We start from the raw sequence: 144,179 nt of genomic DNA, 5'->3' as shown, positions 1-144,179 counted from the left end.
CTCGCGTGATGGAGCGGTGGAAAAATCAATTTAGAAAACGAGTGAACGTCGACAAAACACCACACAATAACGTCTTACCACAGAGTCAAATAATCAATACCGACACCAATAATCGGGAATAAGAATCTAAAACTATTTGATCAGGTAGCGTTACAAGTAAGAAGACCACCTTAATGCTTCAAAGGAACATAGCCTTCTGTGCTGAAATTTCAGTAGTTTTGTGAGCGGACACTGGATTTATAAACTCTTGACCAGTCCGATGACACCACAACGGCAGCGATATGAGTGACTTGGACAGGTCGGACACGTACACCAAGCTAAACGACGAGAGCCCAAACACAGGTAAGTATTTCTATATACAATGTAATTTTTTAAAATGAACTTTCACTAATTCAGAGGCCTCGTAATGTAGGTGCGGGCGTGTTGCGCTGTAAATACCACGTGCAGTATCAAATGCATTCCAAAATATTTCAATTACTTTGTTAGATGTTCTTTTGAGAAATGATTATTCCCAAAATTATCTGTATGTGATAAATTACAAAAACATTTTTTTTCTTGTGTGCTTACTAATCTGCGTGGATCAAAGCTATTTTAATTCCACTCCAGCCTTGTAATGTGCTTTCCTAATTCCCCTCTAATGTAATTGTATTTGGTCTTTATCAATGCAGAAGTAATCTATATCGGAACTTTACATGTTCTCCTTGGATTTTCAGTGAGAATTGAAGCACTTGTGTATGATATTTAAACCCATCCTGCCGGTGTTAATAAAGACGCACGAAACGCACGGTCATAAATTCACGTGGCCTACTCTCACCTTCCCAAAAGTGTGCAAGAGCCTTCCAAACACCCACAGGTTTTCAGAGTCAAAATTATGTTTAGGCAAGTTTTTTTTTACGAGCATGATAGCTAGCTTAATATTATTCTTTGAAGAAAGACGGACCTTCACCTGTCGTATTAATAGCTACTATTTATCCCTTGGCGTCGAATCTGAATATTTGCATGTACCAGTGCGTCTAACCTTCTGCTAGGGCAAAATACATATGAAGTCTCTAGTATCTATAGTCTCTCCTTAGACTGAGTCTGCTACTTTTAATATATTTCATGAAGACTAAATTGTCACAGAAGGAGTGCATCATGATCTTTCTCTGTCCGTAAAAGCGGCTATCAAAGGTGACTTTTTAGGAAGTGCAGGAATGTTAGTATATAGATAAATAATAAAGTTACAATAACAGCTTGTCAGTTGCGCGGAATCAGATAGAAACTGTATTTTTTTTCAAGCAGATTTGCACAGCTCCTCTAGCAACTCAAACACACATCAGAACGCTTAATTACCCTTAATTTATTCTTTCATTCACTTATTGAATGTAATATCATATTTTTATTTCCAGGTGTATATATAGTTATTTTTCATTGATCTTATTATAATTTCTGAAACCATGCTTTATATTTATATATGCATAATTCATATATCACCGCAATTCATATAAAGAAAGAGCACAGATTTCCATATTACAATTAACAAACATGCTTCCGTTCCGATTTTTCACACTTCTATGGCGCAGAGAAACACGCCCCTGTAACCCGGCACTTATTTTTGGTGGACATTACGTGCCATATAACACGCTTCCGTTTTTTATGTTTCAAAAAATAGAATGAAACTGGCCGTATCCGTTTGAATATCATGTGCGGCTTGATACACTATGATGTGATGCACGTATATTACGTTAGCTGCTTGAAGACACTGGGATTCTGATCGCAAACTGAATTTCGTGTTGCCACCAACAAGTTAGTTAAACTTAAAAGTAGGCCTACAGTAGTAACAATAAAACATAGTAATATACGTTTTACATCACAGGAACATAGAATGATACAAATACATTCATTAAAGATGGGGAGAGGGAGAAGGAGCTCGAGCTACCTGTCTTTCCTGTCCGGCATGTTTGGCTTGCTTCTCACTTCAAATTATATTACATTTCCCTTGGACATAATAGGTTGACTTGAATTTCATTAAAACAACAATTAAGGATCAAGTAGTAATAAAAGGACATCGACCACACTGTGGTCCTAAACAAAACGACTGTACCTTCACAAAAAGCAGGATCTATGATTCCGTCACTCTGAGGACTTGAGGAGCACCTCTCTGTCTGTGTCCCTGGTCCACGACAGCGTTGCCCACCACACCGCGCCCTCGTTATCATGACCCGTGAACGTCCCCTCATGTTAGCTCTGGTACAGGCGCCCCAGGCTTGCCAGTCCCCCCACACGCAATCCTCGGGACGGCAGTGGCCCGCGGCACGCCCCCTGTCTGCCGCCCTGGGTAACTGTCTGCTGCCATAGCCTGGTCTGGGGCGCCCTCTCTGAGGAAGAGGCCTGGATGACTCTATAGTCTCTATAATGAATAGTATTATAAACAGAAGTAACATCACCGTGGTTATGGTACTACGCCATTGCTTCTTGAATTCGACCATCTTTTGCGTCAGCGGTCTCTTGAAATGTGTCAGTTAACAGTCAGTGTAATGAAGCACTTAGCCCCAGTGTGCTTTTCCTGCCCCATGTGTTGTTTACATTGAGAAATTCTGAATAAGGAAGCAGGATCTGATGCTAGAGAAATTAACACGAGTTTGTTCACACCCGTTGTCAAACCTAGTGGAGATCTATGCAGGCACCAACTGTGCGACCTAATTCAAGACAAATGTACAAGCTCGTCGATGAGCTCCCGCCATTTCTAACTATTGTCTTTTTCAACAACCAGGGCCGAAGGAAATAAAAAAAAAACATTTATCCTTGTTATGTTTTGAAATATTAAATTCACGGATCGTGGTTTAGTGAATTTAAATGAAGAACCCATTGAAAATGCATGTTTGAAAGTAATCTGCAGTCAAATATGGCCAAGTCGAAGTAGTTTTAGACGTCTACACACGTCACTGCCTGTTGCATTTTATAGATGACAAAAAGATATATAATATTAATGAGAATATAAATAAAAAGGATGTGTAAAAACTTTTAGAGGATGTATTACGTCAGTTAACGTGGAAGATGATATAATGCTTTGACGTGCTCACGTTGCCGGGATACTAAGTAAACCGCAGTCGCTGAGGGTCACGTAGTCTAGTAGGGCAGTTTTCTATTGCTGCTGAATGCTTTGAGAGAGTCGGTAGTGGTTGGCCACGGCTTCTTAGTTTCTTTGTTGTTGTTTTTCGCTTTTCTCCAAATGACTGAAAATAAAGTTTCATGTTGTTAAAGGAAGCCATGTAAGAGTGATGGGAATTGATAATTTTAGTAACAGTGCCAAGGCAAAGTTCTAAGTGTCTTGGGAAGGCCGGGTACGCTACTTCGATAAAGCCCAGATTGCCATGCATTTTATAAAATACCGTACCCATCTTCCCAAGGCAGTGTTAATCTTGCTGGGTTAGGGTGTTCTCTCGCCAATGAGTGCTGCAAAAACAGAAATCACAAAATTGTAAAGTAAAAGATGTAAGCAGATTGCGTTGGTGGTGCGTTGGTTGGTGCTGCGGTGGTGGTGGTGGTGGTTGGGGGGTGGTGGTGGTGGTGGTAATCTCCTCATTTCTGAACTGGAACCGCCTTAATTACCTCTAGGACCCAATATTACCTCTTGCTCTGGTACTAGTGTTTCTACTTTCTGGCCACAGGGTGCGCTAGTAGTCTGTTACAAGAAAATTCAATAGCTCACAGTGTAAATCTGTATATTATTTTAGGAGCCCCGTATTACACCCTGATGTCAAAGGGTAGATGCTTTCTATCTAATAATATCGCGAGCATTCCGGAGGTCATAAAACTAAAGGCACATTGACATGTCAATCGTTTTCCTAGGGTATTCGACTGATATACCGAGAACTAAATGAGGCTTATTTGGTGCCCCACGCAGCGACAATTAATATGAATGATGATAATGATGAACATAGAGAACCGAACTCAGTGATGCTTTTACATCAATCTACGCAGTTCGATGATATGTTAATTTTCTAAATACCAATTCTATCAGATAATGACATTTTTTTTCTTCAAAAGCGTAAATTACGTAACGCATCCATTAGGTGATAAATCAGTGTCTTGAGAATATGCCATGCTGAACTCAGCATAGATCAATGTTTCCTATAACCTCGTGAAGAGAGCCGCGACTTTATCAATAGCCTAAAGAAATGATATCGGCGGCCGGCCCAATGTACAGTAGTTGATGTGAACTGCAGCATACTCACTCCGACATAGGAACAATTCCAATAACTAAGGCACAGCTCTCATTGCTTATACAGCGTATTGGGCATTGTAACTGTGTGGCAAAACATCAATATAATATTATAGTCAATGTAAGTAAATATTTAGTAGGACCTCAGGTTCGATACAGGGGTGATTTGTGTATTTAAGTAAGACCGTCTCTGAGAGAGAGAGAGAGAGAGAGAGACTTGGTTATTGTTTGTATAAGACGCATTCAAACAAGAATATATAACACTTTGCTTACTGATTTTTCTTTAAGATTAAACAATGTAGCAATGATAACTATAATATAATTAGTTTTTTGCATCTCTATTTACAGAGAACGATTTTCTGTACATCCTATAGCTACACACATCCCTAGCCTATAAAGCAACATATTTTTGAAATCTAAAAATCCTGAAAAGAATCTGAGAATGTATAATCATTCGTTAATTAAATAATATCAACATGATATTGTTTCATTTAACCTGCTACACAGTAACCAGTGGCTAAATGCACATTTATATTGGAAGTTGAAGAGATCACTGCGTTGATCTGAAGGCCTTGCCTGTGCCCCATTAAAACTGCTTGCTGATCGAAACGGATTAAAGAGATAGATACTTATTCATGACATTTAGACATGTAATACCAAAGTGATAGACAGATGCTTGAACTCACTCGCCATGGTGTTCCCCCAATGCATGTCATTAAAATATTCTAAAACCTCATTGTTGGAAAGGTGCAATACGTTAACTTACGTGATACCCGTGTCTGTTGCAGATCTATTTCCATTATTTCATCAGACTACTATTGGAAATTAATATATCTCTTCTGATATGTAGATAGCAAGTTCTGTATCGTCTAATGCAAATCAGTGTTACGTGACAATATTCAATTTCCCGTCTGTTTGTTACTGTTCAGTCCCTCCAAGTAATAAAATATATAGCAACTGAACAAAATCAAATCAATTGTCTCAGTTGAAGTTAATATTGATAACCACATTTATCATTGGTTTATCATTCCCATACGCTGTGAGGCTCCTGAAGAGAGACAGGGACGAGGACAGCTAGCGAGTACAAACATGCACTCTGACGGCTAGCATTGATTATGTTAAACCAACATGGAGACAGTCAACAAATCGCGTGCAAACCCACAGCCCCTTTAACTCCTAGTTTCCTGGAGTCAAGAATCAGTTGCCTCTGCGTTTGTTTTTCAACATGATGACAGTGCCGTTTGTTCTAGGTCTTTTAAACACCTGATGACGACGACAAATTGCAAAGTTTGTCCTATAGTTCCAGAAAAAGAAGCTTTCACGGACTTTGAAGATCCAGATGAGGGACAGGACCGCTCCACCAAAGGTAGAGCTTGAAACCAAGATCATTGAAAACACTATAGGCGAACGAATGGCTGTGCAAAAATACGATATAGTATTTCGCTTTAGAGAAAATTCACTCTTCCTTTAGCTAAAACCAATGAAAGTGTTAAACAAGCTAAATGTAAAGATAATTCATGTAAAATGCAAATTGTGAGCAGGGTTAAAGCTTTCATAACTAAAATGAAATGCCGTTGCGACTTAATAGCAAGTTATAGCTTGTGTAAAATACAAAATCCAGTAGGAAGAAAGGTACTACCAAAAACCCGGAGAACGACATTTTTTCAATGAATTTTCATTGTAGATAATCGAAAACATAAAGGTGGATCAATACGAGCACTATAATGAAACTATTTAGTTTGTAAAACGTAGATATTAATTATTATTCATCGATTGACAGTTTGCTTATGCTACAGTGTGTCTACGTTTTATTAAATATTTATTTGCACTCCTTTACATACATGTCCATATCAAAACCAACTGAAATCAAATCATATATCTACTGATTTTTTTTTTTTTTTTTTTGCCTTTCCAGCATACAGTGGGCTGTGTGGCGGGCTGTGCTGTGTGCCAGGTTGTGTGTACGGAGCGATAGGCGTGCTCTATGTGTGCGTCATTTTACCATTGGGTACGTATAGGGAGAGCCTCAAAGACCACCATAGCATGGTTTGGTAGTGCACAGGACTCTGTTTCAACTTAAAAATTGGTTTTGTTTTTCGAAATGTTTGAGTACCGCTTACCTTATTCCTTCAAACAAAGAAACCTTAAAAGACGTGGTTGTTATTGTCGCGACCCTGATTTCTGCTGGCAGTGGAGCCTACAACCTATTGATGGGTATAACGAGTACTGTGCACCAAATCTCGGCCCAATTGTCGTGAAATGCAGTTTCTGTTTTGTCGGATAGAATACCATTCACTCAGTTGAGAGAAATGTTCTGAAAATAGTGCAAATCGTGGTAAATTGCTATATATATTCAGTTTTTTTACCACTGTCAACATGGAAGGGAGCTGAATCCGCCATTTTAATATTATCTTTTTTTTTCCGAAGTAGAAAGCCGAGAGGGTAGGGTAAGGGTGGTAGTGGGGGATGCAAAACCCCAGGTTACCCCTGGGCCCCACAGTGTTATGGCGGAAAATCAGTGCAAAAACCTAACAATTCTTCTTCCAAATAGTGGTTTGTATTAAAGGTAGTCACCATAAAGCCTCACAAAGAATAACAGTGACCGTGACGCAGCAGTGGTGTGTTTGTGCACCTAAAGCTGAAGACGGCTGTCTTTAAAAGTGTCACTATTTCCCCTACCACAGGCTACAATAAAAGTGGTATTTTTTCTATAGGAATTGAAAACATGACGTAATTAAGAATCAGCTTATCGAAAAGAGTGAAATACGTAACCACTCACATGAATTAATTACCCAGCTTGTATTGATCCCCTTTTCGTATAAATCTAGATGTTGATTATTTCCATCAGCAGAAAATGAATAGAAAAATATTACCGGTCTGTTGTTGTGTATGAGTTTTTAATAATTCAAAGGACAGGTGAGGCAGTCCGTATCAGCGCTTTTCCTTGGAGAGCCCTTCTCATTGGGTTTTACGTTTGAGTTACTGTGTACAAATCAATATACTAGTGGTATTGACAACAAGTTCACCGTTATCTTGAACAACGTTCTAATGATAAATACAAAATGTAACAGAAAAACGACCTCGGATTTTTTTCTGTTGACTACAGGCACTACAGGGTTAAAATATTTATGAATCCTTTATCTAATTGTGTGTCTTTTGAAAACACCGTTACGAAATGAGCTGAATTTGCTCTGAGACTTACATAAGTACTGTATGAACGTCATGTAGCCTCTTCCTGATAAATTCATTGTAATGCTAAGTTTCTGTTGACATACTGAAACTGGTTATAAAATTTTTCAAGCCTTCACTTTACTTTACCGAAATGTCTCTAGCTGCGGCGTGCTTGGGATGATGGTGCTTGCAGTGCGATGGGATCTGAGCAAATCAAATCGCCAGTCAGTAGCCAGACTTCACTAGCGTGCCCTTCAGCGGCGGATTTAGGGCGTCTTCTGGGTCTTCCGGAAGACGGTCAGATTTTCAAGTTTACATTGACGGGTATCTAATTTTTTTTCGGTAAACGGTCAGAAATTAGGAACGGATTAACAAAGATAATTAGAAAGACTGTCAGAAAATATCTCTGGATCCGCCCCTGCCCTTGCCCCTATTTCATAAGTCTGCTAAGATTCTCGGCGGAATAATTTCCTACCAAAAATTCAATGAGAATCTTGACTTGGTTTTCTGTTTGTAAAATGAATCTTTTAAACAGATTTTAGAGGAAAGTACATTAGAACAATATCTGGTTGCTGGAGCTGTGATTGATGGCAGATCACATTGCATTATATTAATACTTGTACGTGTTTATTAGAACTGCTGTGAATGCAGCTGACTGCTAAAGTCTCGTTCACAAGCTACATGTACCCTCTACCAGGGCTGCAGTTATTGTTGTGGACATTTTTTGCTGAATCGACTGAGAGCCAAATTGACTGTCTATTTATCTATAGACATATCTGTGAACATCTGTGGAAAATCAATCTGTTGCCCTGGTAGAGGGTAGTCACAACCGGCCGTACGGGCTCTTACGGCCTTTTTGCGTCCAAATTTTGCGCAGAATCGCATGTGCCGCGCAAGTCCTTCTTGAGATTTGTAGTTTTGCAGACAACCCGTAAGCACGTACGGAGGATGTTGGACATGTTCAAAAGTTTCTACGAATAATCTGCAAACAGCGTAACCTGCTCCCCTCCCTAGGAGTTCGCGAGAAGTTCGAAAGTGAGACGTGCGTGGTCCAAGACGCACGTCGCAAGCAATGAAGGAGCAAGTGCCCTTTGCGTGTTGAGTGCGGTGCACGAACAAAGTCGAAAGCACGGCGGGAGTGCGTCGTACATGCATCACCCCAGGCCAGGAGTATAAAAGTGTGCTCACGATGCACACTCGTGCCTCGACAATTAACGTCGATTGTGCAACATGTACAACAATTTTTAAAAAATTCGAATTTCGCTCAATTCAGCTTCTCAAATGCCTCCACAAGGCAAGGGAAAGAAGCTGAGAGAGCACAAAAGAAGGGAGGAGGAAAAAGAAAGAAGGGGAGAACAGGAGGCAAAACCAACGTACACGGTCAGTACGTCATTACAAGCGTGTGAGGCAAGTGTGAAGCAAAAGAGAACTACTTTCGCCGTGCGTTGCATTCTCTTCATAAATGATGAGTGCGTGCCACGTGCGCAGGTAACAAGACAAGCTCAAGAAATGAGTACAGTTTCCAGGGCCATCGCACCTTACAATTAGCGCCCCTGTTTGAAAGGACATCTCACGTGGCCCCTGCGACTCGCAAGGCAGACTTGTGCTTTTCCGTTGCAAACTTTCATCAACCTCTACGAACTCCACGGATTCTACCGCATCCTAAAATCCGTCCGTCCGGTTGTGACCGAGGCTTCAGGCAAGGTTCAAACAAATACAAACGTGCATTTTAATGTTTTGGTGATGGTTTGTGTTGCCTCAGAGGGAATGTTTCAAAAGCATCCTTGTTTAAAAGATAAATAAGAAGTTTTCTAGCGAATTTCTAGTGAACAATCAACATTTGTAAAGAAGAGACAAACAAAAAAATTCCCACCGTTAATTGTTAAAATGCACTGTTAAATAATGCAGTATGGCATACACATTCTGACTAAAACGTTGTTCAATGTACCGCCTGGGATGAAACATTTATACTGAAAACAGCTTACATAGATAACTCTTTATATGTCTATAATTTCAGGCCTATTGTTGGCACTTTACGGAAGCGGGGACTCCAGCCTCCTTGCCACTGGGATCCTCTTGACGATACTGCCACCTATCACGATCCCTGGAGCTTTATATATCTGCCACAGATGTAGAAAAAATCACTTCAAAAGAAAAAGTGAGAGATATGTACCAAAGCCTCCTGAGATGTGAGACAAAACCTCGACAAAAAAGTTGAAGCATTTATTTATGTCCGCGGCAAATCATGCACTTAAGTTCTTTGGATTGATTTATTCAAAGCAAATATCATTTTCAAACGTCCATTTACGACAGAACTATAACATTTCATCATCTCACCTAGTAGGAGCATTTCAATTTTTTACTCTGGGACGCAGGCAATATGAAATGGACAACATCTTTTAGATTCATTAAAGAAAGTATGAAAGTGCACAGACGGATTCATATGTGCCTTTATTGAATGCGAATAAGCACACGAGAAGAAGAGTTAATGCAGGAACGAGTCCCGATGTACGATGAGACGGTGAGACTGCTGACTACCAAAACTGCAACAGGTACATGTGAACAAAAAATGAGGAATCGGGAACTTTCTGTCCTCACATTCTAAGTGTGTGTACAGTGCATTTACGTGCACAGTGTTGTTCACGAGAGCGTTTGAACAGACTATCCTGTAGCGTCACATGTCGACACTTTAAGTACATACAGTACATTTCATGGGCACAAAGTTGTCTGAAATATTCACAAACATTTTTGATAATGAATATCCTTTTTATTACACTATACATATAAGACTTAATATACAATATGTATATAAACTGCTATATATAACGTGTAAATGTATTTACAATATGCATGATACGCAGCCATTTGTGTAGTTATTTTCATACATGTACGTCAAATACAGTATTTGGTTTGCGCGTTTGAGTGAGTGTTTGTGTGTTTGTGAGAGAAAACAACTAGAAAAACCCGTTAGGATCGTCATTTAAATGGAAATGTTACATGTAAGAGTATAAACAACAAAGAAATTCAATATTCAGATTTGTACTCGGATCCTGTTTGATATCCAGAAAGGAGTGAACGATACTATGTATAGTAGCCTAAGTGATACGTTAATTGCTTGATCTTTCTAATACATACATCTCCATGGTACAAGACAACATAAAGTAATTTTAGCAATGACTTCCTCGCCTGCAGTGTACAACTAGTGCTCACAACCAATGGTCATACTTATTTATCTGATGACCGAAGATTATCATCAAAACATACAGGATCGAGATTGATCTACATATGAATCTAAAAACCCATTCTTTCAACGTCCTTTGAAGATTCCGTGCAAGAACAATATTCCACCAACGTCCTACAAAAGTCGTGATATTTTCTGCATTCCTTTTCCACCTGCGGAATCCAGGTGATACATTTTCATAGTGGGATCGTTACTTAGTTCTGTTTTCAGGTCAAGGTCATTGCGTCAAGGGTCATATGCCAGCAGACAGTGCAGCATCTCCTAGAGCTCCCCGAGAGAAAACGTCAAGTTTTAATGATTTCCGTCAAATTGCGATGGTTGCGCTATTTGTCGTCCCAACACGATATCCGAGATTCTGGTGATATTAATGCTGTTTCATTTGCTGTGAGCTTGGCTGTAAATTTACTCTACTGGTATGAATATTTTTAAACTTACAGAGATGGACATACATTTAAATTTGTGTGTCACACTTTTTAGGCGCCATGGGTGTATATGACAGCGGTTCTCCTTTGTCTGGCCTGATGCTGTCGATGTCTGGGCGAAACAACACCTTGCATCTCTTTAATAAATAGAAACAAAAATATTTCAGTCAACATTTACCGAAGTGCACATTTGCTTCATTAATGCCTGACCCAGGTAGCATGTATTTTTAATCAAAGACGAACAACAACAATATAGATATCACCCTGAAGGTCATATCTGAAATATTTAAATCTACTGAATGCTTTTTTAAACACATTCCATTAGCATAACATACTGCAAAATTTAAAGAAAGTAGAATTTCGTCAAGTTGGCATTTAATGTCAAGTTAACTTACGGATCTAAAATCTCCCGGAGTTGAGGCTAGCCTATAAATCATGTACGAAGGCACGACAAGAATTGACGAGAGTGCCATAAACCAGCCAATCATATCAGCCCACCAGGGGTATTCATAGTCCAAGTATTTGGGGCTTTTATATTGTACTATACTGAATATCAGGACACCCTAAGAAGAGAAAAGACAAAGATATTACTACCGGGATACATGTAAAATAATGAAAATATGTGTGTTATCTTAACTTATTAGAATCACAACTTTAAACGTACCTCAGTTGGTTAGAAAAAAGTCACCGCTTGATTAGATGTGAAATACAACTAATAAGTGCATTTTCAATTCAGTTTGCACATTCTTCGTTTATTTGAGTTAAAATAGAAAAATAATGGTGCATGTATCAGGAATTATATACAATTGCGTTAGGTGTGACAAACTTATGATCTGCGTTAAATTGATCCGTCGCAATAAGGCAACAGTGGTCTGTCTTTATTTAGAGCCATGCATCACAGCAAACGTTTAAGAATGATTTTTAAAGAATTACCCTGCATTCAACGAACCACAGACATAAATATGCACCCTTTCAGCTAAAGGGGGCATGTCACTAGCATTTTGTCGTTACTCACGCATGTTATTGAGAGATGTAATTCTTATTGATTCAGGTATTGTGGGATACGATGTTAGTGTCAAATGGACATTATGTATGAGTGAGCTTACCCCACAAATAAGAGGCGTAAATATCAACCAGCAGTATTTCCAAAACGGACAAGGATAGTAACCTATCATATCGTTGATGTCATCGTAGAAACGATTCACGCCTGAAAGACGAAGAGGCGGTGTAAAAGTACTAATATATGAGACATGTATTAAATACTTGATACATTCAGATTGTGTTGTTTCAGGTTGGAACACTTATGTTATATTTAATCATTACAAACACAGCCCAAAGACGATTTCGTCGTTAAACCAACCCTATGAACTTTCTTAATAAACAATGGATAGTATACATGAACAAAATCCCCAATACTATACAAAGGTGTGCGCACAATGTCTCATGCCTTTGTGGACCAGTATTCTAAAATGTGCATCAAACAAATGGTACGCAGATGAAGTTATAAATTATTGTAGCATCTAATGGTACTAAACTACCGTTATACTAAAGCCTCAAAAATACAGCCAAAGTGAAAAATTGTCAAATTGTAAATGTTTTGAAGTAATATTTTGACTAAAAGTAAACTTGCAGTATTTTCCTTTACTGCACAAATACAGGGTATGCTCTACAACTCAGCTGCATACTTTGAACAGGGTTTTACATACTCGTAGGTTATCGACATTTGAACATAAACAGTCACAAACAGTTTACAAAGAAACAAATGCACCTTGAAATAATTTGGCGCAATGAATACAGCATCAGTGGCAAAAGAATTGCGTTAAGGCCAAGCTGCAGGCTTTGTAGCAATATCATTCCAGCTCAAACTCCAACCATGGGGCAGAGAGCCCGTCTTAATAATATCCCTGATTAGGAACAAACTCTGTTTCTGGTACGTTTGTTAAAATGATACCCCTGTGGCGCTAATATGATTAGAATTAGAGAGAAAATTCACGTGCAATCGCTGTGTCAGTTTATACCATCCAATCAACAGAAAGGTTCAAAAATAATAACAGAAGCGATTTTTTTTTAAACTGTAATTGTTCAGTGTCGATAGCTCTTAACACTCAGAGGAGGTGTTTAAGATATAAGGCGTTTTTCTTCATTTACAATACAACTATTTAAGTCAGAGATTTAAACACACCATAGAATAAATACCTCACATGGAATATGTACGCAGTAAACGTAAAAGAATATTACGGAAGAGCTTTGCTGAACTGCGTTTGTCTAAAAATCCATCCTTTAGGACTTAATGAAATCTGTATGTACATATGATTGCATTTTTACTTACCGTAAGCCCAAGAGAATGCGATGCATTCACAAAAGATCAAGAACAGTAAGCACATTCCGCTTGCAGAGTAATAGTCCATCAGCTGAAAAACGTACATTCCACCCTGGAAGAAAATAGACCCAACATTGTCGTGAATACTAATTTTTGAAAAGTTCGTTTTTAAAGACGCTGTAGTAGCCCATGCTCCTTACCTTGCTTAATTTTAATAAGTCTTACAGTCCATGTACAAAACATTGAAAATAACCAACAAGCTACCAAACAAAACGCCATGCTTTCTGCTTCTAGTAGCAAACATGATTATTCATGATTGGCCAAATAATTGCCAAAATAATTTGAAAGTTATTGAAAAGGATTATTTTAATCACTCGTAGATCAGAACGAAAATATTTTCAAAGCACATTTCAAATCTAGCGTCATCCTCGCCTTAATAACCATGGTTGAAACGGCGTTTCACTAAAGGAACTTTGTAAAAACACTTAAAGCTAAAGGTATGCTTTGAAAAGTACTTTTTTGTTTTAAAAGAAAGTGGGTATCGAAATCAGTATCCACATCAGAGCCCCCTTTTCCATGTGTCATTCTGAAAAAAACCTCACTTTGGTAAACGTTTCACCACATGCTGTGCAGAAAAGCATTTTTACAATCACTGCCATACTTTGTAATGTTAAACGCATGATCATGTCAAACTATTGAAATACATGTAATACGGCTGAAAATTGACTCCAGATGTTTAGCTTTTCACTACAAGGGATTTTGTTTAAAGAAAAACACCGATTGAATGGCTACAAAGGCTAAAAATGACCATCCCGTACCTCAGTTATACACGCTAAGCCAATTAAATATGATATTAGGCAGACAACTGCAATAAAAATCTCTTTTCTCTTCCGTAGTACACGTGGCCATTCATCCACACATGCCGTGATAAAACCTTCCATTGTGCAAAACTGAAACAGGAAGATATATACAGTTAAATGCATATAGATAAACTGAATATCGTTTCTGCGAGTTCTGCATATTATGCTTAAGCCTATTCGTTTTTGTTTTTTATAGTTGGTTTTAACATTTCAACAATGTAACATGAATAACTAATTCAAAGCTGAACATGATGCTACTACACAACAATATCAGTCTTCATATTTTTGGTTTCATTGTAATTGTTATATATAAATAAAACTGCTCAATAGAGCAGACTTGCAAAATATATAATGCAATAATAGAACCATGAAATAAGGGAGACAGTTACATGTATACGGGGGTGCGTGGATGGAGAATCCCCAATACCCTCATTCTATTGGTATACATACTTTACATGTATGATATACTCCCATGGGAGTTACTTGTATCTATCATGCACGATTTTGCCTATCCATAGCTGTCATAAAACACAATTCTTATGAAAAAAATAGTTCATTCTGGGTCTATCATCTATCAACAAAAATATTTAAAACGAAAATCTCTAAAATTATGGCCTCTACTGCCGGACAGAAATTTTACCACAAACTCACAAACGCGCAAACAAATTCACAAACGATCAGAGCAATAGAATTAATTGCAAAAATATTTTTTCGCAAGTAATAACATGCTTATATCATCAGCTTTTATAGACAGTAATATTATTCTAGTACGTATCACCAGCTGAAAAGGTACATTATGTAAATCATCGTTAAAACACAACATTCAATTGCACGTAAAGGATAAGAGACATTCATCTGATTCATCCGACACTGAAACCGTGAAGATTACCTGACTATCGAGGCCAAGGAAAAGAATCATAAGAAAGAAGAGGATTGCCCAAAGCGGTGAGAGAGGGAGCTGTACTATGGCCGATGGATAGGCCAGAAATGCTAGACCAGGGCCTAGAAAGAGGATATAAGTGTCTATCGAAAAGGCATATACGACAAAAAATTAAAGTCGAGATTATTAAATAATACAAAATACAAACTGAAAGAAGCTAAAGCAACATTAACTCTCCAGAAATCAAACCAGATCAACAGTTCAAGCATTACGGGGTATGAAGGTCACAAGACAGGAGATGACCAGGTTAGAACAGAAGCCAGAAGCTGCAGTTGTGAGGTTTGGGCCGGTGTCTCCAGCACCAGTAAAGCTCCCCGGTTATCATCTTGTGCTAAGCCAGTTAGTTTTCTGAACAGGGTGCCATTAGTTACACAAAGGAACACCACATCGGGAAGAGTAATCTAGGTGAGTTTGCCCCGTATCGTGACGTAGAACATGCATCTTGTTTGTTTGGGCTACGTTACCTGACTGTCAAGTCCAAGAAATAGAATCATCGTGAAGAAAAGTACTGACCACAGCGGAGATATAGGCAGCTGAACCACAGCAGAAGGGTAAGCAAGAAAAGCCAACCCAGGACCTAAAATCATGCGGAATATAATGGCATCAAATTTAACTGAGCCCTATTTTCCACAAACTAAACGTTATTATTAGCCACGTTAAGCAGTCTGAAATGCTAACATGAATACAAACTACTCGTCTAGAGGCATGTTTCAAGTGGACGCTGGATGGATCTCGCTTATTTTGAACCATTTTGATGTGCCGTTTGAATGGCTCGCCATTGGACCTCGTATCCAGTGACAATGAGCACGGCGAACCAACCGTAATGAGGCGAAATGTGGAGATCGACTGTGCTTAGTTAGGTCGACCCAGGTCTGCTGGAACCAGGCCTCAAAGGCGATGCTTTGTACTGACAAAATCAAAAGCATTTCATTCCTACAGAGACAGACGAAAAAAAAAGATATATTTTAAAGCATTCAGATACAATACAATAATTTACAGCTGTAAAGATCAAACAGGCAAAAAGCTGGCATAAGACTTTTGTCCATAATTCTAGCAGTTACTCTAGTTTTTAGTAACACAGAAAAGCAAACTGAATGTTATATGACCTTTACTTCAAAGCTGATAACAATTGGAAATGATTATAAGCAAACCTTAAACATGCATAGAGCACTAAAGCATACCTTATAATATTGTACAACAGTTTGCATTTAACTTCGAGGATGTTTTGTAGTTCAAAATCTATTTTAAATTTGCCGTATGCTTTCAACATTTTCTTTTATTTCAAAACGGCGTCAGCGCTTCAAAACCTTGAATACAACAAGGCAAATTAACGACATGATTTTTTTACTAAATACACCGCATGGAACTCACCAGACGCTGCCACTTCACTCACAGGCTTTTGTTGTTGCTCCGCCATAAAACCTACTACCGAAAATATGACAAACCCTGCAAACATACTTGTACACGAGTTAACTGTGCAAACTATTAATGCATCTCTGAAAAAAAAAAAGAGAAAATTATCACATATCATCCATCATCCACAAAATCAATTTAATATTGATATCCGGGTCCGCAGGTTAACGTGTCATCACATGGTCTGTTATATGTATCAAAATTTTAAATATTAGTAGTATTATATGATGTTGCTTAGCCAATTTGAAACAAAGAAAACGAACAATAAATATTAGTGGATATACAGTACAACAAATTTGACATTTGCATTGTCATGTCTTGATCGCATCCGTTTCATTCGTTTTTCTTCGCTAAAATCATACTTCTTCATCATGCTTCCAGCTTTTTTACAATTACAATAGATAAACAGGGGACAAATATGGCGACCCACTAAAAAGCTTGCCGTCTAATCCGCTAATAGACGCTGAATAAACATCCGGTTGGGAAGTATTCAATATTTGACCCTCGGACTAGTTACTCCACTGTTCTGAATGTGGCCTAAGACTGAGAGAACAGTGTGAGTACGACAGTCTGGCGAGACGGTCTAGTCACGCCAAACGCCGAACACAGCTGGTCGTAGACATGTTTTTTATACATAGACCGTTGCTCCAGGCATAGCTTACACATACACCAAGTTTTATCTAGCAACCATGCAAAATTCTTATGACTTACTTGTAGACGTTATTATGGTAGCGATTGTAGCTTCCCAGCGCAATGACAGCACCGAGACCCAAACCGTACGAGAAGAAGATCTGTGTGGCAGCGTCAATCCATACCTTATATATATATTTTTTATATATAAAAGAAAACAACATCCTTAAAATGATGAAACAAAGGTATTTGCATTTATTTTGTGTCACGGTGTGTGTACACTAATTTTGATAACGAGCTTAGCCACCACTTTATTGAATATATAACCATCATCACTGAAAGATTTTAATAACACCGCCTGAAAAGATTGACTAATAGCTTCAGTTTACATATTTACACACGTGAATCAATCATTCGCAGATATATTAATTCTATTGGCATTAACTTACCACATTATAGGCACCTTACCTGAGAGTCTCCAAGTTTTTCCATCTTCGGGTAAATATAGAACCATATGCCCTGGGAGGCTCCAGGCAGGGTCACGCCACGTATAAGCAGAACCAACAGAAGTACATAGGGGAACAAGGCCGTGAAGTACACAACCTAAAAGAGATTGAAAGTATCTTGAAAACTCGAGATTGAATTAAGAAACTGAAACAAAAACAATACCATCTACAAGCACATGTAACAAAAAGAACGGTCGCAAGATAAGGGTCATATTAAGTGACCTTTAAATAACCTTAAACCAGTTTTTCGCAGCATTTGTAAATACCTGGTTCGCTTGTTAAAGGTCAAAAAGACTTTTTCGAGTGTCGTGGACCTAAGTTTACTGTGTTTCATTTTTCAAAAAAATTTTTTTAACAAATTAAGAGATAAAAAAAATGTGGACAAATAAATATATAGATAAAGGAATAATTATAAAGTAACAAATACACAAATAAACGAAGTTTTGTATCAAAAAATCACATTGTAAGTGTAGTATCGAGGTAGTCGATTGGGTTACCTTCCCCGTCCACTTTACGCCCTTCCAGATACAGAAGTAACACAGCGCCCAGGCAAATAATAACGTCAGCGACAGCTGCCATCTGATATTGCCTGGTTCGTCTATACCATTCGTGATACGTAGAGCATTACGCCTGAAATATTTCAATGTGTACCTTAAAAAGACGAAAACTGAATAATTAATATATCGAAATAAGTTCATTCGTGTATAAAACTGATTTATGGTTAAACACTGGATAACCACTAAATTTGATCTTCAGGGCAATATCACAAACACGCAAAAAATTAAAAAACTCCTCCTGGGATTAGTTCATTCTTTTTCGCCTAAAATAGAGCCTGCTGCATACATAAAATTGCTCTTACTCCCAAAACTCTCTGACTGGAGACGTAAAATTGGTCTGGCACAAAGCAGTGGTAGTGGCATTTATATAACTGGAGTTCTGTGACGTGTAAACTGTTACGTCATCGGTGCCCCCGAGACTGCTGATCAAGGACGCGTTGATCGTCACTAGGGTCTCATTCAGCTGGTTTTGAAACGCAGTTGTGCAGTTTGGGGCGACGTAGTCTGAACGACACCATTCCGTGTTCCACCAGTTGTCGCAGGACGCCCAGGGTAGTACGGCCTGGAAGGAACTCACGAGGTAGTACAGTGCCCAGGCCAGGATCACGATGTAGTAAATATTTAGCCAGAAAGCCACCACGGCCGCTGCGTATCCAACACCTGTCAGTGAAAAAAAATATTTCACTTATATTTCATTGAGAGTACTGAGTGTCGATATAATATATATTGGGCGTGAAAGGACGATCATATATATTATCTTCGATCGGTGGATTTCTAAAGTTCATTAGGAACCTAAAGAGGCATATTTATAAGACAGAAATTGGCATTTCCTTTCTTGACATCTGATAGAGATGGAATTAAGTATTTACAAGACAGGGGTGATTTGACAACTGCAAAATAAAGCACATACGTACGAATCTTAAAATGTATATAAAATGGTATATAGAAATAGATGCATTTAAAATGACTGGCCAGTTTTCTCTTATTTTAGTGCAGTTTCGTACTGCTATGTAGAAATGAACACACATAAAGGGAATTGTCAGTGGTAATAATACTCTTTTATCACAAATTGCAAATAAATTACCTGAAATATTTCGATGGAAGATCAACTGTCTTCATCAGTCGCTGAATGACACAGGTGGCGTTTTGTCACAAAGTATTTGGTGCTACCCCCCCCCCCCCCTCTCCTGATGACGCAGTTGTGATACTGATAAGAGGACATAGTAGAGGTATCTATTAATATTGCTTGGTGTTTTCCTGCTCCAGATGGCTTCTTTTATTCCCCTAACTCTCCAGTTACTCTCTTTCTGTAGGGTTTTTGCTTGCACTTTCTCTCTTAGTGTCGCAGTCGCGTCATTAGGGGAAAGGGAAGTACTAATTACTCTCGACTTTGTGACACAACGCCACCAACGACTGATGAAGATAACCGATGGTCCATCGAAATATCTCATGAGTAATTTTTTTTTGCAGTTCGTGATAAAAGAATATCATTACTACTGTCAGTCACCAAACTGATGATATTTTTAAAATAGAACTAATAGTGAATGGAATAATTTGACAACGTCTTATTTCATTTAGGAATCAATACGCACAAAACGGGGTAAGCAAAATAGCAAGGAGAATTTGAACCGTTATCCCAAATAAAACGATGTCAGCATCATAAAGCGGCTGTTCATTCTTTCAAGCTCGCGTTTATGCCATTGGATATTTTTTTTAATCATTTAATATAACACTCGGAAAAAATAATGAATCAAAAGACTTCAAATAACATATATTTCTGTGTACAGTTTTCTTCATCAGCTTACTATCAGCCGGTTAGTTGATAGCAATTTAGTGAGACTCCCTAGGGAGTTAGATCGATCCAAATGGATCGATCTAGGCATGAGAATCCAGTCCATGACTGAAGTGGCTTCCGAGAACTACGCCTGATGACCACGCAACCCAAGCAACTCAGGCCTGTTGATAACCTTTTTATACATAATCTAAACTCTACTAAAATAATAAATGTTGAATTAAGCTGGACGATTTTTTTTTTTTTTTTTTTTTTTTTTTTTTTTTGAAGCGATCTGAAACAAAACTTAAGTTATTTTCCTGTATTGCATATTTGATTAATTCGGTTGCGCGATCTCGTCTCCGGTCGTGGGCTAAAAGAAACCCTGGCAGTAGAGAAAGTGGGGTGGAAAGGGTGCAGGAACCGCTTTTCAGTCAACCAGTGACCTTCATCGGCTGCAAGTCCCATAAAAAAGTGGGGTGCTCGGGTGGCATTTGCTAGTAATAGTTCAACAAAGTTTGTTCGCCTTTCTAGTAACGATAACTTAACTTAGTGGAAGTAAACCTTCTCGGCATGGTCACAAGTGCCTCGCTTGTAATGATCTGAATGATTCAGCAAGGGCGCATTTTCCTTCTGTTAATGTAGATTCGTGTAAATAGGTACATAAAGGTTTTTGGGGACCTTAGAAATGTATGAAACATATATATATATAACTTGAATAATTCATTATCAACCATCAGCAACGAGCGCACGGCACCGTGTGACAACCGTACTGTGTCTTTACACGGTTTTCATAGCTATGAGTACCTTCAAACTTAAAGTTGATATGTAACTAAATCCTTCTCTTTTTTCCTTCACCATCTGCTCAATGCTTTATGTATCTCTTTACTCTTTACAACATCCTCCGCACTTTACCTCATCAAAGCGTAGAGGTATTTAGCTCGTTATGTTTGGCTATTTTAGCCGGCAAATTCAGCTTTAGTTCAGTACCACCTTAACGCTTCTTCTCATATTCTAAACGTTATTATATGAAGATACATCAGGCACGTGAGTTTAAACAACTATCTGATAAAAATGTCTGAGGGGAAGTTTTTTATCGCACATCCCTTTTATTTTTGCACTCGAGGAGAAAAGGGGAAGGAGAGAGCGAGTAAGTCTACGGCAGCTATCCAACTAATTATCTTAACATTCTTTTTTTCTTACCCTTGAATATAGGACATAGTTTCCACACGCCCAGTCCCCCAATACTCAGGTACTGCCCTACTGAAGACTCTAGGAGGAACATAGGAATTCCAGCAAAGAACAGCGTTAGGAAATACGGAACCAGAAATGCGCCTGAAATGAGAAAGTAAAATCTATCACATTCCTGCCTCTTGTCGAGATTTAAAGACGGAAACTTCCAACAGCAACAACTGTAGGAGGTTGTTTAGAAAATTTATTCAATATATCGTTTCATATTCATGCACAATCTCTCTCTCTCTCTCTCTCTCTCAATACTGCGATTTGTGTGTGTGTGTGTGTGTGTGTGTGTGTGTGTGTATGTGTGTGTGCAATATCATATTCGTTTTCAAGAATAATGTTTGGCAGAATATATTTATGAAAAGGACATTGACAAACTTGTTGTTTAAGATGCAAATACCGCATACCATCAAAGGAAATTTTACAAGTAAAAATAAAAAAAGCATTGTTAAAGTATTCTCAAGAAAACGATTGCTGAAAGTATTTTTGACTTGGAGTGTATGTCTTCTTTTTTTTTCATATTGGGTACGAGTATGACTTCTTGTGATGAATAGCCATTTCTATGTTTCATACAAGAACGTGCAAAATGAATGAGCATTTGGATATTGAGCTTACTTATACCTGTCTGTATAGAATGCTGCCGAATTTGGAGGGAGCTTACAAAAGGACACGAGGACTTAATAGAAACTTCATCTTACCCAGCTTCGACAGAAACCCGATTTAGGATTTAAACAGTCCAGTTGTTTATCAAACTGTGACAGCCCTTTTGAACAGTTGCTGGACAATTATTATGTAAAGCGATATTTGTTTATTTACAACACAAATGAAATTGAATCAAATCAAGCGTGCTTTTCTTTCCAGCTCCGAGTTAATAAGATACCAGGGAAAAGCAATGCCGTATACGTGAAATGTAAGTCAACATCAACAGAAAACAAAACAGGTTCACAAGATTTCTATTTGAGGGCAGGGATTGATTATTGTGATTATGGAGGTTCCCTAACACGGCAGCGAAGTACCTTGTTAAGTAGAGTACAACATGCGGTGGCTCGCCACTGGTGACTATTTCATAACTACAGCCGCCTGGAGATGTCAAATAGAACGTTTCAGAGCCCATTCTTTTATTGTCGGTATGAACACACTTTAGTTCTAAAGTTGCAGCTTATACTAGCGAGAGGGTCCTCGATATCTTCAGTAACATTGCATAGCTCCGCGTTATGTCAATTCAATGTCCTAACACTCAGTTGTAGAAAATATTGACTGTTTTCTTCACAAGCCACGCAGACTCTCGACGGGTGGCCGCCAAATCACCATTGAACTAAATCACTAAGGCGCTATAAGCGCAAATTGCAGCGAAATTTGTCACTATAATCCCCGTAGCTGTCTAAAATGACGACGTTGAATCAATCCGATTGATACGAAACAATTATTGTATTGAGACTAAGCTGAATCATCTTCGGCGACTTAGTATTTGTCTTTGGGGCATGGTAAATCTGAAGACGCCGTAAATATTTTACATGACGAAAATACCTGCAATGAACAAAATGTCACCTTTCTACCTGCTGCTACAGTCTACTTTTGTTATTAATGCTTCTGACTTTTGACTTCCTTAAATAATTTGTCCTCAAAATTAGCTTTAAAAGAAAGAAAAAGTTTAATTGAGAGTTGCGCAGTGAAACCGTCTATATACAATTATGATCTCCCGGAGTGTGAACCCTGACTGGAGTACTTGTATTTTTTAAAAGTTATATTCAGTGCTCTATTTATACTCGGTCTTACAAGGCATATAAGCACGCCTGTACACACATGCCCAACGTACAAATACATAAGATATTTTAAACACATCAGGCTACCCTATTCCAGTTGTGTGATATATTGCGATCTGTAATTCGGCTTCTGGTGCTTCAGGTGTAGGTGAAGAAATGGCATGTCGAAGCCCTTTTCATACCAACCACTTCACCAAGGAAGTGTGTAAATCACGGCCGAGCACTCAGGCAGTAACCCGCAGCACACACGAACCGCTCTCACAGCTGTAGGGGATGGAGGTGTGTTTTGAAAATGGGAAAATGATAATTCGCAGTGTTCCTATAAAAGAAAAAGCAGTACACGAAGTGCGAATTACTGCCTTCAGTCATTATCTTTGCTAGTCATGCTGATAGATGACTCAGAAAATAAGTGATACGGTACCTAATATGCCCAATATTTCACCTGAATGGACGCGTAACATACAGAATGCGAGGCACACACTTTTACATGACAAACGGTCTATAGACAGAGAATGGGGGAAATAAGGCTCCATACTTACAATGCTTTCTGTTGCGTAATTAGTTTCAGCGTAACGTCGTAGCTTTACTTCACACGATTCAAAATTGTAATAAACTGTGTTTTTTATGAGGGTCAATGAAGAAACAATTTAGAAACAAGCAATATTTAGCGGTTTTGTGTGCGCAGTGTAACTTGTACACCAGGTAGTTTCTACAACATTTGCTTTCATAAAGCACAGCTGGGAAGAACATACGTTGGCTGCAAAAATGTATCAGTTTCATGAACAGCTCGAGCATATAAATGTATCACAACAGGTATACATAGACAACTGAGACAAAGCTAAGGGACACACATGGCTCTGGCACAGGACACTCACCCCCACCATTTTTGTAGCACAGGTAAGGAAACCTCCATACATTCCCCAGACCAATGGCGTACCCAACACATGATATTATAAAGTCCAGTTTTCCCGTCCAGTTCCCGCGGGAGGGCACGTCGTCGTCCACTGTGATGTCCCCCATGAAGTGATGCTCGTGGTGCTCGTGGTGTGGAGTCGTTCCATCCGCCGTCGGCGTCTGCGTACCATTTATCGGAGCGCCTTCCTTCTCTGCCGACTTGTCTGCATTTTTTGTTCCCATCATGCTGTGCCTTGGGAGGTATCCGATGTACTGAAAAAAACTTCAAAGCTGGCAGCTCCCAAGGTGATGAGTATCGCAATAACCTCAGCTGCCCTGGTGCTGGAGTCTCGTGCTAGGGCAAAACACTCGCCAAAAGCGGGATTTAAAAAAGTGTTTATACCTATCGCCCTTCACACACTATGGCGAACTGTACACAGTTTTTACAAAGGTTGCAATTTCTTTTACTATCACTCCCACGAGTTGGAGGTGTAATTAGAAAAATATTACCATCACCCAACAACTCCCACTAGTTTCAGAGTTAACCAGATGCCTTGATTGAAGCACTGGTTTCTTTCCCGGGTACATGCTCGGGAAATGATACTTCAGTGGTCCTTCACAAAGCACGCACAGCTACAGCAACTGACACATACTTATGCTGCGTCTATACTCAACAAGGACGTGGAGAGAGGGTGCCGAAATTTACCTAACAATTCTCATTGAAGTGGCCTTTTATCAATGAAGTTTCTATGGCATTTCTTTGAGCATACTTTTCAAGTCCACTTATATTTGAAATACCACTGTCATCAGCGTGGTTGACAAATAAACAACCTACAGAACGATAGGTTATTTTCTCAAAGAATTTAAAATATATATATTAAGTTCGAATAGCGTAAACTTTCGTTCCACCCTATCTTTGTATTGGGCAGCAGGTCGCCCTAATCCGTTGAAAGCTGAGTGGTGTAACAGTCCAATACCAACCAAAATACAGCTAATCAGTAGAAGGATTTTCTCATCCTATTGATTTCTAGCGACAGATGATAGCAGCGGGATGCTGTTCTTCGTTTCTCTACACATGACACAGCGCGCGCGGTTCCCAGGCCGCCATAGGGGGAGGAACATGCTGAAAATCCTAAATGGAATGCTGCCCTTCACTGTGAGAGTTCAATCCATACAAAACCAATATAGGATCATTCAAATGGTTCATTCGGGTTTAATCAGATTTTATTTGGGTGAAGAGTTTGTTAAGATCTCACACAACACACGCGGCATGGAATAATTCATGTCCACTAGAAATGTTCATGTCAAATGCTGTGACAAATATGGCGAATTCAGAAAAAAGACTACGATACACACTTGTCTACATGGGGTGCTCTGGGACGAGTAAGTTTAGCTTGTTACAGAAAAAACGAATGAGATTGCAGTAAAGTCGCTGCTTCTTTCAGTTTTCTATCTGCTCCATGACTAAAAATATCTCCAATCCACGAAATGGTCTGAGGGATATTTTGAATGGATTAAAACTAAAACATTTAATAAAGATCATGAAAAGTAATTATACTGTATCTGCAAGAAAAGGAAGATATGTATAAAGGTATGTATTGTATTAGATGTTGCTAGTAATCACTAGAATAAACCTCAAATAATAAAATTGGAAACTGTTTTGTTGCTCCGGAATCGAGTGGAAATAATTAAAATGATTATTTGTGGGCTACTCGTGATCAAGTAAAGCATTTATTACAAGATTATAAGACCAATGGCGTCTTGACTTTCCGCTCAATTTCACAGGATGCTGACATGGCCTTGACTTCACTTCTGACTCCTAGTGGATACCTGGCTTATAAAACCCAGTTAGTAAGATCTGAATATAAGGTTCAGTGCACGAGAATTTAACGTGAAAAGAGAAGAGTAATATTCCTAGTGCACAACATTTTTTATGCTTACCGGGCATAACAAATTTCAGGAAACATAATGGATTTATGTTTATAAAATCATTTTCCCGTCGTACAGTGTATCTTGAGCCGATTGAACGTTTAGATCAGTTTCATCTCGAGACCAAATGCTTATGTTTGACAAGATATGAAATTTTAATCATTCTAAGGACGTAATAGGAGATTTCAACAAATGTCCCAGATTATCATAAAATGTAAAAAGAGTTTGGGCTATCTACAAAGAAATGGGGATTCTTAAAACAACGCAAACCACATTTCCCGATTTTGTAATGAAAAAAAATTGGACACGTATGTTACACAGCTTTGCCACAAACTTGATTTAAAGAAACATGAAATGTCTTACAGCTGAGGGAAAAACAGCTTAATTGGCTGTCAATTTTAAAGGACGCATTTTGACAGACCAAGGTATCCCCTTCTGCTAATGCACAATTAGTGAAATAAGTGTGAATGATAATTCTTACACCGTTTTCTTTGCTTGGAATTCAGGGGCGGTACTTTCTGAATCAGTATTGTTAATCAGACATGCAAATCGCATGTTTCATTAACAATAGTGAACGACACAAACCTATATTGTTATCGCTGATTCTCAATATATAGATCCATTTAACATTTTTTTAAATTTTCATTACACGTAAGCTAACCGAAGAATTGTTTATCCTGGTGGAACTTTACTTACATCAGTTTAGCAACTTAAATCACTGAAAAGACAATTACTAGGTTTATCTGCTTTGTCAAAAAAAAAAAAATGGGACCAAATTTTAAACCTTTGTTACTGGTGCTTGCAGCATCATGTCACATTCATAATCTATCTAGTTTATTGAAAATTTGCAACTTGACAGGAAGCGAGTATGATGCCGAACGTTTCAGAAAATATCTAGAATTTGCGGCTATCTTCGCGGTGTTAAAAAATTGGAAAAACCTCCTTAGTGTCTTTTGGCGCAGGTCATTATTTTTAGCTGTTTGATGTTCCTTGTAATTATAGCCATTAATAAAATCTCCAGTTCAGTTACATCCATGCTGAGCTAGACGATATGGTGGCAGGGCACAGTCAAATGTTTTACACGAAAAACGGCAAAACTGCATTCTCATGAGAGTAATTTGCGAAACATTTGTTGCCAGGCATTGTGAAAAACATACTTTACGTTGGGAACAACGTGTGCCAGTAAAATATAGGTGTATCTCATAATACCTCTTTAGTACAGTGTAATTTTTTTATTATTCATAACCATGCGATTTTTATCAAAAGGGCTGTTCATTTTTAAAAAAATTTTTATTTCTAAAACCTTCGTTACTGAATGTCAAAAATCCACATACTAACAAGGCATGAATTCTAAAATTTTCCACTTTCTGTCACCAGATCCTCAGAAAAAAAGAATTCGCCAAACATCTCTAACTTAATTTTTCACTTTTCTGTTTCGTCAATTAGACCCGTATATTGAGAATCAGTGTATAATTTTTTGAAGTTTACATCTATGAGTTCTGCTCGTCACTACCTTTCATTCAATAAATTTAATGAAGTCATAATCAAATCATTGTTTCTTGATTTAAGATCAAAACAATTTCTAAGATCCAAACAGCTGCAAAGGCGATGTCTACAAGCCATATGAACAGTTTGCTGCTGTGGGCAGTGGCATTTAATGAAGATATTCGTATGTCTTTGCTTTTAGCATGACAAGCAGACGTCAGTTGTAATCAGTTGAAGTGGGACTTTGGCCACTGGTTATACCAATGTTGTATTAATGATTTCACAGTGCGTCAATAATCAATCAGAGACAGAACAGTAGATACCCACTACTCAGGGATGTACAGTCCTCAAAGAACGAAGCTGTAGGTCTTGTGACGATATTGTCAATCCCGGAAGTTCCTATCAACTGGCACGAAGATCACTTAAATATTACATGTTGAACACAAGGCGCACGTCGAATTTGTTCTTTGTTAGAAGGTACGTACGCCAATAGGAACAACTCAATAAAATAGCAGAAACGTCCAAACTGTAATGACGTTTTATGACTGACTACGATGTTTATTTTGCCGTACATAATTGCATTGTTATTTTGGTGGCCGCAAATATGATACAGATCAGGTCTTCCTATCAAACCCAGCGCACGTTTGAACAACACTCTTCTTTTCAGGATAGTCTACATTATTTAGATGAATATCACCCTTGTGAAAGGAGGTCATACATTAAATTTTACTGAACATTTTCATGGCGTTGACATTTGTAATGTTGTCAGAGCAGAAAGTTGGTTATTTTGCTTAGGTGTAAACAAGAAAAATGCTTAACGCACAAATGAATGCAGAAACTCACAGTTATCTGTGCTAATTAAGTCTGTAAAGCTGATAAAGCAATGTAACGGGAGCCTTTGTCCGATTGATTTATAAAGAAACACAATAGCCTCTTTGAAAGGATTTTTATATTGTAGCTAATGGTATTGACGGGCGTTCACATAACTAAATACAGATTTCGATTGTGTTATGTCATAAGGCAAACATCTTTAACATTGAAGAGTTAATATTTTCACAAACATGAAATTATTGCGTGCATTATTTATTATCAGCTGGCAAACAAATGTGGTATTGTACTTTAGGGCTCAGCATTGGAATTAAACTCACTCTGAAATAGTTTGATTAACGTCATTGTCCGGGTTAAGATAATCAGGCTCTAACCCAACAGTGGCACACCTCAGCTTGCTTTCGCTCTATTCGCACACATTGTACACAAAAACCGAGGACGATCTTGCCCCAACTAACCACGTCAATAATAATGCGACAGAAATGGTTTGAAAACACTGCACAATGTGAATGTTCCCGTTCGAGGCAGGTGTTTCTCACGCAAACACCAACAGAGTCATTGGTTTGTGCCCTGCGGCACGCATGTACATGGATATGTCATTTCGTGATGAAATTAAACCCCAAATGGCCAATGTTAACACGGTACCTCATGCTCCCGGCTCGGTGCTCACTCTAGGAACATACAGTGTACCTAGCGGCTTCGTGAATTGATTACATTAGCGCATTGCACTCTTAATGTGAATGATGTAATAATGTGACATCCCCCAACAAATAAAATGTAAAATAAAAGAATATAGTCACTTGGCAACGGTGAATTTTTTGAGCAAATAAACAACACCTTCCTTGTGTCCGGAATGTTACATGCATGATGTATCGGTCCTTTTATCACAGTAACACAACCTTCAGTATGTGGGGTGATAAAAACTGTGTGTGTGTGTGTGTGTGTGTGTGTGTGTTTTTCTCATTGGCACGCCAGAAATTTAGGCCCCAATATTAAAAAATGGATATGTGCGCTTGAATTGTTGCAGAGTTTCATCTCTACCTGCTCCTTCTTCGACAGATGTAAATGTATTAAGACACCCGAATGTAAGTGTGTGAAATTAAGATAAACAGTCTCACTATACTCCTAGCTTTGGTGTTGATTTGACGAAAATAATGCTGTAAAAGATCAAAGTTCCATCCCTATGACCTGCAAAAATCCCCCAGGAATATCAACTTGTTATATATACACCCAAGACTTTTTGATAAAAAACAACAGTTTTTGAATAATTCAGAACGTAAATGTTTGCTGTTCAGAGATATGTTTCGTTGTCATCCTCATCCTCGTGTCCTGCACATTTGTCTTCTTCATTTGTATTGCTCGTATGGTTTGGCTGAAAGCTGCCCGTTTGTGTGCCTCCCAGCTGACACGTGTCTGCAAACCTTGCTGTAACTCCTCATCGCCAGGGAAAGGAAAGATCTGAAAACATGATTGTGGTCGTTGTCTCAACTAATGCAGTCAGTGTTAACGGTCACAGGTAAAAGTGGTCAACAACATTTCTTTTTATCCAAAGATATTTGGAGACGGATATTTAACTGGAAACAGACTTCGAAATCTGGACATTGGCAGAAAAACATAGTAGCTAACTTATCTGGGTAAATATCAAAAATAATTATTGTTGTTCATTTTGTAAACTGATCAGATGAAAGCAAAAATTACCTCTTCCCGCAATCTGTTCATTAAAGCTTGTGGTGCATGCTCAGAGAAGAACTTCTTTTCAATCATGATGCACTCGGCGCCATTACTGACCAGACTAAGCCTCGTCTGCTTCCCATAGATAAACTCAGTAAGGCCCTATCAACCGTAATGAGGTACAACAGTTAAATAAGTTATTGCTTACGTACGTACAATACGTATTTTTTATCTCTGTCATTAATCAATGACTGATTGACAGTCAGACATTTATGCAGACCATGGAAATATATACATGTACCTACTTCCATTGACAGACAGACAGACAGTCAGGCAGGCAGACAGGCAAGCAGACATACAGACAGATAGAATTTAATTTAAGCAATGGGCTAAAAAGGTGACACGTACAAATACTGTGCCTTTGGTGAGAGTTTTCACTGTCACAAACATGGCTGGGTCTTCCTTATCCTTGGGCCTGGCGCCATAATCAGAGTGTGTATTTCGATGTTTGGGCAAAATCTCCGTAAACTTCACCTTTTTCATAGGTTGCTCACCATCAAAATCTATGATAAACAAAAACGATTAATTGTTTTATTTTTTCAGATGATCCTTATTTGAAGAGCGTCTTGCTCTTGTTATCGTTGACAAAAGATTGCACGCAATTAAAGCAATTTAAAGTGTCACCAAAAGTAGAACTTTTAAGCGATATGAAATTCGTCATTTTTTCCAAGAAAGCGTTATCTGCAATAAGGTGTCATGTACCTGTCTTCGCTTCGACATTTGCCTCATCCACAGCCTCTGCTTGCTCCGCTGCTTGGTCTGTCGTGTTCGGAGAGGAGGGGCCATTACGTGGTGGTTTGTTTATTTTAGTCAGAAAAGGCCCCTGAAAAATGGAAAGATGCCCTCATGTACACCCGTGACGTGATAAGTTCACACGAATCGTTGAACAAAATGTTAAGAAAATTAGAAAAAAGCACCATGTCTGATTGTACGTACGTTAAAAAAAGCACAGGTTTTAAGCACAGTACACGTTGAGAAATATACTGTAAAAATCGGATTTTTCGCATTTCCTGTTTCCAGTAAAAATCCCATAACTTCACCCTTATCATTCATTAAAAAGGATCCAACTGTGTTTACAGTGTAATGATGGTCATCTCTCTCCAAAATGAGATCCCATGCATAAACCCCTAAATCACGATTTATCACAGACACCACTCTTTACTTTAAACAAGCAAAACAAAAATTTTAATGAAAATCAAATTGAGAAGGGCACTTTATCTCATTTGTCACCAAATAATCAAATACATACCTTTGGTAAAATTCTGTCCATTTTTTTAGACGCACTGCTGAGCGCGGGACTGCAACTGTCCGCATGTGACAGCGAGTCCCCTGTTAGTTGTCTGCCTGCTAGAGAGGCGTGTGACACATTTTCTACATCTAAAGTATCGTGACAGGGAGTGTCTAGTTGGGTGTTCACGGGGCGTTCTCCCCCAGGGGTGATATTGTGCTCAGCGGTAACGCTTGTGCCCCCAACTTTACCTTTGCTTATTTGTGGAGGCTGAAAACATGGCGGAACGTGCTGGCTACAGTGAATGACACACGCTTCTATATCTAAGAGTAAGGTGCTGCTAGACTATACATACTCTGGGGAAATGCGTTGGCTCTGAGTTTCATTGAGGAGAATTTAAATGATACACGAGTTGCATATGTACAACTAACGCTACCGTCTCAACTACTGCATTGCTTTTGGTCGCAGGATAGAAACGCTACCTGAATGAAATAATATACCAACGCAATACCCCAATACATGTCAAAATATGTCGAAAGAAAAAATCTACTGTTAAAATCTAATCAATATTACGAGTGTCGTGGAATTAATGTAAATATTTACTGCATTGTACTGTATATGCCAGATCTGTACAGAAATATTATAAGGAGTGCAATAAGTGACGTGAAGATTGGTATAGTGTATTGAAAGTGAATATTTCCTACATTGTTCAGTATAAGTCAGATCTGTACAGAAAGAACTATAGTGGATGACGTTCAAAGGACCGTATTAGAATTTGCCTGGCATCCTTGACAAATTTCTGGTAACCAACCGATTGTCATTCTATATGCCACGCTCAGAAATGCCATAATGATACATGTAGGTCATTTTTTATTCATTTGGTTCAACCTTTTCGTGTTCTCAGTGCTTTATTCACTTGGCGTTTAATACAAAGTACGGTGGTATTAATCCCACTATTACAAAAGAATGTAACATGTCTTGGCAATGAGAGCACGGGCTACCTACAAGTACAAAGAAAACAGTAAGATTTATGAGTACAAACAAACCCCGTATACGGCCCGTTAAACGTCCCACTATTATATTTTTTAATGTCGTACCGGTAACTGGGGAATTAGGCTGTTTTCCCGCACTACAGAAAGTTCAGACGGTCTCCGGTACGTGCTCAGCGTCCCTACGTTAATTTCTGGCTCGTCATATCTGTAAAACCCCCGTTGATTGGTCTGTGACGCAGTGACCTTGTCCACCTCATGCTGTAACCACGAATCCAGCAAATCCGTGTGGGGGATTCTAGGATTGATGTTCTGCTTTAGTGGCATAAGATTTTCTGCTTTTGGAATTTTTACTAAAATATTAATGTGGCATATTTTAGAACAAATAATTAAGCAGAATAGTTTTACAGTTTCAGAACTTAGCAGAACTACCACTGAACCTTAAAACACTGCAATAAAACTGTAACATTCCCCAAAACAGAAATGGCACGTAAGCCTACGTTTAAAAGTCAACTTACAACCACAAGTAAATACCTGTATTCGCAAGTTTTAAGTTCGTTTACCTTTTGGTCTTCGAACTTTCAGTTTTGGTTGTGCTTTCTTCAACTTTTTAAGTACTTTGCAGCTTCCCTTAAAAATCAAGCCGAAACAATTAAAACGGTTCGGAAAATGCCTGAATAACAAAACGAATGAGATATATATTACTGTAACAACAGCGATATGGTATATGCATGATAAATGCATCCTTTCATAGCCTTCTTGCCAATGTGGCACTCAACATGACTCTGTACGGGTGGTGGTCTTATAATCCCCCCCCCACCCCAACCACCACGAACTCAACCACAATCGTACACTCCCTTGACACGAACATTATATTATGATTCATGAAAACGAGCGGCCAAGCAAGGTTTTACCGTCTTTACGATGTAAAGCCAGTCAGACGAGCTGCTATCCTTGACGAGTACCATACCGCGCCTGAAATATAGAATATCTTTGTGTGTGACCTTAATATGTTAACAATATTTCCAAATGTTACATTACAGGTACGTACATGTATTAAGGGTATACACATCCATGCATCATTCATATACAAATTCTAAATTATACACATCAATACAGTAAGATTACTTTGGAAATCAAAAGTACTACATGTAGCATATCAAATCATCTGCATTTTATTAAATTTTACCTACTTAAAAAACCTGAGAACAGCTTTTTTGGGGTTGTTGGCAAGCAAGTGAAGGGGCCACCCTTGCAGACAGCTGACACTTCTATAAAAAATCATAAATTGCATATTTTTCGGGGCAGGTAAAATTGATAATTCAGTTTTATCCGTGTATGATTATCAAAGAATAATTTGTTTCCAGAGTGCATACAAGAATAGCATCCAATTATTTTAAAACGAACTTAAATATTTAACTCATATAACTTATCAGGTGTACAAGATTAAAAACAAGCTTCAAAAACTTACTGGAAGAATGGATCGTTTACATCCTTCAAACCTCCGGACTGGAAAATCTCAACAAAATCCTAGAAAAAAAGATTATATATATAATAATAATGATAGTTATTCCTAAATATGAAAGCGTAATGAATTGAGTCTGTTATTTGGATCTGCAGCAACACGATATGGCAAATCAAACAAACAAAAAAAAAAAAGATGGCGGGATACTAACCTTAGCAGACATACACATGAGTTCAGTTGTTTCCATAGCAATGATCGTGCAGTCACGTGGTCTCTGTTCGATAATGTCCTGATCTCCGAAACTTTCCCCTCTCGAAAGGAAAGCCAATGTTCTGGATTGCTTTCTCTCATCGTCCATTACTTTTTTAACAACTGAAAAGAGTCGTTTGATGCAGTGAGTGTGGAATACCGGGGAGTAAGTCAAGCTGGGCGAAACATTCATTAGTTCTGCGTTTCCATTTATGGAAATAAAAATAGGAATCTAGATTAAAGGTGTCAATTTCAAACCCGTGTCTTCTACCCCTGCATGCGTGCTTTTTGTTTGTGCGTTTTTGTGTGAGAGAATGATAGAGACAGAGAGATAGAGAGAGATTACTTAAAAACCTACCAGTGCCAGACAGGATGAAGTAAAAATACAGTGGTCTCTGTCCCTCCCTGACGATAACTCGCTCTACGTCAATCCTATCGCAAAATGTAGAAACCAAGGATACAGATTAATCATAAATATATAATGTTATGTTATGTATCTTATGCTTACTAATAACAAAATTGTCAGATGAGTTTAATACCTCTGCTTATATCTACTTTATCTGCTAATTGACACAAATATTACTCAGAGTAAACCCACCGTTTTTAATCAAGACATTTACAGCCTTCCATATCAAAATTGAATTCGACCACCCCCGTGGACTCATCAAGTGACTTACGTGTCGTACCACGCCTTCCTCACTATCATTTCCTGCATTTGCACCGGGAACTCGGAGATGGAGGGATAGTTCATTAATGCCACCTTTACCTGGTAAAAATCAATACGTGCAGATCATTATTTCTATTATTGAATTGAAGGAATAACAGGTTGAACAGCCAAAATCTGAGATGTACTGACCCTTTTTCCTTTATTTTCATACAACTTTACATAGATATCGCCGTTTACAGAACCGTTCTGTTTGTTACACTGGATAAGAAAATGACTGTTCATTAATTTTTTGTTCCTTTTTTTGTTTTGTTTTACGTCAGTGTATTAAGAGACCTACTGACTTTTTCAGCCAACATTATCAACAGCTAACAGTCAGTGATGAAAGGCGCAAAAACGACCTCCGTATGTTACAAATGTATTCCTTGATTTGATTTTCTGCATGCTTTATACACCACGCTAGAAAACATCACGTCCATTTATTCGAAAAGAAAATATAAAATGTTGACTGTGGGGTGTGATGAAATCTCTGAATACTTATGCCTCCTTAAATAGTTATGAAAGCCATTGATTTCCAGTAAAACCTGAAATTCACGATAACGTGTACCTACATTGTGCAGTTCTTCCTCAGTCCGCTGAACCGGTCTTTTTCTGAGAATACGAATCGTTTCACCAGATAGACGCATCTACAGATATCAAAATGGAATAGAAACCGTTGCATATTAAAATAATTTTCTTTGGTTTAAACAGTATACTTCAATTAACTGTAATACTTTAAAAGAATCGTACGTGGAATGCCCCAAAGTCAGCAGTTTTTGAAACACTGGGATTCATTTTATCATTTTACTGTACTACTGCTCTCTTAATATTTACCCGATATACACAAAAATACTACACCAGGCACAACATGAAAGCGCGCATTAAAACACAGAGACGCAGAGATTAGATGCAATTAGAAATACTTTAAAAATACGTCATACGTCGCATCAAAATTGAACGGTCGATTATTATCATTATTATTATTATTATTATTATTTTGCGGCAAGAACAACGTGAAGACCACACCAAAAGTGCACAAGAAGTTTGTCACTGAACGACATCGGGTATCGTAGGATACACTGTGTACTTCTTGGATCATTAACTAGGTAGGTGAAATACTATTACCTCTTTATTTGCCTTGAAAATACTTTTATCGAATAGGAGATCCACGTCTCTAGCATTGCTCCCCGTGGAAGTAGTAAGGGCCTGGACAGTGGTTCGTATCTTGAAGGAGTGCAGACGCCACACTCTGAAGAAGATAACGACGAAGCGGGCAAGGCGACGGAAACTGCGTGGCGGCTTTGGAGAGGGCTGTAAAATGCATATACATATATATGTGAAGTTAAACAATACCAATTATAATTTAGCCTAAATTAGTGTGTGTGTGTGTGAGAGAGAGAGAGAGAGAGAGAGAGAGAGAGTGACAAAGAGGCAGATAGAGATGATTATATATATATATATATATATAGATAGATAGATAGATAGATATGACATGTAAATTATTTACACGAGGATTCATACAACTCCCAGATTATATTTACCGGTAGCTGTGTGCATGTGTGCCTCTTTTAGTCAACGTTTACAGGTGTATGATTGAAAGTATCCTGGCGTACGATATTACATGTACAATCTGGTATATCGGGACTACTGGGGAAGAAAGGCAAAAACTAACCAATGTTGTAAAAACTGCAAGTAAGATTATTGGACAAGATCTCCCCAAGCTGGAGGATATTTTAAAGACAGAATGGAAAAAAGAACTGTTAACATCATGTGAGAAGAGTCTCTGATTTAACGACATCTGCCGATTTTCCTTGCGACCAAGAAACAATCTTTGCTCTGTGTAACAAGACTAAACCCATTTTAAATTAATTGGTATGAAATTAACTTAACAACTAATTCTAACATTAACTGAACAAAGTAATTCATACTCTGCTAGCATTACTGGCATTCCCCCTATAGATACCGGTACATGTAGGCTGGTAATATAATAGATTGATTTTTCTTTACCACGTTTATCAGATGTAGACCCCCGGTATGTATCAATTTAATGATTCAATTTATAATTATGTTTAAACGCATGGACCAATATAATATCTGACAACGATAATTCCCACATGAATGCCCGTGTTTATTTTGACTTACGTCAAATAAAGGTACATGAATAGCGTAAATAGTGTTCACATGAAGGCTTGGGAAGTGTTTCTGGAGCCCAAAACAACGAATGTCGCCAGCCTCACTACCACAGAGTAGGGCTCATAATATCTGACACTCAGTAAAAACTTCTACATGTGGCATTACTTTACAAGGGCTTAGTTAACAGGGTGGTGTTTAGCAAGGGAGGAAGTGGTCGATATATCCTCTTATTTAGTTAATGGCAAGCGGTGATGAAATAGACAAGCTTGAAGACAACACACACACACACACACACACACACACACAGAGAGAGAGAGAGAGAGTCAACTATCCGCGTGTCTGTCTTCCCCGACAACTGCATATGCTATAATTATTGAAGAAATTCTGTAAATCACCTGACACTTTTTACGTCAATTAATTAATGTACAAGCAAAAACGCGAGAGAGAGAGAGAGAGAGAGAGAGAGAGAGAGAATATGTAGAACGATATGACATGGTCACCTCTCATGTACTGCTTTCTTACATACTAGAGATACACGGCAACGGCGGAAGTTAAATGTTGTTTTGTCACCCCATTCTGAGCCCTTCATTCTGAGCCAATATTTGCTCTGCTGATACCGACCCCCATCAAATGTTATTACTTTGATACTCCTAAACCCTGATTGATAGTATATGGATTTATACAGATAATCACGCCAGTCTGGAGCGTAACAGTGCTACACTTCATCAGGACCCACAAAAAGGTCATGTCATTATTATAAGAACTGTTATTGCACATTCTTTAGCTAGGCACAATAAGACTATTTAACATGGGAATCTTTTTGTTGTTTTATATAAAACAATCTGACAGAATGATCTTCAGGACCTTAAGGTCACTTCCTCGGTTGATAAGTATTAACATTGACTCAGGATTGAATAAGAACGCAACAGTGATGATAAAAAGACATTTTCAGACAATATCTTACCTTAGCAGCTGAAAGTCCCAGCTTTTTCAGCGTCAACTTTCTTTTCAGGACTCCCGCCATTTTGAGCATGCCTAATCCAGCGTTATCGGAGGGGCTGCCGTCAGAGGCTAGCTCAGATTCTGAGCTGGTGCTACTGCCCATTTGCTTCAATCGGGACAACTTTTGAACGAACTGTTTTCTTTTGCTAACCACATCATCATTCATGCTAATGGCGTTTTCCTGCCGAGAGGTGATCGAAGCTGATAAACTATTGACTAACAACCGCTGCCTGCTATTTTGTCGCGAAGCACAAGCACCCATTTTCTGCAGAGTTTCTTTCATATCTTTCGTCCTCTTAGAGATATAACAGGTCGCGGGTTTCATTTCTACAATTTTGTGCAGATTGCTTGGAAACGAACGCCTGGTGGATAGAGATTTAGTGCCTTCTTCCACATTATTTTTTCCTTTGATCTGTCGAAAATCTGCCACTGATTTATGAACTCTCAAATTACCCATTTTACCTTGACTACGATGCATTTTCGCTATCTCTCTAGTGGACTTGTATTTCGTCCATAAATCTTCCTTCAGTGTTCGTAGCATACTGTCCCGTCTTGTCGTGGGTAGGCTTGGGTTTTCGCTGTCGTATGTCATTCCGTGAACGTTGACAGCTGGTTTTATTGGAGTTATCTGCGCCACATTCATTTTTATCCTTCAATTTGTAGAAAAATTACTAAAAATGACTAGTAACTTCACCAGTCAATCAGACTGAAGAAACGGATCGATCGTACGAGTATGCATATGGTGGTCATATTTCTTTGGTCGTGTCAAATCTTCAATATATCTTAAACACCTTTGACTCTATGGTGATCCTTTGACGTTTTTATTCTATTAATACGACCTTCCATTCAGGCCAAATGAACCACGTTCATGCTATCACGATTCTATTCCTAGCGATGCGTAACACCGATATCCACCAGCTCCTGTATATTTAGGTCGATGACGAGTGATGAACACCAAGGGAGACTGGTTTATTTTGGAAACTGCCGAGATGGCTTGGACGCCAGCGTGCACATGTACAACCCCAGGCTGATGTCTGCAGCAGCTGATACCACGATGCACAGTCAGTTATCTCTATATTACAACGTTTTGCGAAATTTTGCGGGTGCTCACGACTCGGTCGGTGTCTATTTCGCAACTTTGTGTACCCGCAGATAATACGTGAGGTCGTTGGAATATTCCCGTGATGCCTTGCACTGCGTCTGATGTACGAGTCCCCAGCCTGCAATTTGGAAAAACAATAAAGTAGTAAAGTGCCGAGTCAAAACAAACTGAAATAATGATTTTGCCACTCGCAGATACCTTGCTGGCCACTCAGCCACTGCGCCACGGACCAAAGTGTGCTGCTATTTTGCAGTACGGAATAAGAAGATGACAAGAACACCCCCCCCATACACACACACACACACACACACACACACACACACACACACACACACACACACACTTTCAGCTACAGATAAATACTGAGGCTCCGTACTTTTTGAGGCCAAGTGTTGAAGATATGGGAATACCTTCTCAGAATTATTTCTACCCTGGAAGTGCAGCAATGTGGACAGTTCATGTACGTTAAAAAGATTAAAACCAACTGCTGTAGCAACAATGTCGGTAACACATGATCAGAGTGATGTGATGGAAATAGGCTGCTGTTAAAAGTCATGTTTTTGATATTGTCTACATTTATTGTAAGAACAGGATGTAGTGTATACTAGAATTTACCGCGACTAATCGTAAACTGCATGCCGTAAGCCTCATCGTTTCTCTTCATTAAAACCAGGCACCTTTCAAAACGGTGTTTAAAAATATCTCAATGTCGAAATAATATTTTGTCGCTTTTAAAAGGTATTTTTGCTCTGTAGGTCCACTAGTTTAGTCCGACAGGCAGGTCATAGTAAAAATACTCTTGGCACAAAGGCATAACACCTAAAATATGTTCAATCCAGCTTGTGATTTTACTAATAGATTTAAAGCAGCAATGAAAATATAACCTGCGGTACCGGTAGTAGCTGGGCCTAATGCTTCACTAAAATGGAGTAAAGATGCCTGTACGCCTGTATGCGTGCTTCCGATTTTACATGCATATCAAAGATCTAAGTATACTTATTGCTGATATTTATCAACATCCCAAGTCAGCTATTGTTCTCAGACCTCTGGCAGATAACTTAGTGTGAGAAGCAGCCGCAACATGTATGGGACATTGCCATTATTCACTCCTGTTCGAGTATATTTGTGCAGTGCCTATGTACTAACGATATATTCTCCAACCAATGTACTAAAACTACAATAACAATTTACAAACAGATTCTCACAATACAGGCCCGTAGCCAGGGGGGTGTCGGGGGGGGGGGGGGGGTTCGAAAGAACACCCCTTTTTGCTGGGAAAAGGTCCCCTCTGGGTAAAAATTTATCTAGGCACATGAAGGTTTCATGGTAAAAGGTCCACTTCTTCAGAAAAAGAGCACCCCTTTTGAAATTGCTGGCTACGGGCCTGCACAAGGATTGCTTTCAAACATCATCATCATTGTGGTATTTAATGGTATGATATAGTTATTAGGTATACACAGACTCTCACAAAATCGCATGTTGTTGTTTTTGGGGAGGTCGACGAACTCATTAGGTCCTAGCCAGCCTTGTTATGGACAGAGCAACTGCTGCCCCGAACGACTACCGTAGTTGCAGATGATATAGGCCTACTAATACATGTCCTGTGCACATTCAGTCTCTGCGACGGAAAATACTTGTCTATTTTCCAGATAGAGAAATACGTCAATAGAGCATGCATTTATCTCATTTCACCCACCTATTATTATTATTGTTATTATTATTATCATCATCATCATTATTATTTCGCTTAAATTTGACAAAAGAGAAAATAATCGTGTAGTGAGATTAGCGAAATGTAGCCTCAATAACTTAGTAAAACGTTATCATGTTATACTTACTGAACACAGTTACGCTAGATCATGACACATGGAACGCTTGCTACATAGAAATACAAACTATACTACACAGTCATCTTTCCATACTGATTGAAGTGTTTTAAAACTGCATTTTTATCCACATTTCCTTAGCCATCGCCGATCATGCACACCTCTTCGGCTCCTTTGACAACAGCAACACGTATAAGCATTAGGGGGTTGTTCTCAGATGATCAATTGACTTTCCGTGCCCCAACGAATGTTATTCTGTACGCGAACAATTGACAGCGAAGTACTGGAAATCAATGGCGTTCGATAGCCGTATCTAAGGCCCGTATCCTGGGGTCAGTAGGTAAAAGGGAATACATCGATGGAAAACAGACAAGATGTGAGCAGTTTATGAAGCAAAGAAGCATCTGATGTACATGTATACCACCGATTTATTATGTGACCAAATAATTTCCTATATGCTTAAATGTATGTCCTCTTCGTTTAAACTTCATAATATTTTTTACACATGTATTTAATTATATGTTTATAAATAAATTATATGTTCATGTGCACACAAGTTAAATATTCATGAAGAAAGAGTGATAGCTTTTCTTTTTGAGTTCTAAAATAAACCTTATTTCCCTGCAGCGTTTCATTTTCATCAATAATTTGTGAAGGAACGGGACGGGCATCTAGATCTGAAAAAGAGATGTAAACGGGTATCGGGGGCAACACAGGTGCATTGAGGTGTATCTATTGTATTCCAGTTTTGCCTTACACAGTTCAGCTTTAAACAAACACCCCCAGCCCTCGCTCTATTAAATATTTTTCTTGACTTCTATTTAACTTGAGGGCAGTTGCATTAAGATTATTTTAGAGTACTCTTAAAAGAAGAGATTGGGAGTAAAGATTAAGTAGCGGAGGAGAGTTGATCCCAAAAAGACATAAGAAAGTTGTTTCCTGTATTACGGGGTTTTTAGTCGGAAGTTCAAAATCTCTTTCCGTGGTTCCTCGAGTTGTGATTGTCGAATTGTTTTTGAAAGGAAGATAGATATCCGAAACATAGGATGGGACCTTGTTACCCATTATAGAAAAAAATAATGAAGAAAAGTGTTTTAAAAGAAAGGAATTAAAATAGATACGACCCAAGGGCATCGTTTTCACGATGAACTAGAAAATGACTTTAAACGCTTTTTACTAAAGTTACCTGGTCCAAATTATTCAGAATGTAACTCAGCGTTACCTGAAACTAAATCATCAGAATTTGTAATGGCTTTGCTCTTCATATTTCACACAACAAAAGCAGTCGCTCTGAATACTGCGCATTAAAATGTCTTTTATTTGGTAGATACTTGATATGGGAGTTGGTTGCTATTTTTAATCCACTGTGTTGTATTAGTAATGTGACAGCAGTGTTGGAGCTGTCTGGGGGTAGAGCCTAGGTTATTAGGGCACACCCCAATTTCAACAGTTTTACGTTATGTAATTAACACTAATGGATATTGTTGGCATCGGTCACATAGAGGCGTAGGTAGAACCTACAGACACAAGTACTAAATCTACATTAATGCTGAGATTAGCACTTATCCATTCACACACAACTTCTGGCAAGAGAAAAAAATCAACACAGACGCGTGAAATATTTTATAAAACTCAGGTGTATTCTTAAAGGTCACGATGCGGGATAATTACCTAAAATTTTGCCTTTTTGATAAAGTTTACAACTTAATCGCGGTTTTCTATTCACATTTTCGCTTACATTCTCAAGTGGCAGCTGTAAACTTCGCAATACACCAAGCCCCTCTGGTATTATTTTTCTTTTTAAAACACTTTAGAAAGATTGATACGTCGCTGTCTGTATTATATTATCCTACTGTCAAAACGTGTTTGTCACACAGTGAACAAATGCACTTCAATTTATGACCAGCATCATTTGGTCATCAGCACTTACGTGAACATGCATATGTAGTTGTAGGCATCATCTGTATAGTACGACTGATGTAAGATAGCCAGAATGTTACACCAGTTACTTATATACACGTAGAAGATGACTCCTCTGTATTTCTCACTCAAGTCACTGGCTAAATCGAAACAAACTTGAGCGTAAAAAAACTTGGTAAGTTTCACGAGTACCACCCAATATACATGTACATGTACAATGTAACTGTACCTGTTCCACGTTTAACTCACGATGATACGTCTCTGCGAACTTTTAATTTAAAAACAAGTATTGAAAATTGCTGTCAGAGAGAGCTGTCAAAGCCCGCGAAGTACACCTCTTTTCAGCTGATGTGAACTTATGTTCAGGTCAGTCCCATTCTAGTTAACTTAATCAAAACAGACACATTACGTAAGACGCAAAGTGCGCTGAGGGAGCTACTGTACTGCATTGTATTGATAAACAACGCTGTGTGGGTAATATTGAAGATAACGATCGAGATGCCTACAATTTCCGATGTTTTAGGTTTTTTTTTATTTTCTTGTAAGAATGCCACCAGAAGTTGCACAATAGAGTGGGTTAAATATCACCATATAATTATCCGAAATCCAGACAATAAATGATGCACTGTATTTGTTGAGAATGAAGTTCTATGATAATGTGCTGATCAATACATCTTAGTTATATTCCAGATGGTCCCAAGACCTTTCTGAACTGCCAATAAGTAACAGGGTAACTTAAGGAAAAGCTTAAAAATAGCGTGCAGAAGTATTTTCTTCCTCATTGAGTGTTTAATGCAGCCAGGGTGCATGACGGCACAACAGACGGGCATATTGCTACACAAAACACAAAACATTAGCGGCACCTTAAAGCACCTAGTCACCGTAATATAAAAGATTTACTCACAGATATGTCAAATTGAAATAAACATTTCGCAGTAATGGTTTCGCATTTAGATGTATTGTTCTAAATAAGGCTAAGTGTATCCACAGTATATCAACAGGCCAGCAGTTAGTCAGCAATATATCCTTGCTGGGTCGGACATTTTACAACTTATCAGACAAATGAAATTTTGTATAAGCCTCCAAAAAGTGACAAGTCTTACTTTTGGTTCTATGCAGTTTTAAAATATAAAAATGCTCGTTAGCGAGAGAGAGAGACCTTACCTGTACTTTATGTTGATAACATCGTTGACGAAGGTTCTTAGTTGTGGTTTTCACGGCTGCCCTCCATTGGAGTGGTGATCGAGATTGGATAGCTGAGCGGTATCATACCAGGCACCATAGTGACCCATAAAGAACTGTATTGTAACTGTTTCTATTTCCGCTCACAACATGGACAACCTCGGGAGTTGAGCAGACAGAGGGCGCAGCCGCCGCCTGATTAGCCGCTACTAATGCCGCAATGTTGCGATATTATTTGCCTATTAAGATATGTTACTTTACATAAACAAAAACACCAAAGGGTTGACAATTGCGCTTGGTTGTGACCGCGCACTGAACGCTCGCCGCATGTATGCATGAATAATAAAACATACAGCAACATTTCAGGCAGAAATGAATAAGCTTACCTGTGACATATAATCCAGGTGCATTGATAAAACCCCTAAAACACCACATTCTTTCAAATGGGACTTTTGAAAAGGACGTGGAAGTAATGCAGTAGACTAGTGTCGAGCAGCAACTGGTTGCTATGCTACTAGCAGAACCGCATTTTCCAGCCGGGACGCATTTTGCAACCACAACTAATTTCTAAATTAAAAAAACAAAGATGTGAAAACGTATTTTGCCACTGCAACGCGCTTACAATTTTTTTACAAGTCATTCGACCTGTTTTTCATGTAAGAACATACAAGTGGTATTTTAACCTTGACACCGTACGCCGAAATGCTATTTTCTTTTTTAAAAAGTTTGTATGTTAATGTAACACATATTTATAACACATATTTATTTGTTATAAAAGCCCTTCGGAATTATAGTACGTTTCTGGATGGGTATATCCCTGGGGTGGTGGATGTATTCATCAAGAAGTTTTTCATCGATACTCATTAATAGCCATACATGAAGGCAGATTTATGCTGTGGTAATTATGATGATGTTTATAATTTCTGTCAATACAGAGGCAGTGGTTACTATGATCATCAAAACCTCCCTCAGCCGACCCATGTCATTTAGTCTTACACAGAATGGCACACGAATAAACAGAATCGCCTCCCCTGGGGACAGTGCGATCCTAACCAGGGGCGGATCCAGAATTATTTGAAGGGGAGGGGGGGTCCAGTTGTTTAGGGACTAACAGGCCTCGGATTGCGAGGCCGACCCTCACCCCCTTGGCGTCAGGTTCAGGGCACGCTTGAGAGCCCCGAAAAAAACTCGTGTTTTAGAGGGCAAATGGCGCCATTTGGTACTGTTTAGAACTATGATTAAAGGGATAATAACTCTTCGTTTTGGCCAAAAAAGAATTTTCCTGGAGTAAACAACAATTTTCCCATACTAACCAATGGTTAATAACTCATTTTTACATTCAAAGTTAGTTCCTTGTTTTTTTCTAAAAAGTTTGGTTTTTTGTTAAAATCTCTTAAGAGATTATAACAGAGTATAGCCATCAATGGAGGTCACGTGATCTGAAGACAAGCTCAGATATCAGAATAATAGCTAAAGCTGCCGTTTTTGTGGTAAAACAGATTATATTATATTTCTATGAGTTGTGTACAACGTTTTTATTGTGAAATATAGATATCATACGAAGAGTTATTATCCCTTTAAGATTTTGGAATTTTTTTTTTAAATCAGAAATCGAAGGGGGGGACCAGGACCTCCCCTGCTGTTCTTTATGATAAGGCATGCATGTAAAATCGATTTTAAATATTTCCTTGAAAAAATATAAGCACCTCATTTCGACCGATATTGACCAGTTGTGATTGACCGGCACGTGACTGCTTTTGACCAATCGGTGAGAGTTAAAATTCGTGACCATGTACATATATAGTAAACACTTTTGGAACTTTTAGAGCACAAACTCAATTCGCTGCTTTGTAGGGTATATTAAATGTACACACTTTCTGTGGACTGAATGCGATTTTCAGTATTACCAATGTTAATGAGATCTAATGAATATAGGTATCATCATCATCATCAGTGCTCTTCGCCCCGTCTGGTATGCCTATGTAAAAATGTGTTCTTTAAAAAAATCAGATCTCATAGAAGATATGTGAATAGAGAAGTGTGTAGTCAAGTTTGTCGCTACCAATTATTACTGACTAACATGTCAGCTGTACTACTGCATTGTGTAATATGCAGTAATTTAATTGGGTACTGCTCCTCCTGGCTGGTAAAGCCTGGCTCCGGCGAAGCATGGTTCTGTCAAAAAAGTATCCATGTGTCGGCAACTACTAAATATAAACTTTGAAATTTTGCATGCAAGCGGTCAGTTCTGAAATGCGTAGTTAAGCAGTGTTTTACAAAATTGTTTATCTGTGTCAGAATGGCGCGAAAAAGACAGACATTGCCAGACAGATTATTGTGTCACACGAAACAGTCCGCACAGTTTTGTAGAGTTATGCCCAGACTTATGTACCTACACAGAGGTCACAGTGCATCGAAACCTTCCGCCAGGGTACAGGTCTCACTGTCCTTCCGGATATGCTGCTGCAACTAAACAATTAACACCCAGTCCCTTCAGAATGAGGGGCAAATTGTCACCAGAACGCGTTTTCAAGGCCCTTAGGGAACAAAAAAACTGGTTTTAGCCGGTTAGAATACCAGACGACCTCTGAGGAAGCCACTGTAAACAGCAAAACTTCGTCGTCCGTTTCTCTAGTGAATTGGGGACCATGGCCATTTCTGGGTAAAACACTGAAACTGGCTTTCTTTACTGAGGTCAGTTTTCACCTGTACCGCTCAACTAGACAAAACAGAATTTACAGACATCCTAAAGAGGCCTACGACGAAGCGTGTACCACGTCTAAAGTGACTAGGGTCATTGCCACCGTCAGCATTTGCATTGGATACCACATTGGTGCCAAAACACCAATGGTAGTCATCGATGAAAACCTGAACCACATCAAATAAAGGAATAATCTGCTGGGAACCACTTGACTATCATTTGATAGGTGGCACCATTTTTATGTTGCACTATGAGATTGCCGGTTCACACACAGTACTTTTAATAGCAGATAACTTATAGAACCAAGTGAATTAACAACTACCTTGGTCATCAAAATCGACATATTTGAACCACATAGACAGTATGTTGGTAGGCCATTACTCGTCGAATCAACGGCCTACATGTCTTACAACAAAACTGATCCAAATTGGACACGTTTTGACCGATGACTGAAATGTTATTCCAGGTTAAACTCTAAATACCTATTCCAAAGAATGCCTTGCTGCTTGAGAGCCCTGGTAGCAGCCGGATAAGTTCAGTCGTACCAGCGACACTGACATGAGGATCCTTTGTGGGGTGCCTGTAACTTTTTTATAGATCATAATTTGGAAAATATGGAGACCCAAAATATCGCGTTTAATGGTTGTCGTGTGACTTAGAATAGACGATGTATTTTTGTGTGTTTAACTCGCGAATTCAGTTAATGAACTGATGTCACAATCACTTCAAAGAGATTATTAAAAGTTACATTTTTTTACATTTACTTCTTCAGTGTGCTGCTTGCTCTGAATTATTATTATTATTACCTTAACTATCCTCAAACCTTTCAATGTATAGGCCTACATGTTCCTTAGTGTAGTTCACATCGTTATCATTATCATTTTGTGACCTTTCAATGTATATAATTTTCATGGTGATGCTTATAATCTCCGTATCAAGTGTGATGTACATACATTTTTCATGGTGCTTATAGCTTTGTTATTGTTTTCATCATCCTTCAATGTACATAATTTTAAGGTGTTCCTGTGTTATTGTTATTATTATTATAAATTGTAAATACTTTGGTGTTTATAATGTCCACAGATATGCTTACAAGATTATTATAAATCTCTAGGGTCAAAGCTTGCCTCAGCTAATGCAATACTGTCAATACTGCTGGGTGTCGGTTTCTTCTGTACGATGCTCTCCCCCAATTCGCCCCAAAGTTCATATCAGGGTTTATTGCTGGTTGGATCATGTTTTCGTCCATATAATATAAATGAGGGCTAACATCATCGTGCTGCAACCGAAAGTTGCACTGGAATATTGTACGTGCAAATTGGATCAAAGGATTTTGTAACATATCCCTGTACACCGCGGCACTGACGCTTTCATCCAGAGGAACCTGTTGGCTGGCACAAAAGAAGAAAAACAGCTCATACGTGAATAGAAACACCTTCAGTGGCCTCCATTTCTTGTACAGTCGTTGTAACATCTGTTCTCTAGTACATCACATGGTAGATTGACAATGGCAGATTTAGTGCAGGTTCTTCTGGCAATGTTGATGATGATACAGTCAGTTCGGTCGTTGGTGGCACGGGGTTGATCTGTCAGTGGATACAGCACAGATCACAGCTCTCCTCTGAAGTACTCTAAGAACAGTTCGCCTTGAAATGCGATATCAATTGACAAAAATCCCATTTCTAGCCAAGCTAGCAACGTCTATACGCATAATTACACTAATATTCTTATGTTATCTTCGGAGCTGACATCCCTTGACATATGTGCCCATATTTGTTTAGGGTATAAATGTAAAATGGTTTTTGATTGCTGTGTGGGATAATGAAGCCAAAACATCAACATAAAATACATATAATATAATAAAAAAACAAGATTGGCAATGGCAGACCCCCCCCCCCAGACAATCCCCCCCCCCAGGACATTTCTCCCCCGGACGATTCCCCCTAAGAAATATCTATTTATACTCAAATATAATGTAAAAAGTGTAAAGTTTAAAACATTTCATCCATTTTATTAATATTTTTAGTGTGATACTACAACTTCATCATGAAACAAATTATTTTATAACAAATTCCTTTTTCATTTAGTACTAGTACAGAAAGTTTTATTAAACATCTAATCAAAGTATAACCACCTATCCTTCAGGTAAAGTTTGGGTAAACAGATAAACAGGTAAACAGATATTTTATGAATATTTTATTTTGGTGGGTAGTGAGTAGGTGGGTAGTGGTCAAGCAATAAAAAGTGACAAATAATCAAAGGGATACCTGGATAAGCGAGAAAATCTGTTTACCCCACCTCTCCCTAGAGATGCACCTTGATTCAAGACTTAATCAAGGGGGGAAAGTAATAAAGCAATTTTAATTTAACTTTTAAAAAAGTAACAGTTAATTTATCAAAGGGTCACCTGGATGAGTGACATCATCTGTTTACCCTACCTTAAATAGAGATGTACTTTGATCAGAATTTTAATAAAATGTTCTGTACTTCTATCTCTAAAATTTTCTGTACTTGTACTACATGAAAATAATTTGTTTAATTTAATGAATATTATCTATCCTCGAGTTGCATCATCAAACTGAGAAATATTCATAAAATGGATGAAAAGATTTGAACTTTGTACTCTTTACTTTATATTTTGTATATAAATATATATATATTCTTCGGGGGGAATCGTCCGGGGGGAATTGTCCTGGGGGGGGGGGGAATTGTCCGGGGGAGGGGGGGGGATTGTCTGATACCAATTTTCGAAGGTGTGACAACCATTTTAGCAAAAAATGTAAGTTGATAGAAGACAGAAAAATTCAAAGAGGTGTGCAGTGCATTAGCCTTACATACACGTAATATTAAACACGTCATTCATCTATCATAGTTACCATTTACATTGTTTTTCTTAAACGTGTAAATTATAAATGTATATACGGGACTGAGGTGGTAAAAATAAATCCGGGACACACTATGGGTTTGATGCTGAGCTATACCTGACGCAGCTTGAATCTCGCCTCCTTGTTCCACTTTGTTATGTTTTTCGCCCTCGGAATTGTAAGGTAAATCTAAAACATGTTTTGACGTACAAATGAGCATATCTTGCAGTTATAACCTCGCAAAACCGGTAGCTGAGCTTGGACCTGTTAGTGCACAGGATACATTAAGCACGTTCATGTTATGTTTGACCTAGCGGATGGTTGCCCTTGTCATAATTTCATTTCGCAGGTGAAATGCGTTGCATCAGGCCTTGACATCAATGTGCAGAACGAACTGAATCACGGAAGGAGCACTATTGTTGCTGACTGCGGTTGGGGAATATTCAATCCTTTTGCATTTCAAGGATGTGGAAACAACACATTTTGTTCCAGGCAGTTTGTTCCAGCTCCGTTGTCGCAGTTAAAGTAACAGGACACCGTACGATGTTATAACTTTTTACTAGCCTACATGTATCTCACCGATATCATGGCTTCTCCAAAGATATACTTAAAATGTTGCATGTGTACTTTATTGCGTCACTGGAAGATGGTAACTGTGTTAACTCTGTACGTCGTGGCTCACTACTTTCTTTTTAGGACAGATACCACAGGTAATGGACTGACTTAATTTGATATGTTTAAGAATGTATGGGGCAATATATTACCAGTGTATCTGACAACATGGAGAGTTTTCGCAAGGGATATACGCAGATATGTATGTAAAAAAGGAAAGATTGGTAAAGGTTCCCTTTTGTCAGTAGTTCGAATTATCCGGTGAGTTTTAACTACAAAAAAGGCCAATTATCCCTCGCTGTCTTATTTCCATGATGTACATGTATATTCAATTACGTTTATATGAACATTCAATCATGCTTTTAGTTACATAGTGTGATAGGCTAAGAATATAGATGACATTTAGCCGAAGCTGGCTATTTGCAGACGTAATCGTAACAGCAGCAGTTACTACATGTATATTTATTAACTAATACGTACAGATAGGGGTCGATTTATATGATACCGTAAGAGTGAAGAAGTCAATAATTGTTTTCCCAAAAATTTTAATCAATATGGTCCCAACTTCTCTTGCACAATTTTGAATTGCTTTGTTTCAGTGAACGATGGTATGCGGTCTGTTTCCGATGTGTTTGTGACTGCAGCTATAAGCCGAGAAAACGTGTCAGGAATGAACGGCGCCACACCTGCCACTGTGGCTGGTGGAGTAAGTTAAATGAGAGATATCTTACTTTATCACATGAGGTGTCTAATCTGTCATACATGTAGTTTGGTTAGAGAAGGAAAATGGCTATTGCATTATATCGCAATCATTTCACCTCGCGGGCGCTAGTCAAAGAATAAAAATGAACATCCTTCGTTCCTCCATTCATACAGGTACGGTACATTCGGTGTTACACACCTATACATGTGAGTAAATCTATCAATATATTGAGTTAAGTGTAAACATTCATTTATGTTCATCTCTTTCCTCTCATTTATTGAAATTCATCTCCTTTTTTCTTCAGTTGACGATGAGTAGCGTTCCAATACAATGGAGAGAAAAAATCAAACTGAGACGCCAACATGTTAAAGACGTTTGTCGGAAGTTCAATCTTACTCATAACTTAGACGGTAAAGAACTCAACTTTTTGGGTCACATTGCTGCCTCGTTGGGTAACCTACTGGTGGTAGAAAAAGCAAAGTTTGCCTTTTGCTACGTTCCCAAAATTGCCAATACGAACTGGAAGCGCACGTTGCTTGCACTAGCGGGTGCACTTAATACGTACGATATCAGGAAAGTGAGGGCGAGGGATGTCCATTATGAACTTGCAGCGAAATACATAAAGCCATTGAATCAATATTCAGTGGACGACAGAAAACATATTTTGGAAACTTACAAAAAGGCTATGTTTTTTAGAAATCCTCTTGAGCGTTTGCTCTCGGTATTTAGAAACAAGATTGAAAACAAGCCGTATGAACACCCCGAAATATTGTCACTTGTGGGGAACTACGTCATGTCGCGCTTTAGGGGTGTAAAATCTGGATTCCCAATAAAGATAGAACGCCAGAAAGAAAAAATACTCGGTCAGATGCCATCAGGGAAAACATTCGAAGCCGACCTGAAAAATATTCCAGATTTATTTCCAAGTATAGACATAACATTCGATGAATTTTTGCGTTACGTTACTGAACATCCGGGTAAGTATAATACACATTGGGCACCTCCGTTTACCACGTGCTTTCCTTGTCAAATAGACTATGACGTCATTGGGAGCTTTGATACTATGTCTGAGGACGCCGAGAATATATTAAAAATTTTGAATGCCGATCCTGCGCTAAAATTCCCACCAGAAGATGCAGGGAAGATACGAACAGTTTCTGTAATGCGGGACTACTATCATAACATCTCAAAGTCTACAATAGCTCAATTACAGCAGCAATATCGTATAGATATTGAAATGTCTAATTTTGCCGATATCAAGTAAATCACCAAGGCAATATGTTGCAAATTACATTCATCTGACCCAGGAAAACGTTCACAAAATGTGGTGCGTTCAATTAGAGTTTTACTCATATCGCATTATGTATGCATTTCACAACTCGCAAGCAAAGGCGATACGATCATTAATGCATGCGAATTGTAACTGTATAGCAGGTGGTAGGATCATTAGTCGGCACGAGGTTTGTAACGATTCAATAATTAAAACCGGCTATTATGTTAAAAGCAATGCATGATAATTATTTGTGAGGAATTCTTCGCGAAAATGGCGTTATCGTTGATGCTTGAGTTTAAAGGGATAATAACTCTTCGTATGAGATCTATATTTCGTAATAAAAACATAGTAAACAACTCATAGAAATATAATATATTCTGTTTAATATAAACGGCAGTTAAAGCTGTTATTCTGATATCTGAGCTTGTCATCGGACCACGTGACCTCCATAGATGGCTATACTCCATATATGGCTAAAAATAATTTAGAAAAAAACCAGAGACTAACTTTGAATGTTGGTAAGTATGGGAAAATTGTTCTTTACTCCAGGAAAATTCATTTTTTGGCCAAAACGAAGAGTTATTATCTCTTTAAGATAGGCCATCAGCAAGATCTATACGTTTTCTTAATTATTTTCAATTATTTAAAGACTAGTGACAATGTAAAAAATCAGTCATGACTGTTTCGGTCAACCTGAAGCAGGGACAATTAACCACTACTTTTGGGTAAGACCTTATCCAATTTTCATAATAATATACTGTCAGTATTCACCAAATTTGGTCCGAATTTAACACATAAAGAAGTTTAATGACAAACAAGAAATATTGTTCTGAGCAATTACACAAATTTCCTCCCATTTGTTTTGTTATTTTGTGTATTTGTATTTTTCACAATACAAAATTATTTTCTAAGTTTTATTCCGTGAATTTCAAGTATTTGACGCCGTACACGTTGTATCGGAACGAGCCAAATAGACTATGTGGAAAACACTGAGAAAATACCTTATTTGATAAAAATCAATATAGGTATATATATATTTCTATAGAATTCCACAATTTGGCGGCCATTTTGGATTTTTTGACCAAACGGTAAAATTTTTCAGTGGGCTACGGCTCTTATTTGATTTAGTATGTCAAAAGATACCCACACGCAAAATTTGGTGCTTTTATCCGCTGTGTCACGATTTGGCCATTTTTTTGCCCTAAGACACCAGACTAAAATATGTTGCAAAAGAATCGTTTTCATTCAATATCAGTAACTTTCAAAATAAAATCATCACCAAGGCCCACTTGTTGTCGAGTGCTTCCTTTTCCTCAGAATATAAACTGAGATGGAATAGAACACAATATTACATTTCAAGGACGCATTCATTTTACGGCGAATGTTCGATGGCATACTGAATTATAGATGCTGGGTATCACCACAACTATACATTGGCAGAGAAACATGTGGGCACGCGATTATGTGACGCACTTTACTATTTAGATTACACACGTTTTGATAATGTAAAGAAGTGAAATATAAAACTCATGTACAGATGCGGCAACTGTCTCAAGAATTATTGTGTACAGTACCTTAATGATTACTTCATTGCAATTACTGAGGCTATGTGAGAGAAAATCACCCTGAGCTTCAGAGCTGACTTGACACTAACCTTTTCACTGTAGCCTATCTCCATCGTGTCAAGTAACCTCTGACCAGATTCGAGTGCTCCCGCCGCCCGCCAATCAAATTTAAAGCCCGCACTCAATGACTCATTGAACGATCTAGCCAATGAACGCGAACGAGTCAAAGCGCGCTTTGTTCAAATCCGGACCAATCAAAGATAAGGCTGAATATCAGGGACTTGCCGTAACCTGTGGGCAGCACGCAAAATACATCATCCCTCAGTAGATAATGATGCAGGGCATCATACTGCTCTGGTTTCAATTCCGATATACTCCATGCTTTCTTTGTGTACGGTTATGCACTCGGAACCACTCGGAACTACTCGGATGTCTCCGCACTCGACAATAACTATGTTGTTAGTATGGAGCTTGCGGAATCAGCCGAGGATTGCCGATTGACGATCAACCAATCAGCGTTTTCACCAAACTTTGGTGAAAAATTTTGAAACATGGATTCGATTGGCTTATATAAAATAGGTCAAACTATTTTCGTCAGAGGTTACTTGACACGATGGAGATAGGCTACAGTGAAAAGGTTAGTGTCAAGTCAGCTCTGAAGCTCAGGGTGGAGAAAATGGGTTATATTTGTAAATAATTGTACGGGTCACGATAAGCAGTAATACAGCAGGTTATGTTAGTATAAGGCCGTATTAACAACCAAGGTTGATCCTCGGACTAGCGGATCCGCAGATCAAATATGGCCGACCCACTTGAATGCTTGTTTCGTAATCCTAGATGGGGACCTATTCAGTGTCTAATCGGGAATTAAGCGACAAGCTTTTTTAGTGGCTCGCCATATTTAATCCGCGGATCTGTTAGTCCGCTGTTCTCCATGCACTCTTACCACGTAATCCCCGCGGGCAATCTATTCAGTGTTTATCGAAAGGTTATGCGGCAAGCTTTCAATTAGGTCGGAAATATTTGATCCGTGGATCAGCTTGTCCTCGGATGAGTTTGTTCTGAATGGGCCCTAAAGTACATTCCAGGCTTGAGCAAGGTCTTCCAATAAGACAGGAAGTTGTAAAAAGCTCTTTACAACTTCTTGAATATACGGTGACTCTGATGTTTCCACAAATAAGTAGGCCTAATCGACGTTTAAAAAAGAGGAATTGCGCTCTTTGTCAATGACCTGTGCGAAAATTTTATCATAATTTAAAAAAGAAGCTTCTTATAATAATAACCAGATATGAAAAATGGGAAAACGGGAGGCAGACTAGTAGTTGCAATAAATCATGCCCTCAATAACATTTGTAAGTCAGCATCTTTTCCACTATGAAGAATAGCCTAGATTTGTAATTTACTCAGGACTTAACATAGCGACAACCACACAGTTAGCTCTTCCTTTTGTCACCCCAAAATTATTTTGCTTTGTCAACGGTGAATCTGAACTAAGACTTTTAAGAAAAATCGCTGGCAGGGTTTTGGAGTACTACATACTATCATTGCAGAAGACAAAGGTGGGATTAAGAATTAATAACGGCTGAATTATCTCATCGTTATAAAAATATAATTAGAGTACCTGTGCATATAGGTCTTATGTAACAAAATGTTGGACAGGTCAATGCTAATCGACGCCATCGTTAAAGTGCGTTTTGTAGAAGAAATACAGTACTGTAGACATGATGTGGGCACACATAAAAGCAGGGCGATGATGGCGAAGAAAGGTATTCTAGGTCTGTTTCTAACAGCGATGCTCGCCGGTGGACTTCTTCTCTGGTTCAGCAGTGCCGGTATGAGTGCCCATTCATGGAATCCTCCGAAACCGTAAGTACATTAACAGTGATAAAAATAACGTCAAGAGCAAAAACCCAATATTATATATGGGATTTGATGCCAATATTTATTTATGGCAAGAATGTTTTTATTTTCTTTTTAGATCAATGACGTTGGAGGTTGCTTTAGAACAGAAAGCCGTAACGGTAACTTTGAAAGAGAAGAACCTCTGGGAAACTCGGCAAAGTGTCAGTGACGTCACGGAGTCACCATACCTGTTACATGACAGCACAATTAATAGCACGCATCAACCTGTGTTATCTGCAGGTGGGTCTGCAGCGAAGAAGAATGTTGCTTTGAGCCCCAAAACAAATGGTTCGCTGAAGTCTTTAGAGATTGCAAAATGCGTTAGAAAATTAAGGAAATCCCTCAAACCTTGGAACAAATCAAGGAGAACGTGTAAGCCAAAGCAACACGTTGTATTTATCAAAGTCCCTAAGTGCGGCAGTTCAACACTGTCAAGAATGATTCTAAGAAATGCATTTATGGATAATTTAAACGTTGCTCCCGCACGTCCCAATCTTAATTATCTTCTTAAATATCCTTCCTCTACTCACGAAGTATTTGATGTCATGGCCGATCATGGGAAATTCGATCTGAAGGCATATCACAAACTAACTCCCAATGGCACTGTTTTCTTAGCAATTCTTAGAGAACCTTTATCATACTTTAAATCATATTACAACTATAACCATATTGGAAGACGAATTGGTCTAAAAGGGAAGAAACAGCTACACCAGTTTATCGATAATCCAAAGTATTGGGATATGGCCAACCTAACTTGGAACCGATTAAGTCGCTATTTGGGGTTTAAAGGACATTTTTCAGCACAACGCATGATGAGCTACGTAAACATGTTAGAGGGAGAGTTGCATTTTGTGGTAATTTTGGAATATTTTGATGAATGCCTTGTTCTATTAAAACGTTTATTTTGTTGGGAATTTTACCAAATCGTTTACACTATTTTGAAAAGCGGAACACAATTCTCCAGTGATTACATACAAGATATCAAACTTAACAATGAACCGTACGTTGCCCGAAAATATAAGCAGCTCAACAAGGGGGATTTTTTCTTATACAACCATTTTAAAACCAAACTGGAGAAAATACTAAGTAGACAAAATTCCGATTTCCACCAAGAGGTAAAATATTTTAAGAAATTAAACACAAAATTAGCACAATATTGTGAGGCAAATTTTGCACAACCCGTCCATATCCCCCCTTCAAAATGGGGAGATGGATTCACAATGTTCTGCTCATATTTGCATTTTAAAAACTGCGTAGGGTGACTTGGTGTGTTTCATTTACGTACATAGTAATCATTAAGAACTGTATCATGTAGTGGTGAACCTGCTTTTTTATTAAAAAAAGCTACTCATCAAATTTCAAATGTGAAAAACACCGACAATTCAATAACTTTCTAAAATATTTTGTGATCATCTTATTTTTCAAAAGTATCCTGTTCAACAAAGTTATGGTTTAACCATATACACTGTACAATGTGTGTTGGATGGCAAATAGCGCCCACACCAAAGTCTAGCAGAAGCAAATTGGTGCATTCAAAGAACACTTTATTACACGTTTCCACAAGTAACTCAAACAATTTTTGTCTAAAATGTGGTCACTTTGAATGCTGCAGGTTCTCTTTTTTTCTGATGGGCTGGTCGAGACAAGCTATTTCAATTAAGGGGACAGACAGGAGGATAGAAGCATTCCATGGTGCATGTAGCGCCGTGATTGTACTGCAGTCCCCATCATTATCATCGTTTAATAGACGCATATTGTCGACCAAGGAAAACACAATGGAGGCCGTTGCACCGCCCAGATTGACAGTAAAAAAACAAAAGAAACAAGACAATTCCCCTTCTGGACAGTTACCCCGCGCGCACACACACAAGGAAAGAAAATACACTTGCATTTGAATTATCTATTTGAATCATTTTTACATATTTTAAATATTTTACTGAACTTTTGTATACAGAGGGACGTATGGACAATTTACAAGATTTGGGATATTTACATAATGTCCTTACTCTGACCTTACGCTCTAAAGCACACATGAGAGGAAAACTATAGAGTTATTAATTGCTACGGAAACTAAAATTGCAACTTTGTTATTACATGGCATTTTTTAGATCTAGCAAAATTCATTTTATCAGTTTATCTACATTTCATTTGATTGTTATTATGTACTCTGAAAAGCAGGAGGTTTGGTTAATAATAATAATAATAATAATAATAATAATAATAACAACATGAAAAGAGACAGAAAAATTTAAAGGCGTTGTTTATTCCTGTCTGGGACTGGTGGTGAAGCGATTAAAAGTTACAATTAGTTCATCAGAGGGATGCGTGTTTACCCCACCTCTTCCAGGGGATGCACCTGGATTAAATGCACGCAATCGTATTAAATCATATTTTCAAGGGGTGGTGGGGTTGTCCGGGGTAGGGGATGGTTGGGAGAGGGTAATTAGTCCCAAAAATTGTATCTATTATTTGTACGTGTTGACTTCTAATCGAGTATCTATTCTGCAACCACTGTGATGGTCGTGCCTTCTTTTCATTTCATATTTTCATGTGCACAATTGTATGTAAACTCCCTTTCGCATTGTACATAATCACCATTTCATGTAATGCGTTTGCCTACTATAAATCACGCGTGCACACATTAGCATACACACACACGCGAATTATATATTGAATTATGATATCGTGCTTTCGATACTTATCCTTCGATGCGCTATATCAATATAAAGCCGTTTATTTTAAAAGATCTATTATATTATAATATCATTATTAATTATATTAATATGATGACTCACATTTTAGAAGTCAAACAGTTAATATTTGAAAAGCTGAAGATTGCGGAACTACAACTTAGATATAGCTCTATTTCTGTATGCCCCGAAAAATACGCAAAATATGGGAACCTCCACTTTCTAATCCAGACAAAATCTGTTTAAGCTAAATTTGACCTTTGCAACATTGGACAAAAGTATCTAGAGGCATCAATGCCAAGAAGAAACCTTTAAAGCCTCGGTCACAACCGGACGCACGAATTTTAGGATCGTACGTCCCCTGCGAATTTTGGGTGCAATAGTATCCGTGGAAATCGTAGAGGCACAGGAAAGTTTGCAATGGAAAGGCGCAAGTCTGCCTTGCGAGTCGCAGGGGCCACGTGAGACGTCCAAGCAGGGAGGCTAATTGCAAGGTGCGATGGCCGTAAAAATTGTACTCTTTGTCTTGCTACCTGCGTACGTGGCACGCACTCACCACTTATGAAGAGAATGCAACGCACAGCGAAAGTAGTTCCCGTTTGCATCACTTTTGTTTCACACGTGCCTCACACGCTTGTGATGATGTACTGACTGCGTACGTCAATTTTGCCTCCTGTTCTCCCCTTCTTACTTTTTCCTCCTCCCTTCATTTCTGCTTTCTAAGCTTCTTTCTCTCGCCTTTTGGAGGCATATTAGAAAATTGTTGTACACGTTGCACAATCGACGTTTATTGTTGAGACACGAGCGTGCATCGTGAGCACTCCTTTTATACTCCTGGCGTGAAGGTGACGCACGTGCGACCCACTCCCACCGTACTTTCTACTTTGTTCGTTAGCCGTGCGGGCGTGCGCCGTACTCAACTCGCAAAGGACACTTGCTCCTTCATTTTCGTGGTAAAATCTTATACAGGGATAAAGTTACGCCCCATACTGATTGCTGTCTCACCTCTAAATAGAAAGGTGTTCAATGGACGATTAAAGCTTTGAGTCCCCTATCCTTATACATGTACCTTGCAACGAAAAACTATAAACGCTGATGTTTTATATTTTCAAGGTTTTTTCATTGTTTTAAACTAGCACAATGATAGATGCATTATTGAATAGTTAGTAATAGATGCAGAAAAAATTATTTTCGGTATTTGGATCACAATATAGGGTTACAATATCCTGAAGGAAGTCGGTAGCACGCTTTCCTCCCAATCGAAAGGTCGTGGGTTCGATTCAGGGCGTTTCTCGATCCCAGCATAAGCATTAAAAATATAAAGTACAAAGTTGTAAAAAGTTACCAATTTTTGTAAGTTTCATGTTCGTTTTGCTTATTGATAATTTAAGATTGTCTTGCGTCGCTTTGTTTTCTTCACATTAAGTTTTCAAATGAAAATTAAGCTGATTCAACTGATTGCACTTGAGCAAGAATCCCCCGCAGAGTAGGACCGACCCGGATACTACGATGTGTGAATCTGACTGCGGTGGATACTATAATATTATGTGTAAGCGTTGAGTATTAACGAGTACATCATTTCCTATCACATACATGTAGTACGAGCAGGTGAGTCGCAAACTGACAGCCAACGAAAAGGATGAATAAAAAAAATCAACCATATCATACACATATCAATACATCTGAGGAAAGCGCCCTTTCATCTGCTTGTATCCGTCTTCTGCGAAAAAAACTTGATGCTCTTTGCTGAAAAGTGTGACGTTTGTTTATATTACTGCCAATCAAGCCGTCCGAGAGTGGCAGCTTTGACTGACACCTATCAATTACGGTACGTAAAAGTCCCTTTGTGGATTGTTTGTGATTGACGTTTTGTTTATCATAATTAGATCATAATTTGAACTGAATTACTGGTGAATCTTTCATTTTACATGTTAAAAGGTTGGTTACTCATAATCTCTTGCCTTATTTTTCAAATTAGGTAAAGCACAGCATGTTAGTCATAAAATTCAATGTTGATTTATATAAAAATGACAAACACAGTGATTAGTACAAAACTTAACAACTAAAATTTCAATCAACTTTCAGGAAGAAACCAAAAATGATTTCTAATTTTGGCTTACAAAAATATTTTAATGTACATATTAACTAATGTAAATACAATTTTCATTGCAAGGCAGGTGAAGAAATATTATAGGTTTCCTAATATTCTTTAATATTTTTCAGTTCTAAAAAAAATTGTTTTGATTAATCCTTTTGTAGGTTCCATTCACTTTAACACCTGTTTATAGCCTGTGCAAATAATTAAATCATTAACTTAAATCCTTCACTAAAGAAAGAACTACATCAGAATTCTCGATCAAATGCCTGAATTACACTGTACCAGTTAAAATATACATACATCCAACAAAGATGAGGTAGTCATCTGAAGTCCTGCAACTGAGGCATTTCCAACTGATATAGTTCATGTGCAAGTAAAAACCAGTATCAACTTGGTTGATGGACAATAAGTTCTCAGTGTTCTTTAATTTAAAATTTAAAATTTTATTAGCTTGCAGTTCATTTCCTTTCATATGACAGAGCTGGGGATTTATACATTTGTACCATGTCTACTGAGTATTCTCTGCTAAAAGTCTGGCTCAGTATTGACATCTCCCAGGTATTCACACACACTGTCAAAGTGTAACTTAACAGCCTTGTCTCTGCTGCTCAGCAACTGTACTGTGGTGGTGCACTTTGATTTGTCTTTTTTGATAATTTCTCCCAGCTGGAAAGAAAATAAAAAGTCCCAAACAGATCAACCTAATAAAACTAATTGTAATTGAATCATGTTAGATGAAAACAAGGCAGCAAAGCTGTCAAATGTACAGACAAAAGAAGCAGAAAATTATGCTGCACAAAATAGTTTATTTTGTCAATTTTGATGCAATAATATACTATGCCTAACAGCAAAGCCAACACCAAATTTTAAACATGCACAATAGGTAGCACAAATGTTAGGAATATGTAAGTAGCATAAGGCTTCATGCCAATTTTTTTTTCATCCTTCTTGTACCCTTTAGGGTGTTGAGGGGAGAAAAAGTTGGAGTTTTCTGTCTCTGGCGAGCTGGAATGCTTGGTTGTATTGAGTGGGATGTTGTTCAATTGCAAGATCTCTCGTACTCCATCTACCCACTTCTTCCTCAGTCTTCCTCTTGCCTTGAATCCGGAGTGTTTCTTTATGTACGCTTTGCTCCCCGGTAGATGTGGGGGCATTCGTGCCAGGTGACCAAACCATTTGATAGTCTGTTTTTGAATATACTGATGGACGGGTGTTGTCCCGACTGTTACCCATACCACACTGTTCCTGATTTTATCCCTTCTCGTGATGTTCATTGCTTTTCTTAGGCATCTCACTTCACAGGCAGCTATCTTCTGTTCTAGGCTTTTTGTCAGAGTCCATGTTTGGCACTGGTAGGTGAGGGTAGGTATAATGACAGGCCAATGACAGTTCAAATTCACTCAATGAAAATGCCAGATTGACAAAAATGAAAACTTCACAAAAATTGCATAAATCATGTAAAAAAGTCAAACATACAAGGCAAAATATTAAAAAAAAAAAAAAAAAAAAAAAAAACTTAGTGGCTTTCACTTCTGCAGAGCACCTCTGCAAGTTACACAGGAATAAATAGAACAGTCTTCCTTTTATAGTGCTTTTGTGTCAATTTTGACACTATGTTACCTAATAATGCATTTAAGAAATTTGGAGAAAATCTGTGTAAACTTAGGAAGCTATAGCTACATGAGTCAGTTTCCTAATTTATGACCCATGCTATTCCATGACCATTTCAGAGTTAATGTGGCAAGTGATTAAATTGCTTACACCTAGTTTTTATCCACAAGGGACAATTAAACACTGACCAAATGCAGCAATATGATAATTCTTTGATCTTTTCAATGAGGCAATATTTTATATATATTCAATTTCCCGCAACTGGAATTTTCACCAATTTATAAAACTCTATGATTTACAACTTCTGCACTATTTAAATAAAAAAAAATTGATATCAAGTATGGCTTGACTTGCTAAGAAGATTGTTAAAATGTGGAATGCTGTTGCAACTGTAGTCGTCGCCTAAGAATCTTTGCGCTTAGTTCTTTCTGTAAACAAATTTTATCCCAAGTCGTGCAAAGCGGTGTACCTGAACAAAGACTATCTCTTCTTATATGTACAGGGATTGTGAAGGACAAGTAATTAACAACTGGTACTCAATTAATTTGAAACTGTCAGCATAACTAGCATTTGAATTCGACAGTGATGGTGGGTTGTTGTTGTTGTGAACTTCAAATTAAACATTTGAAACAAAAAGAAATCAGGAAGGCCCACAGACTTGTTAAAATTGTTCGCACAGTTCCCGTAATAAGATAAAACAGATTAATCAGAACTTCCTAATGTTGTAAAAAGCAAATATTTTTACCCGATACATGTATTTTTGCTTATACAGTTATTTTATTAAATTTGTAATCAGTAATACTTTGTTTCAGTGTAGCCGTCTTAAAAGCTGAGAACATACCAGTAAGTCGGGTTGCTACATAAATGAATTTTTAAAATCTGAATAACCAGGAAATGTTAGTTTGACAGAGATTCAAAAAGGTGCCTAATTAAATATTTATAACACCTGGTGAGCACATTGTGGCCCCTTAAAAATGAATGTCTTTGGTTAATATTCAGAACGATGGTAACTTACCAGATCATATTGATCTGAACAGTAACTTAATTATATCTAAAGACTTCATAAATCGAAATGGTTACACGAAAAACATGTCATTATTTGAAATGGGAGTTATTAAGTACAGGGACTTCATCAGACTTCTGACCTAAAGGTATTAGCATTCTGTTTTTGACACCCTGGTATAAAGGAACCTATCACTGCTTGTTATCTTACATACACGTATAATATACCACACCCATCCCACTATTTCATCAAAGCACTTGTAATTTATTTATGCAAAAATGTATATAATTTATTAAATATACTTACACATGTAAGATGACCTGCAAAGAAGACAAAAACATATACCACCCCAAGTTCTGCCTTTTTTGGCTATATAAGTAATTTCTTTAGTCTTATTTCTTCCTGTCACCTCTCTGGCACTCTGAAACTTCTTTAAACATCCCTGGATAGAATGTGTCTGTTGTACTTATGCTATTAAAAACAAATCCAAATCTTACCAGTGTTTTTCCATACACCTACCTCTCATATACATGTTTGTGAAAATTATAATAACCATTAAATAAGCTGTGAGGCAAACTGCATATAGGTTTTCCTTGAAGTGTGCTATCTCTGAAAAAGCACAGTGAGAGCAATGACTATGGCGACAGCAGACACAGGTGATGGCTATATGTACAGACATGATGTGTCTGTAGACATGATGTGTCTGTACATAAGACTATTCAGAGGCAGCTATATGTAGATTCACACCTTTTTTTTGGATGACTGGCTAAACAGGTACTAAATTTAAATGCATTATAACCGTTATATCAAATGGGTGCAGGAGTAGACTCAGTACACAATGGTTTAATTCATCAACTGAATAGGTTTCAGCTTACAGGTTTGTAGTGTAAAAGTACTTTACTGCACAGTTACACCAGAATAAACCTTTACACATGCACAGTGGTACATATGTATGTGAACATATTAGAACAGTAGATCAAGCAGCATCATTAACCATAACTTAACTGGACTTTTGAAGTGCCCATTAAATGTCAGGGTAGTTAATCATATGATCATTACACACCATAAAACACCATATTAAAATCAACCACAGCAACTCTGTAGATGTCCTACATGCTACAGTAAATCAAATATCCCAAATCAAGTTTTTAAACACTTTTTCAGCCACGTAAGAAATAAAATGCACTGCAGCATGTTCTCTGTATTCAAATAAGTCACATTAAAGGCTGAACAAACCCTATCAAATGCTACATACCTGCCCCTTGTACTTCCCACTGACAATCATCACATGAGCAGAATCAGCTTTAGGGATCACAGTTTCGACCATGGACTGAGACAGATCTGAAGTATGAGCACACATCTTAATACTGTATCATCATGCGGATAGTCATAGGAATGCATGGAAAAGTTTTCAAGTATGAGTTACTGGAAATTTAGGACTAGAAATCTATCACATTTATGAAACAACTAAACAACTGCTTTTCAATACATAGAAAGTTCAAACCATATGCTCCAGTACATAGTGTAATATTGATTTTTTAACAAGCAGTACATTTGTACAAAAAGGAAATGAAATTGATAACACAGCAGTACACAAGCTATACAACAAAAATATTTTGACATTGGAATGGAAGATGGGTTAATTTTTCACAGACCACATTTCTGATTGTGTCAGTTGAGAAAGCTTGTCCCAATTTACTGCTCACCTTCAAGCACCTTGCCCTGTTCTGTCTTACATACACATGTATTTGTTGTCACAACGTCCACTACTTCAACCTAGATTAGACAACAATACAATTAAGGCTTGACAACATTGCAATTGCCTACATATAAATAAGGCCAAAATGTTTCCAAAAGGCTCATCTACATGTAAAACCAGTCTACCTGTACCTCAGGGAACAATTTGGCTTCGAAGAATTATAATAATTTGCTTGATGTCCTAATTCCCTGTTGGAGAATAACAGTTTTTACACCATTAATATAATTGCTGCAAGAGCTATCACACATCATTTTCCTTTACGTTACCATCAACTGCCTCATTCCAACTTGATCTCTTTCCTTTGTGGTGTACAAATGCATTAATTAAAGTATCATGGTTTTTTAAAGGCTCTAAAAAAGTACAACCCTTCAAACAAAGTGCCATTTGTGATTTTGAGCCACAGTTTTGTGATTGATTGCAAATGCTGAATTAATGGCTCATACTGCGATTTCATGGCACAAGCAGAAAAATAGTGGTCTCAAGCATCACATAAAAGAGTGCAAACAATTAGGCCAGCTTTCATCTGGGCCTCTCACTGTTGGCCTACAGGTTATTTTTCTCAACCCTGAACTATTTTTAATGATGGATTATTGTGTTCTCTGCAGCTAATACGGAATGTAAAGAATGGGTAGGTAATCAGATTAACGGTTCCCCGTTTGCACTGCCATGCTTGCAACCACTGTTTTTACATTTGTGTCATGAAATAATAGTTTGTATTGTTTATTCACCAGGAACCACATGCTCAAGATAACAAATGACTACATGACCTACAGTTGTTCTAAACTGGGGCTCATCTAAGGCATTCAAACTTGAGAAGTCACCTGCAAAAGAAGTTTCATGTAGATAAACCATCATAATTTCAACTTTACCTTCATATTGTAGTACTTCCCCTTCCTGTAGTGTTTATCAACTATTCTAACCCTGAGCAGTGGATGGAGCCAGCAATCTGTGTGTGAGGAACTTTTGCTACTGGACTTCTTACTTGTATGAGACCTAAAAAAAGTATTGTAATTCTAAAAAATTAATGATGTTAATGGGAATTATGCCTGCTAGTTCATACTGTTTATAAGTCAATTGTCAAATACTAACTGGTTACAAATCTACAAACATCTTCATGTGAATACAACAAGGAGGCAAAGCTGTCAAACATACAAGTGAACAACCCAGAAAATAATGATGCACAAAATAGGTATTTTGTCAATAATGATGCAATAATACAAAGCAAATACAAATACAATAGAAAATTTAACACCAAATCTTAATTATGCATAACATGTAACACAGATATTAGGAACATGTTACTAGCATAAGGCTTCAGGCCCATGAGTTTAAATTCACACACTGAAAATGCCAGCATGAGAACAAATATTTATGTTAACATGTAACATGTTCCTAATATCTGTGTTACATGTTATGCATAATTAAGATTTGGTGTTAAATTTTCTATTATATATATTTCACTTAGTCAATTTTGGAGTAACAATAAATAATGCTAAACAGCAAAGTCAAAGTCAATCAACAGCTTATTTTAATTATGCAAAGCAGGTACCGTGGACAATAAGAATAGAGCTTAAAGGGATAATAACTGTCCGTTTTGGCCAAAAAATGAATTTTTCTAGAGTAAACAACAATTTCCCCATACTTACTAATGGTTAATGAATCCATTTCTACATTCAAAGTTAGTCCCTTATTTTTTTTTCCAAAAAGTTTGTTTTTTTTGTAATAATTTCTTGTGAGATTATTACAGAGTATAGCCATCTATGGAGATCAAATGGTCTAATGACAAAAGATATCAGATATCAGAAAAATAGCTATAACTGCCATTTTTGTGGTAAAACAGAATATATTATATTTCCACGAGTTGTTTATAATGTATTTATTGTGAAACAAAGGGTGCATTCCCATAGATTTTAGATCGATCTATCCCCGTGGGGAGTCTCACTAGATTACTGTCAGATAATCCGGCTTAAATGTCCGTCCCGCCTACTACAAGTTGTAAGGGGGTAATTAACTTTCGTACCCCCTCGGCTGACAGCTATTTAGCGTGAACCCCTGGGGAGTTAGGTTGATCTAGTTGGATCGATCTTATCTCAGGGAATGGGGTCATAGATCTCATACGAAGAGTTATTATCCCTTTAAATAATGAGGACAGTGCATAAAATAATTCAACATAATGCTTAACAGCATAAAGACCTTTACTATTGCTTATTTAGAAATGCAAAAAATGTTACTAGTACAGGGCTTCAGGTTAATATGCGAAAGTCAGAGTGAACAGATAAAACAGTCAACAGGTAAATTAAATATCTGGGATTATCATAAAAGAAAACTTTCTGACAATCAAAAACTTAGATCCAATGAAACTATTTTCACATTAATAAACATCATTGTTTAATGAAATTAAGAAGATCATTGCCCAGTGTCTACTAATAAATCATGAGTAATAGTTTTATACACTTAAATGCTATGCTGTAGACATCTCATTCAACTCTTTCTACTTTTCTAATATAAATGCAGTAGTCATACATGTGGACCTCTGTTTTCAATCTTATTTTATATTCAGCTATTTCTATGTACATTCTCCCCTCATATATTTTAGTATTAAATTAAAGACCAATATAAATATATGGGTAGCGTGAACCCCCAGAGATTTAGATCGATCCAGAGATTTAGATTTAGATCGACCTAACTCCCTGGGGGTTCACGCTAAATTGCAGTCAGCCGAGCGCGCACCATAGTTAATTACCCCCTTTCACTTTTGGTAGGCGGGACAGACGCTTAAGCTGACAGTCATCTAGTGAAACTCCCCACAGGGATAGATCTATCTAAAATCTATGGAAATGGGATCTAAGAGCTTACTCGGATTTATCATCTTCATATTTACGTTTCCTGTCAGCATCTCTAGATTTGTCCTTGGAGTCCCCTTCTCGTTGCCACTTCCTATATGTAGAATGTAAAACACAATTTCATTAAGTACTACATGTAAATAATGCACTGTCCACGAGCCTGATATACACGACAGCATGCCGAGCAATAGGGTGTAAACAGTGCATTATTTATCATACACAGAAAGGGAAATCGTGCATGTTCCCCACCCAAAACCCCTAACTTTGAATAGAACACGCTGAGAATGGACTTCCCCCTCATTTATGCTGAAAGTTTCTGTCCAATTGTGGTCTTTGTCCAATCACTTTTATTTGTGTGAATGGATTGTGGTTGCATGTGTATTGGCAGAGGCAAGGGTCAGTGGTTTTCCGTGAGTAGTTGGCCGATTTCCTGCCCATCTTCCGCACGTGGCAGTCACCCCCTCTCATCCATTGTTGGCAAAGCCAAATGACAGAGCGACATTCCAGAAATGTATAAGCAGCCGAGTTTTTCACATTTTTCTAACGTATCGGGTGATGAACTTCCAACGGCGAGTCAAAAGGCAGAAAAAAGTTATTTGGACAATACGAAGCAGCACTTTTCTGATAAATTGGACAACAAACTCGCTTACACAAGTCAAAAGGCAGAGAAATCTCATTTTGAAACTGTGCATCAGTTTTCTGGCATTTTGGATGATGAACTTAGAAGTGCAATTCAAAAGAAATGTGTTATTTAGACGTGAAGCAGCAGCAGCAGCAAGCTTCCTCGGCTGAGGTGAAGGTGGGTATAATAAAAATACACATTATTCATTTATATATTTTTCTTTTCCATATGTATTACAACTACATAATGATAGGACACAATGTGGTCCCATATACTGGTGAATTCAGGATCATTCAGTGCGGAGTCTGGTAGTTGGGTAGGCCTGCCCATGTACTGACAAAGCCCAAAATTTACGCGGATCGAGTTGACCTAAATCCAAGAGATGGGTACGCAGGCTGTTGTAGTTTAGGAGGACATATTACCCACATGTCTAATGGATGGTAATCCCTTCGTAAAGGATGCATACTGTAGGGAATTGTTAAATATATCTGTACCATAATGATAACTGAATACCTCATTTAACATGATATTTTTTCATTATTGTCATTCTACTACTGTTACCTGTCTCTTTTTTTGTGTTCATAGTTTTCTCTACTGGACTCTGGTGAAATATTTCTATGTGACTTGTTTTTCTTTTCTTCTGCATAATAGTCGTCTACCTTTACCTTATCTGAAAATTCATTAGAAAATAATTAATCTGCATAAAGAACACTACAATGATGCAAACACAATGTTAGTGACACTAATGAAGATTTCCCGTCTCTATACTCTAAATATCCTAAAGCTCAAGGCCGCGACTGTATCACAAAAACTGTCTAACAATATTGCAAACCTTTTTATCTGTAGAGTGGTATAGAAATGTATGGTAATGTGCCAAACAGTTTGACCGGTGCTATGATAATGGTAAAGAAATATAAATGAATGAAAATCTTTTACACATTCAAAATTGTTTAAATTCAGCAAGAGGGTGATATTTTGCTACCTTTTTTTTTTTTTTTTTGCATAGCTCATAAATTTTTGAAGGCAACATTTTTATCAGTATATGTAAAAGAAGTGAACTCCTGAAAACATTCTATTGCACATCAACACCAGTTTACCATGTTTTGCGTTGAGTGGTGCAAGAAGTGAAGCTGAGTGCTCATTTTTAGCTGGAGGTGAATGGGAGTGAAGACGTGGGCTCAGAGAAAATAGGTTTTTCCAACAACACGGTAAGATAACAATTTTATCTTTTGGCATTTAGGGCAGATAATACTTGTAGAAAGAATAATTACATGATATGAAAACATGTTACAAAACTTGAAGATGTAAAATTGTGCTTAATTTGCAGTCAAGATTGCAAGATTGCCACGAGGCTGTAAATCTTTGTCATGTGCAATTTTTGCATGTATGTAATCTGATATGCCCATATCTAATTATTTTTGGTGTTTTATTGATTCTAGGACAATGGTTATATGTAGAGCTGACATGAAATTCCACATATATGATCAGACTAATACAACTAATACATGGGGGCATGCACTAATCAGTGACAAAAGCCATGACAAAGATGACATTCCGACAGCCTCTTCGAGCCTCTCTGAGCCCACGTCTTCACTCTCGCTCACTTCCAGCTAAAAATGACCACTTAGCTACACATCTTGCACCACTCCACTTCACATGGCATCACACTTCCGGCACAACCCTGTCTCCTCTGGTTCCGTTTATTAGTTACGCCTCAATGAAATATATATATGAGGAAACTCTTAAGTCCCCTCAGCTTTCACTTTATTATAGAAGTTTTTTTGGAGATTTTTATACTGACATGACATTGTTTTTGTATGAATAATGGCAACCCTTAAAGTGCTAGTTTTGTCAGCAATTTTGATCTAAAAAAATTAAGATAGATAAATAATGGCCAGGTATAGACATCTGTGTCTGTACAAAAAAAAAAAAAAAAAAAAGGCCCAATTATGCTTTAGTTTGAACTCAACCTGTATTTTATGAATGTTCATCAGTTCTGTAAGATTGAAGACAAAAGTTGAAACAGTTTTCCAGTTTTGTGTTATCACTGAAAGTACACAGCAACAATGGAGATGACAGACACAGGTAATGGCTATTATGTACACACACATCTGTGTCTATACATAACAACAGACTAATATTCTATCAGATAAGGCACATCTTCTATTTTATCCTCTATTTACTAAGAATAAAGTAAATTAAGTCTTTCAACTACCTAAAGCATTAGATGATGTTATAGTAAGGTAATAGTGTCAATGCTTACTTAAAATTTTGGCATTTTTCTCATAGTCTGTTTTGCTTACAAGCTGAAGGTGGAATTTGTTGATTGAGATGAGTTGCTGGCTAATGGTGAGTTTGACCATCACTCGAGAGTTGTCTTCATCTATACCTTCGATCTGGAATACAAACAACAGAGTTATAAAAATCAAATAAAAAGAAGCATTAGTCTAAGATAATTACAATAAGTACATGAAAATAAGCATATGTGTTTGTCTCAGACATTGACATATAGGTTAAGACACTGATCAGCAGTTGTCCTCGGCTACCACAAATATCTGGAACAAGGCAGCAAAGCTGTCAAATGTACAGACAAAAAGCAGAAAATGAAGATGCAGAAAATAGGTCATTTTGTCAATTTTGATACAAAAATAAATAATGCTTATAACAGCACAGTCAATCAACACTTAAAGGGATAACTCTTTGTATGAGATCTATATTTCACAATAAAAACATTGTAAACAACTCATAAAAATATAATATATTCTGTTTTACCACAAAAATGGCAGTTATAGCTATTATTTTGATATCTGAGCTTGTCATCGGATCACTTGACCTCCATAGATGGCTATACTATGTTAAAATCTCTTAAAAGATTATTACAAAAGACAAACTTTTTAGAAAAAAATTCAGGGACTAACTTTGAGTGTAGAAATGGATTCATTAACCATTAGTAAGTATGGGAAAATTGTTGTTTACTCCAAGAAAATTAATTTTTTGGCCAAAACGAACAGTTATCATCCCTTTAAATTTAATCATGGACAACAGGTAACATGGTGAATAAAATTACAGTTTCAGGGCCATATGTGAGAGTTCAAATTCACATAATGAAAATCCCAATATGTGAAAAATGATGACAGTGCATAAAATAATATTAAATAATGTTTAAAGACATAAAAACCAATACAGTTGCTCAAGTGGAAATACAGAAAATGCACAGTGCTTTTGGTGGATGGGAGTTAAAAGTTACATCTTGAAGATGCTAGTGTTTGAAAAATAATTATAATATAAAAATTAGATAAAATATAACAAAAAATTCCAATAAAGCTGCTGTTCAAACTTTAATCTAGTTGTATTAACATATCTACAACCCCATTGAATTTGAGAATAACAAGGCACTGTTATTCATCTATAGCATTAATGTTGGCGTTACACAAAATTTTTTTCTTTTGTAAACTTATTTGCAATATTAAACAACATTTACCTGCATAATCATCACAGATTCCTAATATTATGTGAAACAGTTAAGATAGCTTAACTTATGGGACTTTACAGGGAAATCTCAATGCGTGTTATATGTCATCTCATTTAATGGCTGTTGCTCCCATGAAAATGCACCGATTGACCCCAAACTCCCAAAGATCCTGTACAATCCCTAATTAAACTCACTATAATAACCCCTCAGCCCCGCTGGGGGGGGGGGGGGGGTGTTCTAGCTATAGACATAAGTTATACCAATGCTAACGATTTTCAAACCGAGGCTGCTGCACCAAATCATTTGAACACCTGGTTTTCAATCAAACATCCTGTATACCAGATACATTCTAGGTGGTAAGGTCGTTGAAAGAATAAGCTTTTCCTGTGTTATGTAAACACTTACTTATATATCAATGTCAATATGATGTTTGCTTGGAAAACAAACCTGTAATGTCTCTCCACAGTCTCATCTTTATGACAAGAGCGTACACGTACTTTCACGTAATAAGAGAATCTTTACGATGCAACTTATCCAGGCATGGTTTGTGTAAGTGTCCTCTGAGTAGTTTGTTTCCCTGCACAAGACAGAGACACACGACTTCACCATCTCCAGAAATCAACAAAGTGTGCAAGTGATTCCATATGACTTGGTTTTTTTAAAAACATTAGTCAAGGATTGTAGTTAAGGTAAGTCTTTACACTAGTAAAAGATTATACGGGTTAGTTAATGAAAATTTAGAGCATGCCATGTATCACAAGACAAAGCGGCAAGGCCAAGTTTATTTAAGTTTTGTTGTGATATTTTGAATTATTGTTGCCGATTGATAATCGGTTACGTGTGTGGTTGTTTTGAGGCGGTAAATTATTACTCCACACTGGTGAAAATATCTTTAGTTAATAACCCAATATCTGGATTCTACAACCCTAAAACATTAACTTGGAGGTCAGAAAATGTTATTCTGTTCTTCCGCTTGAGACACTGTTGAGATCACAAGAGCTAAATGAAAATCCTATCCCAGATGGCGCTTTTTCGATAAACTACAACAAATCTTGGGCATGTTCAGTTTAGCGGCCAGTCCCTCTGAGATCCTCTTTGTGTCCTGTCAGGACGACAGTGGGAACCAGGACAAATTTTAAAAATTTTAATATCTAATTTCTTTTATAAATGCAATTTCCTTCCTGTGACCTTTAATCTTGATGTTGTATTTAGATTTAATAGTAAATTGTATATTTAAATCTATGCGGTTGACATTATTTCAGTCAAATCACTTGAAAACAATGGCAGATTAAATTTAGTTCATTGCATAATACCATAATGTCTACGTATTTACTAGTAGTTCCTAATGGTATTATTATTATTATGTTTGTTTTTTTTTCTATCATACAGATTTCCCTCTTTTCTGATTGACATGGTACAAGCAAGACAGAAGAATAGGCCACGAAGAAAATCTCACTTGATCAATGAGTTGTAGATTTCAGGGAAGATACTGGATAAGACTTGCCAACAAAGAATGCTTGAAGTATCATTCAATATATATTTTTCCTTAATGACATTCTGAATTATTCTCAGTCACCTCACAGTCTCTATACACATCAGAAGTGAACATAAATTCAATGTTACTATATCACATTGAAAAAAAAAATCAAAAACCAATATAGTGAAAGGGCCATGGTATAACAGTCTGTGATATTAACAACTAGCCCAGTACCAATGAAAAAGCGGACTGGGCCTGTGAAATTTCTTAAAAAGAGTAAGTTAGTGGCCCAGTTAATTTTGTTTGGCTGTATTACATGTACTCAAATTAAATTAAGTTTTTTTATGAGAATTGGACTTGGGCCAGTAAACTTTGAAAACAGTTATTATCCCTTTAATCTCAATATCATGCGTGGCAGTAAAGCTGGTAAAATGTGCAAGTAGCCTGTTTTCCTGTGTTCAATTTCGATTAAAAAACTAAAATTTGTCATTTTAGTCCTTTTCTGTTATCAGATCAAACTATCAATGGTTATCTTATATCTTATTTTGTAATTATTAAGGGCACTGTTATAATACCAATGCATGACTGACACTTTCTCAAAATACAATGTTTTTCAGCAAACAAATTTAAAATGTTGTACTCTGAAAATAAACTGAAAACAAACAGATATCTCTCTTTCCATTATTATGAAACAATGAAGGGACTTTTCAGAGGGAAATAGGACTGGTATTGACCTAAAAGAATGACTACTGGATAGCACATAATAAAATGAGCTCTACATAGTCCAAATCTGAGACATCTGTGACCTCAGGGCTATTTCATAAATAAGTTGGCTTGAAAGTAATGATAAAAATATCAGATTTTAATTCAATGTAATTTTTTTCTGAAATGAAATATTGTAAAAGATTTGACACAAGTTAGCTCACTGTTAAGAAGAAACAAGTCTCCTTTTGTCAGAATTCTGTTTCACTCCTTTTCCTTAATAACAAAAGAAACAGAAATGTCAATATGTGCATAAAGGGATCTTACAGAAGGCTTACTTAAATCACATTAACAGGAATATAAATCAGCCAAACAATCATTAAACCGTATCTAATTTCAGAGTCACAGACAATGCAAAATTTGATTGATCATTTTCTTTATCACAGTATATAATGTAAAAAATTATTCCATCATTTTTATTTCCTGCATTTAGGTTTCAGACTGAATAATTTTTATTTGTAGTAAAACTTGCCAGTTTACAAAGCTACATTTGTGAACAAGAGCTGGCTGACTGCCCAATGTAATACCAATAAGTTCTTTACAGCAAATTAGTTTTGTAACCAGGACCAGGGGCGGATCCAGAGATATTTTCTGATAGTCTTCAAAATTATATAAGTTGGTCCATCCTTCATTTTTGACTGTCTTCTGACAGAAAAAATTAGATACCCATCAATGTAAACTTGAAAATCTGACCATCTTCTGGAAGACCTAGAAGGCGGCCTCAATCCACCCCTGAGGACTTAACTGAGAGGATTGCCAGGACACATCTTTAAATCACATATAACAGTTACTGTAATGATTAAATATGCATTAAATTTATCAAAGACATTCCTTCTTGCTTAAGTCATCAGTTCAGAATGAGGTCAATTGATGGAATTTCCTACAGTGCAGTATTAGTTGTGTTTGAAATTTATTGAACATTTTAATCAGTGCAACATCATTTGGATTTGTTTACACTTATCAATGCTAGAGGTTTCTCAGCAGTGTTACAAGACAAACTGCTATCGTCCTGTTGCTCTGACCTTAATTTGAAATGAATTTAAGTTGAACTATGTAATTGTGTTAAAAAAAACTTTTTTTAATGTTTAGCACTTCAATCCTATTGTTGATAAATGATTGTCCAAGTCTGAGTTGCCATGTCTTGTATATGTGTCTCAAGTTTCAACTTAATTTTGAAGTACAGAGTACCTCTAGCACATGATTTTAGACTGCTGTTGATAGTTGCCAATAATTTTTAAATATATATCCTTTGTGAAGATTGATAGCCTTTGTTTACTCAACTGTGTGAAGACAAAGGAATTCCCTCCTTACCAGATATAGACTTGTCAGACAGAAAAGCAAAGACACTACTAGTAGGCCCTTCTCCGAGTTACTGGCTATGAAGACAAAATGTTCCATGGGCAGAAATGATTGGTTTTGTTGGATATCTCAGCAGAGGTCCAGCAATTATATATATTCACACAGAACTAACAGTTTCACTCAGCTGGCCTCTGCATTGGTTGAAATAAAAACTACCAATCTTACACAAGCTTGACTTAATTATTTTTTTCCTATTCACAGACAACTGTACATTGATCTTGCCTTTTTTTAGGCACACTCTGTTCTATGAAACAGTTCAATCTTTTAAGATTAAAACATCTTTATTTGCTATTCATTTTCTCCTCCCTGTCCATGTTCTTTCCATCTAATTCATTTTACGACTGGCTTATTCTACTGTGAGATTCTATGCTTTTATTTTGGGAGAAACATACTGTTTGACATATATTATTTAGAGTAATTTACATATACATTTACATTTTTTTTTTACATATATTCTTATATATAAAATTAAAACAATAGGTAAGGTCTGCAGAAATCACACAGCAATAAATATTTTCCCTTTCAGTTTCCAAGGGTCAAATATTTTGTTGTGTATAAGGACCTGCAAAATGTTCAAATTATTAAAAATGACCATGAGATTTCATGTAAGGTACTTTTTTATGCTTTGAGGCTCTTTGCAAATACCAACCTGCAATAATAGGAATTTTTTTCAATTCTTCTGTGTGAATTATACACAGTTCAAACCTAGCAGTGGTACATGCTGCTCTCATATATTGTGAGCACTTGATTAATTCTAATACAAAAACTTACTGATTTCATTTATTAGTATGTCTATTTTTATCAATGATTTGGCTTTTACCCAACACAAAAAGCAACATGCATACTTTGTGACATTATTTAATCTACTTTCAGATAATTTGATCAAAACGTATTACTAACACTGCAATATTGTTGGAAATAGAATTAAACATTTTCTTCATTCAAATATAGTGAGCAGATCCCATGCATTTTTTTTTATTCTTTAATTATTCACATTGAACTGTAAATTCTACTAAACAAATAATTTTTTAAACTTATGACTTTATTATTATGACTTTATTTCTGCCAGGTGGTATGAATCAGCTGATCGCCTCAGTGTCAGGCTATCCCAGCAGATGGGAGACTCTACTTTTGCTCTTGCAGAGGCAGCCTATTTGCCTGTAATGTCACCCACCCAAACAGCTGATCCTAGACTGTATAAAAGCAATTATCTTTTTTACTGATAATATTTTATTGTTAAAACAGAACAATACTGCGTAAGCGGTGAACCAGGTCATTCCACATGATGATAAGAACCAAATTCAGAGAAACAGCAACAAGGCAGCAAAGCTGTCAAATGTACAGACAAAAAACAGAAAAAAAAGATGCAAAAGAGGTCATTTTGTCAATTTTGATGCAACAATAAATAATGCTTATAATAGCAGTCAGTCAACACTGATTTTTCATTATGCACAACAGGTAACATGGTCAATAACAGGAGCAGATCCAGAAATATTTTTGACAGTATTCTAAAGTATCTTTATTGATCCATCTTCCATTTTGATGGTCTTCCAAAAGAAAAAAATAGATACCCATCAATATAAAAAATCTAACTGTCTTCCAGGAGACCCAGAAGATGGTCTCAATCCACCCCTTCAATAAGATTATAGTTTCATGACCATGAGAGTTAAAATTCACATGATGAAAGTCCCAATATAAGAAAAATGATGACAGTGCATAAAATAATATTACTAGTGTTTAAAGACATGAATACAAATACAACTGCTTACGTGGAAATACAGAAATTGTGCAGAGCCTCAGGTGGATGGGAAAGTCACATCTTAAAAATGCCAGTGTTGGAGAAGAAATTAAAAAGAAAACAACAAAAATATAGTCTAATGAAGCTGCTATTCAGTGCTTCCTTATTATGGACACTGTTATCTAGCAGAGAGCTTAACCTTTGGGAGTTTACAGGGAAATATCAACAAGTGTGATTTATGAAATCTCATTTAATGGCCACTTAATCAGGCAAATGAGTTTATAGCACTAAACTTAGCCTAGTGAATACCCAAGGGGAATTTACAGACTGACCACACAAATTTGTCCCATAAGACACAGCTTAAGAAAAGCACAAAACAATAATGCACAAAAATAGGAGACTGCCAATTCTGATGCAATAGTACATTATGTTTAACTGCACAGTCAATATCAAATTTTAATTATGCAGAACAGGTAACAACGACAAAAGTAAAAGCATAAGGCTTCAGGTCCATCAAAGTTCAAATTTACAATTAGAAAGAGCCAGAATGAGAAAAATGAAAATTTAACACAAAATTGCATAAATTCAATAATAAATGATAACCCAATTGAGCTGGCTTTCTAATTTGAACTGCATGCCAATCCTAAAAATCATACTTGTAAGTTAAACATAATAATAAGTAACACAGTTTTCTTTCCATAATGTTTGCAGAAGCAGTACAAAAATATTTTTGTCAATTTTGATGTAACATTACATAATAATTTATAGAATAATGATCACCAATTTTTTTATTATTGACTATGAATAGCAAGGACATGTAGAAAATGTGATTACCATTCGGCTTCATGTCCATGGGAGTTCTGAGTCCCACAATGAATATGCCAAAAAGATAATAATGAATATTTCACTAAAATGTATAAATTCCAGAAAAAGAAGCCAATTAGACTGCTTTTCCAACTTTTTTTGAAAGATTGAGTCGTAAGTAACATGATTTTCCCATAATGGTCATCATGGCAGCAATACCAAAAATTATGTTTTCTTCTATTTTGATGCAACATTACATAATGTTTAACAGCATAATGACCATCAATTTTTAATAATAAAATATTAGTATCATGGATATTCAGAAAATGTGACTAGCAAAGGTCTTCAAGCCCGTGGAGGTTCTAAGTCACACCTTGAAAATGCCAATAAATGAATAATTAAATTTTCACAAAAAACTGTTTAATTACCAGAAAAATTTACCAAACAGACTGCATTGCCTACTGAAGCTATATTTTAGTCCCATGTTTCTTTCCTGTAAGTTTGAGAACAGTGAGTGATATGATTTTCCTTAAATGATCATCATGGGAACAGTGCCCAAAATAGGGGTTTCTTCAAATTTTGATGCAATATAACATAATGTTTAACAGCATAATGACCATCAATTTTTAATAATAAAATATTAGTATCATGGATATTCAGAAAATGTGACCAGCAAAGGTCTTCAGGACCATGGAACTTCAAAGTCACATCTTGAAAATGCCAAAATGTAAACAAGACAGCACTTTTCTGAAATGGGTTTATTTCCATTTTTAACACTTTTTTAACATAAAACAAAATTAACAATTAACTGCCATTTTTATATGACCAACTAATAAAATTGATGAGATGGGGAAAGTATCAATAGAACAGTGTTAAATGTCCAATTTCCTCCATCTAAGATTCTGAACATAGTGGATGATTGAATATGACAAATTGCAATAATATGTGTTTATTTCCAGTTTTGACACTTCATTACACAATACATGATAACAAATTTACCATCATTTTTACATAATCAACTGACAATGTTGTAAAGATGCAGGAAATGTCAAACAAACACTTTTATGTATCTTATTAGTTCAATAATGAGACTATTAACATGCCTAAGAATTAAATCTGAGGAAATGTAAAAAAAAGAATAACTTCTAAAATAATGGACCGATTATGCTGATTTTCATACTCAACCTATGTTTTAGTAAGATTGAACACTCTTGTGAGTAAAATGACAATTTGCCTGTTTTTCTTATATTGTATTATCAGTGTTGTATATATGCTAAAAAAATGAAAAAACAGCATAACTTCTATAAAAGTGGCTCTATCATGCTGTTTTTCAAACTTGACCTGCGTATTATGAATATTCATCAGTTCTGTAAGTTTCAAGCCTAAAGGTAAAATGGTATTTCACATATCGTGTTATCGGTGCTGCATATATGCTGAGAAAAGTGAAATAAAGATGCAAATAAGTGAAAAATTAAATTTTCACAAAAAACTGTTAAATTGCCAGAAAATTTTACCAAACAGACTGCGTTGCCTATTGAAGCTGTATGTTAGACCCATGTTTCTTTCCTGTAAGTTTGAGAACACTAAGTGACATGATTTCCCTTAAATGGTCATCATAGGAGCAGTGCCCAAAATAGGGGTTTCTTCAAATTTTGATGCAACATTACATAATGTTTAACAGCATAATGACAATCAAATGTTATTAATAAAATGTTAGTAACATGGACATTCAGAAAATGTGACAAGCAAAAGTCTTCAAGATCATGGAACTTTAAAGTCACACCTTGAAAATGCCAATATGTGAAAAATTAAATTTTCACAAAAAACTGTTTAACTGCCAAAAAAAAAAAAAAAAAATACCAAACAGACTGCATTGCCTACTGAAGCTGTATTTTAGTCCCATGTTTCTATCCTGTAAGTTTGAGAACAGTAAGTGACATGATTTTCCTTAAATGGTCATCATGGAAGCAGTGCCCAAAATGGGGGTTTCTTCAAATTTTGATGCAATATTACATAATGTTTAACAGCTTAATGACCATCAATTTTTAATTATAAAATATTTGTATCACAGATATTCAGAAAATGTGACTAGCAAAGGTCTTCAGGCCCATGGAACTTCAAAGTCACGCCTTGATAATGCCAAAATGTAAACAAGACAGCACTGTTCTGAAATGGGTTTATTTCCATTTTTAACACTTTTTTAACATAAAACAAAATAAACATTTTACTGCCATTTTTATATGTCCAACTAAGAAAATTGATGAGATGGGAAAAGTATCAATAGAACAGTGTTAAATGTCCAATTTCCTCCATTCTGAGATTCTGAACATAGTGGATGATTGAATCTGACAAACTGCAATGATATGAGTTTATTTCCATTTTTGACACTTTATTACACAATACATGATAACAAGTTTACCATGTTTTTTTACATAATCAACTAACAATGTTGTAAAGATGCAGGAAATATCAAACAAACACTTTTAGGCATCTTATTAGTTAAATAATGAGACTGTTAACATGCCTAATAATTGAATCTGAGGAAATGTGAAAAAACAGTATAACTTCTTAAGTTATGGCCCGATTATGCTTATTTTCGAACTCAACCTGCGTTTTAGTAAGATTGACCACTCCTGTGAGTATAATTACAATTGGCCAATCCGTTTTTCTTATATTGTGTTATCAGTGTTGCATTTATATTGAAAATAGTGAAAAAACAGCATAAATTACCTAAAAGTGACCCGATCATGCTGATTTTCGAACTTGACCTGCGTATTATGAATATTCATCAGTTCTGTAAGTTTCAAGTCAAAAGGTAAAATGGTTTTCCACTTATCGTGTTATCGGTGCTGCATATATGCTGAAAAAAGTGAAAAAACAGCATAAATTCCCTAAAAGTGACCCGATCATGCTGATTTTCGAACTTGACCTGCTTATTATGAATATTCATCAGTTCTGTAAGTTTCAAGTCAAAAGGTAAAATGTTTTTCCACTTATCGTGTTATCGGTGCTGCATACATGCTGAAAAAAGTGAAAAAACAGCATAAATTCCCTAAAAGTGACCCGATCATGCTGATTTTCGAACTTGACCTGCGTATTATGAATATTCATCAGTTCTGCAAGTTTCAAGTCAAAAGGTAAAATGGTTTTCCACTTATTGTGTTATCGGTAAAAGTGCACGGCGACGGCGACGACAGCGACGACGGCGACGACAGACGCAGATGATGGCTATATGTACAGACACATCTGTGTCTGTACATAAAAAGAGGGTGATTGTTAGACCCCATTTTATATATATCCAGCTTATATATATCAGCAACGATAAATCTGGGCTGAGCCAATGTTATTGCCAACTTTATTGATCAGATACAGACAGTTTTCAAAATAATGTAATAAACACATAGCCTTTATTACGTTTTAACTCACATCTGTTTTTCATTGGTTGGCAGACCACTATCAGCACTGTGATGGGTGGAGATTAATCAACAAAAGACTGGGCTATAAAAGTTCATCCTACAAATTTAGCCTAACCATTTGACTTTACAATGAGGTGATACACATTTCAGCCAATTACTTCAAAGAAATATTCACTAGAGATCTTACATTGTATAACATGATATTTAAGAAGAAGAAGAAGAACTTAAATCCAAATTTCCATACACATATCTAGCAGATGATCATCAGCTAGCAGCATTTATATGAATGTGCAGGTCAATATATGTTGCTGTGGTTATCTTAAAGTTTCTCTCTCTCACAATAATTAATACTGACATAACAGCCATTTAAGGTACAAGGATCAAGACAAAAGATCAACATGATATAACTATGACAGCATTTTTAAAGACAAGATTCAGATGAGAATTAAATGCCCATGCTATTTGTTTTAAGCTCTTTAAAAGATGAAGATGGCATACTGGTATATCCATGCTACTTATGCTAATCTGGAACCCAGTGAATGAATGATAAAGCTCCATGAACATGTTCCATTCTGTTGTTCCTGCAGGTCACAGCCAGGCCATCCTGAACTCTGTCCCCACAGGTCACAGCCAGACCATCCTGAACTCTGTCCCCATAGGTCACAGCCAGGCCATCCTGAACTCTGTCCCCACAGGTCACAGCCAGACCATCCTGAACTCTGTCCCCATAGGTCACAGCTAGACCATCATGAACTCTGTCCCCACAGGTCACATCCAGGCCATCCTGAACTCTGTCCCCACAGGTCACAGCCAGGCCATCCTGAACTCTGTCCCTGCAGGTCACAGCCAGGCCATCCTGAACTGTCCTGCATATTAGAGAGTTTCCGTTGCCAGTGAGATACGCCGGCTAGATTAATACGTCATCGGTTTGTGCGCACTTGTGACGTTCACCGCATTCATATACCGTCATCCCATCTAGTCTGCGGAATACAAGCGCTCCTATCTAGCCAGTGCGGAAGATTATTGAAAATTGTTATTAAAGGTTATGTTTGCTAATTTATATGACTTATATACTTTTTTACAATAGTTCAAGTGTACGTTCATGCAAATTTCGACTTTTTAACAGAGAGGAGCCGCTAGTTTTGGTTTATCAGGCACATAGCCGGGGGTTGATCGTGGGGTTCTTACGAACCGCGATTTTTGTCAGGGAAAAATTGCACTTTTGGGTAATATTTGTGTCCTTTTTCATAAAAAAGAATCCCCCCCTTGGAAATAGATGGCTACGGGGCCGTATATTATTATTATTATATTGGAATGAGCGCCAGCATTCCGGGACATTACCGGAACGCGAAGAGAGAAGCGCGTTACTGGATACATTAGCACATACGTAACAATCTAGCCGTCGTATCCCAACTGCACCGGAAACTCTCTATTTGCCAACAGTGTTAGTGGCCCCTGTAGGAATAGATGATCCGAGGACTAGCTGATCCGCCAACTAAATATGGCCAACCGCACTTCAAAAGAGATGCCGCTGATTCCTGATGGTCTTCCCGCCTCCACACGCACCATTCAACAGATAAAATCTAAGCTTCGAGTTTTAATTGCTAGGCCCCTACAGCGACAACGCATGTGGAGGCGGGGAGAGCAACGAGAATTAGCGATATCTCATTTGAAGTGTGGTCGGCCATATTTAGTTGGCAGATCAGTTAGTACTCGTATCATCTATTCTGAATGTGGCCAATGTATAAATGGGAACTTTCTACTATGGGGGTCAATTTTTTTCTAGGACAGGTTGTACAAGAAATATTTTCATTTAAGTAAAAGAAAAGGCTGTCTTGATTGTAATTTAAGAAATGAGAGAACTGTGGCTGTACCAGTGAAATGTTTCGTTTTTATAGTGGTGATATTTTCACATTAAAAAAATTCTAACCTTTCCCTTTATCACATACCCCATTCACACCAACAATTTCAACTGTGCTTAATGCCTGATCGCGGTCCTATTGGGGTTCACTTTTCTAATGTGAATGGACTACATACTCGTGACCACAATCTGAATAAACATAGATCGGCACTTGAGTTAAATAGGAGTTAACACTGGTTGGCAGTCATGGCTGGATGATTACATTTTAAACGCATGCATACAATAGGGCAATTCATCACATAAGGCAAGAAAATTCTGACAGTACAGCTCACTGATTATATCAGATGTCATAGTAACAACTGCAGTATGCTTTTTCTCTTTGCCATGAATATTTTCCAAAACTTTTCTTGTGAAAATAAACCCAGGTCGGGACCTAGGTTAAAATGGAGTTAACTCTGAATCGCAGTCAAGGGAGGATGTTTACGCTTGCAATGCATGGGACAAATTGGCAATTTATCAGATTTTGCAGGTTAATTCTGACAGTACAGCTCAATGGCTTAAAAGATGTGGTACCTTACAACTGCTTTTCCTCCTTGCTGTGTGTATTTGTTTGTATATTCTAAACAAAATGGATTTCTGTCAGTTTTATTTCAGTTTATAAATAACATATAGCATTTAAACGTACGTTGGGGGGTACATGCTCTATGTTCGCATATGAAAACTAATAAATCTGATTTTTTAACTTTTTATAGATTTCATAGCAGTGTTAGGAACTAAACGAACACTGAATATACTGCTATAAAGGATTTGCTCAATATACCCGTTATACTAACATACGTTGCAAAATAACAGGTAAAAGCGCCTCTCTGCAAATGCAAGTTATAACATTGCACTAAAGCACGGCTATCCTTTTTCGGAACAGCAGACCCTCAGACTAAAAATCAAAGTATCAAACCCTTGGAACTGAGGTTGATTTTTTAACTTGGTTCCGACAGACTTCGGAATATTGGACCATTGGAACGATAAGCCTTCGGAATATAAGGCATACATGCACCTCCTGGTATCAGCGTGACTGCAAAGAAACTGGGTTTATTAGACCATAATTTAACTGGAGTTTACTAGACCATGGTTTACTTGCCAGTGTTAATGACCTTATAGATTGAGACAATTATGAGGTATTTGTTGCTTTAAATTTGATCAAGTTTCTGTTAAAAACATGTTTATTATGATCAAAGGCATGTCACATTCTTTATCATAATGAAATTAAAACCCCTGCTCAAAACTTCTATTTCATAAAGTGAAAATTCTTTTTACCATTCTCTAGGCTTAAGCCAGGTGAAGAACATATACATGAGGCAAGAAAAAAAGTATTTTGACATTCCAACTGCAAATTTGTTGTGTTTTTCATATCCCAAGAAAAAGTGTCAAGATTGCTACTGTCACAATAAAGTACTCTTCCTTAAGTCAATTTGTAAGAAAAAAAAAGGAAAAATATGTTTTGAAACAAATATATAATGGTTAGGAATGGACCTACACTGTACATGCACATCTAAATGTACATTGTGCATGTATTTATGCCTTAGTCAAAGTTTTCCACTCTCTGTAGTAAACATGTGAAAAAACTTGACACTTAGGCTTGGAATGAGGTCATTAGCATTTTTCCATGTATCTCACCCCATTCATGAAATCAATTATTGCAGTGAACGGATATAAAACACTAAATTCCTGAAATAGAAGAGCAAGTTAAAAGCGTCAGTAGCCCATACAAAGGATGAGATAATTGCTTGTGTTCTTGCCAAGCTGATCACAAACTAAATTCGTCTTTAACTCCATATGGTAAATATCTATGCATTTTGGAAATTTTAGAACATCTAAAATAAAAGGAAGGTTACTACACATTAAAGCACCTTATTGGAAATTAAAATTGTGGTAACAAAATCTATTTATAATTAACACAACATATTGTACATGTTTTCAAATTTTTGCTTAAATGTTTTTTTTTTTTTTACTGTGGACCATGAGTAGGAGCAAATCTACATCAAAAGTTGATCTATTACTTCAGCTGACAGTGTTGGATTTTCCTTTGGTTTCAGAAGAAAAAGGAGTGATATTTTTGTTTTCATCACATTAATATTAATCATGTAACTACAGGTTATACAATGTCCTCTGCCCTGTCTGTGCATAAGGGCTGCAGATGAATGAGATATCTCCAAAATGTACCTGACAAACCCATCCTAAACTTTTCACATTCCAATTTGACGTAGATAATTAAAACCAATTATATCAATTAAAACTGCCACGTTCTGCTGGCCTGAGCTCATGGCAGCAGAGGGCCCAGGAATGCAAACAATGCTACAACATTCTCCCCCTTTTCCTGTTTTCATAATCTGTGTATCACCTTGTTTTTGATATTCACCTTCAATACATGTTGTATCATACCCCATGAGAAGTTCAGTGTCTGCATGGACTTCATGTCTATCTGATAGCTATCCCCTGACTATGTCAAAATTTCTATCCCATCAATATACAGCCATACAGTAGATATGGTTTTATAAAGCATGTTTTAACCCAAAATGTATTTAAACATTATACTCAAAGAAAATTAATGCAAAAATAAAATGAATAAGATAAAATAGAGGGAAATTTTGAAATTTGGGAGACTATTAAGTGATAAGTTTCAAATGAAAAGAATGTTGAATACATGTTGGCATCAAATTAAAAGAAAAACATATCAATGTATCAGGAACATAACCTTTCAATGAGTTAATTTCTTTGGTCTATCCTATGAATAAATTACTGTTACTTCATATTATATTAATTCATATAGTAAGCTTGATTATACTGAACATGTCCACTCTGTTTATCATCTGTTCTACTTTGAATTGCATCATTCACTGCAATTGACAGAAGAATTGACAGAAGGAGAGTGCCGGGGCACTTGTGTTGCACCCTCACTCAGGGAGTAGCACACCATCCTGTGTTCAGGAAGTAGCCAACTTCCGCTAACTACTGACCTTTGTGTTTAATAGTCCTATGACACAATTTATCAATGTGCGTGCTTAGACTGCGTACTGGCTATACAACCTAATACAGCTACCTACGTAAATACTGACAAAGACAGGAGGCCACATGCTGGAGTATTTACGTTTGGCAACCCCAACCCACGTGGTTTGCTGGCCCCATAAATACACTGGGAAACTTGCTTTCAATCACAACGAAAAACTTTACCACAAGAAAACAGGACCCAAAATAGAAAACTATAGAGAGGAGAACGTACATAAGAATATCCTTAAAGAGACATTACATCTTAAGAGTGACATTTCAATACCTGCTGTTGAGAAAGGAGTAGATAATTCAAAGGATCATAAAAGAAAAAAAAAAAAGACTGAGATTGAGAGACTCACACCAGCTAGGAATTTTTAAAAAAAGTATCAAAGAAGATAGGACAGAAGTGACAAAGAGTGAAAGGGAATAATAAAGAAGTAAATTAGGAAGGGAAAAAGCATCAGTTGATAATAAATATAAAAGCCAAGCTTTACTCTTCCTTGGGGAAATCACTGATAAGAGACAGAGAGCAGTTAAAGTAGAAAATCAATCATTTTCACTTGGTTACAGACATTAATTATCCATTGGTGGTTCCTGTGAAGGCAAGTATTTAAAGCCGGACAACCAACAATAGTATCAGAAAAAGCTTGCAAAGATTAATTGATTAAGTGGGAATACTTGACTAACACAGAAACTTTTGAAGAATTCAGCAGGTGAAACACAGTACTGTCAGACAGCAAAGCTACTTGTTGTAGTGAAGGACTACCCGGCCAAGTTGCAGCAAGCATTTTCAAACTTCCATAATACTCTACAAGTGATTTTTTCTCACAGTCTTGAAGACAATGACCATGGGCTCCTTGCTATACTGTGTGACTATGCTACAGCTGGTGGTGATATCCAGATGTGCAGTGCGAGAGCTTCCCAAAGACTACTTCAGGTGTCCTACACCTTGCACATGTACGCCCAAGTAAGTAGTTTTAGGGGGTTGCACTCTCCCTTTTATCCCATGTCTGTGTTTGGTATTTCATTCCACTTTTTATTAAAATTTGAATAAGCATTAATGCTCTTCTTGCCTAATTGGCAATTTAGTCTCTTTTATTATTTCTTTCTACATCTATCCATTATTTTAAAAATCATGAATTTTTACTTTTGCATCAGCAATAAAAACATTTTATTTAGTTTTAAAAATAAATAATATCATTAGGGCATAAACTGTAGATACACTCTCATTGATGTGTTGAAGTTTAATAAACATACATGAAAAAAAAACAAGAAAGTAAATAATTCTCATTTATAAATTATGTTATAGGAATTCTCATTTATAAATTAAGTTATAAGGATAAAGCTGTTAACCAATGGTTATTGAATCCATTCCAACATTTAAAGTTAGTTCATGTTTTCTCATAAAAAAAGTTTTTTTTTTTTTTTTTTTGGTAACAATCTTTTAAAATATTATTTAGGAGGTATAGCCATATATAGAAATCCATGTGATCTGATGGCAAGCACAGATACCAGAATAATTGCGATAAAGGCTATTTTGGTGGTGAAATGAAATTTATTATATTTTCCGAGTTGTTTACAATGTACTTATTGTGAAATATGAATCTCATTTGACAGTTGTTTCTCTTTAACTTTAAAAATGCATTAGAAGTTAGTGACGTCAAATTTTTGCCACTAAACCAGACCAAATGCCACAGTTTAGTTTCATATTACATAACTTCAAGATATATCAAAAGGTATCATTCACTTCCTATTCCCCCCCCCCCCCAAAAAAAAAAAGACATTTGAAGATATATTTTCTGTTTTCTTTCTGGGCTATACATGTATAAATCCCTCTTTCGTTTTCACCAAATGTCATTTGAATGATTATGCTATTGTGCACAACAGTAATGCATCACACATTACTACATCATTTGGCAAACTTTAATGAACTAGAGGGATGGATTTATAAGTAGGCCAATTTTATAATCAAAAATGTTCAGAGGATGCGGTTTTAAAACTTATTGGCTGATCTAGTAATTACTTTGGTTTATCTTTTGATGTGTTTTATATGAGTTGTGGGAGATACCTTTAGTGACTTAAATACATTATACTTGCTTCATATGTGGCTTTACAAATCTTTGTCTTACATTAAAATTGAAAAAGTGTCCATTTCTCTCTCTCCGCCCTACCACTCTACATTTTAAGTTAACTAATAATTTTTAAACTCTTTTTATTTTCCATTTTTCCTCAGGGAGACAGGCATGGCAGTTATTTGTGGTAAAGATACCACTGAACTTCCTTCTTTCCCCAACATCATCCTCCAGGAATTTGGAGCTTTTGATGTCCACATCAACTCTCTATCAGCAAGAACATTTGAAAATCTCAAGGCTCGTGAGGTGTACCTTCTATACACAAGACTTGGGAACCGCATCAATGTGAAAACCTTTGATCCTCTTGCCCCATACTTGGAGCGTCTTTTTCTACAAGATCTCTACATTACTGCAGTTCCGACCCGTTTGCTGCGGCAGCTCAACAACCTGAAGCAGCTTTCCATCAGCGAGAACAATCACCTCACATCTCTCTCAGGCAAGCTATTCTATCCTTTACCAAATCTAAAGACTCTATCTCTTAAAAAGAATGCACTCACTGCACTAGAAGATAAGACATTTTCAACACTGTCACAGCTTCGTGACTTGGACCTCACTGGGAATAAGTTGTCACAGATTGGGGCTGAGACCTTCAGGGGTCTGACCAGGCTGGAAAGCTTGGACCTAAGCAGTAATGAACTTACAACAATACCACCTCTTGTATTCCAGGACTTGCAGAACGTGAAAGTACTTAATCTTAGTAATAATCAAATAGATAAGGTAGAAGCAGATGCCTTCATAGGCCTAGAAAGTGTCAAGTACATAGATCTAACAGGGAATGCAATTGACAGATTACGTCTTTGTGACTTGAAAGGGCTGCCTGAAGGAGTGCAGATCAAACTGAATAATAATCCTATCAATTGTGATTGTAACATTAAATTCTGGCGCGAGGAGCAACTATTTACTTTCATGGGAACATGTAAAATGCCAGCTGCAGTAGAGGGTCAGTCGATTAGTACTTTTGTCCCCAACACAGCATGTCCAGTGAGGAGGGTACAGTGGTCATTCTATCAGTCACTGTGTTAGGTTATAAATAATGTATGAAAATTAATTCTGATTTTGAAATTTGGTTAATAGAATTTGAACAATTTACATAATTTCACCTTTTACTTATTTGTTATCTAGTTTGTTCTATATCATCATATTCCCAATTACACAAAAATCAAAACAATGAATCTTGCATAAGAAGGATGAAGATTTTGTTGATTGATTTTGTCTTAAAAAGAGACATTACTTCAGCCAAACATGTAGCCTACACTGTCCTGACTGGGGATATAGAGCAAACAAAGGGCATTATGTCTTATTTAATCTTTGTCAGTAGTTTCAGAAAACAATTTTTTTTACTTGGTTTACAGTGGAATAAAATAGTGTACAGTACATGTATAATAGAACTCAACAAGGCACTGAATAACTTCTATTTATGGTGATTATTTAAAAGAAGGCATGTAATGTCTATAGCTATATTATTTATATGCCCGTATTTATTAGAACTATGAGTAAAATATTTAATTAGCCAATTCTGAATGACTGATTGATCTTAAAAAGGAGATATTACTTCACGTGCCATGATAGAATTATATTGCAGTAGTATCTCTATTACCATCGGATCATGACAGTTGCTCTCATATCGTGTGTATATAGACCTCATCTTCTTCGACTTGTTGTTGCACAAAATCGACAAACACATTTTTCAAAGCAACCGCAACCGCCGTTTTCTCTTTTTAATTTATTACTGCGCATGGGTCAAGGTGCCAGAATCTCCTCCGAGCGCACCTGAGAATTAATTACGGCTTTCGAAGTGACACGCTCGCACTGCTAGTTAATTACGCAGCGGGGTATTCAGGGCACAGACCGTGATCACTAGATACTGCCAATGGATTTTTGGATTTTTAGAATTTAGATATTTCATGTGAACAGTGCCTAAAGCATAACTTCTCTGGTGTTATAAGTACTTAACCTTGAAAGAGAGTATCAAATTGAACTGACAGAAAGCACTAGTTGTAGGATTTACTTCCAAATATTCCTTTAACTTGTTGTGAAATTCAAGCACCTTTAATAAAGTTAATTAAAAAAATTAATTATATGTACATACTAGATACTTATGCACCATAGGTCAATTGTAAGACGAATACAAATATTTATTGGAGGGTGTAGATAATTTTTTAAACATTATTTAATTTGATTCATGATGTAAATTGAAATGTAAATGCAAAATATTGCCCAATAACCATATGTGTATATGTCTCTGAATAAAATCATAATAATACTGAAACTTTCTTGTTTTTTAAATATTTATTTACTTAATTTCCATTATATACCCTTTGATTATGAGGGTGAGAAACTTGCAATTGAAACTTTGACTATTGATACACATATCATCACAGATATATGTGTAATGCTTTTTTGGAATCCTAGGGCAACTTGGGATAGATCTGTCCCTGGGAGTGGATACTCCTACTTTCTACATACAGGATGTTTCATGAATTCTCTTGAATAGTCACAGCTTAAATGAGTGAGGAAGGGGTATTACTTAATTACTTCAGTGGAAGTCATTCCAAAAATGAAGAGTAAGATCATTTGTCCTGAATTGTGGATTGAGTCAGGCCATTCCCAAGGAACTAGTGTTGGGTGGTAAAAAGCAGAATTTGTATGACCTCAACATACATAGACAAATTTTCATTTATTCTAAGAAAAAAAGACAATCATCCATACAACTTGTAAGCAGAGCTAAGAATGCAGTAGGTGAGGTTGTCACACCAGGCACAGGACTTTAGAATGGAAAACTTCTCTCAAGTAACACATTCAAGCTTTAGTACTGCAGTTACATGATGTAACACACCCATGCCTATTCTATGGAAATCTCTTAATGATGAGAGCAAATAGGAGATCCAGTTGAACTGAAGGAGATTGAGCCTTCTTATCATTTGGAAAGGAACAGGTGCTAAGTTAAACATTCCAATTAGGAAATGGTAAGGGGAAAGTGTACTACAGAAAACAAGAATGTGGAAATGTTATAAAAAGTAAAATAAATGCAGTCTCATAACATACTTTAGTGATCATTACAATCCATTGCTAGCATAACCTTGCCAAATAGTTGTAACAACAACAACAACAACAACAACAAAGATATATGCAAATTCCAATGGAGTTATAAGGGGGATTCACACTACCAAATAAACTGCTGTTCAGTTAACCCACATACAAGTGCCGTCAAATAAATCCACTTTCTTTGCAGTTTACACTGATAAATGCTGCGATAACCTTTCACCAATCGTTCTTACTGTTTAGCATGCATACCTTTGTTCTCATTATAAAATAATATGATCATCATGGCAGGAGTTAAGGTAGCAGTGAGTGTTATGCTGTACAAAAGAATTAATTTAATCTGTAACATTGTATACACTTATATTGTAAAATGCAAAAATGACATGATGCAAGCACATACTGTATACATAAGCCCATCACTTCAAAAAACTTTCAATGAAGTCTTACATGATGCTGTTGTATCTCCCTTGATCAGAGTATGGATATGTTGTGTTAAGAGCCATCATTACATACTCACGTCAAGAAACATTTCAATAAAACAAGGCAGCAAAGCTGTCAAATGTACAGACTAAAAGCAGAAAATAAAGATGCAGAAAATAAGTAATTTTGTTAAGTTTGATGCAATAATAAATACTTATGGAATAACAGCACAGTCAATCAACAGTGAATTTTAATCATGCACAACAGGTAATAAGATTACAGTTTCAGGACCATGAAAGTTCAAATTCACATAATGAAAATCTCCAAATGTGAAAAATTACGACAGTGCATAAAATAATATTACATAAAAATTTAAAGACATAAACATCAATATGATTGCTTATGTAGAAATACAGAAAATGTACAGGGCTTCAGGTGGATGGGAGTAAAAAGTCACATCTTGAAAATGCCAGTGTTTGAAAAATATAAAAATTAAAAAAGAAAACATAACAAAAAATATTCTAATAAAGCTGCTATTCAATCTTTAAATCTAGGTGTAGTAACATGATATGAATAACCCCACTGAGTTTGAGGATAATAAAGCACCGCTATTCATCTATAGCATTTATGTTGGCATTACACAAAATAATTTTCTTTTGTAACTTACTTGCAATATTTTTACCTGCATAATTATCACCGATTCCTAATTTTCTGACACTGTTAATTTAGACTTTAACAAACTGTATCTAGCAGAGAGCTAAACCTATGGGAGTTTACAGGGAAATCTCAACACATGTGTAATCTCATTTAATGGCCTCTTGAAACTTAATTAAGAAGTGACTTAATAGCTCTGAACTTAGCTAGTGATTACCCAAGGGGAAATTAAAGAATGATCATTCATTGTATCCATATAATACCAAGGACTATGTAAGAAATGAAAATTTCATAAAGAACTGCATTACTTCCAAAACAGAAAGCAATCATTCTGATCTTCCAACACAAGCTGCACTTCAGTCCTATGAATCTTTTCAGTAAGTTTAAGAATCATAAGTAACATGGTTTTCCCTTAATGGTCATCCTGGCAGCAGTGTCCAAAATAAGGTTTTCTTCAATTTTGAAGCAACATGACATAATGCTTATCAGCATAATGACCATCAATTTTCATTAATAAAATAAATGTATCATGTATATTCAGAAAATGTGACTAGCAAAAGTCTTCAAGCCCATAGAAATTCAGTCTTACCATGGAAATGCCAAACTGTAAACAAGAAATATCTGTACTGAAATGAGTTTCTTTCCATTTTCATCATCTTTTTTACATTAAACAAAATAATCAATTTACTCTCATTTTATATGATCAACTAAAAAAATTGCTGACATAGGGAAAATATCAAACTAACAATTATAAATGTCCAATTTGCTCCATTCTGAAATTCTGAACATAGTGAATGATTGAATCTGAGAAGATGCAATGATATGAGTTTATTTTCATTTTTGATATTTTATTACACAATACACAACAGGTTTACTGTAATTTTTATATTAACAAATAACAATATTGTTAAGATGTAGAAAATGTCAAAAAACACTTTTACATGTCTAATTAGTTCAATAATGAGACTGTTAACATGCCTAAGAATAAAATCTAAGGAAAATCACTTATATATATAAAAAGGCATAACTTCAAAACTTGACAGAGCAAGCTTAATATCGAACTTGATCTGTATATTAGTAAGATTAATCACTCCTGTGAGTTGCAAGACAATAGGCTGATGGGTTTTCCTTGAAATGTGTTATCAATGTTGCATATATACTGAAAAAATCGTATAACTTCCATAAATATGGCCTGATCATGCTGATTTTCTTGACCTGCGTATTATGAATATTTATCAGTTCCGTAAGTTTCAAGCCAAAAGGTAAAACGTTTTTTCACTTATCGTGTTATCGGTGAAAGTGCACAGCGACGACAATGACGACAGACGCTATATGTATGTACATAAAAAGAGTAAAAATACATAAAAAGAGTAAAAATGGCCCAATCAAGCTGATTATCGAACTTTCCCAGTATTGTAGTAAGATTGATCACTCCTGTAGGTTTCAAGACAATATGCCTACCGGTTTTCCTTGAAATGTGTTATCAGTGTTGCATGTATACTGAAAAAAAAAAATAATAACTTTTGAAAAAATGGCCCCATCATGCTGATTTTCAAACTTGATCTGCGTACTTTGAATATTCAACAGTTCTGCAAGTTTCAAGCCAAAAGGTAAAATGGTTTACCACTTATTGTGTTATCAGTATTGCATACATGCTTAAAAAAGCTAAAAAAACAGCACAACTTTTGAAAGAATGGCTCAATCATGTTGATTTACAAACTTGACCTGTGTTTTATGAATATTCATCAGTTCTGTAAGTTTAAAGCCAAAAGGTAAAAAAGTTTTCCACTGATTTCTGATAGTTTATTTGGATATATAGCCATAAGGGATACAGAGTCCATTCTCATTAGAAAAGTTAGCCCTGATAGGACAGTGATCAGACCTTTACTGCGGTTGAAATTGTCAGTGTGATTTGTCCTTTGAATACCAGCTGGGTCTTTCAGCATGGCTACAATAAAGAGTAATAAAAACAACAGTGTTCAGTGTGCCAGTGTTGCTTTCCTTCATTGGTCATTTTATCTCTAAAAATTTATTTTAATTGGATTGATAAATACTGGAAGAAGTTTAGGATTGCATCATAGCTAAACCAGAAGTAAACCTGTCTTTTATGCAAAGGAAGAACCTGAATCAAAGTTTTTAGATAGAGCATGGAGAGTTGTTGTAACAAGTAGACAGTGAAAATATACTACAAAGTACAAGTCACTCAGAGAATAATATATCCTGTTGTCTTCAGGTATACTATTTTCCAATTTTGTCGAGATTATGAATGTAGTCATATTTTTTATTTTGAAACATACAGTACAAAAACAAAGTATCCATTGTCTCCAAAATGTTATAAATGGAATTAAAATCCAAGCCCAATACACAGAATGTTGATGGGATGATTGGCAGACACATGCAGCATGCCTTCCACCAGTCTAATCAGCCATGGAATAACAGGAGTGCCACTTAAAAATGTCTCCCAATTGCAGATTTTTCAGCATCATTAAGATTTCAAGAACCTCTCTCATTTTCTAGGCCTGGCACTAATGTTTGACAAGCTCCCAGAAATAGTGGCAACACTGATAGCCATCATGGACACAGTTTATAATGAATTAAGAAAAACAAAGCAGCAAAGTGATACACAAACTAAGTTATTTTGTCAATTTTGATGCAATAATACATTGTGCTTAACAGTAAAATCACCTAAATTTTATCATGCACAACAGATAATACAGATATCAGAAATATGTAACTAGCATAAGGCTTCAGGCCCAAAAGAGCTCAAATTCAAACATTGACAATACTAGAAAGAGAAAATGAAAAATTTCACAAAAAAATTGCCACAATTCCAGAAAAAAAAAGATCTAATCAAGCTTGTTTTCCAGTTTGAGGTGAATATTAAGTGTATTTTGTTGATTAGTTTCAGAGAGCATGTAAAGATTTACTCTGCTTCATGGTAGGCTAAGACTTTTAGCCAAACTTCAAATGTTTCCCCAAGAACCTTAAAAGTACATCAAACATCCAACAAGCCATCATCAGCACAATTAGGTAAAAATCTCTTTATTTTTGAAACAAGCAAAACTGTACTTAAAAATCATGCTGAAGAAAGACAAAATGAAATACTTTTTAAAGCTGTGAATAAAGCTATCCAGCAGAGGACTCCAGAAACTTTATGCAAATAGTTAAATCATCTATCTGCATTAGTGAGGCAAAATAATCTGAAGAACAGACATATTTCTACATGAAGTTGCAAACAAGCTTCATACAAGCAAACCTTATGAACTCTTTATGAATAAAAACTCAAATATGTTGGGGCTTTGATTGATGGCTTGATATGGTTGATGTAAAAGTTTTTCTTTTTTTTTTTTTTTTAGAAATGGTTTAGAAAATGTTGGCTGCCTGACCTTTAAAAAACTAATTTAACTACTTCTACAAACATTTATCCCAAAATAGTAAAACATATAGTTCAAAAATTATATAAAGCTTTCCCATCATTTATATTCTATCTTTAAAGTCTCTAGATTCTTTTCTCTGGCACAAGTTTTCATCACATCAAATTAAAGAAAATTATGTGGTAAGCCCTTATACTTATGACATCACAGCATGTGGGCCTAGGTTATGGCCACCTGGCTTTACCTGACAGTTTTTGTGATTCATCAACAGAAAAAAACCAAACCATTACCCAATTAAGCAAACCAAACATGGCTGTGCTGCATTTCATGTTGGTGTTTCAATAATTTAATCAGAATTAAAACTCTCTTTCAATCTTTGAAGTACAAAACTTGGTTTTTCACAGGCTAAAGCGATAGAATAAGATATAGAGCAATTATTCACAAATTCCAAATTCACACTTATTTTAATATAGTGAGCATGTAATCAAGGCATGCCTAAAAAACCAGACAACCCCTCTGAACTTTTACATCATCATTTGTAAAGTTAATAAGATATTGTTTTGGAATAAACACTTAACTTATATACTTAATTTATTAAGTCAAGAAACTAGTTTACATTTGGCATGGCATTTCGTGGTTGTGGTGGGGTCCTCTGACCCAGCCTACACAGGTGGAAGAAGTTGACTCACATCTCACATCACCTGGTACTCTGTAATGATTACTGAACACATGAGGAAACCATCACACACTCACTTCATCTAAAACTATAACCAAATGTTTGAGAATTTTCTTATAATACGTCCTTTGGCTGAAAAATAAAACAAGGCTTGCAAAAACAAACAGAATAAGTGAAAAGGTGCTAGACTAGTCTTATTGCTGGTGCCAAGATACACAATTTTTTATCCTTAATGTTAACTTGATTTTCATTCCTAAATCAAAATTTCTAACAGACATGATAACAATACAAAGGCAAAAAATAACTTCATGAGAGTAAGGCAAAATCACACAAGCACTTAGCATATCAGGTGCATTTACTGTCATGTTAGGTTGAATTTATTCAGGCAGGTGTTAGCAAAATTGTTAAAATCACAGGCACAGCATCCCTGTTATTATTTAATACTAAACAAAATAAAACACTTCTCAAAAGACCAATTAAAAACAAAGATCAAGTGTCACGATAGCTCCAATTTGAGCAGAAAAATACCTTTTTTGATCTCTCTAATATTTCATGTGGGTATTTGACATGGCAGATAAATTGCATTTTTGTAACATTTTATATGTTCACGCATTAGACAATGTGCTGCCATTTTGATTGGCAGCTATGTCCTAACGCCCTTGTCTAAAGATGCAGCCAGATGTCTTTTTTTAATTTCACACACATGGAGATAAACTTCTCAATGATTGTGTTTTTTATTCTTCTTTGTTTTGTCTACGGTTTCTCTTTTTTTTTTTTTTTTAAAGGAATGCAGCTGTTCTATTAATTGTAGTTGTACATGTAACTTCACCTTTGTCCTAACTGAGTGGTTAGGAATAGGATGCTTGGACAAAAAAGCTTTTATTCTACTTGCTTATATCTGGGACGTCGTGATGCTTCTGTCAAGGTGTTAATCTCGAGTGAGGAAACACCTATGCTGTACCCTCTACCAGAAGTCCCCCTAGCTGACATAAAAACTGTCCCTTGAACCTGTCCAATTTCTTTTTAATTGTCAAATGATTGTGATGTCAGTGAACGTCATTGATCAAAAGCTTTCAAGTGACACAAGCAGAAACGTGTGATGAATATTTACTCATCATGATTTATTTTGTAAATAATAATAGGCTAGATTGTGCTTGGATTGATCTTCATCAATGTTTCACAACTTCATCTACTACGTGTGCTGAACGACAGACAACTTAAAAAATATTATTCATGAAACTGCGTTAACGACAGCATTTAGGTAAAATGTAAATGATGCTGGTGATTAAGTCCATCCAACATTTTTGTACTTGTTCTTTTAAAACCAATCTGAGGTTAACATTAATTCAAAGCAAGGCTTTGTAGACCGGTTTTGTTTAAACTGTCATAAATTAAGTAAAGCTTATTAAAGCCCATTTCTTATTCACAGTGTTCATCCTAGCTATAAAACTGCATGAAGGATAACATGACTCCATAGCAAACTAACTTCAGGTTCCAATAGTCCCATGTAACACAATGACACCGAAGAGCATAGCTTGAGAGTAATATAAATATGAGACCATGTATGAAATATTTTATAAATTAAAAATTCAACAACTTAAACAAGCTAGACACATGCACATCACTAAATAAGTCATTTCACAAAAATCGCATCTTCAGAATTGTTTTGATCAACAACTACTTTTTTCGATCCCTACGTCTCGTATGAGTGATTAGTTATTAGGCATTTTGATTTTCACTTGTACTGAGACAGATGCAATCGTTTGTTACTCTGAACGAATTATTACTGTCACATATATACAGAGAGAATAACTACTAAACAATGCACTTAAACATGTGTGCCATCCACCTAAAAGATATATAGTGAACACAAGGAAAAGTTAAACTTTTACATGTAGGGGAAGGAGGTATTCTTCAATATTAATTGTGGACAATGTGAACAATATCAACAGCAACCCTGCATGCCTCTTCTCAAAGTGTGCGTGTATGCATATGCATGCATGCATGCCCTTAAGTGTCAGAGTATACAAGGATAAGTTTCTTCACGATATATACTGACAGTCAATGAAAACGCATCAGATAACTTTCTGGCACTTGGACTACTTTGAACGATCTTCTTTGATTATGTGACCTTGCATTTTAGTGATCTTTTCTGACCTTTATTTTACCTTGTGTGACTGAATAATGGGTCATATTTCACACGCAAACTGTTATTTTCATAATGTGCCAAAGGAGCTTAAGATATTATTAGATAAAACAAGGAAAGTGCACGGCGACGGCATTGCCATCGGCATCGGCGACGGCGACGACAGACGCAGGTGATGGCAATATGTACAGACACATCTGTGTCTGTACATAATAAATGATGCGTTTTCATTGACTGTCAGTATATTTTGTATTTTACAAGTAAAAAGTAACATAGCAGAAAACTGTCACCCCCTTCTTTATCCCCTGATTTGTTACAGGTGAAGGCAAATTGGAAAAAAATCTCAAGCAGCTTCAAACAGGTGTTCCTGAAGGCACATGGGAAGGTAAAGAACATGCCATTATGTAAAGAATGCTGGAGTTCAAGGCCTAAATGAACATGGAAATGAGCTGCCTCTGATTTAAGATGATGCCAATTTTCTACATCAATATAAATGTCAATCCTTTTACCTTGTTCAAACAACATTCCTCAACAATTGCCATGTTAAGTGTCTGAGAGAGAGAGAGAGAGAGAGAGAGAGAGGGAGATCAGTACAAGTTCAGTTACCCTCTTGGAACTTCTCAACTATTTGCTTATTTTTCTTCTGCACTTTATTCATTTTTTTGTCATTTATATTTGATAATAATAGTAGGGCTTACTTTGCCTCCCACCTTAAATGACCGCCTGGTTCTGTAACAAAACGGATCATTTGAATTTCTGAAATAAATGCTGTACAACTCTTGGAGACTAAAGACTCCCTTCATTCTAACAGAAACAGCAAAAGCATTGGTGAAGAAGATATTAAAACTTATTATCTTTTCCTGTGTGAGATACCATGATTTTCCAGTTTGACCCTTAGTCTGATGCTTTTCATGCCTTATGTTGAGAAGGGCTACTTACTCCATTAAATATGTTGTAAAACAATTGAGGCACCAAGGTTATCAAATGTATAGTCATAAAGCAGAAAATAATGAAGTGCACAAAAGTAAAGCAATTTTGCAATTTTGATGAAATATTATATAATACCTTGAAGCACAACTAACACCAATTTCATTTGTATACTATGTCCAGCTTAACCCCATAGAGCCCGTCACTGCATAATATGTGCGGTTCAATTATCGCTTACCCCAAAAGCCCAGAACCGCATATGTGCGTATCTTGGAAAGATCGGCTTCTGTACTCTTTTGTATCGTGAGTCATGAAATGATATATAGTTTAATATCCGGATATGTTTCTTGTCTCTCATTGCCACCATTTTTAAAGGTGATAGAAATATATATGAGTGAGAAATCGGCAATTTTCTAGACTTAGCTGGAGAAAGTAAAATCAAAATGGCGACTTCTCACTACGGAAGGGGCCTGTGAATGGATACTGTTATTGAAATGATTGAAAACTACAACACTGATAAGGTGTTTTCGAGTGACAGTGATATATAGACAATAGCGATGATATTCCTTTATTTATGATATAAGTTTTATAGATGTTTTTGTCATAGATGGTGTTAAAATTTGACTTCTTTTCAGCTCTGGCCACGATGTTCAGGTGAGCTGAAAAGCTGGCTCAAGTATACCTGATAGCAAAATGAGCATAACTTGGAAATTAATGGAGGTAACTTGCTGAAATTTCTTGGATTGAAAGTTACTATAATTGACATCATCTCTGTGATTTTTCTGGCAAATGTATGGAGAAATTAAAGTGCATAAGATAAATCAACTTTGTTTTATTTCACCAATTTCCAAATGAAAATGTGGTTTTTAATGGCCATAACTCTTGATACTGCATGTTGAATTTAAATGTAATTCTATTTTCATTTAGTTTGAAATATAGGCTTTTAAAAAATGTATACTTTGTATGGGTAATAAAGGCAAACAATTAAATTATGGCCAATTTACTGAGGTGACCTGGCTTTTCAAGGCTAGCTCACAGAATTAATTGAGCACAGCAGAACTTTATGGGTCAGCATTATTAACCGGATCCTATGGGGTTAAATGGAAATTAAATAATTTAACAAGCATACAACTTGACTTACAAAATTCGAGAGTATTTCATGAACCATTTTCTAAAACAACATAGCTGGAGTGAAAAAGCACTCTGTAATTCCTTAGTTCTCACACAAGATATGTATATACTGGCCGAAAAAAGAAACACAAGTTTTTGTTTTGACCACAGTGTTCCAAACTGACAGAAAATGCACATGTCAGCCTGGTCGCTGTATTCAGTGAAAGAACACCTCAGTTATTCAGTAAAGTACTAATATGCTTGAATAATGTTTTATAAACAATCTCTAAAACATATGAATTTTCAGATCACTTGTGTCATTTGAGTGTCCTTCAGGTCAAAATGTCAATAGGGCTTCAGAATACATTATCAAGTTGGTAACTTTGTATAACGTGGATCTGTACATGATAAGTTTTACATTTTCAAGTAACAACTAGCATTCAGCATCTATGGACAAAAGAAGCTTCTACACTTATTGTTGTCCTTTGGTATAAATGTACTGTATACAAGTCACAAGTTATACCAAAATAGTATAAGAAACTAGAGCAAAACTGGCAAATGGTCCCACTGCTCCATTTGAACATAAATTAGCACATTCCAGTAAATATCAAATAAAAAAAAAAATCAGCCATTCTATTGTTTGTCAACATCATGAACACGTATACCTGCCTTTCAAAACATTACCGTTTTGCAGCTTGCCATCTGAAACAAGTTTTCAATCTCAACAATGTGTACAGGATCAGCTCCTGATTAGAATTTTTAATTAGCAAAATGAAAAAACTTACTACTTCCCGTAAAACAAATTAAGATACAATTCCTATACAATTCTAACATGTAACAACTCCTTACATAGCACAATATATTGAGTTTAAGACAACAACAGACAACAGGATTGTAAAACACAAGTGAACCAACTTTGGTAACAATTAACTAACCATACTGATTTTTACCTCTACCTGTCTTTTCACCAAAAATAAAGAATCCTTACAAACTTAAACTGAAACAAAAACGTTTTTATATGTATTGGGCACGTCTCAAATATGTCTATGCAAAATAAAAAAAAATCCAATAACTTTGGTTTAGGGAATTTTGAAAATCTTGGAAAAAACTGACCAGGAAGGCCTCTGACAGGGGGTGAAACCTGCAAGAGTTGCATTCTAAGCAATCCAAAGCTTTTTTAAAGCTTCAGACGAGAGCTACCAATGAATCTTTTAAAATGATCCATTGGCTGAACTATAAAAATGTACAAACTGTATTTCTAGGGCAAGCTTTGGGCAAATTTCTGAAAATACAGTTGTACAAATTACTATTGCCTGGGTTTCAGTTGCGAGCAAATTATCTCTCTATAGTCTAGTAGTTAGTAGAAAAGGGACTACTGTCTATATGGGAAGAATTATGAAGTTTTTAATAATACACAGAAATTATTTCAAGGGTTTTGATAGCCATTAATTTGCAATTTTGTGGTCATTTTTGGCCTAATAGAGGTAGTTTTCTGTGGAATTTAGATCAAGCTGTCTGCACCATGCCATTATGTTCCCAAATAAGATTGTCACACTCCATTTTATAAATATTTCTTAATGTGATTGTGCAATTCAAGGATAGAGAATATTAATTTCATTTCACAAATTATTTCCACGGAGTACAAGTACAAAATATTTTATCAAAAATCTGATCGAAGTTTATCTCCTGGTTATGGTGGGTAAACAGATGATGTCACTCATCTAGGTAATCCTTTCATCAATTAACTGTACTTTTAATTGGTTCATCGCTGTCCCCTTAATCAAAGTTGCTCACTTTGAATCAAGGTGCATCTCATTTATCCAGGTAGCCCTTTGATTATCTGTCACTTTTAACTGCTTGACCCACACCCACCAACCCACTACCCACCTACCCACTACCCACACCCACCAACCCACTACCCACACCCACCAACCCACTACCCACACCCACCAACCCACCAACCCACCTACCCACCAACCCACTACCCACACCCACCAACCCACTACCCACCACACTAAAAAATAGTCATAAAATATGTTTACTTGTTCAGTAGTTTACCCCATCTTTACCTGGAGAATAGGTGGTTATACTTTGATTAGATACTTAATAAAACTTTCTGTACTTGTTCTCAATGAAAAAAGAATTTGTTATATGATAATTTATTTAATGATGGTGTAGCATTATCACATTAAAATATTTAAAAAAATGAATGAAATTTTTGAACTTTGCACTTATCACTTAACACTTGTATGTATGTATATATATATATATTACTTTAAGGGGAATAACGGGGGGGGGGGGGGGGGGGGAGAGATAGTCTTACAATCCTAAATATTCTTTAATTCACTCCTTCCTACATGCAATATAAACCAGATAAAACTAAAAGTCATATACATTATACCCAAAAGTTCTTGGAAGAAATATGCAATATGAAATAAATGAATAAAGTTTGTTTAATCAAGGCTAACAGAAGATGACAAGTGATGACAGACTGACACAGAGATCTACTGGTAAATATATATTCACATATAGTGCCTGTTTATAAATGACCTTCACCTCATTCAACTACATTATTATTCATACCTTTACCCTGCTTAAAATCCAAGTGCATGCAGACTCAAGTACAACTATAATATATCTTAGAATTCCCTTTCCACTCAGAGCTGATATTACTACCCCAGTGACACATCCAAATATTCACATTCAATTTTTATCCAATAATAACAAAACGCATTGTCTTAAATTCTGTAAAAACAATTTATTCAACACATTCTATACCTTCAGTGAAAAAAACAACAAGGTTAAAATACAATTTTTCATTCCAACAGGAACGAGTCATAACTTAAAATATTTACACACTTCATTTGGATTAATACCAAAGACAGATTTTAGCCATGTGGGCTTAAAAACATAATTTTCCTTAATATGTTTTCTGTACCTGGCTGGCTGATAATATACCTCAATGCTGTTCTATGACTTAAAATGCAGTTAACATTCAACAATCTCTGAGATATTTTGGTAATGATTACACAACATTCTTTGCAAGGTCTAATTTCAGCTGTGTTTTCCCATAAAATGTTCACCTCTTCAACTGTGGTACAAATTATTTGGAAATCTTCCAATCTTTTCCAATGGCATTTGGTTAACACATTCAAGGCAACTGGAAGTAATGCACATTATTTCATCAAATTTTAAATAGTTTTTACTTACGCACTTCCTCAATTTTCCTATCAAGTTAACATAGTATGTTCAGGTCAAAAATTGCACACATTTTACAAGTAAAAAAAGGAAAATTGCACTCACAAGTATTCACCAAGTGGGGTACCATTTCCCACTTTGGTCCCTTATATATATATATATATATATGATACAAATTACCACAGGGCAGAGTAGTAGACAGAATATATAGTCCACTTATAATGCTGTTTGAAGATAAAACTTGACTAACATGTGACAGGGATGTCAGCAGAATTTGAAAATCAACCTCTCTTTTTCAGCTAAATTACTTTTTGCTCTTAGATCAAAGTGAGGGCTCTGTTCACTGTCTATTAAACAGACAATTGTATGTTTAACTATGGAAAGTCTCCTCTTAATGTTGTTGGTTGCTACTGCTCATTTGACAAACTTTAGTTAACCACTTCACATGCTGTGTAACTAGCTGGCACACAACATGTTGAAGTCATAAACGGAAATAACTGTTAACTGACCAAGAAAAAATTTAATGTGATCTCATGTGATGTGCACCATCAAATCCAATCATTCTTTAAGTGCAATAAGATGTAGTTTTAAACATGACACATAAATGCAGTAGTTATTCAGCCTTAACCTGAAAAATGTCCCGTTTAACCCTGATATCACATAAAGAACAAAATAAAATAGAGACATATTATAAGATATGTACACAAATTATTCTTCACAAATAAATTAACAATTGTCTTTTTCACATTAATTTGTACAAACTTTGCTATTTACACAGTATGTACAGTATTTACAGTGTATTATACGGAATCATTCTGCAGACTATCAACAGAGCAACTCTGTGGACTCCATTATCAGTTCACAAGCAGGATTAGAGAACTCTATCAATTCTTTCCCTGCAGCACCACCAGGTCCGTGGCACACACCCATAGGGAACACGTTCCTGACATCCCTCCACCACTGCAATGCACAGCTGCAAGTGATTGCATTGTTTTCAAGGTTCACACCAACCCCAGAGTCCAGTCCAGAGAACATACAAGGGCTTACAGTGGTCAAGTGGTTATCAGATAAGTCCAGCCACTGAAGCATTAGAGGTCCCTCAAATGCCTTGCTCTCAACTTTAGCTATCTTGTTGTTTTTAAAGGATACAATGACCAGTCCGTGCAGTGCTCTCAGCAGTCCAGAAGGAACAGTGGTCAGTCCATTCCCATCTAAAAATAATGACTCCAGGCGAGACAGTCCACTGAATGTGTTGTCAGATAGTCTCCTCAATCTATTTCGAACAATAGATAATACATTGAGTTTGGACATTCTGGAAAAAATATCCTGAGGGAGGGTGCGAAGACCATTGTTGTCCAAGAAGAGATACTGCAGGTTTCTCAGACCACTGAAAATACCAGCTGGGAGGATTTTAAGGTCAGGGTTACCTTCAATTTTCATGCGGCGTAGACGTCTCAGTTTCCTGAACAGACCCTGAGGAAGGGTTGTGAGTGCAGCATTCTTGATGGTCAGAGTTCTCAAACTATATTTAAGTCCATCTAATGCTCCCAACTGGATGCGATTTCCAAGATCACCACCTTCAATTGTAACACCATGGGCACGGACATGGGTAAAAGTGGATTTTGTCAGCCCCTTAAGAGCAGTGTTCTTAAGAACTAGTTCACTCAGGGCAGGCAGGTGGGTAAAGCTAGGGAGGGTGGTGACACCCTTACCCTCACACACAACTTTCTTCTGGCGGTTGCTTCCTAAGCAAGAGCAGCCAGAGTCCTTGGAGAATGGGCACTTCTCTGGCCAACGATACCATCGGTCAGTTAGCTTTAGATACATACTTTTGTCCATTCGGTGTCCACCAAGGCTATGCCCAGATACCACAGGGTAAAATGCAGCCAGGCTGGCCAAGATGGTGAAGATTACAGCACAGTAAAACATGGCGAAGGTTTCTCCCCTACGTAGAATATCAACTATTATAACTCTTGGCTTTAAATGAAGTCAGCACAGTTATCAGCTATTTTTTAAGCATAGAAAAACAGAAGTAACACCAGACTTAGTCTATCTCAGTTGTCCAAGCTCAAGAGCATGAATGAAGTTCAGTCAATGAATCCAGCCCTATTTATACCCCACAGACCGCATAGCTACATAGACGGGGCATGCCCCAGCAATTGAAATAGTTGAAATGCTCAGAATTGCTGAGGACCTAGATCCGGTGGCCACATGGCAGGTTAATTGATTGAGAATTTATGTCTGAACAGCAGCTACCCCTGGTGAGATTTGTTTCACATTCATTTCACATGGTTGAAATCAACACCAAGGAGGGAGTGACGTCAATTTCTACTGTTTGCTTTGCTTGATCAGACCCAAGATTTTCAGTTAAGAAAATTGAATTTTCTCCTTTTTCCTAATGGTTGGAAGGTGGTGCCAATTGGCTAATTTCACTTCGCATGTAATGGTTTTAGAACTCATTTACTATACAAATTTTTTCCCCTTGTTAGGGAGTGTTTTAGCTGCACTGTGTTTCTCCTAAACAAACAGGAAATGAGAATGAGAGGTCCTGATCTAAGTAGACAATTGCTTCACCTGTTGCATCGGAAGTGCTCTGCAGGGGGTAACCAAACCCTTATTTGGAATAACCACTCAAGAAGGTTGTAAAAGATAGGTGCTCAACCAATACATAAATGTTAATTTACTGATAAGTAATTTCCTTAAAGTGATCTGGTAGATTTATTATTGCTTGGTCGACTTTGTGAGTATCAGGGCAGAAAAGGACGAAATTAAGTATTTGGTTGTTCAGAGCCATCTGATGCATTTCACTATAATCAGGTAATCATAGATTGCACAGATAAACCCCTTTGATGAAATTCCACAATGAAACAGAATCTAAATATAGAGGCTGAACTGCAATTGGATATCTTACCACTTAAAAGAGTTTTAATGTGTTAAAGGAGATTTAAATAATAAGGCAAAACACACTTTACAATTTTCATTTTTCTTCAGATTGTGTTTCTTCTGGACTATATATGCACATTTATCACATAATGGAATAATTACCACTACTTTTTAAGTATCTACTAGGCTTCGTACCCGTGGGAGTTTTAAGTCCCACATTGAAAATGCCAATATGTGAAAAATGAAAATTTTATAAAAATGTATAACTTCCAGAAAAAGAAGCCATTAGACTGATTTTCCAACTTAGGCTGCATTTTATTCCTTTATTTATTTATTTATTTATTTATTTATTTATTTATTTATTTATATTTTTGTTTTTTGTAAGTTTGAAAATCATAAATAGCATGGTTTTCTCTTGAAGGTCATCATGGTGGCAGTGTTCAAAAAAGGGTTTTCTTCAATTTTGATGCTATATTACATAATTCTTAACAGCATAATCACCAGCAACTTTTAATAATAACAGAAGTATCATGGATGTTCAGAAAATGTGAACAGCAAAGGTCTTCAAAGTAACAACTTGAAAATGCCAATATGTGAAAATTTATATTTTCATGAAAAACTGTAAAACTTCCAGAAAAATAATCCATTCAGACTAATTTTCCAACTGAAGCTGTATTTTAGTCTTGTTTCTTTCCTGTAAGTTTGAGAAGAGTAAGTTACATTGTTCTCCTTTAATGGCCACTATGGCGTTTATAACCAAAAAAGTGTTTTCTTCAATTTTGAATTTAGATTACAAAATACATAACAGCATAATCACCACCAATATTTAATTATGCACTGCAGGTAACATGGATATGAAGAAATGTTTAGTTTCATTTTCAACCATTTTTTACATACAACAAAACAATCAATTTACTGTCATTTTTATTCAATCAACTAAGAAAATTGTTAAGATGGGAAAAATATCAGCAGAACAATTTTAAACATCCAAATGCTACATTCTGAGATTCTGAACATAGTAAAGGAATGAATCTTCATAAGAATTGAATCTGAGTAAAAACACACTTAATAATATACAATAAGGGACATAACTTCATCAAAACTGAACTGATCAAGCTTATTTTCCAACCTGATCTGTATATTAGTCCTATGAATCAGTCTTACAAGTTTTAAAGCAAAATACAACATATGTTGGATAAAGTATGAAAAGTAATGGTGGATAAAGTAAGAAAAAAGGGAAAAAAATGCATAACTTTTGTTTTGTTATGTTTTGTTAAGGTGATTTTCGAACTCGACTTGTATTTTAGTAAGATTGATCACTCCTGTGAGTTTCAAGACAATAGGCCTATGGGTTTTCCTTCAAATGTGCTGTCAGTGTTACATGTCTGCTGAATAAAGTTTTTAAAAAAGCATTACTATTTGAAAAAATGGCCTTATCATGCTACTTTTTTTTTTCGAACTCCACCTTAATGAATTTTCATCAAGTTTGAAGACAAAAGTTCAAAGAGTTATTCACTTATCGTGTTATCACTGAAAGTGCACTGCAAGGGTATGGTGATGAAGGTGACGACAGACACGAGTGATGGCTATATTACATAATAAAAATTATGTTTCAAATTCAGACAAGTGAAGTGGCATTTGACTGATAAGTTGATTTCAAATCTTTAACAAAATGTACAATCAATTTGTAACCTGATATTAATGTGTTGGCATGATGCATAGACTTAAAATTGAAGGAACATTTGAAATCATTTTGTGACCCATTTCACTCCAGTCACCTAGTGCAAGGAAACAATTGCTCATAATTTACTTTAATTATTTCAGATCTAAGTTTTATTAACATTTTCTTAATGGTATTTAAATCTGGCAATTGTTGCTGCAATTGTACCTAAGGAAATCCCCACACACACCAGAAATCATCTAACCATAATAAACTATCATAATAAATGCCTCCACTTTTGGAAGATAATCCCCAAAAAATATCAGATAATTCCCCAAAATACTCTGATCAAGCACATAAACGGTCCTAATGAAATGAGTTCTAACAATGATCACTTTAATAATTTCACTTTATCACCCCTATTTTTTCAACAGCTGCCTGTAACATTTATCTGCTGGATCACTGAGCATTGATACTGGGTTGTGTATACATGTATTTTTAGTTATAGTGAACTGACTGATGGAGCTGTTTTCAGATACAGTTCTGCTTGATTTACACTTCCTTACAACACAGTATTTTCATCATAAGATACCAGAAAACAGCACTCCTTTTTCAAATCACAATTCTAGAAAAAGGGCAATTCAGATAACTATGTATAGTAAATTCATAATCAAACTGAACCCATGGAGGTCAAGTGACTGAATTCTTAAGTATAGTTTCAGGGTATGAAATTCGAAGAAATTTGAAGCCGGACAGCAAGGCTGGCAACTTTAAAAAGTAGCCAGCCCTGACCAAAAGTAGCCAGTCCTGAGTTTTTTTGGAAATTACCTGATTAAATCAATTGCAGGCAAGAACAATATTAAAACAAGGACTCTTAGTCTCAATGTGAATTTATTCAAGTAGATTCTTCACTGTCAGCATCTGAAACGTTATGCTCTAAACCTAAATCGGAAAAGTGTGATTCACCATGGACATACACAACCTAATTTTTTGTAACAGAAATATTGATACCATCTGACATAACAGTAATATAGATAGCCTGAGATAACTTGCCTTCAATCCTATTGTTGTCCTCTGCAACTGATATCATAAACTGTTTGGCACTATGTACATTTTTGTATGTTTGACCTATGTCAATGCTTTTTTTTCTCATCGAGCTCACACTGACACATAAAATCAGAAAGTGGTCAAGACTTGGGAAGTGCATGAACAGTTCGTACCAGGTGCTGAACTTTATCCAAACTTGACTTATTGAGGGCTTGAATTGACTTTTCTGCAATACTTGTGCCAGAAGAGTCCTTTTTTGCTGACAAATATTGCTCGGCATAACGATGGTGTCCTTTGGTCACTGCACGAGTAGCTAGCTAGTGAGTCATGCATGTCGAAGGTTGCATGACTCGCCTATTACAAATGTTCCATAGGCATACTTATTAAATCTATGTGATTGTTTCCTAGAAACCAATGGTGCAAATATACTTCGACAGGTCTTGCAAAAAAGTTTGTCATTTTCACTGTCAGTCTCATCACAAATAAACCAAGAAAATTTAGTTTTCCATGATAGCACAACTAACCTTTTCCTTTTGGTGTCATCATACACTTTATTTGACTGTCTGATATCTTCCCGTGTTCTTTTCTTATGTGCTGGGGCATCACATTCACTATAAGCACCAAAATACTTGTAGATTGTAGACTGCAACAGGGGTAATCCTGACTGCGACTTCTTAGACGCGATCTTGTATAACCCACGTGCGTCATGACGTCATTCATTTATATTTTCTTATGAGAAAGACATCGTATAGCTTATGTAAATGTTAAGAAAATTACTATTACAGATTATAGAAGAATCAAAACTTAAACTGCGTAATTAGACAAGATTGTGTTGTTCTGAACTAGAATGATCACACATCGTTCATTATTTGCCTTGTAAACAAGCATGTAAATGCCACTTTTGAAACTTTGTAGCAGACACTTCATAACTTGGTGAAGGGTCTTTGGGCTAGGCATGCCGAAAAAACAGTAAATAACCATGTACTTTCAGTTTATGTTCATTTGTTGAGAGTGCCGATTTCTGGGGGAGCCTCAATGTTTTTGTTTTATGTCAACCAAATCTGCTTATATGAACATACATATTGATAAAACATTTTTATAAAGGCCAGAAAATGACCAACGGACTGGCAACTTGTGGAAAGAGACAGCCGGGGCGATAATTGAGCTGTCCCAGGCTGTCGGACGGTCCTTGTTTCGTACCCTGATAGTTTGACAATGAATCAACAACTTTCCATCAGAGTCTTTGCTTGCTAAGCAGCTCATAAACACCCAATGGAAACCAGTAGGGTAAAATATCTGCCTTATCAATACAAAAAGTAAAATATTTAAAAGAAGAAAGGAGGAATGGCATTGCTTAAACATGTGGAGAAACAATCAAATTTAATGTTTCTAATCAGAAAGTCTTACAAATAAATCTGTGTCCAAGACCAAGGGGTTTTGAACATGAATGGGTTCCAGGTTCTCAGGAGAGAAATAGCATCTTATGCCCTGTGAACTATAACACCACATACATAGCTAATAAATAATACAAACTCTACATTGGTCCTCAAGGCAGAAGTGTTTAACTCTGGCTGCGTATGTGTTAATTAAAACTGTTCTTTGACTAACTTGAGGAAATAGACCAACCAATATAGTCCCATGGGGCCTGTCGTATTCACTATACCAATATTGAAGTAAAACATGGATCAATATAACACTGATGACAATATTTTACACTGAAAAGTGGATGTTTTTAGCCAATACAGAAACTTGCATTAGCAACTAACCAAAGTTCCAGTCTCAAACTGAGACCTTTTGCTAGGCAATGACAGGTCACCTTATTTATGAACAATATATTTTAATAAAAAAAATTTATATCAACACAGATTAACTTAATTTTAATCTTAAGATGGAGCAAAGCTGTCAAATGCATAGAAATAAAAGCAAAAAAAAAAAAAAAAATGATGAACAAACAGGGCAGCAAAGCTGTCAAATGTACAGACAAAATGCAGACAATAATAATGCACAAATTAGGCCACTGTCAATTCTGATGCAATTAGCGACTCACAAAGGTCAGATTCCGAGGTGCTTGGTGGCAGCACAAGCATCACGGAAAAAAGGCTACTTCCTACATTATTTAATTTATATAATTTAAGGCAGCAACTTACTATAGTTTTTATGGGTCCGAGTTATTTTCCAGTTAGTGGAGAAATTTTAATATAGCTTTTTTAATGTTATCTTTTATTATTATCAACGGATCAACAAAACGTCATACACAGCCTCATAATTCTACCTCTAAGCCATATTTCTTGACTTTTATGATTCAGATGATAGAAATTAACTTTTGTTTTGAAATATGTCATTCAATTTTCATCGTAATACAAGTTTTTATCGGTATGAAACCCTCTTCTTCATAGGACCTGATTACTTTAAATTAACAGAATAACAATTTTCATGATCTCTGAAACTGACATTTGATTATTTGATGTATTATATCAGAAAGCATAACCATTTATAAATATGTTACAAATATCATTCACAGGTGACATGCCTCAAGTAAAGAGGCTGAAAAAGGATTCAGTTCCTAAGCATTTTTCCAAGGAAATGAGGTGCTGCCCAGAATTCTCAATCTGATAGGTCCCTCATACAGAAACGGAGGAAAATGCAGCTTGAAACCCAAACAAAGAACTTGATATGAAGGTGATTTAGGAATGCTTTTGGATGCATAGGACATGTTTTATTTTACGTAATTTTGTTTTTGTCATAAGACAGAGTATAAGCTTACAAATACGTGGAAGAAAAAATAACAGTGTTACGGTAATGTGCCATGAAGTTCAAGGAACTTAGAACTTCATTTGCAGATCTTCAGGGGGAGATCATTATTTCAATCCCCTCCCCCTTTGAATTTTGTAAATATATATATTTTCATTTTATCTTTAACCCTCCTACCCCGCTCACAGCACTTAGAAAAGTTGGACTCCCAGTAATTTTTTTAAAAGTTACAGATGGTAATTTTAGAAGGCCTGATGCCCAATCCTGGAAAAAACCCTGCATGCAACAAATGTTGCTATTTAAGTGCGTAATGTTAAATATGCTGCATCCAGTTTACAATGTAAGGTTGCAATTAGGCTTATCTTGACCCCTTTCCTCTATCTCGAGGTATGTTTCTTACCGAAAAGACGATTTTCAAGGATTATTAACAAAAAGAAAGTTGAATAATATGAAAATTGCATTTGATTCTTAAGAAATTGGTGATCCGAATGGCCAGAAAGCTGAAAAGTTTATGTCACAGACTGTGACATCCTGAAAAATGAGGCCACTATTTCACAGCGTACCTGATGTAGGCACTCTTGAAATTGTACAGGGTGCCATAAAATAACAGACTACTAGCCCACCTCAACTTACAATATGGTTTGTGGTCAACCCCAGAAATATCTAATAAAATGATGTGTATCATATAACCAAATTGTTTTTAAGACTCGATACTTAATTTTGCTACTTGGGGTTGCCCTCACTTAAAATGCCAAAAGTGTTTTGAGCATGGCCCTATCATGCAATAACTCACAATATTGGATATTCTTTCTGTGTAAGACAGAAAAAAAAACACCATTTTGGGAGAAATAATAAACTTTGTCTCAAATTAATAGGTAGCTACCGTAAGTTAAATTCTCCCCTGCATTGACCCCCTGGGTTAAACACCCTTAAAAATCACTGGGTCATCTCTCAAGAAACACAATTAAAGACACAAAATGTAGGATTGAGGAATGCTTCAATTAAAACTTTCAAAACATAAAATTACAGATAAATGACCTTAATTTATATCCCCCCAAAATATCACATCCACCATTCCCTGTCCAACCTTGGTAAACAGTCATCTTGACATAGTTTGAAAAGAGCGGGAGTCATGGCTCGAGCCTTGCCATACCTGTAAGTTGAGGCAATGGAAATGAATGGCGTATCTAGTTCTAAAGTGTCGGGAAAGGAAGATTATAGGTTGGTAAATCAGGAGAAAATGCTGTTTACCCCAGGATGTATATCATATAAATATGCTGCTGCAGTTTATAATGTAATGTAATTAATTTTATATGAATTCTGGGGCAAAAAATCCTCCTTTGTGTACCTTGAAGTTGTTTTGATAACTATCACCATTTCACATAATGAACAAGTTACAACAGTTGCTATATACCTTCACATGGCCAAAAAAATGATACCCTACAGGACACACTTTCCTGACATGTTTTTGCATTATGATATTTACCATGTGGCCTGAAAAAATACAGATATATAAATACAGAATATCAATCTACATAATCTGAGTAACACATATTTGTTAGTCTGAGTGAATGGCAAAACTTTTTTACCAAAATAAATGACAGGGGCTGGTTTAATAAAAGAATAATAGCATAAAATTGGTCTAAACTTTTAGAAATAAAATTGTCTACTTCAGTTCAAGATAAATTCATAGTCTCCTTAAATAAATATTGAAACATTACTCACATCTTCCTTGTTATAAACAGGTGAAATATTTCTTTAAATTGGACTGGTATTGGCTTATCTTTTTAAAACTAGACTAAAATTTTGTTCTAAAAGTTTAGACCAGTTTTGGGCTTAAGTATGGTAAAACAGGACCAGGCCCCCATTTCGGAAAAAAAACTTAAGTCGGGTTCCCAGACTAAGAGCTTGATTAACAACGTAATAAAGTCCTTATGTCACTAAGTCCCATTTCTCGAAGAATCTAAAAGGTCGCTTACACAGTTTTTTTCTCAGCTGCTAGTCAATGATGTCTAGCCTCCTCGGGACTTCACCCAGCCGATTGGGGGTTTGTTTATGTTTTTGAGACATCCGACAGCAGTGTCTAGGACAAGCTAATGTTTTACTGTTACTTTGAAGTTGTATTGAAGTTAAACTAATCGATAAAGTTCAAAAACAATCTTTGTTTATGTTTTGACTGATTTTTATAGTTGATAAATGATCATTCTCAGCCAAAAGAGGCCATGAATGTCCTGTCGACAACAGTAAGCACACCGAGGACATTAGATTCTTTGTAAAACACCCCTAGTCGACTGCAGCGTAGTCGACCTAACTAGGTCACTCAGCTAGAGCTAGTCACCTACTGTTTTAAGATTCTTTATGAAACGGGGGCCAGCACAATATCTCCAAGACTTCTTTTTTTATGTGCAACTTACATGCAAACTACTTTTTTGATGAAAATACAACAAATAAGGATCATTATTCAACAACAGTCTTAAAAACATAACTGCTTGCTTGTTTCCCTGCAAAGACTATTGTTATTGTGCTAAGTTCCCTTTCTTCCTAGAAAAAGTTTCTGCCATTTATCATAAAACAAAAGAGAATAAAGCACAGAAAAAGACATAATTCACTTCTTGTTTGTGCCCCAAGCTGAGCTCATTATGCAAAAAGTGGCTTCCTGTGGTTTAAAAATTTTAGAAATGTTCTGTATATTTCCATTAAGGGTATTGTAAGCCTTTATCATCATCCAGATACCAAAAAAGAGTTTTTTTTCTGCATCTAATTATTCAACTAGAGATCAGAGAGGTGATACCATCTCCAGATATTGTACAACCAGCTGGAGTAAGCACATTCCTATGGAAAAAAGTCACCACCTATAGTATTGTGCTTAACAAGCTTTATGAAATGCAATAAACTAGAGTTCTCAATTTTTTATTTTAGTTATTTATTTATTTTTTTTTATAGAAAATTACAATTTATAAAAAATTCCTGGGGAAAAGTAAAAGGTCAAATCCAAGGTTGCGAGAAAATTGTGAATATAAGACTTTCCATCCAAGTTCAATAGTAAATATAAAAGCTTGAATATAAGCTAAGTGTGGTTCATGGCCGAAGTTCAAATTCAAGGTCCCAGGTAGACTGTCAATATATGAGTTCCTATTCAAGTTCAATTGTAAATATAGGCATATCTCTGTCAGTTTTGTAGATACAAGGTCAGGAAATTTGCCAAGTTCAGTTCATGGTAAAAAGTAAGTCAAAGGTCAAATTCAAGGTCACAGGAAGACTGTCAATATATGATTTCCTATTCAAGTTCAATATTGTAATCTGCCAATCAATCCGACCAAAAAAATTATATTATAAAATTAATTTTTTCTGGGCTCAAACATTTAGTCCAAACGTCAAAATCATGTGACAGAATTTTTTTCTTGTTCCGATTGTTCAACCACATCATTGCCAAGACTCGGTAAATTTTCAAGCCAGTGAAATAGATGCTGTATGCCTCGGCCCTTTGTCAATTGTTGTCCTTTCAATAGCTCTTGTCAATGAGGAAGAAACAAATAATTGAAGATGTAATCAGGAAGCGAAATGTACTTGTCATTTCCTTTGTCCCCGATGACAATCATAGTGCTTATAGATATACAATTTGTGTTAATTTAACAGACTTGTCCTTGCTGATTGATTTGTCATGCTCGTAACTAGGGGGGGGGGGGGGGGGGGGGATTTTTGAAGAATTTAAAGAAAGGTCTATTCTGGATGAAACCAAACAGTAGGTAGGATATGTCGTAAACACCTTCAGATAGACTATGTATAGGGCTTGCAAGCAATAAAAAGTTTGGGAAGAAAAAGCAATTTATTTTCAATAGTGACTATGGGCGTATTTCTGCCAGTTTTGGAGTTATAAGGGAAAATATGCAAAGTTCAGTTCATGGTGAATAGTTATTTCACATTTCATTATGCTTGACCTTGAATTACAAAACACTGACAGGGATGGGCTATTCAACACCTGACAAGTACAAATTACATCTGGCAGGGAATGCTTTCCTTTTGATCAAATCAATTCCTACAAGTTCCGAGACCCCATTCCCACACCTAGATAAATCTAACAGGATCGACCCATATCCAAGGGGTTTCTCCCTAAGTTGCTTTCAGCTTAAGCAGCTTAGATGTCTGGCAAGCCTACTGGAGCTGTTAAACGATAGTTTATTACCCCTAACAGATTCAGTAGGTGTGCCAGACTTCAGAGTCGCTTAATTAAGCTGAAAGCAATTTAGCAAGAAACCCCTTGCAGATGGGTCAATCCTGCTAAATCAATCTAGGTATGGGAACAGGGATGATACAATGATAATGGGGTTGATACAATAATTCTGTAACAGACTACTAGCAGTCTCTGTGGTTAGAGAATAATTAATATCAAATTATAGAGATCACTTAAGAAAAGGCCATTTTTGCTAGTGTGAATTCAGGCACTTTCAGAATATTCCCCATGAATTAACAACTAACAGGTGAACAATGCAGTAAATCTGACAAAAATAGCTATTTATTTAAGTGCCATGGAAAATTTGGTGCTAAGACCCCCGCTAGGAAATAACAGTATCAATGAGCAACAATGGACTGCGGAATTCAACATATGCAATTACTTCTATTTTGGTCAACTTTCAACATACATAAACTGATTCAATTAAATCAACATTTTTTGTATCTTTGAGATTATCTTTTATACTGTTTTTGAGTTTGAATTAAAGAGATAACAACTGTTGGGTATTGGTATAGCAGCCAGGACCCTGTTATAAATGTCAGGTAGATCGCCCCCCCCACCCCCACCCCCCCATCTACTCACATCAGTCTGATGAAGGCCTTCGCCCAGGTTGGTCGTAAGCTAACGGTATGAAAATATTTCGGCTTGTGTTTGATAATTTTCATTTATGATCTAACTACCAAGCTGATAAACATTTTTGCTCATTTATTTTATACATTGCATTTTGAGGTCAGAAGTGAATACATATGGCTTAGTTGAACTCCTTTTTACAGAAGCAAAAACTGTGTCAGGGAATACCGTAGCTTGCATGCTTTTATATTACTGAATAATTTCACAAACCACATGCCTTTCTAAAACTTGACAGCTATCAAGGCTCTACCAGAGATGCCCCATTTCCTCTTTGCTTTTGAAGGTTTAAATTTAGAATCCAACATGTGTTTGTGATCTCACAAAACAGTCATTGTTTCTAAATCTGGTAAGGTTTTACTGATATCTGACACTAATAGGCAGCAGAATATGGGAGGATACCATAGGTTTTGCATCTTATTCTCTCAAGTTGTTCCTTCTCAGATGTGTACTGCTGTCAAATTCAGCTACAGCATTTGCCACTGATTTTTCAGAAAGTACCACTGGCTTGTAACTAACCCGTTAACCATCCTGTCACTAGCATATATATCCAAAAATGAACAGTGAAAAGGAACATTTCACACAAAAAACTGCATAGCTTTTGCTGGTTTTCCAACTAATGATATATTTAATTCCAAAGAAAGTCTTTCAGTTTCTTGCATAATAAGTAACATAGTTTTTCTTTAATCTGCTTATGGTGGTACCGCACAAAATAGGTATTTTTCAATAGTGCATTATCACCACCTGTGTTAAAAGTAACAAGGACATATAAAAAATGCAACGAGTAAAGCGCTTCAGGGCCATTGGAGATTTGAATATCACATACTGCAAATGTCAGTATGTTTAAAGTTTTAATTCACAAAAAAATTACTTTCAAAAAAAATGTTACTCCCGATTGTTTTGCAACACGGGCTTTATTTCAGGTATGAGAATCATTCCTGTAAGTACTGTGGCAATGCACTACATAGGTTTTTTTTCTCAATTTTGATGTAATTTAACATAATGTTTAACACTAATCACTTCCATTTTTAATAGGCACCACAGGTAACATGGGCAGTTAGAAAATTTAAGAAGCAAAGGGCTGAAGGCTCATGGATGTTTAAAGACCCTCCTTGAAAATATTAATATGTGAAAAAGTTGTAAACTTTTTTTAACCTAAAACCCATTTCGTGCCTTTGCCAGCTGCAGATTTTATACTGCTCAGACTGTAGTCCCCCTAAAATTCCTCAAACTTCTGAGCATTTAAAAATGCCCAAGCATCGATGGCATTCAATTAATATATCCCAAAATAAGTTAAAGGAGGAAAATAAAAGACTTTCCAATAATAACTGCGAGCCAGGTCATTTTTAAGGTCTTTAATTGCATGATTTGCCTTAACTGATCTCCACTGTAACCTTTAGATGTCAATGAAACAAAAATCACAGAAAACATTTCTCCAAAATGCTTGAAATTTGCTTTTTTTTTTTTTTTTTTTTTGCAGGTGTAATTATTTCCATGCCACTTTTAGACTTTTCAGTTGAAAATAATTTACATACCAGTAATAAGTCCATTTTCAATTTAAGTTAATTTTGTTCTTTCAAATTACCAGACCAGTCTGCAACCACATGCATAGGCATTTGGAATCTGACTGGCACCTATTCTTTTTCTCTCCTCCTATCATTATGTTATAAATGTGACAAAATGAAAGCATGTGTATGATTATTTTCCCAGTGCAGGATTGGCAAGTGGAAGTGTAGAATCTACCAAAAGGACATTCAAGCATTTTTTTTTTCTTTTGAGGGGGAGGGGGGGAATCCCCATGAAAAAAGGGACTTTTGACTTACAACGCCTTCGAAGCCTTCGACAAACTAAGAAATGCACCTCAGATTCCTTATATATTATGTTCAACATCTGTGACAGCCAAGTGTGCAAACCATGTGACATGGTTACCAGACAGAGAAGCGAAGGTTGCATAACAAGTTTTAAGCACATGGTCTCTGAGCCAAGCTACTGCAGAGTGAATACAATGTCATCTGCAGAAATAATTGCTTCCAGACTTCCAAAAGAGAGGGTCATGTTGAAGAAAAGTGCTCATTTTTAATTGGTGGCCCTGATAAAAGGTGGATTGTGATAATCAGTATTATCATACTCAAGCTGTATTTCAGTCCTATGAATCACCTCCACAAGTTTTAAAAATAATAAGTAACTAAATGAAATGCACATAGGCACCTATAATAACTGATTTGGTAGACTATCAGAAAAAGTGTCTAGAACTACCCTGCTGTCCATGGTTAGTGACAAAAGACAAAAAGAAGAAAAAGATGCTTTGCAACCTTCATGCAATAATTTCAATATAAGTACATTAGGAAAGATTAAATTTTTAAATTACCTTTCCATACAATTCTTTATGTGGTCCCCATAAGACAACCCCACCAGCTCCCTTCACATAAGCCAGTTTTTCTTCCTCTTCTTTTGCATCTCCAGGTTTTCTCTTTTTTTCTTTCCCTCCAGGCATTTGTAAAATCTGGCTGTGATCAGCACCCAGGCCCATCCCCTTAGGGCGCACAATGGCATCCACTGGAGTCACTATTCTGAAATGTACAAATGTATGCCTTCTAATAAATGTGAAATGCATGCAGTTAAATAAAACACTTTCCTTTTCCAGGATTTCCATGTGCTGACAACATAATAACTGAATTATGATAAATGAAATATGTAGTGGTAAGTTTTTAAACTATTTATGGCAAATGGTTAAAAATAAATCTTGACTCATGACAAGTAAAAACAAGGCAGCAAAGCTGTCAAATGTACAGACAACAAGCAGAAATGATGATGCACAAAATAGGTTACTGTCAATTCTGATGCAATAATACTTAAAGAGCGTCTTACCGATATAGAATTTTATATACCATAAAAATGGATTTTCTCTGAAACTTTGCCTATTTTCTCTTGAACCGCAAGGCAAACCTCACACGAAACAGTTGAGAAAATAAAGATCCAATGATAGGTTTTTAAGATCACTTAAGAAAAAAAAGAGAAGCATTTTTTTTCATCTCAACTTCTCAACATTTCTCCCCTACGTGTGGAATTCTGGGATGTCCCTCAATATGCATACAAATATACTGGTATAATTTTTTAATACAGGTATTATGCATGTGGCAAACATCCATTCCTACACCAGATTCAAGGCCACTCTCCTGTTTAACTGCGCTACACAGAGCCAAGTTCAGAGCAAAAGTATGTAGTTGACACCCAGAAGCCAAACCCATGAAAGCTGTTCATTTTGCCATGTTCATTTCACCATGTTCAATACACCTTGCCATAAATACAAGTTTAATGCATGTTAGTATTTGAAATGATGCCATTTTATTATTAAGTTCAATATAGTCCAATACCTACGGTGGTCTATCGTTTCATTGCCTTAAAAGAATGAAACGAAAATTCCCATTTTTAAAAATTGTGGAATGTTGATCTTGAAATAAAGGCCAAAGGTCAAATCAATGGGCATATTTGGAAACTCCATATAAGACTTTTGGTCAGATTTCTATAGTAACTTTTAGCATAATTCCTTCGGTTTGGGAGATATTTAGATATCAAATTTTCTAAAATTTGGACCAGTGCACTGTAATGAACGGCATACTTAGAACAGTGCATTGACAGAGCCCAAAATTTAGGTGGATTGAGTTGACATTATATGTGACCTAAATCCTAGAGATGGGGACACAGGCCCTGGCAGTCTAGGAGGACCCAATGGATGGGGCAGATGAGACGGGTCAGGACTAAAACCATGCATACTGTCAATGTAGTTTGATATAGTGCATTCATGTATATAAGTGTAATAGGTGGTCAAGGTTTTTATTTACTTTTTTATTGTGGCACTTTTTCAGTTCAGTTCAGGAAAATTAAGACTTTCCCCTTGAAAAAGAGACACCCTTATCAACAGCATTTGCTATTTTTTCAGAATAAAAAACTAATTTACACCGTCCTCTGTCTCTATGACATCATTGTCACTCTCAACTATATTGTACTACGCTAAAATAAACTCTCTCCTTTCACCAACAAGAAAGTTGAGCAATCTTCAACCTGGTTTGTACCTGTTTGTTCTTACATGTTCTGGCAAGTTAACAGATTATACTTACTCTTTGGATCTCCCCCCCCCCTCCCCCATCATTTTGGCCTGTAACCCGTATCCTTTGTCCAGCCCCATAACACAGCAAAAAATAGCCCTCCAGGTGTTTCATTGCCATCCCAATTATAATTCCATGATCACAGAAATACTGAGAATAATTTGAAACACTTTAAAAGTTGGGAATAAATCTGTCTCAGTTTTTCAAACCCTTTGAGTTCCATACAGTTTTTCTACTCTCTCTTACTTCAACATCTAAGCACATGTTTTACCACGTGACATTTTGTTTGCTCTGCATAATAAATAGCTTCACACTATCTCAACTAAGACCTTAGAGTCATGACAGTGTATAACCAACATACAAGACATCAGTATGCCTGGTAATGATTATCACTTCAACTTTTTTCTGCTGCCTTACTGATGCATCATCTCGCAAACACAGCAGCCCACAGGTAGGACACTTGTGCTGGGTTATTTTATTTAGCAATCCTGTATGCTCAACATGAGGTAGCACACTTGTCCCATTTGTGTTAGCAGCAGTGAACTGAGCTAATTCTGCCTCACTGACGTCAATCACTGGCAAAACAGTTGCTTTAACAAGGTGTTTGCTTCTGTAGGATACTCTTGCAACACAATCAAGAAATTAATTCTAGGTATCAATTCTATCCTCTGGGCATTTGTGTCAAAAGTACAGACAATTTCACATTCACTTCTCAGAAGACACCCATGTTAACTGCCATTGGTATGATTCAATTTGTTCATACACACAGTTCTGCAGAAACTAAAACCTTGGTTGACGCAATGCAATTCTTCATTTATTGCCTTTAAAAATACCATGAAATCAATGTAACCTAAACAAAAATGTGCAAACATGTTATAAAATACGCTGTCCTATTCATATCTAATTCAGAAAACTTCATTCTGAGTGGGGCTTAGATAGAATAGTACAATTTCTGATTACTTCATCAAACACATTCTGATGACTCAAAATCTGAAACAATCTTTACTTCTGCATTTATTATAAAGAAAGAATCTCAAACAAATCAGTTTAACAACTCAACCTTTCATATCTTCAGTCACTGTCTGTTTTTAACTCCCCCCCCCCCCCCCGCCTCAAACATTGATTTCGTTAGCTCAAGCAATTTTATACAAATGCATCGCAAAAAAATAGACAGCAAAGCTGCCAAATATAAAGACAAAAAGCAGAAAATAATTCACAAAATAGGATACTGCAAAGTCACCATCAAATTTTAATCATGCACAGTAGATAATGCCAGAGTTTCTCATGACCTGTTTTTAGGTAGTGGAGCGCCACCTTATCTCAATGCTGCGCCACCTTATATGAGCTTGCGCCACCTAAATTGAGTGACCTAATGTGAGTGTTTTGTGGTTGTTTCTGTTATTATATTCCTGCTTTTAATTTCAGAAATTTATACATGGCTTGATAAGACACAACTTTAAAGAAGCCAGAAAACATGCCAGAGATGTTGGAGCAGGACAGCCTGTTGAAAGGGCCCCCATTAAACAATTAAAATTAGCTATGGCACAGGCAGAACATTTCATGCCAAAAAAGTGTGTGTGTGTGTGTGTGTGTGTGTGTGTGTGTGTGTGTGTGTGTAAGTGAGTGTGTGTGTGTAGCTACTGTTGAATAGTGAACATTTTTTCCAATTAACTTTTATACCAATAAATGGCCTAGAAGTGGGCAGCACTGATCATGAAAGGTTTTGCGTCAATCCGTTGGAATGGCCTGAACGGAGCATATTCTTCAGAAAACATGCCCAACTAAAGCCTGGGTCCCAACTACGTTTTGGACGCACGGTTTTATTAGGTTCCTTGCGTCCGGCTAGGATGTAGCTAGATCGCAGGGAAGGAATCAAGTAATTGGTGATTGCAAGGAGTGCGCAAGGAGAAAGTGCACGGAAAGTACGTGAGAAGCACAGCCTCCGCATGGGCTTTCGCACGTGTTCCACGCGCTCCATGCATGCAAAGTGCATGCAAAGTGCATGCGAAGTACAAGCATCGTGCACCATGTACGTTATCCATTCTAAGAGTAAGGTTAACGCAAGAACAATGCAAGTGGACATAAGGCAGCCTTGCTGACTTCCTATGCTTGATGCTAGTCCTCCTTATGCGAGTTGTGCATGTTTAGATGTTTTTTGAGAGGGTATAAAAACAGTGCATGTTTGAAGAGATCATTATATCAGCAGCGGTATTCAAAGATGGTGAGCCCAGTCCCATCACAGAGAATGCTGGCGTTGAATCTCCTGGCCCAGCTTCAGACTGCTGAACATGAGCATGACCTAGATTTGATGGCCTTAATCAAACAGCGATAGAAACAGAGACATCCAAGAGCTAGGTGATTCTGGGTAAGACCTTTGTTAGAGAGGAGAAGACTCTTTGGACAGTACTATATGCTCTTCATAGAGCTTGAGAGGGACTCACATGGTGACTTTATGAAATACCTACCGGTCGACAAAAACCTATTCGCTGGACTCCTACGGGTCACTCCGAGGATCACCAAGAGCCAAAGGTGTGAATGGAAACATTACCCACTTTCACTACATAATGATTAAATAACGGCACTGACATTAAATACATATATTAAGATATTAAATACTGTTGATTATTCCATAAGAGGTCCATGTTATTTGTGAAATTCAATTTATTTTATTAAACGGCTGACACCCTGTCTTGCATACTTTTATTAAACTGAGGTAAACAATGCCTGTTCAGACATGCTGAAAATTGCCGGCCGCCGGCCCTTGACCCACCAATGAGGCAGTCGGGCTGACAATATTCTATGGAGTATCATACCCCATCACAAATTTTGTAGGCCTTCCTGTCATCCGGTGCACTACTTGCCAACCCCGCTTAGGATCATCGCTATCACATCGCGCGCCAGGCAAAATGGGTGAAGTGGCTGATACTCCGTAATGCGATCTGACACACACCTTGAAAACGGGTAGTGTGGTCTGATATACCGGTTTATTCAGGATCCGTAGGTGCCGCGTCTGGTAGTTGGGTAGGCCTGAACCAAGTCTAGAAAATCGCCATTTTCTCCCTCATATATATGTCTATCGTCCTTTAAAAATGGCAACAGTGAGAAACAGGAAACATATCCGGTTGTTCAACAATATATCATTTCATGACTCACGATGCAATAGAGTACAGAAGCCATGCATTCAAAGATACGCACCGGTGTGGTATTGGGCCTATAGAAAATCTACTGCACCGGTGCTGTAACAATAGTTATGGGGTTAAGGAAGACACAATGTCTTCAATTAGACATAATCTTACATCCAGTTAAGAGATTTCAAAACTGCGTCAAATTAAAACTGAATGAATTATCAGCACGGTATTAGAATGATGGACAGGAGAAGGCTAGTATTATACTGATGGACAAGGGATGCATATAGCAACTACTCACTGTTTATTTTTCCCAATCCCTTCTCCCTCCTTCCATCCCATTCCCCTTAACATGGCAAGGCCATATTCTTCTATTGGCATTTGCTCATAGTCTGCAGCATCTGCCTAAAATAAATCAAATATTGTAACATTAATGTAGGTTCGTATGGACAATTGTATCTATGTATGCATGCATGCCCACATGTATGTATGCATTTCTATGTATTGCAGGGAAAGGTGCCGTACGTATGAAGGTGAACTTCAAAAGTAACTATGGGTGTATCTCAGCCAGTTATGGAGGTGTAAGGTTGGGAAAATTTGAAAAGTGCAGTTCATGGTGAAATGTACATGGCGTCAAGTTATAACGGAGCTCCAGAAAATAGGAAAATAAGAAAAAAAATTTTAAATAGGAAAAAATAGGAATTACATTGCAAAAGTATAGGAAAAATGGGAATTTTTCTAAAAGAAATATCGATTCCCAACATCCAATTTACCCCATACCAGTCTAACAGACATATTTTCCTGTAGTAAATATCACAATTTATTCTAACAACAACTGAATAATCTGACTAACAAACTTTCAAACAACATTAATTGCTAAGTTATCTCTATTCAACATTGTTACTATAACATATCTGTTTTAAAAGTACATTCATTTCATGCCTTGTGATTATGTATTCAAAACAATGTATCAAATGTACTGGCAGCGCCGAGAATTAATTACAGTTTTGGAAGTAACTGGCTCCCGCTGCCAGTAATTATGCTGTGGGGTATTCAGGGCACAGACCACGATCACAAGATACCGCAAATAGATTTTTAGATTTTTAGAAAATAGATTTTTCATGTGAACGCAGCCTAATTGCCGTTTACAACTTGGAGTTGCGTGTTTGTGACTGCAAATGTAAAAACCATTTTAATGAGTGAAAGTAAAAATTTTTGGGATAATTTGGCAAGCATTCACCAGGTATCATTATGTACAGACACAGATGTCCAGAAGATGGTCTCAATCTGCCCCTGCAATAAGATTACAGTTTCAGGACCAAGAGAGTTCAAATTCACATAATGAAAATCAAAATATTTGAAAAATGATGAAAGTGCATAAAATTATATTACATAATGTTTAAAGACATACATACCAATGCAACTGCTTACGTGGAGATACAGTATGCATATTTTATTTATTGCATGTTTACTTTTAATATGATTTCACATATAGAAAATTTGCAATATTAATAATGTCACTCCCCCCCCCCCCCCCATTAGGCCTACATGAATTTCTTCCGCCAAAACAAAATACTTGAAACTGACGTTAATAAACGATTATACTTGATATAAAAATACCATCAGCTCAATTCAAGTCTATTTATGAAAGTCTCTTACAGCATATTAATTTGCATGTAATCAATGTAAACTTAATTAGAAAAAATGCAGAAGAACTGCAGGCAAATTTGTATTAAGTCATACGGCACCTTTATTTTTCACAATCACCAATATCAGTAAGGTTTACCTAATAGTTGTTCATGAGACAAGGTCTTTAACAAGGAAAAACAAAAAAAAAAAAAAAGCATGAACTTTATCACAACTCAAATTAGAAAAATAAATACAATACAAGACAGAACTCCTCTTTAAAAATTTAATTTCCTGATGATTACCAAAAACAAATGAAAAACTCGATCATTGACTATGGATTTCTCATACTCTTCTGTTGTGCGTGGGTTTCACGTTTATAGATTTTACTGGAAACCAGTTATCGGTGAAACACTGATGGTGGATGTTGATGAACCAGTCGGCCGGCGATAGTTAAGAAATGATGATAAACAGTAAGTAATTTAATTTCTAAATAACAATAGGGTTTTAAAACTGGCCTGCAGCTGCCGGCGGGCAGGTTGAGTCCTCCTATCGTCTCATTCAAAAACAGCACAATCTCTCCTGTCAAGTGGAAGTTCCTTTGTTTGGAACGGTGGTCTGAAAACTCGCTTTGACGAATCATGGGGAGAGTTTCAATTGGACACGCTTTCTTGCGTTTGGAAAATTTAAATTGTGCCCAAGGTGAGTTTAGCGATCGTTTGTACAGAACAGAGACAAAAAATTCAGATTCGGAGAAAAAACGTTTCGTTCGTAATTATTGCGGCGTTCGTATAGATTGGAGAATTACCGTAATTGCTGAAATGCATACCACTACACGAGGAACACTAAAAATTAGCTGGGACTAGTAACACAGCAAAGTCACTAGTCCCACAGAATCAGTGACCCCTTTTTGTTTCAACACCTGATTACATAATGCTTAACAGCATTATGACCATCAATTTTTAATAATAAAATGAAAGAATCATGGATATACAGAAAATATGGCTAGCACAGGTCTTCAAGTCAATGAAATTTTAAAGTCAAACTATGAAAATGCTGATATGTGAAAATTTCAATATTTACACAAAAAAACTGTATATTTCCAGAAAAATTAACCAATAAGACAGATTTTCCAACTGAAGCTGTATTTTAGTTCTATTTTTCTTTCCTGCAAGTGTGAGAAGAGTAAGCGACATGGTTTTTCCTTTAATGGTCACTATGGAGGCAGTGCCAAAAACAGGATTTCTTCAATTTTGATGCAGTATTACATGATGCTTAACTACACCTGTGTCTGTACATAAAAATATATCTTAAATTTCAGTAAAAGATAATCCCATAAAAATGCAGAAATCTTTAAAGTTTTTAAGTCACCTGAAATCCATCAGGGATCTTTTTTTTCGCCAATAGAGGCACCATGAGATTAAGTCTGGCTTCTGACCCTTCTTCGTCTTCATTTAGTTTGGCAGCCTCTGAAGAATAAAACCATGTTGATACAAACTGTAATCATCAGAATTTTTCAATTTTACTATTCAGCTTGGGCATGCACATTAACAGATATTTATTACAGTTCCAGAATTAGAGTTTCAGTTTTGGCATCTAATTGCCACTTCTCCTGTAAGTATGACCCCAAACTCACTGTTTGTTTGTTTTTATTGTTAATAAAATTTTCAACATGTTTAAAAACTAAAAATTGTTAACGTAGATTTGTTAAAAGATGAAATATGACTGTCCACAATATTATAGGTTAGACCTGTGTGGTTTCTGAAAATCAGCAGAAATAATTTTTTTTGCAAAAAATTCCCCAAAAAAATAAGAAGTGGAAACGTTTTTTTATGTAGTCCAATAGTGTATTGTCTGAAATATGACTCGCCGAAAGCGCAACTTCTATACGTACACTAGTGACCTATTTATAGCGCATTGAATGCACCGGTTCTCACCTATGAAAACCGCTCGTATGGAGGAAGGCTGAAAATAGTCGAGATCGAGGTCACTTCGAGGTGACGTCACGAAATTGGACAACAATGTCTGCGACTGAGTTGGATATGGAGATTCACGTGTCGGACTATGAACTGGATGACGTAGATGATGAAAATGAAGAGGCGAGCACAGCAAGCATCCGAAGCTTGAAACAGTCGGTACTTCCGTACCAATTTGAAACCTTTCAGTCACACTCTGAAGACGAGATAGATGGTGGTGGCACTGGTGGCACTTCAAGATTACAAGTTCCAGATTTACTTCCTTACAGTGGTAAGTAATAAAATATAAGAATTAAAATACAAAATACTTCAGGAACAGGAGCAAAATGTAACATTATGAATTAAATAAGTAATGTAAATTATGTCTGCAGGTCGGACATACATATATGCCATGAAAACAATAGAGCTACAAAACAATAGAGCTACTGTTGCCTCCATGCGCCACACAATAGCGCCCTTTGCCTCTCTTCAACATGTTCTTCAGTTAGAATGATGAGAAATACAACCAGCTTCAAGCTTCCAAACAATTCAGCAGCATGGCGGTGAAACAAGTCACCCAAATACATTACGTCATTTCTGTTTCAGCAAGTTTTATGCAGTCGAGTTCAGGTGAGTTGTTTTGCATTATCGTCAATTACACTGCATCAGGCTATCGCTCGGAAATGGGATTTCCGGAACGCGAATATTTGAAAATTACTACGTCTGACTACATAAAAAAAATGTTTCCACTTCTGTATTTCTTTAAGTTGGGTTCCCAGACTAAAAGCTTGGCTACCAACGTAATTAAGTCCTTGCGTCACTAAGTCCTGTTTCACAAAGAATCTAAAAGGTCCCTTACGTCAATTTTTTCTTAGCTGCTAGTCGACGATGTCTGGCCTCCTTGGGAGGAGACTTAAGTCAGCAAGCTCAAATAAAACTCAGTAAATGAGAGCATAAACAACAAAAATTTGGAAAGAACATACCTCGTTCAAGATATTGTGTTATAATATCCTTGAATAGCACTAACATTGAATATTTACTGAAAAAATAAAATGCATCTTCACCCAGTCGATCGCGGGTTTGTTTGTGTTTTTTGACCGCTAGACGTCCGACAGCAGTGTTCCAAGACAAGATAATGTTTTACTGTTACTTTGTAGTTGTATTAAAGTTAAACTAATCAATAAAGTTCAAAAACAAACTTTATGTTTTGACTGACTTATATTGTTGATAAATGATCGTTCTCAACCGAAAGAGGCCATGAAACATCATGTCTTGTGAAACTACGGTAAGCATATCGAGCTAAGACTTTAGATTCTTTGTGAGACACTCCTAGTTGACTGCAGGGAGTCGACCTAGCTAGGTCACTCAGCTGGAGCTAGTCAACTACAGATTTAAGATTCTTTGTGAAACAGTGGCCTGGCCAATGCTCCAACTGAGACAAAAAAAAAATGGGGTTCAAGTTGAGATTATATGCAACCTAAATCTAAGAGATGGGGATACAGGTCCTTGCAGTCTAGGAGGAGAAGTGGTAACGAAGACTTGTATCCCACACCACTCTGTATAGCTTGCAGGGCAAATGGAGCCCTACGAGATGGGTCTGGACTAAAACCATGAGTACTGCCAGCGTATGCGGCTGTGGTACTAACAAGTCAATATCACTCTACACCAGGGGAGTCTAGGAAAGCTTACAACAAAAATTTAACAAATACAACATCAACTTGTACAGCAAAGCAGTTGTATGTCCCAAAGACGCATTAAACAACAACATGTTGTTGTCTATGAAATGGAATGTGAGGGGTGTGGTGAGATGTATATAAGTGAAAAGGGAAGATTAGTGGTGGACAGAATAACCAAACGCCAAAAATCGGTCAACAATAGAGACAGGAAGTCAGCATTAAGCCAGCATGAGGAACAATCCAAACACAAAGTATCACATGGGCCCATAATTGATAAAATCAAGGTGACTGACAGTGAACCACAGGAAAATTACAAGAAAGTCCTGGTAGCCATCCACATCAAGAAGACATCAAAAGAAGACATCAGTCTCATCAAAAATAATGCTGGCGCCATACTCCCTGATGTATACCTTGAGCTCCCTTTCCTAAGACAATAGGTGTGTGTGTGTGTGTGTGTGTGTGTGTGTGTGTGTGGGGGGGGGGGGGGGGGGGGGGGGGGCGGCGGCGGCAAGTACATCTCCTCAGTAGAGGCTACTCACCTGGATAGCCTCATTCCCTGATGAAGATGGTCTGTTAGATATCGAAATATTTGACTGAAGAAAAACTATTTCATTCTTATCAGGTCACGTTATAATTGCCAATATATGAGTTGCTATTCAAGTTCAATAATAACAATGGAGGTTTCTCTGCCAGTTTTTGAGATAACAGAGTCAGAAATTTTGCAAAGTGCAGTTCATGGCGAAAAGTAGGTCAGAATTGTAGAATGACACGAGGACCAAAAAAATACAACACAAGAATGAAGAATGTGTTGCCAGTAATTTCAAACGTATGTCCATAAAAATGTCTGTGAATCAGAAAACTATTACACCCGTTGTGTTTGGCAATAACATTTGCATCGCGAAACTACAAAGTAAGGCAGTCTCTTTCAACCGATTGAAGCTCTAATAGGGCCTGCCCAGCCTGAGACTGAATTCTTTCTTATTTAATTTCTTTTTGATAAAAAAAAGAAACTCAAACTGTGAGCCTTCATGTGCAATATCACCAACTCATGGTTGTGAACAGGTAGTGAAGTATCCATCTAGAATCAGATGTTTGGACCTTTTCAGAACCCGTAATAAAGCAGAAAGATTTAGGTTGCTGTTGATCATACTGTTACTGTACTCCTAACATTAGGTGCACAACTTCTTTCTCTAATCTGGCTTATAAAACTGTCAGGGTCTACCTTCTTTCCAATTTTCACTTAACTTCTGATGAGTCCCTCAATATCATTTTTCTAAACAAAAGGGATAGCCTGCGCACCACTTACAATGAAAAAACAGAGCTTCAAGTCAGTAAAATCGCTTAACACATGACCACTTTCACTGGTAGAAATTGTGCACTGATTGGTAGCCAAATTAATAGTGGTAGCAGTAAAAGGTGTGCATGAGGTGAAAAATGAATTGAAAGCATGCAAACAATTCCCCAAGACAACCAAGCATAAAACTGAACATAAAGCAGGCAAACTAGGAAACTGAAATTGCACTTTTGATGAATTATAAATGCACTTAATGATTGGTTATGATTATGTTAATTATTTAAGACACCAATCTGATATCATCTCAACACTGGGTGACACTTTTCCTTGGCTCATGTGTCCCTTTAATGTTCACCTTGCATAAGTTCTCTGGCTGCCTGAGAATCCAGGTTATCCATGGGGAGACCTGCTTCGTAACATTTCTTGGTGCTGCCATCTTTTATTTGTTCCTGGTAATGACTGTTCTTTGAAGACGGTTGCCAGCTGTTACCTTCAATCAGAGGAATCACATACTTCTTTGGTTCTTTTTGGGGTTTTTGGCTAAAATTATGCAATTAAAGAGGAACCTGATTACAGGTATATGGTACAATAAATTATGCGCAGAGATGCAGAGTGCTAGTGCTTGTACTATGCTGAATAATTGTACTGAATGGAAAATCCTTCAAAATTAATACTGTAATTGCACTGTGGGGAATAATTGTACTGAATAGGAAAGATTGGCAATCCCCATGTTTATTGTGAAAAAAGCCATTGCTTTGAAAAGAATTTTTATTTTTTTTAATATTTGCATACAAGCTGAAAGAAGTGCATCTTATATGCATCTGTATTTACATAAAATTTCGCAAGCAACTACATAACATTTATTACTAAAATGAGTTGGCATATGTACTGATGAATTTATCCATTAACTACTTGTGATTATTACACTGCTGCAGGGCTTATTTTTCAGGTCACCTGTCAGGCTGGGCTTACTGTTAACAACCTGTCCCCATCTAATTTTCACTTGTCCCTTGTTTTCAGTATTTAGGCTTGTTTGTTTAGGTAGATAAAATGATGGACAGGGTTGCGTCCTGACTTTGCCATTGCGTAATACCCTCATTGAAAACGATGTTGTCCCTCATTTTGAGACATGCAGCACCACTTAAGATGCAATGTTACAACAACTGTCCGTTAAAATATTGTTAAAAACAACTATCTAAAGAGCATAAATGAACATTTCTCTTTCTTACTTATCGATCACTCAACATGCGGCTGAAGCCGTATTTGTTTACACAGCACGTGTAGTTAGGTGTTCTCAGACGTGCATGCATGGCCCGTCGTGTCCAGTTTGAGCAGCCTGTTTTTGGTGTTTTGAGCAGTACATGTTTTTCATTGACCTTGTTTTTTCTTCTACACTGTTGTTATTGGCAATTCTAAGTTTCTTTTTATCACCATCAAGTCGCCTCAGATGCGACTGCAATGAGTTTATTTGCAGTGTAGCCTTGTTTACGGAAAAAACTGCAAATCTAAACAACTTACCGAAAACGAGACAAGGCGGGGGAGTACATGGACGAGGTGTATTGGATATTTTATTTGAGTTCAAAATGATAAAGTAAGTTCCAATACTGACTTTGCACTTGCCTTAAAAAGGTGAAATAAAAATGCGCTAGCAGATACAAGCGCCTTAACCTTGCAAGGACTCTAGAAAATTGGAGACTTTTATGTATGGATGTGTGACCTACTTTTCTCAAGTTCCGTAGAGAGCACTGAAGCTGAGGCTTTAAGCTCCCCGGTATTTAAAATGCATCATCATCGGAATTGACTTTCTCTTTATAATCAAAAAATGAAAAATTATATGCTTGTCAAAAAATTCCCATCGGTATGTTAGGTGCTAAATAATTGTTATGTGTGTGGAATATTTTGGAAAAATTAATAATTGTACCGTTGGAAAAGGCACGTACCATGTGGAAAAAATCTTGAAAAAAATAATTGAACCAGTACGATTATTTGGAACTTCAGAGTACTTTGCCATGATTCTCCAAAGGCCATTTCTGCTAACAGTATCAAATGCCTTGGTCAATACCACATAGGTGAAATAAAGGTCATCATTTTGTTTCTGGCACTTCTCTTGGAGCTGCCTAGCTGCAAACACCATGTCAAAGTTCCACCTTCTTTCTGGAAGCCACAAATTGTCAACAACACCTAGCATCATAAGGCCTTACCAGTGGTAATAGTACTGTAAGGTGAGCATGTAAGGCTGAAAACTGAGTTAAGGGTTGAGTAGTAACAGCTAGTAAGGCTCTCTACAAATGTTCAATGGATGACAGTTTTCTTGGGATGTGGACATTTATAACACTCCAGCTCCTCTCTTTAATGGACAAGACCATAGCTATCATTTTTCAAACTGAGGCTTGTCAGGACTGGGTATCACCATCACGGTCTTTTCCTCAAGATAGAGAATCTTAACTCTTACAAATTAATGCCTGCGTCCATACTATACTTAAGTCTTAACGGATAACCCAATAAACAGACAATATTCGTCGATGCCACTAAAATAATTTCCGAACAAATGTGCTCTTATCCTCGCATGCTTTGTGTGCGTCTCGTTAAAGCGTTTGTTTCATGCGTGAGGTGGAGACACGTGAATACAGCCCAGAATCAGCTAAGAGCACACAATTCAATAAGTGACTATTTTGATTTACATCAGTCAACTCAGCAATTGTAGTAAAGGCAAGTCTCTATACTAGTAAAAGAACATACAGATAGTTTGAAGGCTTTGCACTAGTGGGCCTGATTTGGTCTTAAAGAGCATTTCCAGAGATTTAGATCGATCTTACGAGAACGACCTAACTCCCTAGGGGTTCACGCTAAATTGCAATCAGCCAACCGCGCACGGAAGTTGATCACCCCCTTACGGCTTGTAGTAGGCGGGACGGACTTTTAAGCCAGATTATCTGACAGTAATCTAGTGAGACTCCCCACGGGGATAGATCGATCTAAATGTCTGGGAATACGCCCTTTGACTTCCCATGAAAATACACGGAGAGGATTGAGGAGGGGCTGGTGTGACAGGAATGGTATTCCTCCTCCTAGAAATGGAAGTCCGATGCCCTATACTTACCCCAATACTACGACTAACCGGAGCCTGTAGTAATCAACTCACCTGAGCCTGTAGTATAGGGGCATCGAACTGTCTGTTTGTCATCAAAATAACTCAAAAAGTTATGGACCAATTTTGCTGAAATTTTCAGGAACTGTCAGAAGTGGGCCAAGGAACAGATGATTAGTTTTTGGTGGTGATCCAGATCAATAATCAATCAATAATTAAAAAACTAAATCATTATAGAACTAGAGGATCAGAGAGGCGATACCGCCTCCGGATATTGTACCACCAGCTGGAGTAAGCGCATTCGTATGGACCCCCCACCCAAAAAAAGGGACTCCACCACCAGTCTTGTGCTTGACAAGCTCTATAAAATGCAATCAACAAGAATTCTCAAAATATGCAAAAAAAAAAAAAAAAACAAGGCAGCAAAGCTGTCAAATGTACAGACAAAGAACAGAAAATAAAGATGCAAATAAGTGAAAAATTAAATTTTCACAAAAAACTGTTAAATTGCCAGAAAAATTTACCAAACAGACTGCGTTGCCTATTGAAGCTGTATGTTAGACCCATGTTTCTTTCCTGTAAGTTTGAGAACAGTAAGTGACATGATTTCCCTTAAATGGTCATCATAGGAGCAGTGCCCAAAATAGGGGTTTCTTCAAATTTTGATGCAACATTACATAATGTTTAACAGCATAATGACAATCAAATGTTATTAATAAAATATTAGTAACATGGACATTCAGAAAATGTGACAAGCAAAAGTCTTCAAAATCATGTAACTTTAAAGTCACACCTTGAAAATGCCAATATGTAAAAAATTAAATTTTCACAAAAAACTGTTTAACTGCAAAAAAAAAACAAGGCAGCAAAGCTGTCAAATGTACAGACAAAATAACAGAAAAAAGGATGCAAAAGAGGTCATTTTGCCAATTTTGATGCAATAATAAACAAGACCGTGGAACTTCAAAGTCACACTTTGAAAATGCCAATATGTGAAACTGTTTAACTGGCAGTAAGAATTACCAAACAGACTGCATTGCCTACTGAAGCTGTATTTTAGTCCCATGTTTCTTTCCTGTAAGTTTGAGAACAGTAAGTGACATGGTTTTTCTTAAATGGTCATCATGGGAGCAGTGCCCAAAACAGTTTTTTTTTTTAAATTTTGATGCAATATTACATAATGTTTAACAGCATAATGACCATCAATTTTAATAATAAAATATTAGTATCATGGATATTCAGAAAATGTGACTAGCAAAGGTCTTCAGGCCCATGGAACTTCAAAGTCACAACTTGAAAATGCCAAAATGTAAACAAAGACAGCCCTGTTCTGAATTTTTTTTTTTTCATTTTTAACAATTTTTTAACATAAAACAAAATAAACAGTTTACTGCAATTTTTATATGATCAACTAAGAAAATTGATGAGATGGGAAAAATATCAATAGAATAGTGTTAAATGTCCAATTTCCTCCATTCTGAGATTCTGAACATAGTTAATGATTGAATCTGACAAACTGCAATGATATGAGTTTATTTCCATTTTTGACACTTTATTACACAATACACGATAACAAGTTTACCATCATTTTTACATAATCAACTTACAATGTTGTAAAGATGCAGGAAATGTCAAACAAACACTTTTATGTATCTTATTAGTAAAACAATAAGACTGTTAACATGCCTAAGAATTTAATCTGAGGAAATGTGAAAAAACAGCATAACTTCTAAAATAATGGCCCGATTATGCTGATTTTCGAACTCAACCTGCGTTTTAGTAAGATTGACCACTCCTGTGAGTTTAATGACAATTGGCCTATCTGTTTTTCTTATATTGTGTTTACAGTGTTGCATATATGCTGAAAAATGAAAAAACAGCATAACTACTAAAATAGTGGCCCGATCATGCTGATTTTCGAACTTGACCTGCGTTTTAGTAAGATAGATTACTCCTGTGAGTTTCATGACAACAGGCCTATCGGTTTTCCTTGGAATGTGTTTACAGTGTTGCATATATGCTGAAAAGTGAAAAAACAGCATAACTTCTACAATAATGGCCCGATCATGCTGATTTTCGAACTTGACCTGCGTTTTATGAATATTCATCAGCTCTGTAAATATAAAGCCCAAAAGTAAAACTGCCTTCCACTTATCGTGTTTACAATGAAAGTGCACGGCACCGGCGACGCCGATGACAGCGACGACAGACGCAGGTGATGGCAATATGTACAGACACATCTATATATATATTTACTGTACTGTTTGAGAACAGTAAGTGACATGGTTTTTCTTAAATGGTCATCATGGGAGCAGTGCCCAAAATAGGTTTTTTTCAAATTTTGATGCAATATTACATAATGTTTAACAGCATAATGACCATCAATTTTTAATAATAAAATATTAGTATCATGGATATTCAGAAAATGTGACTAGCAAAGGTCTTCAGGCCCATGGAACCTCTAAGTCACAACTTGAAAATGCCAAAATGTAAACAAGACAGCACTGTTCTGAAATGTTTTTTTTTTCCATTTTTAACAATTTTTAACATAAAACAAAATTAACAGTTTACTGCCATTTTTATATGATCAACTAAGAAAATTGATGAGATGGGAAAAATATCAATAAAGCAGTGTTAAATGTCCAATTTCTTTCATTCTGAGATTCTGAACATAGTGAATGATTGAATCTGACAAACTGCAATGATATGAGTTTATTTCCATTTTTGACACTTTATTACACAATACACGATAACAAGTTTACCATCATTTTTACAAAATCAACTAACAATGTTGTAAAGTTGCAGGAAATGTCAAACAAAAACTTTTACGTATCTTATTAGTTTAATAATGAGACTGTTAACATGCCTAAGAATTGAATCTGAGGAAATGTGAAAAATATGCTGAAAAGTGAAAAAACAGCATAACTTCTACAATAATGGCCCGATCATGCTGATTTTCGAACTTGACCTGCGTTTTATGAATATTCATCAGCTCTGTAAATATAAAGCCAAAAAGTAAAACTGCCTTCCACTTATCGTGTTTACAAGGAAAGTGCACGGCGACGGCATCGGCATCGGCATCGGCATCGCCATCGGCATCGGCATCGGCGACGACAGACGCAGGTGATGGCAATATGTACAGACACATCTGTGTCTGTACATAAAAAAAAAAAAAAAAAAAAAAACCCAAACAGACTGCATTGCCTACTGAAGCTGTATTTTAGTCCCATGTTTCTTTCCTGTAAGTTTGAAAACAGTAAGTGACATGATTTTCCTTAAATGGTCATCATGGAAGCAGTGCCCAAAATGGGGGTTTCTTCAAATTTTGATGCAATATTACATAATGTTTAACTGCTTAATGACCATCAATTTTTAATTATAAAATATTTGTATCACAGATATTCAGAAAATGTGACTAGCAAAGGTCTTCAGGCCCATGGAACTTCAAAGTCACGCCTTGATAATGCCAAAATGTAAACAAGACAGCACTGTTCTGAAATGGGTTTATTTCCATTTTTAACACTTTTTTAACATAAAACAAAATAAACATTTTACTGCCATTTTTATATGTCCAACTAAGAAAATTGATGAGATGGGAAAAGTATCAATAGAACAGTGTTAAATGTCCAATTTCCTCCATTCTGAGATTCTGAACATAGTGGATGATTGAATCTGACAAACTGCAATGATATGAGTTTATTTCCATTTTTGCCACTTTATTACACAATACATGATAACAAGTTTACCATGTTTTTTACATAATCAACTAACAATGTTGTAAAGATGCAGGAAATATCAAACAAACACTTTTAGGCATCTTATTAGTTAAATAATGAGACTGTTAACATGCCTAATAATTGAATCTGAGGAAATGTGAAAAAACAGTATAACTTCTTAAGTAATGGCCCGATTATGCTTATTTTCGAACTCAACCTGCGTTTTAGTAAGATTGACCACTCCTGTGAGTATAATTACAATTGGCCAATCCGTTTTTCTTACATTGTGTTATCAGTGTTGCATTTATATTGAAAATAGTGAAAAAACAGCATAAATTACCTAAAAGTGACCCGATCATGCTGATTTTCGAACTTGACCTGTGTATTATGAATATTCATCAGTTCTGTAAGTTTCAAGTCAAAAGGTAAAATGGTTTTCCACTTATCGTGTTATCGGTGCTGCATATATGCTGAAAAAAGTGAAAAAACAGCATAAATTCCCTAAAAGTGACCCGATCATGCTGATTTTCGAACTTGACCTGCGTTTTATGAATATTCATCAGTTCTGTAAGTTTCAAGTCAAAAGGTAAAATGGTTTTCCACTTATCGTGTTATCGGTGCTGCATATATGCTGAAAAAAGTGAAAAAACAGCATAAATTCCCTAAACGTGACCCGATCATGCTGATTTTCGAACTTGACCTGCGTATTATGAATAGTCATCAGTTCTGCAAGTTTCAAGTCAAAAGGTAAAATGGTTTTCCACTTATCGTGTTATCGGTAAAAGTGCACGGCGACGGCGACGACAGCGACGGCGACGACAGACGCAGATGATGGCTATATGTACATACACATCTGTGTCTGTACATAAAAACTAAATATGGTACAATCAAAGTTCAGTTCATCGTAAAAAGTAGGTCAAGGGTCACAGTAAATTGCCTCTAATGACTTTCTATTCCAGGTCAATAGTAACTATGGACCTATCTCTGCCAGTTTTGGAGAGAAAAGGGAACAAAATTTGCAAAGTTCAATTCATGGTTAAAAGTAGGTCAAAGGTCAATTTCAAGGTCACATTTAGATTGCCAGTATATGACTTTCTACTCAAGTTCAATAGTAACCATGGACCTATCTCTGCCAGTTTTGGAGATAAAAGGGTACAAAATTTGCAAAGTTCAATTCATGGTTAAAAGTAGGTCAAAGGTCAATTTAAGGGTCACAGTAAATTGCCTCTAATGACTTTCTATTCAAATTCAATAGTAACTATGGGTGTATCTCTGCTAGTTTTGAAAATAAAAGCATAAAAAAATTGCAAAGTTCAATTTATGGTTAAAAGTAGGTCAAAGGTCAATTTTAAGGTCACAGTAAATTGCCTCGTATGACTTTCTATTCAAATTCAATAGTAACTATGGGCGTATCTCTGCCAGTTTTGAAAATAAAAGCATTAAAAAGTTGCAAAGTTCAGTTTATGGTGTAAAGTAGGTCAAAGGTCAATTTCAAGGTCACATTTAGATTGGCAGTATATGACTTTCTATTCAAGTTCAATAGTAACTATGGACCTATCTCTGCCAGTTTTGGAGATAAAAAGGAACCAAAATTTGCAAAGTTCAATTCATGGTGAAAAGTAGGTCAAAGGTCAATTTCAAGGTCACATTTAAATTGCCAGTATGTGACTTCCTATTCAACTTTAATAGTAACTATAGACCTATCTCTGCCAGTTTTGGAGATATAAGGGACTAAATGTTATAATTTTCACAACCACAATGTACTTTTTGATACAGCATAACTCGAAAACTGTATGGAATATGAAAAAACGGAGACCATCTGCAGTGTTAGGCTTTACATGCTCTACAAAATGCAAAAAAGAATGGGTCTCTAGCATTAATGGTTCCCGAATTATAGACAGTTTTCAGTTTCGGTATCTTATGGTCGCTACTCCCGTGAAAATGCACTGATTGACCCCGAATTCACGGAGATGAAAGATGACCCAAAGGGGAACACTTTCCAATAATATTATTGGTTAAGTCTGTGTAGTGTCTGAATAACAGCAAAAATAATTTTTTTTTTGTCAAAAAATTTCGTTTTTTTGAAAATTTTGGCCCGTTTGACCTTGAAACAAAGGTCAAAGGTCAAATCCAAGGGCATATTTGAAATCTCCACATATGACTTTCGGTCAGTCGTCTGTAGAAATTTTTCCCATAATTCCTTCTGTAGGGTAGATAATTGGCATTGAATTTTCAAAAATTTTGACAAAGGTGCAATTCAACGAGTATCACGCCCAGGTCAATGCACCGACTGAGACAAAAAAACTTGGGGGTTCAAGTTGAGGTTATATGTGACCTAAATCCAAGAGATGGAGACAGGGGTCCTTGCGGTCTAGGAGGAGAAGCGGTAACGGTGACTTGTATCCGGCGCCAGTACGCGGAGCCGGCGGAGCAAACGGAGCCAACGGAGCCGGCGGAGCCGCAGGAGCCGGCGGAGCCGGACGAGACGGGTCGGGACTAAAACCATGAGTACCGCCAGCGTACACGCTGGTGGTACTAATGAAAATTTAGGGGTGAAACGTCATTGGGTGGAGACTTGGCGGAGGTCTGCGCTCTCAGAGTGCTATTCTAGTTCGTAATGCAATTATCATGTTTTTTCTGTTATACAGGTTTCCCTCTTTTCTGAGTGACATGGCATAAGCAAGGCAGAAAAAATCAGTTGAATTGTAGCAGTGTTCCCGAAAAACTTTGGACACCAGTCTGACATTATGTCAGACAACTTATCTCAATGTCAAACATTTACTGATCATGTCAGACATTTGAAAAGCACATCATTTTTCATGCTCTAATTATAAAGACAAGTCCGATAACAAGAGCAGCACAAAATGTGCCTACATCAGGTACACTGTGAAATAAGTGGCTTCATTTTCCAGCATGTCAGTCTGTGATGTAAACTTTTCAGCTTTCTGGCCATTCTGATCACCATTTTCTTTAAATCTACTGATCTGACTTAAAATTCACTGGTTCAATATATATATATATATATATATATATATATATATATATATATATATATATATATATATATATATATATATATATATATATATATCAATACTGGTTATAACAAGACTTTGATTTGTCAAATCCTTTTGAATTTAGAATTACATGTAAGAGTTTAAGAATTTAGAAAAATATCAATCAAATTAACAGCATCTTCTGCAAACTCAGTTCCGTAATAATTGTTTTGGTGTACTGCCTGAAAATATTTCTAAAAGTAAATAATTGTACTGGATATTTATGTAATACATACCTTAAACTCTTTCATGTGTACACACAAAATACTGGTAGTTAGAAAATACAAAGTGCATGTCTACGATTGTTTAATTATTATTTTACATAATTTATATTATTATATTAATTTATTTTAAAATCCTTACCTATATTAAAGAATACAAGAGAAAGCCACGTAATAATGCTCAGACCTTGCTTTAAAAATATGTAATATTTATTAATTAATACTAACTAATACTAGTATTTGTTCTGCACTGGGGAGACAGAGAACGGCGCCACTGTATCTGCACTGTCCGTATGTGTTCACCCCTCAACTCGGTGACTTTTAAGCTGGCCTGAACCGGTTCAGCAGTGGGAGGCCAAACATGAAGTAGTTGGGGAATACACATCGGTGTCTTTTTTTTTTACTACACGTTTGAGTTGCTTGGGAGAATCTGATTCAGAGTCCAAGCGTGGATATTCTATTTGAGTTCAAAACAATAAAGTTCCAGTAGACTACGCATTATCTTTGTAGTTTTAACTGGCTGAAACTAGTCTGTTGTCTAGACAACAAACTACCTGCCACCAAGTAACTGAGAGAAATTTAACTGAAAAATCAATAAACTGGTACATGCCGAGACTCATGTAAGTTGCATTTGCTGTATTGACTTGGGGCTCAGATTAAACTGATGTTTTTATTGCCCAAAACTATGTCACTTTTAAGAAGTATTATTATCTTAAGCAGGGATGAGGTTTTTCCGACTACGGATTTGTGGATTTCCGACTCTTTGGGTTGGGGCCCAAATAGCATACCTGAGATCGATGCAGATCTTAAATAAAAACGGAGGGGGGCGTGACGTATCCACCGAGACCTTGCTTATGCTTTAGCAGTTGGAAATCTGAACTTTTTTTTAACTTTGGAATACATAAAAACGAATACTGCCCCCTTTTCATTTGAGATATTTGTTAATGTTTAATACCGTCCCACTGTCACTGGTTTTCAACGACCTGTCATTTTTTTTTTTACTTTTCAGTTTCAGATGACTTGTCTGCAGACAAAGTGTTGAGCCATTCAAATGTATTAGTTCAACAACAACAGAAATGACAATAATGTGGACCCGCACATCTAATACAAATGGAAGAGGATGGGGTCCAAACAATTTTAGAAACATCAATTTTGATCACTTGCATCATTAATTTTTTTACAGCTTTCGGATGATGTCTGTCTTACATGTATATAGTTATACCACAAGAAGCTGAACAATTACAAAAAAAAAGAAGGAAAGATTCGTTAGATTTTAAATCTTGTTTGCATCGACATTGTAAAAAAAATACATTAAAAATGAAATAGAAACTGGTTTAAATTCCTTAAATTGTCATTTTTTATTTGGCTAAAAATATTATAAGACGGCTGAAAAATTTTTGATTTGGCTAAAATTTTTCAGAAGTTTGGCTAAAGCAGAAATAATCCTAGCGTTACCCCATATATATATATATATATATATATATATATATGGGGTAACAATTTAAAGTTAATTAAATTATGATTAGTGTTAAACATCCTGTGTGAATATACTTCGTAAATGACAAATATGAACGAATTAAAATAAATCATTCCAGTTTGTGTTTAAAATTATCATGAAAAAAATGAAAGATTTTCAAAATTGAAAATCTGTTTTCAAAAAAAAAAAGTTACAAGGCATGGCACTGCCACATTCTGTGTTGATAATTTTATTTTTATATATTATGATATTAAAAATAGTAGACTCACCCTTCAAGAAATCAACGAAAACCAGAAGTACGTATTTTTTGCACTGTTTTTCCTGTCATGCCCATCGTAAACACTGTGTTGTCAAGTAAAATGAAGCGTCTGATCAAATGCGGCATTCACGTGCTTGCTTGCAATGCATTCAGTACACTTTGTTTACACTGACAAGTCGAGGTCAGAATTGCACAACGTTTTTCTATCTAATTATGCAGTTTCAATTTTGATTAGTGAATTTTCTGTTATCTGCATGGTCATTTTCTGAATATTTGCATAAGCTACGAAATATTTCTCATTGGAAATTCACCAAGCAGCTTTCCAAGTACAAGCACTATCTAAGTTAAAGTTAAACTGAAAGAAAATTAAGATGAAAAATTTTAAACATGAATTCATACAAAGCTGTGGCACTGCCAAAAAAATATCTATTGGATGTTAGTTCTGGAGGGTCCATACATTTATAACATTACGCGAAAGGGCGCTCTTGCAACTAGAGTTTGAAAAACTAAGGCAAATACCACCGATGGGCATTCTAACTTGTATCGAAAAATATGTAGTGTCGTTTCGAGTTGTATCATATATATATAATATATATACCTTTTGACCTCACTTTCTTCCAAACCAGTTATGAAGTCGGTTTCTACTTTTATCCCGCCATACTCATTCACAGCAACAGGTGACCCTTTGATGGTCTTATTTTCTATCCTTTTAGTGAAACAAAATGAAAATCCTTGGTTGTTACCTTCCGCCATTACTTTGTAATCGTTGCGCTGTGTAGCTTCCGGTAAAGACAAGCTACTTCCGTTGAACTCCACTGTAATTTAACCTTTGTTGTGTGAGGTAACTTAACTCAAAACTCAAGTTTAACTTATAGTAAAGTTAACGAGTCAAACTGATAGAGATTATATTGAGATAACTTTTTAACTATGTTGGCCACTGCCCTCTAGCGGTATTTAGTGTAAACTTACTCTTACAGGTAAATGCATGGCGCTACTGCCGTGTAGGAAAAGTTATTACTGTACATGTATGTAGATCTAGTGTTTTTTTTTTTTTTTTTTTTTTTTTTTTTTTTTTTTTTTTTTTTGTTTGTTTTTGTTTTTTTTGTTTTTTTTTCACTACGTTTAAAGAATTTACGACATATTATTACTCGGCCTACCCAGCACATGGATTCGATGTTTAATTGTTCTAATCTAAGATCTAATAAACGGTACATTAGATCTTAGTTCTAATTGACCGGTCCAAGTGCTCTGTTGCTCATTTACACAGCCGTTTATAGGGGCGACCGCAGACGTGAAAATTGTATGACAATTCCCGACCAAAGAAATATAAAATTTACAAAAAAGAAAAAAAGGCCATGTCATGCCCTACATTATAGAGGATTACTCTCGGAAAGTAGAGAGATTCGGGGGGGGGGGGGGGGGGGGGGGGGGGGAATAGCCCGTGCCTGTGTGCAGGTAGTGAAGCTTTTCAAGGAATCGCTGCGTAGGCGCTGGCGGTACATCTGGTTTTAATCCCAACCCGCATGTTCCGCCGGCTCCGCCGCCAAGTAACCATTACCGCTTCTCCTCCTAGACTGCAAGAGCCTGCGTACCCATCTCTTGGATTTAGGTCTCAACTCGATCCACGTAAGATTTGGGCTTTGTCGGTGCTGGGATCTAGGTGTGGCGCTCGTTACAATGCACCCTTGTCCAAAATGTGCAAAATTAAATGCTAAATATCTCCCAAACCAAAGGAATGAAGGGAAAAATTTCTACAGATGGCTGACCGAAATTCATATGTGGAGATTTAAAATATGACCTTGGATTTGACCTTCATTTC

The 144,179-nt window shown here is 36.5% G+C and overlaps 8 protein-coding genes across 15 annotated transcripts in view; 3 read left to right on the top strand and 5 right to left on the bottom strand.

Moving 5' to 3' along the window:
• The window catches only part of LOC106175409 (uncharacterized), a 28,283-nt gene extending 25,723 nt beyond the window's left edge, over nucleotides 1–2,560 (bottom strand). Inside the window, exon 1 of the mRNA XM_013557391.2 lies at nucleotides 2,084–2,560. Within this exon, the coding sequence (XP_013412845.2) occupies nucleotides 2,084–2,468 (385 nt within the window). The 5' untranslated portion in view covers nucleotides 2,469–2,560. The remainder of the gene's footprint in view (nucleotides 1–2,083) is intronic.
• Nucleotides 53–10,039, top strand: LOC106175420 (uncharacterized). 2 transcript variants are annotated; one of them, XM_013557409.2, is made up of 4 exons: nucleotides 53–342; nucleotides 5,505–5,570; nucleotides 6,120–6,212; nucleotides 9,393–10,039. In XM_013557409.2, exons 1-4 carry the CDS (start codon nucleotides 282–284, stop codon nucleotides 9,566–9,568), a joined length of 396 nt encoding a protein of 131 aa, XP_013412863.2. In that variant the 5' UTR covers nucleotides 53–281; the 3' UTR covers nucleotides 9,569–10,039. The 2 variants fall into 2 exon arrangements, with proteins under 2 accessions (XP_013412863.2, XP_013412865.2); XM_013557411.2 differs by having other exon boundaries at nucleotides 5,455–5,570.
• Nucleotides 10,040–10,089: 50 nt separating this feature from the next.
• On the bottom strand, nucleotides 10,090–24,590 carry LOC106175411 (sodium- and chloride-dependent GABA transporter 1). Of its 2 annotated transcripts, none has more exons than XM_013557395.2 (13): nucleotides 23,913–24,590; nucleotides 21,239–21,370; nucleotides 18,567–18,924; nucleotides 18,205–18,337; nucleotides 17,670–17,804; nucleotides 17,283–17,386; nucleotides 16,530–16,654; nucleotides 15,623–15,735; nucleotides 14,177–14,308; nucleotides 13,368–13,470; nucleotides 12,145–12,245; nucleotides 11,434–11,601; nucleotides 10,090–11,175 (listed from the first exon to the last, which is right to left on the bottom strand). In XM_013557395.2, the coding sequence occupies exons 1-13, from the start codon at nucleotides 24,175–24,177 to the stop codon at nucleotides 11,068–11,070; spliced, it is 1,977 nt and encodes a 658-aa protein (XP_013412849.2). In that variant the 5' UTR covers nucleotides 24,178–24,590; the 3' UTR covers nucleotides 10,090–11,067. The 2 variants fall into 2 exon arrangements, with proteins under 2 accessions (XP_013412849.2, XP_013412850.2); XM_013557396.2 differs by lacking the exon at nucleotides 15,623–15,735 and adding an exon at nucleotides 15,108–15,220 and having other exon boundaries at nucleotides 10,091–11,175; nucleotides 23,913–24,589.
• A 3,686-nt stretch (nucleotides 24,591–28,276) lies between these two features.
• LOC106175407 (uncharacterized) lies at nucleotides 28,277–44,039 on the bottom strand. Of its 4 annotated transcripts, none has more exons than XM_024074689.2 (17): nucleotides 43,686–44,035; nucleotides 37,636–38,893; nucleotides 35,664–35,849; nucleotides 35,111–35,185; nucleotides 34,513–34,601; nucleotides 34,194–34,267; nucleotides 33,798–33,958; nucleotides 33,593–33,651; nucleotides 33,315–33,392; nucleotides 33,036–33,096; nucleotides 32,685–32,751; nucleotides 32,230–32,474; nucleotides 31,154–31,402; nucleotides 30,607–30,727; nucleotides 30,253–30,407; nucleotides 29,872–30,006; nucleotides 28,277–29,631 (listed from the first exon to the last, which is right to left on the bottom strand). In XM_024074689.2, the coding sequence occupies exons 2-17, from the start codon at nucleotides 38,314–38,316 to the stop codon at nucleotides 29,443–29,445; spliced, it is 2,625 nt and encodes an 874-aa protein (XP_023930457.2). In that variant the 5' UTR covers nucleotides 38,317–38,893; nucleotides 43,686–44,035; the 3' UTR covers nucleotides 28,277–29,442. The 4 variants fall into 4 exon arrangements, with proteins under 4 accessions (XP_023930457.2, XP_013412843.2, XP_086871120.1 ...); XM_013557389.3 differs by lacking the exon at nucleotides 43,686–44,035 and adding an exon at nucleotides 40,614–40,833; XM_087014994.1 differs by lacking the exon at nucleotides 33,315–33,392 and having other exon boundaries at nucleotides 43,686–44,039.
• A 5,333-nt stretch (nucleotides 44,040–49,372) lies between these two features.
• Nucleotides 49,373–53,125, top strand: LOC106175415 (carbohydrate sulfotransferase 11). The gene is made up of 3 exons (XM_013557402.2): nucleotides 49,373–49,978; nucleotides 50,480–50,586; nucleotides 50,888–53,125. Exons 1-3 carry the CDS (start codon nucleotides 49,837–49,839, stop codon nucleotides 51,845–51,847), a joined length of 1,209 nt encoding a protein of 402 aa, XP_013412856.2. The 5' UTR covers nucleotides 49,373–49,836; the 3' UTR covers nucleotides 51,848–53,125.
• Nucleotides 53,126–59,917: 6,792 nt separating this feature from the next.
• LOC106175418 (G-patch domain and KOW motifs-containing protein) lies at nucleotides 59,918–143,161 on the bottom strand. Of its 3 annotated transcripts, none has more exons than XM_087014996.1 (13): nucleotides 142,959–143,150; nucleotides 130,899–131,083; nucleotides 127,556–127,856; nucleotides 126,990–127,087; nucleotides 124,294–124,397; nucleotides 119,130–119,331; nucleotides 70,213–70,345; nucleotides 68,511–68,619; nucleotides 67,341–67,421; nucleotides 65,354–65,477; nucleotides 64,432–64,501; nucleotides 63,981–64,066; nucleotides 59,918–60,777 (listed from the first exon to the last, which is right to left on the bottom strand). In XM_087014996.1, exons 2-13 carry the CDS (start codon nucleotides 130,977–130,979, stop codon nucleotides 60,637–60,639), a joined length of 1,530 nt encoding a protein of 509 aa, XP_086871122.1. In that variant the 5' UTR covers nucleotides 130,980–131,083; nucleotides 142,959–143,150; the 3' UTR covers nucleotides 59,918–60,636. The 3 variants fall into 3 exon arrangements, with proteins under 3 accessions (XP_086871122.1, XP_086871123.1, XP_086871124.1); XM_087014997.1 differs by having other exon boundaries at nucleotides 143,104–143,125; XM_087014998.1 differs by lacking the exon at nucleotides 127,556–127,856 and having other exon boundaries at nucleotides 142,959–143,161.
• Nucleotides 85,945–90,284, top strand: LOC106175416 (uncharacterized). The gene is made up of 3 exons (XM_013557405.3): nucleotides 85,945–86,485; nucleotides 86,715–86,850; nucleotides 88,117–90,284. Exons 2-3 carry the CDS (start codon nucleotides 86,726–86,728, stop codon nucleotides 89,036–89,038), a joined length of 1,047 nt encoding a protein of 348 aa, XP_013412859.2. The 5' UTR covers nucleotides 85,945–86,485; nucleotides 86,715–86,725; the 3' UTR covers nucleotides 89,039–90,284.
• Nucleotides 103,098–109,096, bottom strand: LOC106169450 (uncharacterized). The gene has a single exon (XM_013548916.2). The coding sequence runs from the start codon at nucleotides 105,489–105,491 to the stop codon at nucleotides 104,388–104,390; it is 1,104 nt and encodes a 367-aa protein (XP_013404370.1). The 5' UTR covers nucleotides 105,492–109,096; the 3' UTR covers nucleotides 103,098–104,387.
• Nucleotides 143,162–144,179: the final 1,018 nt, after the last annotated feature.

This window comes from Lingula anatina, chromosome 6 (genome assembly GCF_051362555.1).
Source record: "Lingula anatina isolate TDL-2025a chromosome 6, LinAna3.0, whole genome shotgun sequence".
Lineage (NCBI taxonomy): Eukaryota > Metazoa > Brachiopoda > Lingulata > Lingulida > Lingulidae > Lingula > Lingula anatina.
Note: the sequence above shows the minus strand (reverse complement) of the source record. Positions and strands in the feature narration are given on the sequence as shown.

Excerpts from the sequence above, each read along its gene's own strand:
- LOC106175420 (XM_013557409.2), top strand. The coding sequence starts at position 282 with ATGAGTGACTTGGACAGGTCGGACACGTACACCAAGCTAAACGACGAG. Across the intron at positions 343-5,504 it reads CGACGAGAGCCCAAACACAG|TTCCAGAAAAAGAAGCTTTC; the intron begins GTAAGTATTTCT and ends TTTGTCCTATAG. Across the intron at positions 5,571-6,119 it reads ACAGGACCGCTCCACCAAAG|CATACAGTGGGCTGTGTGGC; the intron begins GTAGAGCTTGAA and ends TTGCCTTTCCAG.
- LOC106175411 (XM_013557395.2), bottom strand. The coding sequence starts at position 24,177 with ATGATGGGAACAAAAAATGCAGACAAGTCGGCAGAGAAGGAAGGCGCT. Across the intron at positions 18,925-21,238 it reads ACTATGTCCTATATTCAAGG|GTGTTGGATACGCAGCGGCC; the intron begins GTAAGAAAAAAA and ends TTTCACTGACAG. Across the intron at positions 12,246-13,367 it reads CGCATTCTCTTGGGCTTACG|GCGTGAATCGTTTCTACGAT; the intron begins GTAAGTAAAAAT and ends TTCGTCTTTCAG.
- LOC106175407 (XM_024074689.2), bottom strand. The coding sequence starts at position 38,316 with ATGAATGTGGCGCAGATAACTCCAATAAAACCAGCTGTCAACGTTCAC. Across the intron at positions 33,652-33,797 it reads TCATGTGTATGTCTGCTAAG|GATTTTGTTGAGATTTTCCA; the intron begins GTTAGTATCCCG and ends CTTTTTTTCTAG. Across the intron at positions 31,403-32,229 it reads GCCTAATTCCCCAGTTACCG|CCTCCACAAATAAGCAAAGG; the intron begins GTACGACATTAA and ends CCATGTTTTCAG.
- LOC106175415 (XM_013557402.2), top strand. The coding sequence starts at position 49,837 with ATGTATCTCACCGATATCATGGCTTCTCCAAAGATATACTTAAAATGT. Across the intron at positions 49,979-50,479 it reads TTTTAGGACAGATACCACAG|TGAACGATGGTATGCGGTCT; the intron begins GTAATGGACTGA and ends GCTTTGTTTCAG. Across the intron at positions 50,587-50,887 it reads CTGCCACTGTGGCTGGTGGA|TTGACGATGAGTAGCGTTCC; the intron begins GTAAGTTAAATG and ends TTTTTTCTTCAG.
- LOC106175416 (XM_013557405.3), top strand. The coding sequence starts at position 86,726 with ATGACCATGGGCTCCTTGCTATACTGTGTGACTATGCTACAGCTGGTG. Across the intron at positions 86,851-88,116 it reads CCTTGCACATGTACGCCCAA|GGAGACAGGCATGGCAGTTA; the intron begins GTAAGTAGTTTT and ends ATTTTTCCTCAG.
- LOC106169450 (XM_013548916.2), bottom strand. The coding sequence starts at position 105,491 with ATGTTTTACTGTGCTGTAATCTTCACCATCTTGGCCAGCCTGGCTGCA.
- LOC106175418 (XM_087014996.1), bottom strand. The coding sequence starts at position 130,979 with ATGGCAGCACCAAGAAATGTTACGAAGCAGGTCTCCCCATGGATAACC. Across the intron at positions 127,088-127,555 it reads CATACGAGCGGTTTTCATAG|AGGCTGCCAAACTAAATGAA; the intron begins GTGAGAACCGGT and ends TTTATTCTTCAG. Across the intron at positions 60,778-63,980 it reads GTGGGAAGTACAAGGGGCAG|CTGGGAGAAATTATCAAAAA; the intron begins GTATGTAGCATT and ends TTTTCTTTCCAG.